Below are 111,618 nucleotides of genomic sequence, written 5' to 3' on the forward strand. Positions count from 1 at the left end.
CCATGTGCTTTGGGAGCTTTGATGACATGCATGTTTTAGCATGTTTCAGGATTTTGCCCTTTAATTGAATTGTTTGTCATTATCCATCATTAATATGCTAATGTTTTTCTTCAGTACAAATATTTCTTTTTGTGTAATGTAAGTGACAAAAACATTTTTTTTAGTGACATTTTATATTTATTAATTATAAATATTCCATAGTGAGATTAGTACTGGTATAACGTGATTACTACTTTTTACTGCACTGTAAACCCGAATAAGTTGGGCTAACTTGAGGTACTTGAGTGATCAGTTACATCACTGTTTTTTTTTTAAATTATGATGTTCCCAATTTTAAGCAGAAATATCAGGTTTTGAGTTTGTAGTACTCATGCATGTTAATTTCTCCTAACTTGAAGTACTTAGTTAGCTAACTCATACATTTTGATAGCAATTAACATAAAAGATTTAGTTAATTAACCTTTTTTATTTTGAGTTCTTGCAAATCCGATGAGTTACTTCAATGTAAACCCTCATAAGTTGTCAGAACTCAAAAAGAATGAGAATGAGATTTTTTTTTAAGTTAAGAAACTCAAAATTCAAGTAAAATTTTTATTTTGTACTCATACATCTTTATTGATCTTAACTTGAAATATGTGAGTACACTAATTTATACATTTAACTTAAAATTATCAGGTTATCTCAACGTAAATATTTTGTTAGCTATAACAAACTAATTCAGAAAATGGCAACTTGCTAATTTGCTAACATGTTAAGGATAATATGGTATAGCACTTACTCAAAACAATGAAACAGTTTAGTTTACTTGAAATATGTCAGTGCTGTGAACTCAAAAGAAAAAGAAAGTGCTAAATAACTGAATAACTGAACTAATTTGTTTAATTCAAGTTTGTACTACTCAAACCAATTAAGTATTTTGAGCATTAGGGTTTACAGTGTGATATTACTTATTTCACCATCACCATAGTCTTACTTTTTATTTTCTAAGCAGGTTTTTTTAAGTTAAGAGTGATAAATGTTCTGTGTGTGTTTGTAAAAGCATGTCCCCTAGCGCAGGCCTCGTCTGACTCAGTCCCCGGACCCAGAGGGCCCAAGAGTCCTGGCAGATGCTTTGTGTGTGCAAGCTTTTCCAGTGGTCTCCTCTTGCTTTATTACACATACGTCTATCCTTGTTTGAACTCTCCTTTCAAAAGAAACTCTGCTCTAATGTCTTTACCTGGAGCCAACTTTACTTTCAACCACATGACAACATCAGATTCAGATTCATCCTCTCTGGAAATGTTAGTATCCTTCATAAAGCCTTTGATCCAGACAAATTGAACAAGTGTATAAACAGCTCTAATGGGGCTCTAGAATCATCAAATGAACACTACAGAAGACCTGTGTGTTGAAATCAAACTCAGTAAATTCATGCTCATGTCTCATTTAACTGGATGCCAGTTGCTGCCCACATGTTTGAGGAAAAAGAGCCTCTTTTTAGGACAGCTGAATTTCATCAGATGGCATTTAGCTGATGTAGATGATGTAATGTCTGAGTTGAGTAAAACACCTGTCATCAGAACACAGTCATTGGTGACACACCATCAGTGATCTTTATACAATCTTTGTTTGTTTGACATACTATATAAGGAATAAGATCTTACTTTGTGATAAAAGTGTATACATGAACACGACCGCCCATTTACAAGTCAGTGACACATTGAGTGATCTGAAACTGTGGCCATACAGTCACAATGAGGTATTAAGGAGAACACAGGATAGATAAAATAGTTCCTATTAAACACAAGAGCAACTAATGAAAATAGTAAAATGTGTGAAAGTTTTGTTTGTTATATAAAGCGATTATATATTCTGTCTCTTCATGAAAATTTAACTAAACCTCTCAATTCATATGGATTCGTTTTATGATCACTTTTTGAAGTGTCAAAGTAGTGGTTGCATGGACTGTCAATGGAGGGACAGAAGTCTCTCAGATTTCATTAAAAGTATGTTCATTTCTGTTCTGAAGATAAACAAAAGTCTTACAGGTTTGGAACGACATGAGGGCAAGTAAATGATGACAGAATTTTCATTTTTGGGTGAACTATCACTTTAAAATGAAATAATATTAAATTATAACTATATATTATAATTATAACTAATTATAATTAAATTAAAATACTGAGTAATATAAGGTAACTACTTGGGTTAAGCTTAGGTTTTGGGTAGGTTTAGGGTTAGTACCTAGTTATTATCCAGTTATTGCAATTACTGTGGCAAGTTCATCGTATGTACATAGGGAACAGTGCAATGTTGACACGCATTACGCAGTGTGGAAGTTCATGTTCACGTCTTTAGTTGAAAAGATGGCATCGGGTGGAAAGACCTGGTCGATGGAGGAAAGACAGTAAAAGTTATAATTAAAGTCAAAAAAACTTTGCCAATTTATGAATGTGTATGCCAACAGGGCAAAAATAACAGTGAGCTCTGTTGGTGTCACGTCCATGTTTGTCTCCGCAAGTGTGATTGATGTGACATCACACACAGAGAGTGTGCGCAAAAGTTTTAATCAGAATGTATATAAAACATATAAATGGATATTTGAATCAGATTACAATGTTTAAAGTACATTTAAACAGATCTGCAGTCGGATTCAATTCATTCGGATTGACGAAAATCTGTGCATGTAAACATAGCCAGTGTGTTTATTGGTTCTGTCTTCCTCCAGCTCCCCTGCTTTTTAGTCACCATAGCTACAGATTGATTTGAGTTTCAGTTCAGGTGTGTCTCGTTAATAAGTCTCTGTAAACTTATTTAGTAGTTGCCAGCTGTAGTTTCCTCAGCTGTTGTCCACTTCCTCTGTTTGCTGTGTATTTATACCCTGTGTTTCTTTCAGTTCATTGTCAGTTTTGTCGTGTTAAGTTGGTTGTTCTGTTGCTGTTCCAGTTCTTGCAGGTTATGTTAAGATTTTAGTTTGATTCTGAATAAAGACTTCTGCACTTAGATCTTGTTTCATCTCTGCAGCAACCAACTCGTGACAGAAGAACCGACCCTAAAAAAATTGGAACTAGCAGCAGTAAATTCTGGATTCTGGTGATGGTATCCACCCGTCTGGATTTGACTGGTTGTGACCTGACTGACTACCTCATGAAATCCTGACTGAGAGAGGCTCCAGCCCCTGACCAGTGTCCAGTGAAGGCTCCAAACCCTGTCCAGAGTCCAATGATGGCTCCAGCCAATGACCAGAGTCCAATGATGGCTCCAGCCCCTTACCAGAGTCCAATGATGGCTCCAGCCAATGACCAGAGTCCAATGATGGCTCCAGCCCCTGAGCACGGCACAGAGTCCGCTCCAGTATGTTCTCCAGAGTCCACTCCAGTATGTTCTCCACAGTCCACTCCAGTGTCAGCTCCAGCCCCTGAGTCCTCTCCAGCCCATGAGCTGCCAATCTTTCCTTTCATCCCTTCAGCACTATCAAAATTCCACAGTGGCAATAGCAGTTAATATAATAGCAATTAAGAGAGATATCTCAAAGAGAAAAAAAACCCCAAAAAAACAGACAAACTCTTCCTCTCTCACTCAGATGATATTAGTGGGTGAACAGATATTAAATGAAATGATAGACAATGGATCACCTAATTAATGAAATTAATTTACTCATGTTTTAAACTGTAAATGTTTTCAGACATGTCCCCAATTTTGGTAACAGCATTGAAAAATAGCAAACCTCATGAAAAAGTAATATACTGTATACATATAATATACACTTCCTCTACAACATATTTTAAGAGTTTCAATATCTATTTTATATACTTTTGTGGAATGTAAAGCATCATTAAATCCCTCCGCTGCCTTTGGCACTTTTCTTGAAATGCTTCATTATTTATCTCTGGCAGTATTTTTACAGCTTATACTACATCTATGGATAATGATCCTCCTGTTGTACTCTGCTGCTTTCTGGGAGTATTGCTTGCCCGACAACAATGAACTGGAGATTATGTTCCTCTGTATCCTCTGGAAGAGCACACCCTGGGCCTCTCTGGCTTGCACATCAAAGTTTGAGAGTGAGCTGGCCAGGGGTTGAGATTCCCTGCACCTGCTGCTCACTCCTGGCCAACTCAAATACATTATTCCGCCTGCAGAGCAACTTAATGGCTTCTGTGGGGAGCTGGAAACAAAACAGCTATGGTAAGATCGCCCCCTGTCCTGTGACAGGAAGTGTTCCACGCTTACACGCTCTTGTACATCATGCAAAACTAAGGTTGATTGATGGCAAAAGAATAAATGAATTTTTAAACTTCGGAATGTTTAATACACTCTGCATAGGTTTATGCACAACTCTCCAGACCATGACATTCTCAAATTTAAAATAAGTCACTACAACATAATATGTCAAGACACACGGTACAGCATCCCCTATCTTCATCGTTGAACTGTTAGGTATCCTATGCTCTCCACTGAGCAGTGAGAGCCGTTTTGGTTGGACAGGTATCAGTACTAAGCAGTGAACAAATCATCGCTAAGGAAAACAGAATACATCTGTTTGGAGACTTGGCGTCCTCTCTCTGGCACAGTCACACTTGACTTCAGCAAGGCAGGGCCATTTTCCATGAGAGTAGTAAGTGACAACATCTGCAATTTCTTTTTAAGGGGAAAATAAAAACAAACCTTGATGCATGTAGGCTCACTTAAGTGTCTTGCAATATGTATAAACAGAACTAAAGGGACGACCTCAGAGTTTCCTCAGCTGTAGAGTTAATGTCAATAAGCATGGTGACCTTTCTGAACAGTGTCATCTCTTCTCTGGTTTGAAGACGAGACGTGAAAGCGTTTAGCCAAGACCTAAAATTGACCTTCGTTTTGTGCTACTGTAAAAGAGGTGTGCCACCCACCGTCAGCAAAAGAAATGCATGAAGGGGCTGAATTAATCATTGAATGCAGAAAGAAAAATCTAAGTCAACATGCTATTTCATTTAGAGCAAAAGAACAGAGGCTGTTTTTATTAGAACTGTGTTCAGCCAAGTCACATCAGGGAATGAGATACGATAGCTTCTCGCCATTAATTACATCAGCATCCTGTACACTCTCTGTGTGATACACCATAGATTGTTCTGTACATAATCTATATATCACACACATTGTCAGTTCATTACAGCTGTTTATCTGTTTTAGGAAAAGCCTTAGGCACACTTACCTCGAACCTCAAAGTTTTTTTGTTCCTTGCCCCAGTCAATTCTCTGGCGTGCTTACTGGGGGGTTAAAGCATTTTAAAATGACTTTCAGCCAGGAGGCCTTTCTATGTGGAGTTTGCATGTTCCCCCACAGTACAAAGACATTCATGACATGAATTGGACACTGTAAATGTCACAGTCTGCGTTTAGTCTTGTATTCATAGACGTTTACATTCATCACTTACCTGTTTCCTGTGTTTCCTTTGTTCCTTATTTCCCGCCAGTCATCATTTGTCATGGACAGTCATCTAATCATCCCACTTGTCCGTTATGTTGTCATTATCACTGTGTATTTAAGACTTGCTGCACATTACCTGCTTTTCATATTGGATTATTTGAGTTTGTTTTGTAAATAAATACTTTGTTTTGGAACCTTTTTCATCCTTCTCTTCATCATCTGCACCTACACATGACAGAATACTGGACCCAAAGAGGTGAAAATATGGAAATAACATCCATTAACATTACCCCTATAGGGAGGGATTTATATATTTTAAGGAGGTAGGACTTTAGAGGAGTACGTGGAGGAGTTAATTGACGCCAGCCACCTCGCCACCTGTAATGACATCACGCTCATGGAGGGGTTTTGGATCGGACTCGATGACGAGATCCAGCTAGTTATGCTGGGAAGCTCCTGCTGGATGCTGGCTGAATACATTAGCTTTGCCCTGTGGGTCGATGGATCTTCTTTTGCTGAAGGAGAAGTAGAAGAGGATCCAGCAGCCAGCGTCCTGTCCCACTCACCATCCGTCACAACCCCAGAGCCAGACCCAGCGCCTATGCCCACCATGGATACGGAGCCAGAGCCCACCGCAGATCAAGAGACCCAGCCATTGCCCACCACAGACATCGAGCCTGAGCCAAAGCCCACAACGCAGCCAGATCCAGCTGACAAGTCCATCCCAGAAGCTAACCTGAGGTCCCGGCTGACCAAGTGTGATCAAAATCCGTGCCTGTGGAAATATTCGTGGTGATAGATGAGGAGGAAAGCCTGATCGACTGGGAGTCAGATGTAGTTCTCCCTACCCTGCCCATCTATGAACCATCTCTGCTGCTGGTCCCTTCCTGGACAAATGTATGTTCATCACCTCTGTCTTCATCATCGCCACTGGTTCCGCCCAGCTCTGAATCTTCGATGTCTTCATCATCGCTTGTCCTGTCCAGTCCTAGTTCATCTTAAACACCAATCCTGTCCGTCACAGAGAGTTCGTTGTCACCACCATCCCTATCCATCACAGAGACTTCATCCACACTCAGTCTTCCTCTTCTGCATACTCCACTGAAGCCAGCCATTCTCTCAGCTCTGCCTCCACTGGCTCCGTTCAGCCCCTCACCATCAGCCCTGCCATGCAGCCCTGACCCACATTGGAGCTTCCGGTCCCCAGCTCTACCCTGGCGTGAGGAGTCTTGGGCTCTGCCTCATCCTTCAAAGCCCTCAGTTCCACCTCGGATCGTCAACCAATCTGCTCCGCCATTGCTCCTCGCCCCCTCGGCTCCACCTGGGACCGTCATCGTTTTGGCTCCACCAAGCTCCCTCGTCCCACTGGCTTCACCCTGGTTACGGACTTCCATTGCCATGGACTTCCGGACTGTCTGCTCCGGTGTCCTCACTCACACCGACGTCACCGTGGTCCTTCGGTCCCTTGGTTCCACCCTAGCTTCTCGTCGCCTGGACTCCACTTGGTCTCCCTATCCGTCAGTGTCACATGGTCTCTCAGACCATCGGACGTCGTGTGGGCCTCACTGTCTCCCTGTTTCACCTCATTCAGTCGGGCTCAAAGGACTACCATGGCTCCTCCCTCCATCACTGCCGCCATTGATCTCCTCCATCATTGCCATCTCCTGGGTCGCTCTGGGATCTCCTCAGCCGTCCATTCCCTGGATCCACCATCCACTCCTCCATGGGCCCTTCCACCATCATCTTCTCCATGGCTCCTCCCACTTTTATCTCCTCCATGTTCTCTCCCATCAGCTTCTCCTTGGATTTTGCCACCATCTGCTCCACCCTGGTTCCCCCTAGCTACCACCCTATGGGTTTCCAGTGCCTCGCAATTCCCTCGTCCACCTCCTGAACCTCCACCTGTCTTTCCTCAAACTTTCCCAGGAGGGGCGTTCTGATACAGTCTATGTTTCTTTCCTTTTCATGGACTGTTAGTTTGCATTCGTCAGCTACCTGTTTCCTGTGTTTACCTTGTTTCCTTTGGCAGTCATCAGTTGTCATGGACACTCATCTAAACATCTCATCTGTTCGTTATGTTGTCATTATCACTATGTATTTAAGTTCCTCTTTGTGCTCCTTCCAAATTACATGATGAAAATTGTGGTTAGTAACGTAATCTGTTACAATACACATTTTAGGTAATGCATTCTAACTACTTTTTGATACTTTTAGACTTTTGATTTAGACTAATTTATCATTTTAATTTGATTAGGACAATCTTATTGATTCTATATTGATATAAAAATACAACGAGAAAGAAAATTGTCATTGGATGGATGTGTATAGAGCGAAACAGAAAATAGTAATTAATCCAAAAATCCAAGAGAAAACAGATATTACAACCATTAAACATTGACAACACTGAACAATCAACAAACACAGGGCTTAAATAACATAGAGAAATTATGAGATAATTAACAGAACATGTGAACGGAATCAGACGAGGGAGCCCCTCTGACAGAACAGTATCGAATTGTATCAAAACACACTGAACAAAACCATGAACATGACAAAAATATATCCCACAATATGAAGGGCATTAAACATTACATTACATCAGTGTTTCCCAAACTGTGGTTCATGAAGGAACTGCAGGGTGTTAGTGAGTTCATGAAAAGCTAATAATTAATTAATCATAAAAAATGCCAAATTAAAATAAATAAAAAAATAAATGAATGAATCAACACATAGTAAAAAAGACTAAATATTTGATTTGGTTACCCGCATGTTATGTGACCAATAATCAGCATCAGAGAACCGTGAATATGTAGTTGTGTTGTATAAGAGAGAATGTGTATGAATGTATGAAGAAGAGTAGTGTGTGTATCTGTGTCTATGATGGACTGGTCAGCCATTTAGGGTATTTTTTGTGTCTGATGGCATAGACTCCAGCATCTCTGCAACCCTACAAAGGACAAACAGTTTGGAGCAGTGCTTCCCACTCCTGGTCCTGGAGCATCCCCAACACTACGCATATAAACATAATTTTCCATAACAGTATAGTACACTCGACTTGATCTGACTTGACTTGATGACAACTGGTCAAATTCACAGGTTAAATAGTACTCTTGCTTAGAACAAAACTGACTAATGGTTAGTTCATTCAACCACTTAGACTTGTGTCTGAGACATTGCAAATATTTATCACATAGCATAGCTTATTGTAGTAACACTCAACATCAGCCAAGTCCTGTGTTGCACTGGTACACCATCAACATTTCTGTCACTCTCCAACATCAGTAATTTCATGCATTCTTGCTCACTAAATGTGGCACTAATATATCTGCTATACAGAAAATAATTTATACAGTATAGCTAGATCTCAATCTGGTAAATCATTCATGTCAGTGGTTCATAACCCTGCTCCTGGAGCCTCCCCAACACTGCACATTTTAAGTGTCTGCTTTGTCTGTCAGATCTTGGAGCCTTCATTAATAAGCTGACAACCTGAATCAGGTGTTTGATTAAGGAGACATGTAAAAAAAAAAAAAAAAAAAAAAAAAAGTGCAGGAACTGAGTTAAGAACGATTGACCATAGCAATAACAATCTGACTCTTTGTAAAGTTGCTTTGAAACATTCTTCTTATTGTGAAAAGTGTTATAAATTTGACTGGACTTAAGCCCTGTTCACACCGACAGCAAACTGTATCTCTGGACATCACCTACATGTACTTAGTGTTAGTGTAAGCATTTCTACTGCTGAACATAATGTGGGCCACACAATTGTTCATATAGTTTCAAATAAAATAAAATCTGATCACATACAATGCGCAAAACCTTTCTAGGACCCTCCCTCTGGTCAGCCATCTCATTTCAAAGTAATAAGCAGGTGCAAATTTTTTGCTTCCATGTAAGTTTCCAAGGAAAGCCTTGTTTTCAGAGGTGTCTTTCTAATTAGGTTCACAGCTTGCACAGCTGAATCAAACACAGGTCCTGCAAAGTAAGGCTGCAAAGTGGTGGAAAATTTTCAAATTTTGTAAAGTTTAGACTTGAATCTGTAAAAGGTTTCGTTTCTAATGGTCATGCTGCGTAATATTGTTGTGTAACATTGATCACTACAGTAGTAATGCTTGTGTAGTTAGCCAAAATAATATTCCTCTCAGAAGAGAACCTTACTGAGGTGTCCAGAGCCAGTTTCCTAAAGAGCCCCAGAACAGCAGAGTTCCGCTCACCGGAATGTGTTGTCATTGGAGCTGTGTTTCTGTGTTCCAACATCGAGCGAGCGGCCTTGCTGACCACTGTCTGCATTAGCAGCTATTTCCTAAGGGGCCACTCACTACATGTTCTTGTATTCTGTTTGCACTATTTTAGAGCAGGGGTGTCCAGTCCTGCTCCTGGTGGGCCACCTTTCAACGGAGTATAGCCCTAGCCCTAGCCCTAATTAAACACACCTGAACCAGCTAATTAAGGTCTTCTGGGTTGCTAGAAACTTCCAGGCAGGTGTTTTGAAGCAGGAAAGTGGCCCTCCAGGAAACGTGCAATGCTGCCTTAAAACCCAAAGGAAGAAATTTAGAAGGCAGCAATGCAGTCTAGCTATATCTTGGTTTTGGAGCAGAGCTTGAGGGGCCGTTTACACAACACTGTTTTCAACTAAAAACGGAAAACTTTTTATACGTTTTAGCCATTCATTTACATGACAACAGCGTTTTGGGGCCCTAAAGGCAGGAACACACCAAGCCGACGGTCGGGCAGTTTTTCTTCGTCGGCCGACTAAGTTTTCTCAGTGTGTTCTGCACCGTCGGCTGAAGTTGGTCCTCGTCAGCCTTTTTTCGGCCGATTCAACATGTTAAATCTGCGTTGGAGCTCGTCGGTCCGTCGGGCCATTGGATCATTCTGAATGGCTGTTCAGCTACTGCCGCCTGCTGTTTTGGAAAGGCATTTCATCTCACGCAGGTGCAGAACTGACGTGCTGCTTGGCCGTCGGCTGTTTAGCGTCGGTTTGGTGTGTCAGGGCAACTTTGGACACAGACACTGCCGACGTGAGCAAACCCCGCAGTCTGCTTTCGTTGCCACTAGTTCGTCGACGTCAGCTTGGTGTGTTCTGGCCTTAAAAATGTAAACTTTTGAAAACAGGTTTCAAAGTGCACGTTTTTGAAAACGAAACGTGAATTTGTGAATGCATATTACATGTTCAGTCTATAGCCACATAGTTTTTCTTTACAAAGTGACATCGCCAACTACTGGCCTGGCATGCATAATTCAACGTTTTTAGTCGTTTTCGTGGATCCATGTAAACAGGGATAGTTTTGGTGAATAAAACTTTTTGCAAGTGAGCGTGCAGTCATATCTTTCATGTACGTTTGGATTTGACTTTCTTGGTTTGCACCTCGGATGGAGTGCGTTCGTTTATGTTTTGATAACAGGGATAGTTTTGACAATGTTGTCGTCTGTGTGCGAAAAAAACAAAACTGTACTTAGTCTGGTGCAGTGTTACCAAGAGACACAGTTCACCAAGAATCAACAGCAAGTGGAGAGCACAAGACAAGTTGTACCAAACTCCACACATGCCCTCCCTGAACTGTGTGTGTGGTTGTCTAGACACAGGTGTTGATCTTTCAAGAATTCCTGCAGCATGTATCCCAGACGGGAGAGGAAAACTGATAATTCCAGCAGATTTCCTGCAGAATTCTGGCTAGAGATTACATTCTCAGCAGAAGAGATCCCATAAAACCCCAATACAATACTGATAGCCATGGTAACCTCTCAGTGCCGTGACCATCCATTCCAGATGAAAGCCTGTCTGAGATTGTTTCCATAACGACTGCTTGGCATGAGCCGCTGTACTGGATTTTCCCATGATGGTTTTTATAGCTGTTTGTCAGCATCCGCTAGCAAACGGTCGCTTCCTTTAGCCCTGAACTTATAACTACAACGAGAAGGTGCTATGACTTCCTTTTTTCTAAAAAATATTTATGGCATGCTTATTTTTTGTATAGGTTTTGATATTGTTTTTCCATAAGGGAAACAATGATGAACTACCATCTTTTACAGATGTTGATAAATGTTTTAAGGATATCCTGCAGTACAAGGCAGTGGAGCTTAATTTAGGTTATGAACCAAGTGGAGGTCTACAAAAGCAGATTTTTCTACATAAAATGCTATTTGGCACACTTGATCTACTCTCAGATGAATTGTCAGGAAATACTTATTACTGAATATTAAAAACATTAAAATAATGTGCTGTATCTATGGTTACAGTAACTGACTGCTGACATTCTGCTGACATTTGTGGTATTATTTCATTCTTTTAGCATTACGGTCTGCTACATGTGTTTGTGCTCGCACTTTCTCTCGCACTTGTTTCGTAACTAATAACTCCATCCATCATTGCTGTTCATTTTAGCTAATTAAGTAAATAAACAGCTTGTCCTTTATTCTAATCAATGGTGTTTGGCAAGTACTACTACTTTTTCTACAGCTGTCCTCTCACCAAAATTATTAATCTTAATTTATTACCCACAAGCTTAGATGTTGCGTAACTTTAAAAGTCTTTTATGAACTAAATTTATTTTTATAGGGTGTTTGGCTTTCCATTGGAAGATAATAGTATATAACAGATGCCATTACTAAGACTACAGACTAAATGTGCAATTTGACAATATATGTATGTGAATATACTTACGTTGGGAAGTGTATGTTCCTCTGCATCATTCTCTAGTATACACAATGTTCTGTTTAATAAGTGATTAATGTCATTCCAAAAAAGAATCAAGCTAAATGACTTGCTTTTCTGGAGGCTAGACATCCAGAACTTACTGTGAATTAACCTGCCAGTTCATAAAGACTGTTATTGACTGTTATATTTGTAAGATCGTTACGGATGTTTTCCCTTCAAGACTGACTCATTCTGATCCTGTTGTACACATGCAGTGAGAGTGTAGAGGTAATTTATTTTATGCAGTGCCTCTGAGTTGCAGAGCAGCTGAGCTGTTGTTAGGCCTTTACCATGTCCTATCATTCGCTGGAAGCTTTTAAAATTCTGTAGGTCCGTGAACAGGGACCATCATATTAAATTGACTTAGTTCAATTGGATTAGTTCACCCCAAAAAATTTCCAATTTCTGTCATTTAGTACTCACCTTCATGTCACTCCAAACCTGCAAGACCTTTGTTCATCTTCATAACACAAATTAAGATACTTTTGATGAAATCCGAAAGGTTTATTTATTTTTTATTTTTTTATTTCCAATAGAAAGCAACACAATTACAACATTCAAGGTTCAGAGAAGTAGTAAAGACATTGTTAAAGTAGTCAAAATGTGACTACAGTGGTTCAACCTTAATGTTATGAAGCGACAAGAATACTTTTTGTGCTCAAAAACAAAACAAAAATTACTTTATTCAACAATTCTTCCTTTTCCCTGTAAGTCTTCTACGCAGTTGATGCAGTGAATGCAGTGCAGAGTTTCCAAGTTAACGTCCAACCGCCAGCTCAGTATTGGCCAAAGCTGTTCATGTGAGCAGCACAACACATATGTGTGATGCTGAAGCAGGAGCCAGCCAATACAGAGTCGGCATTCTGAAATAGAACACGGAAGCTCTGCACTGCATTCACTGCATCATCTGCATAGAAGACTGACAGGAAAAAGGAAAAATCATTATTTTTGTTTTATTTTTGTGCACAAAAAGTATTCTTGTCGCTTCATAACATTAGGTTGAACCACTGTAGTCACGTTGACTATTTTAATGATGTCTTTACTATTTCTCTGGACCTTGAATGTGGTAATTTTATTTATTCTATAGAGATAAAAACCTCTCAGAATTCATCAAAAAATCTTAGTTTGCATTTTGAAGATGAAAGAAGGTCTTGTGGGATTGGGACGACATGAGGGTGAGTAATTAATGACAGAAATTTCATTTTTGGGTGAACTAACCCTTAAATATTCTTGACGCCTCAAGAAGTTTCTGCAGACCTACTACAATATGGAGTTTGTTCAAAGAAAATCACCAGTACAAAATAAAATTATGACATTTTGTCATAAATTTGTCATAATTGTGTGAGGGAAAACTCAAACAAGTGAAAATAAGTCACATGAGAGGAAGCAGTGGGCTTAGATCCTGGAATACCGCAGGATAATCAGGACTCAGGAGAATCTCAGAATCAGTTAATAAAGGTTACTGGTTAATAAAGTGAGATTAAATACATAAAGTATATTTGTTTAATTTAATATATTTAATTATTGCAGGTTTGTGAAATTTTCTGAGATTGCACTGTTTTTATCCATTTTGAGGGATAATGAATTTGCTTTTGTGCAAGTGAACGAGTAAATACTTTTAGACACATTTACTTAAATACATTTAGTCTAGAGCTACAATAACCGTCATGTTTAGACACAATGCCTCTGGACTCACTGTCGATTTCTTTCAACATGACGACAGGAGAGCTATCAGTCAATACATGGGAAAACAAAGTAACTTGCATTACTTATTTGTAAAAGTAACTTTACATTTACATTTACATTTTGTTGTAAATTTAAAAGTAATGTGTTACTTTACTAGTTACTTGAAAAAGTAATCTTATTACGTAACTCAAGTCACTTGATGTGTTACCCCCAACACTGGTTAAACAGTTATTCAAATTAGTTAAAACTGATTCACTTCATATTACATGTGTTTTGCACACTTATTTATTTAGACAGGTTAAAGGTGAAGAGGATATTTTATTTACAAAGGGTAAGGTGAAGGGGACGATGATCCACATTAGGAGAAGCAGTAGTTGCGGTTGTGCTTGTTGATCCACAAGTGCTTCAGTTTCGGATCATTCATGTAGCGTTCAAGCAGCAACTCTTTTTCTCGTCGCTCCTTCTCCTTGATAATTTTTTTCTCCTCCTTTTTCTTGGTCTTCTCCTCTGCCCAGGTAAACAGAAAAAGTGGCACTTTTCTTTTGCTCTTTTCCTGGATGTTCACAGTGTGCTGGGTCTCATTCTTGGGACCGTCAGGAGAGGTTACACAGAAGAGCTTTATCATGAGCTCATCGATCTCTGTTTTCTGAGAGGCATGGCCTTGTATGGTGCTGGAGTCTCCCATTTCACTGGTATCTTCTTCCTCAAATCCCTGGACCTCCACCACTTCGCTCTCCCACGCTTCCTCCTGCACCTCGCTGTCCTTCTCCAACCAAGCAACCATTTTTCTCGGTTTCATTTCAGCCTCTGGCGTTTGGGGGCGTTCAGATTTGAGTAAGTCGCTGGCCCGAAAGGTCTTCCCCGTGTACTCCACGTACTCGTTCTCCTCATCCTCTATATCAACTAGCATGAGTTCTGGAGGCAGCTCAAACAAGGAAGAAGTGAACGGCTGAGGCTTCCGGCTGGGAGGACGTCGCAGAGCAATGACTTCATCAGGTGCAGGAGTCGGGCTCGGAGGAAATCGTTTGGGATGACGCCCTTGGGATGAAGAAAACAGTTCATCAGACACAGGAGTGGGGCGTGGAGGAACCGCCAATGGAAGCATCTGTGGTTTGGAAGGACAAACTTGGGATGAAGAGCGTTGGAGCGAAACAACTTCATCGGGACATGGAGGAACCGCCAAGAGTTTGGGAGGATCCACTTGAGGTGCTGGAGCCGGTTTCTGAGGACTCACGGGTGGTTTTGTCACCGGAGGCAGGGGGTTGGAAGTGAGCAGCTGGTAGAGAGAGGTGTTCTGAGACACTTGGAAGCATTGGTAGTTCTCCCTCTATTGGCTTCAAGAAGGAAGATCTGTCAGGAGTATGCAGAGGTTTGACCTCCACAAGAAGTGGTGTTGGCTCTGTGATCTTCCGTTGCTTCCGTTTTCTCTTCTTCCTTTTCTTTTCTCCAGCTTCCCTAAGCTCACTTCCTCCCTCCATCAACTTTTCCAGACTGTGCATCTCTCTTTTTTTCTGATGCACACGTCCACTCTTCTTTATCTTTATCTTTTCAAGTCTGAGTGCCTCTCTCTCCTCTTCAGCCTCATCTTTATGACTGATCTTTCCCTCAATCTTCAACTCTCTTTCCTCCTCTCTCTCTCCAAGCTGGCACTTCTCAGGTACCTTGCGCCTTCTCTTCCTGCTTTTCCTGTCATTGGCAGCGAATTCGAAGGCCTCACACTCCTGTGGAAGTTTCTCTACTGCCGCTAATTCTTGCGCAGCACATGGCTGTGTCTCCCTTCTGCGCAAGAAGTGAGCGAAACGCTCAAACAGTTGTCTAAAAACACTGCTAAACAGCGCCATTAATGGACACTGAATGCTGCAAGCGAATTCAATATTTATCGTCAATATCTGCAGAAAGTCTTGAAAGTCTTTCGATCTGTTCACTCCTAACACACCAACAGCAGACCAGAGTCAGAGCTGCAGTTAGAGCTGCCAGAACGGAATCTCCACTATGATGTCACAACGGTGAGCTCAAACCTACTGAGGGAGAACTCTGAACAATGTGAGCAGCTCCAGAAGCAGCAAAGACACACATTCAAACTAGTGGCACAAAATAAAATACTGACTGTTTCCAAACAAGTTTCCAAATACACCTTCTGCCCCTGAATATAGTAAAAAAAAAAAAAAAAAAATGTAGTTGGCTTTTAAGAAACAATAGTTAAAATGCAAAACAATAGGCTACAGTAAAACAGTATTTTTTTACAGTCAAAAAATAGCTATTTTTGTATTTTATTATATAAGATATTATAAATATATTTTAATGTTAATATATTAAAAATATATAAAATAATATTAAATTTATTATTCTAATGACAAAGCTGAATTTTCAGCATCAGTCATTCAGTGTCAAGTGATCATTCAGAAATTCTAATATGCTGATTTGCTGCTCAAGAAATATATATATATATATATATATATATATATATATATATATATATATATATATATATATATATATATATATATATATATCAATGTAAAAAAAAAAATATTTCGTATTATAATCACCATTGTTCTGCTTAATATTTTTGTGTCTGTTCCCTCTGTATGCCCTGCAAAAACTACATCGAAGATGATTAGTTCAATTCTAAACTTCAATTTACTCTGAACGTTAGAAAAGACGTTTCTTATTGTGAATTTACTGTTTTCTGTACTGTTTTCAGTATAAGATAATATTTTCAAGTACCAAAATAGAACACTATAGTGAATAAGGACACTGATGTAACACTGATTTTTCTTAAGTCATAAAAAGTTTCTTGATCTCGAAATAACAGTAAAAAAACCGCATGGCTCTTATGAGCCTCCGTACACCAGTGTCCCGGATGCGCAGCGTCGATAAGAGCGCCTGCGCAGTCCTCAAATCTACACATCATACGGCTCGTCAACACACACCTGCTGACGTTTGTTAGGATGTTATACAGATCAGCTTTGTCTGCTAGTGGCACACTCACTCACACACTGATTTAAACTCACAGCTCCGGTTCATTTTCACAGGCCTGCTCAGTTATGAACATGACGCCGTTTTTAACGAGTTTTATTTATTTGGCGTTGTTATGCAGTTGGATAAGCTGTGATAATGACACAGAAGAGGATGAGCACGCCAAACACACATACACGGTGGAGATGTTTAATGATGCCGTCTCTACTGCTCCACACTTCGTCATGTTCTACGCGCCCTGGTAAAACTGAACACCTTCAACAAACATTTTCATTATATTAAGATATACATAAAGTGATAAATGTATTGAGGTCAGCGTCGTTGTGTTAGTTCTGGGTTGAATTGCTGGGTTGTTTGAAGTGACTAAGTCCATTAGCCACTTTAATCTTCACTCATGTAAATTGAAAAAAAAAAAAGAAAAATGAATGAATGAAGTGGATGTAAAGGTTTTAATTCTAGTTGATATAAAAACACAATGCACAGCTTTTTGATATAGAGTGATGATAATGATGATGATAATGGACTTTGGTGAAAAGTTTAAATTCCTGCAAAGTTTTAGTGTACGTGGCAGAGCATGAACAGCCATGACATCAGACATCACTTCCTCATCCTCTTACAAAAAATGTACTATAGTGTTTTAAAAATGTGCATTGGTAATACTAGGGTTCATTTTTGGATGGTATTATGGTAATAGCATGTTGTTGTTTTTAGTTCTTTTTTTGTTTTTTCAATTTCACTAACACAAATACAAGGCCATGCCTCTCAGAAAACATCAAAAAATACATTTTTGTTTTGATCATGTATGGTAGTGCTGTTGAATTCTTTGAAGTACTTTGGAGTATATAAATTCTATGATGCTTGCATTTTAGTACCATTGTATATTTATAGTACCATAGTTATACCCTCACTTTACCATGGTACCACCACAGTACACCGTACTGTATGAGCAATAATCATGTCAATATCATACCATGCCGTTGTTGGCTTCTTCTGAACAAAAGATTACCATGCTTTTGAGGTATGTACAATGGTATTACAATGTACAGCACCTTTGATGGTATTCAATCCGAACAGCCACATTACAGACACACAATCAGTGATTCCAAACTATAAACGACAATAAACCGCTTGTCCTTCATTTTAATTAATGGTGTTTAGCAAGTACTATTACTATTGCTTTCCTCTTCCCAAAATTAATTTTTACCACAAGCTTGTTGCATAAGGCTTTTAATATTAGGGCTATAGGCATCTAATTGGAAGGTACTACTAAACATTTCCTTGATTTTAATAATGTTCTATTCTCTTGGTGTTCTTCTGTCTGTGTTCTGTATTTTATTGTACTTTATTGTATGTACATTTAAATTATAAATATATTTGTTTTAACTTGAGATTGATTCACACACAAGGCAAGTTCCTTTTACTTGACCAATGAACTTTAACTTCAGCAGATTTTAAAAAGTTACTTTAGTTAGTTATGGCCCGTTGCTCTCTTACGTTGTGAAACCTTTGTAATATGTGATGGAATAATATGTAATTCAGTAAATGGTATGCTAAGTGTTTGGATTTGTTTGTGGTTATGCAGGTGTGGTCACTGTCAGAGGCTGCAAGGGACATGGAATGAGCTGGCAGAGAAATATAACAGTATGGAGGATCCCCCAGTGTATGTTGTGAAAGTCGACTGCACTAAAGACACTAAGTTTTGCTCCAGTGAACATGGGATCCGTGGATACCCAACGTAAGCATTATTGCACCTTTAGTACTGTATGTTATTACACATCATGGTCCTCGAGAAAAAAAAAAGACACGTTTTGAGATGTTATACCCACAGAATGAGAGTAAAAATTACTCAGATGTTGTCTACTGTACTTTGAACTTTGCACTGAATTAACACTGAGCTGACTTCAGCTGAATTATGATTCTCATTTCTCAATTCTGTCATCATTTACTCACCCTCATGTTCTTCCAATCCCGTAAGGCTTTTGTTCATCTTCGGAAAACAAATAAAGATATTTTAATGAAATCTGAGAGATTTCTGTTTCTCCATTGACCGTCTACGTAACTACCAATTTGACGCTTCAAAAAGTTAATAAAGAGATCGTACAACTAATCCATGTGAATTGAGCGTTTAGTCCAAATTTTCTGAAGAGACATTATCTCTTTATATGATGAACAGATTTAATTTAGGCTTTTATTCACATATAAACATTTATCAACACACACATCAGATTTGGTAAACGGAAGCTCAAACATGCTTACTTGACGTGTGAGAACCAGTGAGGTTCGTTCTCGTGTGTTACGCAGCACGTTTGAGCTTCCATAAGAACCAATGAAGTTTGTTCTTGCGTGTCAAGCAAGTACAGTTGAGCTTCTGTTTATGATCGCTGATCAATGTTCATTGTTTATAGCTTTAAGCTGCTTTGAAATAATCTGCATTGTATAAAACTCTATATAAATAAAGGTGACATGACTATTGTGTGTGTTTGAGAGAGAGAGATGTCACATGACAGTCATGTGCTTCAGGTAAAAGGTAAATATGGTTTGATTAATCATTGACTGACTAATTTTGTTGTGTTACAGTCTGAAGCTGTTTAAACCTGAGCAGGATGCTGTGAAGTATCAGGGCCCAAGAGACTTGCAGGCCCTAGAGAGCTGGATGCTGAAAACCCTGCAGGAGGAACCTGAAGTAAGATCACAAAACTGATGAAATTTGTAACACATTTTGATTCTGGCTTTTAAAGTCACCTGGCACAAGTATGGAACAATAACCTCTCCCTTCCACCAATCTGTCGCTCACATGAGATTGCAGCTATAGCAAGTGACAACGATTCATTTAATTCTCAATGGATAAAATCAAGTTTTGCCCTACTTTTTTTTTTTTTTTTTTTTTTTTTTTTTTTCCCTTTCTTTTGAGAAGCTATTTCACTTGGATATTTGTCACAATAGGAAAGAACTATCACAAGTTCAATTTCATGCCAACTTTAAAAGTACTTTGTGTAGTTCTTGGTCAAGGAGAAAAGGCTTGTTCACACCAAGGACAATGACAATAATGATAAAGATATAATTCTAAAAATCGTTCTAAATATAAAAGAATAGCTAAGTCCACACCACAACTATAAGGATAATGGCACAGAGAAACAATTTTGTTGGAATCACTTGCAGAATGATTTTTTTGTAGCTGATGAACGATAAGAACATTGACAGCCTATCAGAATCCATCTTGCTTTAAAGAGTTTGACTATTTAAAGCTGCTGGCGACTTAACTGCAGTGCACGTTTAATGGAGGCCAGCTTATAAAAGCTCTGTGAGTAGACCTCACTTCCCCGGCTTCAAGTGGTGCACTAGTGACTGACGCTTAAGGCTGTGGTCTGTAGCGTCCTTGTTAGCCAGAGACGCTGGTTTGAGTCCTGCTTGGAGCAGTGCGAGTAGAACCGGAGAGGTTTCATTGGTGCCATGACCCAGATGGGGGTGAGTGTAACGGAAGCCAGCTAGTAAGAGCTGTGTGAGTAAACCTCACTCCTCTGGCCTCAATAGGTACACTAGTGACTGACACTAGAGGCTGCAGTCTTTAGTGTCCTTGTTAGCGCGGTCACCTCTCATGCCAGAAACATTGAATCCCACTCGGGGTTAGAATAAACAGAATGATACCGTCCGCTGGTGTGAACGCCAATATTTATTGTTATAGTTACCTTCTTGTTGTGAACGGGCCTTAATTCTAAAATGTGTACCTATTACAACACTAATTTTGTCTTATTTGTACCCATTTCACTCCAGGAGCCCCAGAGTGAACCCGAGCCACCCAAAGTTCCTGAACCCAAACAGGGCCTGTATGAACTCACAGCCACAAATTTCAAATCACACATCTCTAAAGGTAGTAGCCCACAACCAGTCTGTATATACACCTTTCAAGAAGATTATATATTAAGAATATATCCTTACAGTTGCATTACAAAGTAATTGTAATGGTATATCTTACAGTATTATATTAGTCAACAGGATAAGTCACTCAAAAAATGAAAATTCTTTCTATTCATTGACAGACATAAAAATGATCCATATTATTCAGGCTGTTTCGGAAGATCAAATGTGCGTTCTTGATGTGCAAGAACCAATTTGGTTTGTTCTTGAGCGTGACCCACATGTTTGAGCTTCTTTTGACTATGTTTGATGTGGCTATGCATGTAATTTGATCAGTGTTTATATGTGAATAAAAGTTAAATTGAAAATAAATTAAATCTATTCATCATATAAAGCAATTGAAAAAAAAAGTCTTTCATCATAAAAGACTTGGATTAAACCGCTTGATTCATATGGATTAATTTTATGATGTTTTTAATATCCTTTTTGAATTGTTTTAGTTAACTTGGCGTTCCACTGAGGGACAGAAACTTCTTAGGTTTCATTAAATAATACCTTAATTTGTATTTCAAAGATTAACTAAAGTTTTATGGAATGACATGAGGATGAGAAATTGATGACATAATTTTGTGTCATGATAACACTACATTGTATCAACTTTTTCAAATTATGAAAAATGTGTGTATTACATTATGTAGAAGGATTTTTTTATTTGTCCCTTTTATATTTTATTATATTCTCTACACTGTACAACTATATGACTGTGAAGGTACAAATTCATCACCTGGAAAGTGAAGAATTCAAACAAAGATCTCTACTTCCCTGCCAATATTATCTCGAGACAACCAGCACAGATGGAGTGTGAAATTATGAAAAAGTTATGACACTATATATCTTATCTCAAGTTATCCAGTAATCACAAACAACTGGTTAGTCACTCTCTTCTTTTCTTAGCATTTAAAATATAAGTTTTGATGATACATGTCATGATCAGTATTTCTTATACAGTTTTAATTCTTATAAATTTTTAAACATGGCTTTAGAAGGTAATATCACCTGGTTTTCCAGAGTTTCGTTGAAAAATCATCAGGATTTTAATTTGGCTTCTGTTGTTCCCATAATTTTCTTTTTATGACAATTACTTTGGTAGTCAAGGTAAATTATGGTCTGGCCTTGGTCAGTTTCAGCCCTTTTCTCAGCCCTTTTATGCTACTTGTTCCGTCTGTTAAACAAATAACTGATTCCTGTTTTGAGGAGAGGCAGGAAATGATGCCTAGCTTTGACAGAGCTCTTTATGTTCCCCACTTTCAGATATTGGAAGCACAAGTCAAGTCACCTTTATTTATATAGCGCTTTTTACAATACAGATTGTTTCAAAGCAGCTTTACAGTGATAAGAAAATAATGCATCAAAGTTTGTTTTGGCTGTACAGCAGCTCTTGAAGAAAATAGTGTCATTGTCCAGCTTGTAAAAAATCATTATTAATTTAGTTTATCTATACAGCAGCTTTGGAGAAAACAGTGATGTCATCATCCAGCTCAGTTCAGTTCGCTTACAAACAGTGTCAGTACAGTCAGATCAATAATTTTGTTGAATATTAAGTGTTCCCAACTAAGCAAGCCAAAGGCGACAGTGGCAAGGAACCTAAACTCCATCAGGTGACAGAGTGGAGAAAAAAAAAAAACCTTGGGAGAAACCAGGCTCAGTTGGGGGGCCAGTTCTCCTCTGCCCAACAAATGAACACTGCATGATTGATTCATAAATGTTGTTGCATAAACCTAAAGTGGTGCTCACAAAGTTTTTCTTTTACATCTTCATTTAATGTGCAGTCATTTGTGTAATGCTTAAGTCGATATACTTCCACATTCAGGACTGTACTGTGTATACATTATGCATTTCAGTTGAAAAATAGCTCTGTAACATCATATGGTTGTGGGTGGCAAGAGTGTTGAGTAGGGGGAGGGAGGTATCAGTTGAATTTTTGTGATTCTGATATCAAGCTGAGTTTCAATTCCAATAAGGTAAAAAAAAAAAAAAAAAATGTAAGTCTAACATATTTATTCTTTGTCTTTTTGCAAAACATTTGTTGATATCCTACTTGAGACACAGATCTCAACATTTTGAGTTTGTAACCCTGCTGTTGTCCTCTGCAGGTTCTCACTTTGTGAAGTTCTATGCACCGTGGTGTGGGCATTGCAAAGCCATGGCTCCAACATGGGAACAGCTCGCCACCAGCTTTGAGCATTCAGACAGCGTCAAGATCGGCAAGGTGAAGAGAGGCCATCATGGTTTCTCTTTTTATTTTCTACTTTGTAAATTGCTGTTTTATAATTTATTTATTCATTCATTCATTTATTTTTTGCATGCTAAAGGTGGATTGCACACAGCATTATGAAGTGTGTTCAGAAAATCAGGTTCGTGGTTATCCCACGCTGCTGTTCTTCAGTGATGGAGAGAAGGTAAGGACCTCTATTGTGGCTTCATTTTTTAAGATGTGTATGGACATATTACTGTTCAAAAGGTTGTTTTTTTATGTTTTTGAAAAGTCTCATGATGCTCACCAAGGCTGCATTTATTTACTCAAAAATACTGTGTAAACTGTAATATAGTGAAATTATTTCTTTTTAAAATAACTGATTTCTTTTTTTTATATATATTTTAAAGTGTAATTTATTTCTGTGATGGCAAAGCTGAATTTTCAACAGCCATTACTCCAGTCTTCTGTCACATCATTCTAATATGCTGATTGGGTGCTAAAGAAACCTTTCTAATTAAAAATGCTGAAAACAGTTGTGCTGCTTAAAGGATTAGTTCACTTTCAAATTAAAATTTCCTGATAATTTACTCACCCCCATGTCATCCAACATGTCCATGTCCTTCTCTCTTCAGTCGAAAAGAAATTAAGGTTTTTGATGACATTCCAGGATTTTTCTCCATATAGTGGACTTCAATGGCCTCCAAACAGTTGAAGGTCAAAATTAGTTTCATTGCATTCAGTTGCATTCATGTTTTAACCATAAATGCTCATCTTGAACTAGCTCTCTCTTCTTCTTCTCTATTAGAATTCCAGCAGTGTAGACACTGCTAAGTGTATTACTGCCCTCCACAGGTCAAAGTTTGAACTAATTGTTATACACTTGCACTAGCATATTGTATATGACAATTTAGTTCAAACTTTGACCTGAGGAGGGCAGTAATTTACACTTAGAAGTGTCTACACTGCCGGATTTATAGAGAAGAAGAAGAGAGCTAGTTCAAGATGAAATGTATAAAATTTTAATTTTTTTTTTTTAGAAAATGAGTTATGGTTTCTCTAGATAAGACCATTATTTTTCACCTGGGATTGTGTAGAACGCTTTGAAGCTACAATGAAACTGTAATTTTGAATTTCAACCGTTTGGAGGCCATTGAAGTCCACAATATGGAGAAAAATCCTGGAATGTTTTCATCAAAAACCTTAATTCTTTTCGACTCGAGAAAGAAAGACATGAACATCTTGGATGACATGGGGGTGAGTAATTATCAGAATTTTTATTTGAAAGTGAACTCATCCTTAAATATTTTTGTGGAATTTTTCTTCAGGATTCTTTGAATAGACAGTTTAAAAGAACAGCATTTATTTAAAGGTGAAGTATGTAGTTTCTGCAACACTAGTGGCACCTAACAGAATTACAAAAATAAATCATATTTTGCAAATGCCCCTTTTCGCGCATCGTACCTCCCCCAACTCAAGCATCACAATCACAGCTCTTACAGGTGCTTGTAAAGACATGTCTCCACACAGGTTACTTGGCTACTTTCAATAAAAGGACCAACATATTAGGAATACTTTTAGTTGTGTTGCTATGTCATGAGTAAGCAATTGATTAGGCGAACACTCTGTCTAGAGCAACCGTGAGTGTCTTTTATTTATTTGTTTTTAATACTTTTTTTTTTTTTGAAAGTTTGGAAAAAAAAAAAAAAAAAATACAATAAATTCAATAATGGTGCAAAAGTTGACAAGTTTTAAACTCTTAACATCCTATTCCCATTCCTACCCATACAGCACAACAAAAGAGAAGACTAAGTTAACGTATGGTCCTTAAGTGATCGGTACAATACAAAAACATCAAAAAACGTCAAATAACCCACTTACATTTTAAACCTCTAATTGTAAATTTTATTTTCTCAAGTTGAATGTAATTCATCACCTCATTGGTCCATTTACTGTATTTTGAGGGGTCAGCCCTTTTCCACTGTAACAAGATTAAACACCTAGCCAAAAGTGAAGTAAAGGCAATAACTGTTCCTATGTCTTTCCTAAGTTCTATGCCCTTAGGCCTAGTGCCAAAAATAGCAATTAAGGGGTCCTTAATAAGAATACCATAGATGTTATTATACGTCTCAATTTTTTCAGAATTCCTCCAACCGAGGACAAAACCAAAACATGTGAGCTGTTGTAGCGGGTGAATGTGAACACCTATTTCATGCGGAGCTAATTTTGGGATAAGTCTTAGCTAACTTTGAGTTAGTAAAATGAAGTCTATGAAGTATCTTGAATTGGATAAGATCATGCCTGGCACAAGGAGATGAGGAGTCTACTTGGCCTAGAATATCATTTTTTCATAACTTTCAATAGCCTGATCCTGTTCTCTTCCCAAACAAAGAATGCAGAATCCACATACTGTAGGATGGAGGAAATAAACGTTGGAAACTATAGAACTCAGAATAGAGGCTGCCTGCACACCAAAATGCTTCCTAAATTGTGACCAAATTTTTAGAGTATGTGCAACAACTGGATTTTTAGAGGAAATATACATGTTTCCAGTCAGAGGGAGTAAAGTACAGACTACATATCGAAGACGAAATCTACTACATAATTGTTCCCCTTGCACCCACAGTGGAATATTGTGTGGGTCTAAGTCAGACACACAGTGTATGATTTTCTGAATCTTACTCTTTCTTATAAAAATAGGAATATTTGAAAATGAATACAGGAAGCGAGGTAGGACTGACATTTTAACTAGGCTAATACGACCTGCTAATGACAAGGGTAATCTGGACCATTTGGTAAAATCATCTTTGCAACGACCTAAAAGCAGGGAAACATTAGCTTTAAACAAATCAGTAAATGATCGTGCGACTTGTACACCTAGGTATTTAAAACCCTCATGAACTATTCTAAACGGGATAAGGGAAGTATCTATGCAGAGATGATTTGACTGGGAATAATTCACTTTTATGCATGTTAAGCTTATAGCCTGAGAATTTACCAAACTCTTCTAAGACTGAACTAATATGGGGTACTGGTAAATCAGGGTTAGAAACATATAACAAAACATGATCCGCATATAATGAAATCTTATGCTCAATCCCATTCCGAATGATACCTTTAAAGCTACCAGACTGATGAAGTGCTGCAGCCAAAGGTTCAATCGAAATTGCAAATAGCAAAGGGGAGAGCGGACATCCATGTCTGGTACCTCGATGCAAAGGAAAATACTCAGAGTAAATATTATTTTATATTGAGGTATTTCCACTCTACCTTATCGAACGCCTTTTCAGCGTCAAGGGAAATTATAACGTCCTGATCATCTTGTGTGTTAGTGTACATTACATTTATAAAGGCGTCGCAAATTACTAAATGGATTGCGTCCACGAATAAATCCTGTTTGATCGTTAGAAATTATAGTTGGAAGAACAGGTTCTATACGCATTGCAAGGACTTTGGCTAATATTTTAAAATCAACATTTAAGAGTGAAATTGGCCTGTAAGACTCACAAAAAGTAGGGTCCTTTTTATCTTTTAGAAGAAGAGAGATTGAAGCTTGTGTGAGTTTCGGAGGTAGGGTTCCATTAGTAAAAGATTCATTATAGACTGCTACAAGAGGGCCTAATAATGTTGAGAATTTCTTATAAAATTCTATAGGAAAGCCATCTGGCCCTGGAGCTTTACTACTCTGCATTGCTGAAATGGCATTTGTTACTTCTACTTGCATTATGAGTTGGCCAAGATCAGAGTTAAAATTGACATTTATAGTTGGTAGATTCACTTTTGTAAAAAAGGAATCTATAATTACTGAATCATTAGGATATTCTGAGGTATATAAAGCAGTAAAAAAAAAAAAAAAAAATTAACAAAAGCTATTGTTAATATCTTGTAAAGAATACAACAGTGAGCCTAACGGGGACCTAATGTGAGTGATCGTTTTCAAGTTATTTGATTGACAACAATTTACTGGCTTTGTCCCTAAATTCATAGAATGTATAACGAGTTTTTAACAAACTTTTCTCTACATATGAGGTAGATAGTAGATTATATTCAGTTTGAAGTCGCAGTCTCTCTTTATATAGATCAGGTTTAGGAGATGTAGCATACTGCTCATCCAACCTGCTAATTGCAAATTAAAGATCCTTGAGCTTAAAGGGATAGTTCACCCAAAAATGAAAATTTGACATTTATCTGCTTACCCCCAGCGCATCCAAGATGTAGGTGACTTTGTTTCTTCAGTAGAACACAAATGATGATTTTTAACTCCAACCGTTGCCGTCTGTCAGTCAAATAATGCGAGTGAATACGAACTTCTACTATAAGAGTAAATAAAACTTGCATAGACAAGTCCAAATTAAACCCTGCGGCTCGTGATGACACATTGATGTCCTAAGACACGAAACGATCGGTTTGTGTGATAAACCGAACAGTATTTATATCATTTTTACCTCTAAAACACCACTATGTCCAACTGCGTTCAGCACTCATTAGTAAGGTCTGATCGCGCTCTGACAGCGGCAGTGATGTCTCGCACTCGATCAGACCTTACTAACGAGTGCTGAATGCAGTTTGACATAGTGGTGTATTAGAGTTAAACCGAACAGTATTTATATAATTTTTTTATCACACAATTATATATTCGGAGCATATATGTTAACAAGAAATCACTTGCCTTCCATAAAGGCAACCTGTAACAATCACGTAACTCCTGGAGGCATCATTGATGACCTCCTCATTAATGAACGGAATATCCCTGCCCTTCACATTGAAACCCGAGTGAAACACCTGTCTGAGTTTAATTACATCCGAATTGAGAATGTGAGTTTCTTGCAAGAAAAGCAATGAGAAAATACTATTTCTCTTTATAACATTGTTAATGCCTTTTACATTCCAAATGGAAAATTTAAATCAAAAATAAGTTTTGGGCATTTAATAAGAAAACTATATATTTTTACATACATACAGAACTAAGTTTACTGAACCGATCATAATGAACAACACAAGTACATTGACTCAGCACCTCGTTTAGAATCATCGACATCCTCGGCGATATCAACCGGTTTTTTTAGCATTAGCCATCGGCATATTGTGCTAGTGAAGTTCTTTCTTTATATTCTCAGGGCGTGTTGAAAAATGTCACTGAGTAGTTAAATTAAAGAAATACCCAGAGCAGAGAACTTCACGACTTCACACCGCCATCTTACCGGAAGTCGTGTCTCAGTTATGCATGGCGCTTTTTTTTTTTTTTTTTTTTTTTTTTTTTTTGACTTGACACACCAACTGTGTGAGGCTCTCTACACTGGGCACAAAGTAAACATTATAAACTGAATGGTTGCATGATATTGTATTGAAGCATCCATTGTACAAGCAATGCATTCATCGCAATGCCCCAGTCGCTTTGACATGTTCATGACCTGTTTAATCTTTGAAGGATTTTGGTCTGCACTCCTGTACCTGAAACTGAATGTGTTTCCCCATGTAACATGTCAGTCATGGTCCCACACTGGTAAACACTCTCTGGCTCCGCCTGCTACAGTAGCCACACCCCAAACTCAAGAGAATGACGATCTGAGAGGACCTCTCTCAATGTTTACTGTCCCTGGAGGGCTCAGTGTTTAAAATTTTAGGGGAGATAAACCCATAAATGTAACCCTGGACCACAAAACCAGTCATAAGGGTAAATTTTTTGAAATTGAGATTTATACATCATTTGAAAACTGAATAAATAAGCTTTCCATAGGACAATATTTGGTTGAGAATCTGGAATCTGAGGGTGCAAAAATAAATGTGATATATTTATGGTTGGAAATGTACAAAATATTTTAATGGAACATGATCTTTACTTAGTATCCTAATGATTTTTGGCATAAAAGAAAAATAATTTTGACCCATACAATGTATTGTTGGCTATTGCTACAAATATACCTGTGCGACTTATGACTGGTTTTGTGGTCCAGTGTCATAAATGGCATTCTAATAGTTGTCAATGAACAATAAACTGGGTTAAGAGAATGTGTTTTAACATAAAAATTGTACATACTTTACCTTTTTAAGGTGTTTTTTTTTTTTTTTTTTTTTTTTTTTTTTTTTTTGTAGTTTTTACTGTCGCTTTTGATTAATTTAATGCATATTAAAAAGTAAAAAATCTTACTGATCGTAAACAGTTCCTTTTTTTTCCCCCTCTCTTTTATTTTCAGTTACTTCTATAATTTCTATGATTTTCACCTGGTGACAAATAAACTATCATTAAAAATAATCCCATGGGCTTGTGTTAGTCACCTACTCCATATTTAGAGACCAGAATATCACATATCACTTAGCAATGCCCTGCAAAATCATGATGAAATGTGCAATTACAGTTAACACCAAACAATATCAGTAAGCTGTATGCATGATGTATGTTTTCAGATCGATCAGTACAGAGGGAAACGCGATCTGGACTCGTTTAAAGAGTTTGTGGATAATCAAGTGAAAGCTGCTGAATCTAAAGATGAACCTGTGATTGAGAAGGAGCATGCTCACGAAGTCCCACCCAGCGCTGAACCTGATAAACAAGAGGTGTGTGTCTGTTTTTGTTTTCACACAATACTGGTTTTGTTTGCAGATTTCCTGCTTGGCACCATAGAGATTCGATCCGTTTGTATGTGCGGGCAGATGTTTGAACAGCGAGCTGCAGACTTTGGCCCGTAGACACAAATCTGCATCTTGAAACCGAGGTAGTAATTATGGGCAGAGCAGCTATTTCCTCCTGCTGATGCAAATGTGCATGTGTGCGTGCGCTTGGGTTGGTGGGACGGGGTGGGCGGGGAACTTAAAGAGCTGTTATTTTGTTTTGTTAATTGGCTTTCCTGTCTAAGCTTGTCTATTATAAAGGGATTCTGGCCGGCTGGAATTGTTGGATGGCTAAAGAGCTTCCCTTAAGAGCTCTGTTTCATAGTTTTAATTATTTTCAGATTGAGGATAATTTTAAAAGCTTGTAAAATTTGCTTGAATGTCAAAACTTGCTGATGCCTTTGAGATGAGACCTTACTCTTGTGTTCAGAACTGGTGTTGTAATTAAGGAAACTAGCCAGTGAGAGGTGTTTAAACTTCAGCAGGATATAACCTGTAGAAATTCTCTAGGGTTTATACTATGCCTCGTAACATGAATTTTGTGCTATTAGTGTAATTAACTCATTGGTTAACAAGGAACACAATGCAGTGTTAAATGCGTACAAAATGTGCTGCCACTAAAACATGTTTCATTTTGTGTCTCTCAGTCTAATGTTCTGGTCTTGACTGAGAGCAACTTTGATGAGACAGTTGCCAAAGGACTCTCCTTCATCAAGTTCTATGCCCCATGGTAAGTGTTAGTAGGGTCTCATTTGACATTTCGACTGGTAATTTATCAGTGGTTTAGTGGCAGGTGGGGGGCTGGCTGATTATAAAAAAAAAAAATAAATAATAATAATAATAATAATAATAATAATAAAAAGTTCATTTATAGCAGTCATTGTTTGTGATTTAAAACCTAAGCAGCATCAGTATTTCTAGACTATTATAGTTTTTATTAATATTTATAAATATTAGTCTTTTTAAAATATTTCTATTTGGGTATAATTTATTTTATTTCAGTTTTAGTTTATTTCAAGTTAGTAATTTTACTAAAACTAAACAGTTTTAAATAACTAAAATAAGTTTTTCGTCTAATTTTATTTCAGCTTCATTTCAATTAACAAAAAAGATTTTTTTATAGTTAAAGACAATAACCCTGATCAGTATTGACACTAGTAATCTTCATATGCTGTAGGGGTGTAACGATACGCTCAGGTCACGATACGGTACGTATCTCGATACGGAGTTCACGATACAATACGTATCACGATATTTTGAACAAAATGAAACTGAAATTCAAACAAGATTTATTAAAAAAACATGAACAAATTTCAATAATTTTCCTTGTTGTACATACAAGATCACATTTCAATAAAATAAATAAATATAAAATTTTAATAAAAACCTTCTGTATTCAAATTAACAGTTGAATAGGGCTGTCTGTCACTGAAAAAAAATGTTAAAGTTAACATGAACTTAGAATTATGAATAGGGCCGTTCACATATCGCGTCTAAAAACGCGTGGAAGGCGCGGCCGCACCGCTTCTCCTTCTTTCCAAAGCGCTTGCGCTCCCGTGGCGTCGGTCGTTGCTATGCAACCATGAACTGAGCTCTCCAAGAGGATCAGGATGTTTCTGCAAAGGATAAATGATTTCTAGCCCTTGCATTAGTTTTACTACGAGATATATTGATGGAGATAAGATATAAAAACCACCATGTACAGCTATGATCAGCTGTTCGGCTGAGCTTTTGATGTTTTGTTACGGAAAGGCCATAGCTGATTGGTTGATTCTTGTCACACGACCTGCGGTGCGCTTGCGGCATTCTGAGAAGTTGAGAATTGCATGCGCGTCGCGACCGCGTTGATCCCATTATGAGCGCGCCTGCCGCGCGGCTACATTTGAAAATAATAACTGACTTGCACGCGGAAAATACGCAATGTGAACGGTCCCACAGAACTTCTTAAAGCAAAGCATCGCAAGCGTCTTTTGCTTTTCTGTGAGCACAGCTGTTGCTGTGCACTGCGGTGAAAGAAAGCCACGACGTTTCTCACGCGACCATGCAAGAGACTGACATGAGAAACGTTTAAACCTGCTTGCAAGATTCAATGTGTGCCCAAAACACTTAACTAGAGAGCTGATTGAGACACACCATCTACGATAAATCGTTACACCCCTAATAATTATAGTAATTTAAAAATGTGGTAGCATTGGATCTGGACAGGAAGGATAACTCTGGGAGTTGGAAGGGGTGTGTCGCGATTCTGCCTTCTCACATCGCGATACAGGTTCGTGGACCTGCGTATCGCGATTTCGGTTTCATATCGCATATCGTTACAGCCCTAATATGCTGTATTTGTGAAGTACGTCTTGTAAAGACACTCAGTATGTTCCATATGTAGCCTTTGGTTTTAATTCATTTAGCAAATATGGCAAAAGAGTTTAGAAGTGATTAGAGCTGCACGATTAATCACTAAAAGATTGCGATCTCGATTCAAACACCCATGCAATCTTATTCCTAAATAACAATGATTCGGCCATGTCTAATAAACCTTTGACAAGTTCGATCACAGCATTCAGATCTGTATAGGTATGAAACAGCTTCACAATCAGTCTTTTCAACCACACAGTATAATTTCTGTTACAAACATTCAATGTATCACAGACGTACTTTGATAAGTTTATAGTTTGGATTTAAGCACAGATGTCTAGAGTAGCGAGTAAATAATCTTTTGAATGTAACTTGACTCTTCAAATTGTTTCATTACATCATTACACCAGTAGGTGGAGACAAGTGACTGTTAAAAATGGTTTTGTCATTGAATCATTCAAGAGATTTGTTCGACAACACTGATTCATCCAGTATTGAAACAAGTGAAGTCTTTATGAGTGAGTCGTTGAGTTATTCATTCAACCCGATATAATTATTTTTTTTTTTTAAATGGACAGCAGCAATTACCATTTTGTCAGAACCACTAGTAAATTACATGTTATCTTATTTAGTTGTCTCCTTAGAATCGTGAGAGAATCGTGATTCCTATTTTAAACAAGAAGCAGCTTTCAGTTTTTGCCAATGGAAATGCTTCTAAAAAAAAGCCAAAGCTGGATCAAGTGGATTGACACTAACAGTGAAACATTTGGCACTGTTATAGAAATACCAGCTTTCTTGGAATGTCAAATTAAATTGGAGGACCAGAACTCAGTGGGATGAATGGGTACATTCCTAAAAATGAGTTCTTTAGAAAGTGCGTTTCTTACAGTTAAAATATCTAAGTAATATTACAAATGAAAGTCATCCTCTTAAGCAAAACCTCCCAAGATATTGATAGACAAGAGTTGCTTTTAGAGAATGTATTTTTTTTTATATACCATGTTCTCTCTGAATTAGCTGAAAGTTGTGTATTAAAACTGCTGAACACAGTTACATTCACACAAACATTCTTAGAGTTTTGGATGAAAGGTATTTCAATTTTTATTTATTTTTACTTTTAATTATTAAATTGTATGCAACTAGATAACATTTTAAAACCGCACAATTGCAGTTTTTCAATGAGTGGTTCCTCTAATTGAAATTAACCTTTTTCTTTTTTTTTCTTTTGATGGATCAAATGTTGTCAAAAGACTTAGCAAGATTGATATATTTTTGTTAAGCTCTATTGCCAAGCCCGCGCAATGACAAGACACGTGTATATTTCCATGCACGCACACATGTACACACAGTGTGCTTCCCTCCCCTATCTGTTCCTCTGATCATCTTAACACTTCCTTAGTGGGTGATTAAAAGACCCGCCTGTCCCTGATTGGCTGAGATCTTCCTCTTGTCGTTCAGCGACTCACGCGATGTGTCCGTGTGTTTAAGGTGTGGTCACTGCAAGAACCTGGCCCCTACCTGGGAGGATCTATCTAAAAAGGAGTTTCCTGGTCTGACTGATGTGAAGATTGCTAAAGTGGACTGCACAGTGGAGAGAACACTCTGCAACAGATTCTCTGTAAGTCCCGCTCATATAGTCTGGAACACAGTTATAGGCCTGCTGGGGGAGGGATTGTGGATGTTTGAGGGATGGGGTCGACATAACTTCATATTAGTGGCTCATCTTTTGAATGAGGACATTCTTTAGCCAGTTTCAAAATCTTGTGTGCAGTCTATCAGGAATTTCCTATACAGGTTTCGATTCCATTACCACTGTAAAAGAAAATCCCTGTAAAATTTACGGTAAAAACTGGCAAGCTGTGGTTGGCAGAATTTTACAGTAAAAAATACAGTAGCAACGTTTTGGGTTTTAACGCACAGCTCTTAGTTTACTGTCTATTTTACAGTTCAAAACTGTATAATTTAATGGTTTATATTGTAATAATTATGGTTCATTACTGTTTATTGTACACATTATAAAAAAATTCTGTTAAAATTATAGTAAAAAACATATTTCATGAACTGATATGTTAATTTACCAACCTATTGAAGTACTGATATCTGTTTTGTACCTTTGTAATACACTGACAACCACCAAACACGGTGGTGATGAGAGTTCATCACAAGCAGCTCTTCCACAAGCTGAGAAGGACAATACTAATATATAGAAGGTGCACACAGTGTCATTCACACAAACACTAAACACCATCATGGAAACACACATGAAATTTTAAAAATGCAATAAACATTAATTTAATAACATTAGATGTAACATAAAACCCTAATGCACATAACTAATTAGAAAAAAACTATGAAAAACTAAGAAGCAGTTGTTTCAATGAAAATAGTGTCATGTAGGGAATTGTGGCAATGTCAATTTACTTTTTTTTTTTCCACTGTAAATTATACAAGGACTTGTTTTTCACTTCCAAAAACTGTAGATTTAATGGTATTTTAAAATCCATAAAATTCATTAAAAAATGTACCATTAGATCTTTTACAGTTATTCACTGTATATAGTACGGAAACTTTAACTGTTTTTCACTGTAGCATTTGTACAGTCTTTTACCATTAAAATCATTTTTTTTTTTTTTTTTTTTTTTACAGTGAGTGTTAATTTTGTCTTTATTTTTTTTTATTTAGTCTTAGTCCTATGTCAAATGTCCTTTTTAGTTTTTATTATATTTGGTCAACCTATCCTGTTTTTTGTTTAGTCAAGTTTTAGTTGACTAAAAAGCTGGCATTTTTAGTGTAGTTTTAGGTCTAATATTTGAATCATGGTGTATAATGGTTAATCTGATAATCACAATTTCTTTCAGCATTTTATCAGAATTATTGCACTTTCCCCTATAAGCACAAATCAGAATGTCAAATTATGCGCCAACCATGTTTATTTTACTCATCTAGTTTCCTCATTTATTATAACATATACATTAACACTCTCTACATTTTGTTGAGAGTAACTCAGTCATCTCTCAAAAGCAAAAACAGTAAAATTCCTTATAGTAATTCTAATAATTCTAAATTATGTTAATGTGTTTATACAAAAACAACAAAAAAGACTGTCAGTCAGTCATACAGAAGTTGCACGGAGTGAATTCATTCAGCAACCATAATCACAAACTATATGGTCAAGATCCATGTTTGGATTTATTACAGTTCATCACTGAGATGGTTTGCAGCATTTTGATTTAGTTGCAGCAAACGGCACAAGCGGCCACATGAAGGAACACAGACTCGCTGTATTCTAGTTCCTAATCATTATATTATCGAATTTTGTTTCAGTGCTTTTGAAGAAGCAACCAGCTAATTAGAGGCTTTTTTTGTTGTTCGTATGCTTATGGCCTGTAACTAACCTTTAACGTAATGTAACATTATGAGGGACAAAAAACAAAATTGTAAATTTAGATCTCGGAAATTTTTAGCTGGTTTTTGCCATGGATGCATGCATTGCATTAAAGCAAACAAACAAAAACTGAACCTCATTACTTACTCGCTCTACAATATGCAAGCGGATCAGTTTGCCAGACAAAAGTTGCTCTCTGTCATATTATTTCAAGGTTTATTAAAGACATTGTTAAAATAGTTCAACGTGACTACAGTGGTTCAACCTTAATGTTATGAAGTGACGAGAATACTTTTTGTGCACAAAAACAAAACATAAATAACGACTTTTATTCAACACTTTCTTCTCTACCGTCAGACTCGTACGCATTTGACGCAGTGAACGCAGTTCAGCCCTTATGTGTTTACGTCCGAACGCCGGCTCAGTATTGCCATCACACGTGTGCTGCTCATGTGATCAGGTGTCGGCCAATACTGAGTCAGCGTTCTGACGTAAAACCTGGAAGCGCTTCAACGAAAATGGCATAGGAGAATGACGGGAGAAACAAATTTGTTGAATGAAGTCGTCTTTTTTTTTTTTTTTGCTTTTGCGCACAAAAAGTATTCTCGTCACTTCATAATATTAAGGTTGAACCACTGTAGTCACATTGACTATTTTAACAATGTTTTTACTACTTTTCTGGACCTTGAATGTGGTAATTTCATTGCGTTCTATTGAAGATAAGAAAACCCCTTGGATTTCATCAAAAATATCTTAGTTGTGTTCCAAAGATTGCAGACTACATTTTTGAGCAGAGCAGTTGTCTTGGCTCCATTTTGAAATGGACATCTAAATGAATGTAAATGTATTGAATTATTGAATTGATCATTGTTCTCTGTAGGTGCGCGGATACCCGACACTCCTGATGTTCCGGGCGGGGGAACAGGGGGAGGAGCATAATGGAGGGCGGGACTTAGAGAGCTTACACAGTTTTGTCATGAAGCAAGCAAGAGATGAGCTGTAACTCCTCCCTCATTTTCCATCACACACTTCCTCTACAAGACAACACTATCTACATTTACTATACTGTCAGAAGGACTGCTTTTTCTTCATTTCTGTCCCACACCTACTGAAGTGAGGACAATCTTCACATGATAAAATATGAATGTACATTATTTCATCTATTCCAGTTGATAAGATTATTAGCAAATACAACCATACACCTTTTGATTTTGCCCTTCCTCTTTGAAAGAAACAGTTGTGCATATGAAAAAAATGACACCTCATTTCAGATCATTACATTGTTTTAGGAGCATATTTTGTCAATTATATGAGGAAATTCAGCTTAGTTTATGAATATCAACTAAGACTAAAAAATGACCTCAGGGAGACCATCTAAAGAAAAGAATGACATGTACCTATTGTCTTTTCCCTTTTTCTCAATTCAGTGTAAAATACTATGATACAAACAGCACTTTGAACCCTGTTTTTGTTGTGATCTTGTGAATTGGTTGTACTGTTCAAAGGTTAAAGTAAAATAAACCAGACTAAGGTAGTTTATTAGACCAGTTGGGAGACCAGCTTAAATCAGCCAAGATCAAGCTGGTTTGGATGGTTGGCCATCCAACCTGGCCAGGCTTACCAGCTTGATGACTAGCAAACCAGCCTTGTTTAAGCTGTTTTCCTCAGAAAGTTGGCCATTTGCTTAACTATTTGTTAATTTTGTCTTCTAAATCTTCTTAGTGCTCTCAGAGGCATGTGGGTTAGACACATTTCTAGACAAGTTGCATTTATATAAAGCATTTTTGGCAATTTTCTAAATAAGAAAAGTGAAGCAATGCAGAATAGATAATATTTGTTGTATAGTGACAGTTTATGGAAAAATGGTTTAATTTGAATTACAGTACAGGTTGTGAACAGTAAACGCAGTTGCGGTACAGTAATATTTTTTTTTTTTCTTAAACTTTCTGCAGATGTGTATGGAAGCTTGTTTCCACCACTAAATAAAAAATGTAAAAGATAATTGTGACTTTTTTTTTCTCACAATTGCGAGTTAACATCTTGCAATTCTGATGTGTTTTTTTTTTTTTTTTTTTTTTTTTTTTTCAGAATTATGTGATATAAAGTCACAATTGCAAGTTTTCTTTTTTTTTTTTTCAGAATTGCGAGTTTATATCTCACAATTCTGACTTTATAACTTGCATTTGCTTGTTATAAAGTCAGAATTGTGAGATTATAAACTCGCAATTGCAAGAAAAAAGTCAGAATTGTGAGAAGTCGCAATTAACTTTTTTTTTTTTTTTTTTTTTTTTTTTTTTTTTTTTATTCCAGGATGGAAACAAGCTTCCAATAGATGTGACTATTTTGCTCATGTCATTTTTCTTTTGGTTAGATTTGTCTTTTTAGATGATTTGAGTCTTTCATTTCTCATTTTTGTCTCTGTAATGCAGCCTTGATGGCTTTTACATGCAGTCAACCACTTTGTGATGGTGAAATTCAGATACTTCGTCACCTGGTGTCATTGCTTGAAGAACGCTGACAGTACTTGTATGTGTGCTCTGATGCTCTCCAGTGGTTTCATTGAATTAAACAAATGTAATTTACATTTTTCCTTTTAAATGTTCCCACACTGAGATGTTTATTTTTCTCTTTTACTGGATCTGAAAGAGAAGGAAGGGAAAAGCAATCAGAGAAACCGCATATATTCAGTGAAGTCTTTATGGGAGGCACATGGTCAAGGCCGACCTCGGTGAAAAACGCTGTATTTTTGTCCTGTGTGAGAGGGTACACACACTGCCTGGGGCTTTTTGTACAAAAAAAGGCACGTTGACAAATTTCATAATAAAATGTCTTTTTCCAAAAATAGCCGTTTTAATTTTTTCCTTTACTCTTGTTATATGATCTCTGTGGTATATGATTCATAAAAGGAGCAATAAATAAACAGTAAAATGTACAAGTATTTACACACAAGCATCCAAATATGGTTGAGACATGTAAACAGCAGTTTATAGGAGGTATGTGATATAATTAGGGATCATAAAAAAATGACAATATTTGGAAAATTATTGCTTTTACTACTCTCAGCTGCCTGTTAACAGATTGTTTCAACAGAACAATTCTTGGGGGAAACGTGTTATGATTTGGGGCCAGATTTGGATGCAGCTGAGTAGGAGTGCCTACTGGCAACCAACAGTAAAAACCAATGCCATCCAGTGATGTGATCACTGTCACTGTGATCTAAGCAGTCCAGGTTTGGCTGGTTGGCATAGGGTTCTATTGGCCTCTATAGCAGTGAGATTAATGGGAATGCAAACAGCATTAAAATGACCATATTTACGAAGTGTTCCTTTCATGTCAGAGGAAGAATAATGACATTCCGGAACCATAAACACAACCAAATATTGTGAAGCTATTTGGTTCCAGTATTGGTATAAAAATGGAAATGGTTATAGGTTCACAACCTACAAAATAGGGCAAAACAAAAGATATTGCTACAATTATGAAAATAAACATATGTAGCCTGTCCAGAGAGAGCTTTTGTACCATTCAACGGCTCACAGTAAAAAAAAAAAAAAAAAAAAAAAAAATGGATAGCTGCATAGTAAAAGTTTGACAATAAATATTGACATGAAGTGGTGGAAAATCTACAGCCCATGTGAGGATGTTGGCATAGAATATGGTTTTGTTGCTGAAAAACCTTAAATTATCCGTAGGTTCTTGTGGGAGGTTTTGGATGTAAGCCATCCGAGGTGCAGGTGTTCCAGGGAAATTATAGATCTGTGGTGTCGGACGGCATCAAAAACAGTTCCATCCTTGGAACGGCAACATAATGGTTCCGTTCTTTGAGTTCTGTTGAAGTATATAACCGCTCGCTCTGACTCACCAATGCAAACCACAGGTACTGCAGAGCAAATATTGAGAAACTTAAAATAATTTGATTTTTTTTTTTTGAGACCTAAAATAGAGTCCTGTGGGTTCAAGTGACTTCATCAAAAATACACAAAACAGTCGAAAGTTTCCTGTTCTGATTTCTGTGCTTCAGATGTTAGAAGTCATATCATGAGGAACCAAAGTTTCTTTTGAATTAAAAGAGCTACTGTAACTTTCAGAACTCAAACCGTCTATTTATATTAGGGAGGAAGTTCCTGAAAGTTGCAAAAACAACTTGTTCTGGAACTATCAAATATCAGACAGATAAAGACTGTAGAACAAGATGTCTAAAGGCACAGCAGCAAACAAAACATCCCGTTTAATTCCAAGGGGCAACGAGACCATGGAAAATAGTATTAGAACAGCTAATTTGGCTCTTTTGGTGAAGCTTTTGTAGCATTTTAAGTGGACCTCAAAAAATGTATATTATGTATGATGTGACCCTTTAAAGATTATTGACATTTCCTTTGTGTGTCTTTGTTTTAGTATATAGACATCAGGTTCATTTTCTATTCATACTGTAGATTCAGATGTACATCCTCTTGGCAGTTTGTAGGATCTGAAATGTCTTATGAGAAATGGCCGTGTGTGAAGATGAGGAGAAGCAGCAAACCTGGATCCACTGTCGAGACATTGTCTCACATTTGTTCATAGTTCTTGTCTTATTTTGTTTTGTCAGTCCTTACACACATTTGTCTGTGTGTCTGCGGTGCAGCGGTTGGGCAGGAGGGTACGTGTCCCCTGTGTCAGTGGCAGCCACATGAGCGCACCACCATGTTCTTGTATTTTTTCAGAATGACATTGGAGTTGTCGTCATAGTAGAGCACGGAGATCGCTTGCAGTTTGGTAGGAGCACAACATGGCTTTGGAACGTTCTCTGGATTCATCAGATGGACCTGAAAAGGGGAGCAAGATTTTTTTTTTTTTAGTAAACTTACTGCTGTGAAGTAAACTTTTAAAAATACTTGTTCTGTTAGGGCTGGTATTTATTTTATGAAGAAGGACTCACCAGTGTCTGTACTATAGCATGATTAGTAGCATTCATATGGGCATTTAGGGGAAAAGAGCATTCTCCATCACAGTAGTTTGCTGCGTAGCCCTCGGGTGCAATAATCCAGTCCTGACAAAAGACATATTTAAAATCGCTGCCTACACTAATCTTAAACTAGAATCAACACACATTTATAATCATCATTTGTTTTAAATGCAAATATATGTCCTTCATCTTTACCTGCCAGCCCAGTTCTCTGAAGCTTACATACAGTTCATGCTTTCTGCAGGCGGTCTTCTGATCACTGCTGTTGTAATCTGCCATTCACAGAGAAGTGAGACATATTAACACATGCTAGGTTACAGTATAACATACTACACATTTAGCTTTATACTTTAATGGTGAATTTGTCTTAAATGGATACCTTGAAAAAAAGTGTTTAATTGTATTGTCTATGCAGTTGTAGTTTACCTCAAATCTTAAAAGTATATTTTTAAAATATATTTTCGGTATACTTAAAAGATTAGTTCACTTCAGAATTAAAATTTCCTGATAATTTACTCACCCCCATGTCATCCAAGATGTTTGTCTTTCTTTCTTCAGTCGAAAAGAAATTAAAGTTTTTGAGGAAAACATTTCAGGATTTTTCTCTATATACAGGTGCTGGTCATATAATTAGAATATCATCAAAAAGTTGATTTATTTCACTAATTCCATTCAAAAAGTGAAACTTGTATATTATATTCACTCATTACACACAGACATATTTCAAATGTTTATTTCTTTTCATTTTGATTATTATAACTGACAACTAAGGATTCAGTATCTCAGAAAATTAGAATATTGTGAAATATTGAAGACACCTGGTGCCACACTCTAATCAGCTAATTAACTCAAAACACCTTCAAAAGCCTTTAAATGGTCTCTCAGTCTAGTTCTGTAGGCTACACAATCATGGCGAAGACTGCTGACTTGACAGTTGTCCAAAAGACGACCATTGGACACCTTTTCACAAGGAGGGCAAGACACAAAAGGTCATTGCAAAAGAGGCTGGCTGTTCACAGAGCTCTGTGTCCAAGCACATTAATAGAGAGGCGAAGGAAAGGAAAAGATGTGGTAGAAAAAAGTGTACAAGCAATAGGGATGACCGCACCCTGGAGAGGATTGTGAAACAAAACCCATTCCAAAATGTGGGGGAGATTCACAAAGAGTGGACTGCAGCTGGAGTCAGTGCTTCAAGAACCACTACGCACAGATGTATGCAAGACATGGGTTTCAGCTGTCGCATTCCTTGTATCGAGACACTCTTGAACAACAGACAGCGTCAGAAGCGTCTAAAGACAAAAAGGGCTGGACTGCTGCTGAGTGGTTTTGTGGTTATGTTCTCTGATGAAAGTAAATTTTGCATTTCCTTTGGAAATCAGGGTCTCAGAGTCTGGAGGAAGAGAGGAGAGGCACACAATCCATGTTGCTTGAAATCCAGTGTAAAGTTTCCACAGTCAGTGATGATTTGGGGTGCCATGTCATCTGCTGGTGTTGGTCCACTGTGTTTTCTGAGGTCCAAGGTCAATGCAACCGTATACCAGGAAGTTTTAGAGCACTTCATGCTTCCTGCTGCTGACCAACTTTATGGAGATGCAGATTTAATTTTCCAACAGGACTTGGCACCTGCACACTGTGCCAAAGCTACCAGTACCTGGTTTAAGGACCATCGTATCCCTGTTCTTAATTGGCCAGCAAACTCGCCTGACCTTAACCCCATAGAAAATCTATGGGGTATTGTGAAGAGGAAAATGCGATATGCCAGACCCAACAATGCAGAAGAGCTGAAGGCCACTATCAGAGCAACCTGGGCTCTCATAACACCTGAGCAGTGCCACAGACTGATCGACTCCATGCCATGCTGCATTGCTGCAGGCAAAAGGAGCCCCAGCTAAGTATTGAGTGCTGTACATGCTCATACTTTTCATGTTCATACTTTTCAGTTGGCCAAGATTTCTAAAAAATCCTTTCTTTGTATTGGTCTTAAGTAATATTCTAATTTTCTGAGATACTGAATTTGGGATTTTCCTTAGTTGTCAGTTATAATTATCAAAATTAAAATAAATAAACATTTGAAATATATCAGTCTGTGTGTAATGAATGAATATAATATACAAGTTTCACTTTTTGAATGGAATGAATTAAATAAATCAACTTTTTGATGATTATATAATTATATGACCAGCACCTGTAGTGGTCTTCACTGGGGTACAACAGGTTGAAGGTCCAAATTGCAGTTTCAATGCAGCTTCAAAGGGCTTTACATGATCCCAGCCGAGGAATAAGGGTCTTGTGTAGCGAAACAATCAGTCATTAAAAAAAAAAAAAACTTTTTAACCACAAATACTCATCTTGCACTAGCTCTGTGATGCGCCACGCATTGTGTAACGACGTTGGAAAGGTCATGTGTGACGGAGATAGAAGTACCGATCCAGTGTCTACAAAGTGAACGTGCAAAGACTGAGGGGCCGTTTACACGACACCGTTTTCAACTAAAAACGGAAAACTTTTAATGCGTTTTGGTTGTTCATTTACACAACAACAGCGTTTTGGTGACCTGAAAACGCAAACTTTTGAAAACGGGTTTCAAAGTGCAAGTTTTTGAAAACGGTCTCCATGTAAACAACAAAAATGCGAATCTGTGAAAACGATGGCGTCATGCACATACACATTACATGTTCAGTCTATTCGGTTGTTAAGTCTGACGTCACACTGCAGCGTTTCCGGGTCCAAACGTTATATCTCATACCACAAGAAAACAACAAATGGTGCTAATATACATACACAATGTGGAGTAATACTTCCAAAAATTTACAATCATAACCTTTACCTCCATACCAAAATCCCAGATGGCCAGACAGTGATTCATCTAAAATAAATCATTAAAATATTAATGTCTGTGGACGCAGTGAGCATGGAGATGGTTGTGTAGACTAAGTATTTTAAATGTTTAACTTTAAAATGTTAAATTTTTAATATTAATAAATAGCGCTCATAAACGGCCGTGGATATGTGAAACGAGTCGAGGCTTGGACCCAGAAATGACATTCCTTACATCACGACTTAACAAGCGGATAGTGTTTCATCGCCATTTTATGGCCTGCCAGCAGCAAACAGCGTTTTTAGTATATATATATATATATATATATATATATATATATATATATATATAAGTATATATATATATATTTGATCGTTTCGCTAGATAAGACCCTTATTCCTCGGTTGGGATCGTGTAGAGCTCTTTGAAGCTGCACTGAAGCTGCAATTCGAACCTTCAACAAGTTGTACCCCACTGAAGTCCACTATATGGAGAAAAATCCTGGAACGTTAATTTCTTTTCTGAAGAAAGAAAGACAAAAATCATCTTAGATGACATGGGGGTGAGTAAATTATTGCCAAATTTTAATTCTGAAGTGAACTAATCCTTTAAAGAGAGCGCACTTTCATGTTTCTTAAAATTATTTAGTTTTAAAAAACATACTTTGTAATAATGTCAAATTAAAAGTACATTATAAATCATGATGTTTTTATAATTTTTTTGTTGTGCTTTAAACAAAGACACTAATTTTGATGTGCTAACTAACACAAAAGTACACCTGAAACGAATCATTCTGAGTTGAGTATGACTGAATTTGGAATCCAAATTGCAGAATGAGAGTCACTTTTGACTTTCATTGCATCTTTATTCCATACAGTGAAAATAAATGGTGACTGAGGCTTTATTTTTAGCCTTACATTTCCTTTCATGCCCCATGTGTGGAAGAAAGTCATACAGATTTGGAACATGAGGGTGAGTAAGGCCAATCTTGCCAATTGCATGAAAGGTCTTTGGTGCACTTTTAACCAATTTTAACCAAAATAATTCCTTAAAGGGTTAGTTCACCCAAAAATAAAAATTCTGTCATTTATTACTCACCCTCATGCCGTTCCACACCCGTAAGACCTTCGTTCATCCTCGGAACACAAATTAAGATTTGTTGAAATCCGATGACTCAGTGAGGCCTCCATAGCCAGCAATAAATTTTCCTTTCTCAAGATCCATTAATGTACTAATGTTCAGTTCATGTGGGTACACTGGTCAATATTAATATTATAAAGGGACGAGAATATTTTTGGTGCGCCAAAAAAACTAAATAACGACTTATTTAGTGATGGCCGATTACAAAACACTGCTTCAGGAAGCTTCGGAGCATAATGAATCAGCGTATCGAATCATGATTCGGATCGCGTGTCAAACCGCCAAACTGCTGAAATCATGTGACTTTGGCGCTCCGAACAGCAGATTCGACACGCTGATTCATAATGCTCCGATGCTTCCTGCAGCAGTGTTTTGAAATCGGCCATCACTATATAAATCGTTATTTTGCTTTGTTTTTTGGCGTACCAAAAATATTCTCGTCGCTTTATAATATTAATATTGAACCACTTATAGTCACATGAACTGATTTAAATATGTTTTTAATACCTTTATGGATCTTGAGAGAGGAAATGTCATTGCTCCCTATGCAGGCCTCACGGAGCCATCGGATTTCAACAAAAATATCTTAATTTGTGTTCCAAAGATTAACGAAGTCTTACTGGTGTGGAACGGCATGAGGGTGAGTAATAAATGACAGGATTTTCATTTTTGGGTGAACTTACCCTTTAATTTAAAGTTTGTATTTGAAGAATAAAGACAGTATTTGAAGTAAGCCTGTTAATCCAGTCAATGTCACAGCATATTTGCTTTGCAACATAATGTGTCCTTTAATGTGTCCTACAGTTTATTTCAATTATCTGTGCGGCTCCGTGACCTAGCCACATGTCAGCAGCAGGTAGGTTTGGGTGTTCTGAAGGGGGGAAGGTCATCTCTGGCACTGACTCCTGCTCTGAATTCAAACTCTGAAACATTCTTTCCACTGGTGTTCTCATACACAAATTATTATATTTTTTTTTTTGGTAATTTTTGCTAAGTGCAGTGGAGTGGGAGAGGAGAGAGAAAACTGTGATATCAGTTGAGGCCAGCTGCAATCCCTTCCTGTTTTTTTGAGTTCCCGCCCCAAAGAGGAGAACTTTGGCCATCCAGAGATCTTACTAACCAAAACAGTGACAAGACATGCCATGCAAGACGGGTGTTTAGAAGAGGTGCTACCTCATCGATTTGATCAAACTTACCCCCCAATCCCATATACACCACACTTTTGCCCTGTCTGAAAGCATACTGGCTGTTAAACTGTTTGTTTTCTTTTCAAACAGGCTGTTGAAGCCTCCCTAATGAAGCCATACTGTAATTCATTACTGTAATGACATTATGATGTAAGTAAATTTAATTTACTGCTCTTGCAAGACAAAATATTATGTTCATTCAACATGACATTGAAAACCTGTCACATAATACAGCTGAGAAAAACAATACATACACCTGTCGAAATCAATGTTTAAAGCTTTTGATAATAATAATGATAATGTACATATGATGAACACAACAAAATTTCACTGCACACAAAATCTGTTCCCATAAGTTTGTACATGGGTTTCTCATTTGCAGGAAACACCTTGTAGGACATTAGATGGAAACCACCCTGCATGGGGAAGTGTCTAAATCGCACTAGCTAATGACTGGGGTACCCCAAGGTTTGATGTTGGGCCCTTTTTCTTCTGAATATACACAATATTTACAACTCAGCCAGCCTGGCAATTCCGCACAACATCACAGTCCAGCTGGGCTCAACAACACTAACAACATCCAAGTCAGTCAGAAACCTGGTGGTAATGTTTAATCCAACTCAGGCTCATTGGAAAAGCGTGCCTGTGGCAACATTTCTGCAAGATGATGTTACGATGCCTCTTGCATGTTTTGTTCTACTTTAAAGTGAACTGTACAGTGAGTGGCACTAAAAGCATGTTTAGTTTTATCTGAAACAGATGAACATGAATCTGGTGATGTTTTATTACATTCGCTGTTGCAGGTATCACGACAGTTCGGAAATGAAAAGTCCAGTGAGTGGCATTTAATGCTCTATCGCATGTGAAAATAACATACCACCTACACTAAACCCTAAACATTCCTGCTTGTGTTAACAAAAACAAAGGTGAGATAAAAAAACACACTTGCTGAAGCAATCATGCAATTTACTCATGTGCTTTGCATCACAAGTGCAGTGCTGTACCAGGTGAGCTACTGAGCAAGTCAGAAAAGCCACACATATGGAGCTGATCATGTGATGCAAACTTCAACATTACAAATGATGGACTATGGTAAAAGTGGTTTGAGGTCATAACATAGTATTGTGCAAGGAACTACACAAAAAAACAAGTCTTTATTTATCGATAATCTGCCCCGTAATCATACACTGCACTCCAAAAGAAAAGTGGGGTTTTGGACAATATTGGCATGAATCCTTTTCAATTTGTGATAATTTTGCACTGATAAGGGACAACAAAAACTACGAAAACATATTTTATTACATAAACAGTTTATACATAGAAAAAAACTTATATTTTCGATTCATCAAAATATCCACCATTAGCAGCTATCTGACCTAAACTGGGTTCTAATTGGTTCATTGTATTCTAAACTTAATTGGCAATCAATTGTTGAAGCTATTAAGGTGTGCTGACCCAAAACTCTTTTACCAACCTGGGCCAAGTTTAAACCAGTAACCAGGCATCACAGCTGGCAAAGGGGCATGTCTGACTTTGACATGTATATATTGCCATTATTATGTAATCAAAATGAAAATTATCATTGCTGGTCTTCAATGATAATGTTAAGTTACTTTAATGTATCAAAAAATGATAAGGATTTATGCTGATATTGTCCAAAACCACACTTTGCCAGGGGTGTTTCCAAACTTTTGGAGGGCAGTGTAATTTAGCGTGAAAAGGAGTAAAATTTGTTGGTGTTTTACTGCCTTGAGTGTTCTTTTCACCTGGAAACTGCCGTGATTTGTATGTTTTGGTACGTGTTTGGAGTTTTGCAAAAAATGTAGGTAGAGACATGTTTTTCCAATGAGCATATGCTGGATAAATGATGAGCTTAAAGAGGACCCTAGGTCTTTAAAGTTAAAAAGCACAAAGTCCTCTACAAACTCCCTGAAATGCCTCGATTGTAGTCTTGAGTTTTCTCTTTCGGGACTTACATATCACAATATTCCGTATTTAAATAATTCCTGCCCAAGGCATATTTGAGTTGCTTCAATAATTTGTTGAAACTCGCAGTTATGGTAAGGGGCGTGACTTCCAAAACTCACACAAAGTGGTTGACCAATCACAACACAGTTGACTAATCAGAGCACATTGTGCTTTTTGGAAGGATGGGGCTTCATAGACAGAAACTAAACAGAGCTTTTCTTAAGATAATAGCAAAAATCTTTCAAATTAAAAATGTTTTTGGGCAGTTCATTTTACAAACACATTTACAAAAGGGACAAATGATTCTAATAAAATGGAAGAAACCTATATTCTAAAAAAAAAAAAAAAAAACTACCTTCATTAAAAGCTTGATTGTCTATGAGTAATGTAGAGTAGAAATCAAGGCTGTAACTGAAACCACATGGTGAGTGTGTAGACAAATCTCTGAGGTCATCCTAAATCAATCACTCAACAAATTGTCCAGGGCTAAGGTGTTTCCCACTTTCTCCTTTAAGAGAAAGTTTGTTGAAAATCCACTGCTGATGCAACTAGTTGGCAAAAGCTTCTTGGTCTTAAAGCTGTCATTGTATTTAATAAATATGCTGTCATTAAATATGTCCAAGCAACTGAATAATTATAATATTAACCATCTGAATATAAAAATGTCATGTCAATAAATGTAAAAATGTCAGCCAGCTATTTATTATGATGTCAATTATTGTGCCTTTAGCCCCAATAGCAGGGGTGCTTTTTACCCCAAATACCATACTTTTACATATTCTTCAGTTATTGAAAAACTGTTGATTTAATTATCTTAAGCCTGGTTTCTCCCAAGTTTTTTTCTCCTTTTATTTAACACCTATTTGCCACTTGTTTGCCACCTGATGTCACCTGTTGGAGTTTGGGTTCCTTGCCGCTGTCGCCTTTGGCTTGCTTAGTTGGGGACACTTGATATTTGACTTGACATTTGATATTCAACAGTGCTTTGATCTGCCTGCATTGACACTATTCTTTAAGAGCTGCTGTGCAGCCAAAATAATGTACCAGTTATCACTGTAAAGCTGCTTTGACACAATCTACATTGTAAAAAGCGCTATATAAATAAAGGTGGACTTGACTTGACTTGACTTGATCAAAACTGAATGTCATTATCAAGACTTTTGTCTCAAAATATATTTGGTAATTTTCATTTGCTACATAAATCTATAACATTTAAAAAAAACCCATCAAATTAGTGCAGAATAAACTTTGCTGCCACCAATTGTGTCAAGAATCAGCCAAATTTCAATGTGAGTAGAGAAACACGGACATTTAGGAAAGTGCTGCGGTAAGTCTAGTGGTTTAGAGGAGAACAAAAAATCAGATGCACTTTTTACCCCGGCGCCTTTATCCCCAATAACAATAACAAATTATTGTTGTAGTTTGAGTTAATTTTCACAGTTGAAAGAGAACATAAATATATTCAGTATTGATTAAATATTATTAATTCAAATAAGTTCTGTTTAAACTATATGTACTGGGTTTGGAGCCTGAGATACAGTGTGAAATTTCTGGCCTTCTTTAGCCCCCAAAATAAGACCCCTTCTTGTATTTCTCTCACTCTGTCTGGCAGGACTAGGGTAAATATTTACTGAGATAAATCCGCCAGCAGGAGTGGCCCCGAGCTCTCCCAAGTGGCCTTTTAGTCGATCCCCCAGGGGTCCCCTTCCTCTCTGATCCCGAGCAGTGAACCTGTCTTACACAGACCCCCAACTGTGACATTTATAGTCAAGAATGTTCTACACCTAACCACAGGGCTGAGAATGAGGCCAACCTACAACCCAAGAATGGTAGATTTTGACACATTTCCACACAACTCATACATATGGGAAGTTGACATGTCCGGTGGTGTGACATGCTATACTCCATCTACTAAAGTTTTTTTTAAATGGGTTAATCTGGGTCTGGGTCATATTTCTCCCTAAAAATCTAAAGGTATTTTAATTTGCATAAAAAACAAAGCCATTTTTAGGACCAGTACTTACAACCAATAATATTAATATGTTATTGTTTCTATCTTGTCTGGGTTGTAGTCATCATTGAGAATTATACACAAACACAAAAGTAAAACCCTGGCTGTATAATACTAACGAGAAAGTTTTTCATATTACATTCATGAGAATTTATTATGAAATGTCAAGAAAACATAAATTGTAATGTTTGTGAAACAGGCTTCATCTTCATGCAGAATATAATTTCTTAACCTGGAACATTTATTATGCTATTCACCCAAATATGATGCATCTATGTATTTAACATGAGCCAAAACATGCACCACTAACACACTGATTCAGACTATATTCACACACTCCAGTTTTGTTTAGCTCCGCCTTTCTTTTTTTGCTAATTTACTGCCAATATTACAGTCAAGGGCTCTTTAGGAGTAAAGGAGATATTTAGTGTGGAGTTTCATTGAGTGTAAAGGCCAGATTTGTGGTACCCCATAAAGCGCTTCTCTTCCTGCCTGTAAAATTTAATGCCACACTGTTACTGCTGTGAGTGGGTCCTGTGGGCCTCCGCTGGCTCTCGAATGAAGACTGCTGCCTGCTTATCATATATAGGGATGACAATCATAAGAAATTTAAAGATTCTGCTTCTGATTTGATTCTGCTAACCAATTCTGATTCTTTAAAGTGCCCCCACTATGCTTTTTCGGATATTACCTTTCATGTAGTGTGTAATATAGCTGTTTGTGAATGTAAAAGTTCCAAAGAACTTTTAGTACCGGACAAACTGAACTGCTACTGTGCGGGATAAATGGAGTTATTATCTCCCAAAAGAAAGAACTGGTTCTGAAATGAAACTAGATATTAGTAATTCCAGTCTTACTTCCTGCATAAACCTATGTAAGTTTTGTAACAAATTTGCCTAATGTCAGCCTATGGTCTTCATTGGCTGCCCACAAACAACATCTACTTTGACCCTGCCCTCAAACACTGTAGTTGTAGCGGAGGCCTGGAAGAGTTTAGTTCTTGTTGTCGATATGTCACAACGAAAGCAAATCCTGCAAAGGATGAGGACTCGGCTTGAATTGATATGGTAAAAACGACACCATTGTTACTGTTTGTATCACTGTGTATCCAAGTGCTAATGAAACTTCTGGAGCTTAAATTCAGATATGGTAATGGGTGTTTTGTTACCGATGTGCACTGTAAGTGGTAGACTAATCACAACAGACTGTGCCATCTGACCAATCAGAGCAGAGTAAAGTCTCGTAAAGGAGGGAGTTTAGAGAGACTGAGTCCTTTATTGAACTGTTTCAGACACTTTGAGTAAAGCGGTGATGCTGCAATGTATATTATGAGAAAATTAAAGAGCTTTTTGACCTCGGATGTATGTAAACCTATTGTCGGAGACCTCCCAACAGAATTAGGAGCCTTTAAAATAAGCATAATAGGTGCACTTTAACAGATCATTATTATTCCTTTATCATTTTTACTAAATAATTCTAAATTAATAATTAGACTGAACAAGATTTAGTTTAGGGTCCAGTTCTCACTATTAATAGGATATTTGCTGTTTATTCAGTACTTATATATAGCGCATATTAATGCCTTATTTTGCATGACCATATTCTCTTAAAGGATTAGTCTTTTAAATAAAATTTTCCTGATAATTTACTCACCCCATGTCATCCAAGATGTTCATGTCATTCTTTCTTCAGTCGAAAAGAAATTAAGGTTTTTGATGAAAACATTCCATGATTATTCTCCTTATAGTGGACTTCAATGGCCTCCAAACGGTTGAAGGTCAAAATTACAGTTTCAGTGCAGCTACAAAGGGCTTTAAACGATACCAAACGAGGAATAAGGGTCTTATCTAGCGAAACGATCAGTCATTTTCAAGAAAAATACAATTGTATATGCTTTATAAACATAAATTATTGCCTTGCACGTGCTTCTGCTTTCCGCATTCTTCAAAAAGCTTACGCCGTATGTCCTACACCTTCCCTATTCTACTTACGGAAAAAAACGACACTGGCGCCACGTTCGTTCCATAAGTTGAACAGGGAAGGCGTAGGACATACAGCGTAAGCGTTTTGAAGAATGCGGAAAGCGGGAGCACATGCAATGTGATAATTAGTGTTTATAAAGCATATACAGTTGTATTTTTTTCAAAAATGACCGATCATTTCGTTCCTCGTCTGGTATCGTTTAAAGCCCTTTGAAGCTGCAATGAAACTGTAATTTTGACCTTCAACCGTCTGGAGGCTATTGAAGTCCACTATTAGGAGAATAATCCTGGAATGTTTTCATCAAAAACCTTAACTTCTTTTCGACTGACGAAAGAAAGACATGAACATCTTGGATGACATGGAGGTGAGTAAATTATCAGGAAAATTTTATTTGAAAGTGGACTAATCCTTTAATCCTACCCAATTCCTACCCAGTACCTATAACGACTACCTTACTAACTATTAATAAGCAGTAATTAGGAGTTTTTGGAGGCAAAAGTTGTAGTTAATAGTTAGTTAATTAATAGAGAGAATTGGACCCTAACCTAAAGTGTGACCGATTTACTCATTAATAAATGAAGAAGAGGATTAATTAATTTCTCATTACTGTAATAAAGTCATGAGTGCAGCTCTGTCACAGCACATGAGTATTGGTAGAAGAACGCAGATGTTCAAGAGCTTTTAATAGAAATAGTTATATTAGCTTTATAACCTTTTTGGTTTGACAGTTACAGCCAAAAACTGTCAAAATCACATGCCAAAATACACACACAGTTTCTTGACCAAAAGACAAAAACATGGTAACTGCAATGAAATCTCACAGATGCCTCTCACAAAAAGCTTCTCTTTGGAGCAATTACACAATGACATTCCTGGTGGTGACGGCATGCTGGAGTAATGGACACGGTGTTCTGCATGGAATAACATCCATCCTGGAAAGAGCTGAGGCAGGGAGGCTGTCTCACCCCACTCCCTTGATGACTTGAAAGAGAATGTGAGTGCCGTCTGCGTCCATGTGAAGTTTATCTCTCTTCCTGTCTTTCATCACTGTGGTTATTAAACCTCCATCCTCAGAGCTCGCCGATGTCTAATTACACCAACGGTAAACAAAAGGAGGGCTGAGGGAGGGGGAGATGAAAACCCGCAGCTGGACAGTGCCGTGTTATTATAATTCTTTAAGCGATACTGTTAACGTGGTCAGGCATTTTAGTGCAGCACCTAATAACAGCACGGAGGTAATTACAGGTCTAGCGCTAGGGCGGCACATACTGAGCTGAGCTAGATGCTTGTTAACTTCCCTCAGGCCAAAGGCCGGCAAGCTCCCCCACACCTCGAGCTGAGCATTAGCGCTTAATGTGCTGTTTTGTTTTCACAGATAGCCAAAGCTTTAGAAACAGTGTCAAACCTCTAATCGCACGTAATGTGCTTCGTCTTGAATTGGAAGCTCATAGAGACGGAAAGAATTTTTCAAAGGGTGAAACCTGTCAAGAACATGTCAAGGGTCATTTTTCTGCCCAGAATCAAAACGAAAGAAAAGATAAATGAAGCCTGGTTTTAGGATCATTAAGTTTTTTTTGCATTGTGATATTATTTTCATGACAATTAAGCACATTTTCCCTCACTTTTCATTATTATAAAGCAAAAATATCAGTGTCATTACTGTAATGCGAAAAAATATATATTTTTTATTATAAAAAATTTAGCAGTACTGCTGTAAAAAAAGATAAGGGTATCTTTTTAATTAATACATTTTTATCAATCATGTCAGTTTATATTTTAGTATTATTTATTTACTATTATAGAATTTATTAAGGTTATGAATTAGCTTTTATTTTTATTTTTCCATTTTCATTTTAAAAATTTGGCATTTTATTATGTTGCTTTTGTACTTTTTTGATATTTCTATTAGCTTTAATTTATTTTTTTTATTACAGTTTTAGTCATTTTAGTACTGACTATAAACCCAAATAAGTTGGCAAAACTCCAAAAAACAAAAAAGACAATCGTTTACATCAAAAGAAATTCAAAGTTTAAGCAAGCAGAACTGGCAGATTTCTATTTAGTTCTCATACATTTTAGTTATTATTAAATTGAAATATTTGAGTAAAATAATTCATACATTCAACTTAAAATTAACACGTAATCTGAACATCAAATTTTTTATTAGTGGAAACTTTGCTAGCTATAACGAGCTAATTCAGAAAATGTTAACTTGCTAATTTGCTAGCATGTTAACAGTAGCACGGTATAGCACTTGCTGAATGAGTACAGCATATGAAACATTTAATATACCCGTTCTCAAACCAAGCAGTATGCACCACTTGTCACCATGATGGTACCTCTCCAAAAAAAAAAAACCCCACAGAAACCCTTCTAAATTAGCATAATAAAACATTAATCACTACTAAATCTCCCACTTAAAATTAATTTTGCACAAAAACATCATACAGGTATAACACTTAATTTTAACATTTACTCTGCCTTTTGAGTGCCATGGGCAAAGCATTCTGAAGAAATAAAAATCCCAGCCCAGTTTCAGTTAAACTTAAGTTCTACTCTGTCTAAAGTAACAAGAAATGAGTTCATGAAACTCAAAACAATGAAACAGTTCAGTTTACTTAAAATATATCAGTTCTGTGAACTCGAAAGAAAAAGAAAGTGCTAATATACTCATAAAAGTTAATTTGACTGTACTAATTTGTTTAACTAGTTTGTCCTACTCAAACCAATTAATTATTTTGAGTGTTAGGGTTTACAGTGCATCAACTTATTATTATTTTTTTATTTATTTTTTTCCATCTAATATTTATATTTCTTAATTCATTCTACAAAGTAATTTTGCAACTACATGTCAATTAACTCTCATTAGAATATTAGTAGACTGTTAGGTTAAGGTTTGGGTTAGAAGAATAAGTTGACATGTAGTTACAACAAGTTTTATTTAACAAAAACAACCCTGCGTTATATTCTGGATATGTTTTTATTCTGATTCACAAGCTTTTACTGGAACTTCAAACAGATTTCCATTCAGTACTGATTCATTCAGAAATGTTTCAGCTCTAATATCAACAGGGATGTTTCATTTATTACATAATCAAATGACTGCATCAGTGCACAACATGCATTACACCAGTGTTTCTCAACTCCAGTCCTCGGGACCCACTGCTCTGCACATTTTGTATGTATCCCTTATTTAACACACCTGATTTAGATCATCAGCTCATTAGGAGAGTCTGCATGAACTGAATTGAGTGTGTCATATAAGAGAGACATACAAAATGTGCAGAGCAGTGGGTCCCGAGGACTGGAGTTGAGAACCACTGCATTACACAACATGCATTTGGGCAGTCATCATAAATTGCCATGATAATTCTGTCAAAATGCAAACAAATGTTAATATCTTAAATATTATTTTTTATTTTATTTTCTCTCGACTCTGAAATTGGACACATTGGAATTAGCAATTAGAGAGCCTATAAACTATAGTGCACTTGTATCTCTCAATATGGGTCAAGATGCAACGCTCACAGGCAGTCTATGAATGCTTTGATAAGAGTGATTTCATATTGGAACCATATGCTTTCTCAACACTGCCACGAGGGGACGGCTGTCACAACGGCCTCGCAACTTCCTGCTCCAAATATAAATATTTACACTCCAGACATCCCGAGCCGAGGAGAGGGGCTGATGTTTTGGGTTACATAAAGTCCAATCCTTCAGAACAAATTAAGCAGATTTTCCTCATTAGACGAGACGCGAAGTTTGCGAGGTTTAGGAGCTTTGAGTTTAAGCACTACTGTATAAATGGGTGAAACATTGTGGTGTCTGACTCACATATGGCACTGATGAAAATTATTCTCAGCAGGATGTATTGCAGGCGTAATATGCGTTTACGTCAATTAGCTGTATTGCAGTCGAAACGTACACTGAATGCTTTGCCTTTCACAAACGCAAATAATTCTTAAATTAAAGCAAGAGAGAAATGACTGTTCCTGACAAAAGAAATAAAACATATATGCATCTTAAAGCACATCAAGAAAACATACAGTAGTTCCAATTCAGATTCATCCAATTATGAATGTGAAAGAAACTTATGAACTCATACATTTTGATAAATGGTCATTTTCAGGTCATTTATGTTTCAAGGCCTCACATTCACAATTAGCTCTGGATTATATGAGGTATTAGCACTAAGCTTTCAGACCACCCCAAACCAGGGCAATAATGAGAAGCAGAAACTGGATTAAGATCCTGCTGTCCTCTACTGTTTTTTTTTTTTTTTTTTAAACTAGAAAGGTACCCATTTAAAGTGACGCTATTTTGCTTTTGTGTGTAATAGCTGTTTGTGAATGTAAAATGTCTGCAAAGTTTTAAAGATCAAAGTGCACAATAAATAAAGAGTTATTGTCTCCTAAAAAAATCGCATTTGGCACTTGGCATGTGTCAATTTAGTGCCCTGATTTGTGGGCACAAATACCCGTCTCACTGCTGTTTCTTCATTTTCTCCATCTGGTACTGCTTTGATCTCATTGCGAAGTGCATGAACAAATTTGATTGGTGCAGAATCTTGCCACTTTATATCAGTTCAAGCGATTCGAGAAAAAATGTTTTGGACAAATCAAGTCATGTGCTGGTGGAAAACTCCTACGAGCAGATTTATCTTGCGTTGTCTTGTCATTTGGCATGAGATTTCGTTTTGGGTGCTGTGAGATCGTGAGACAGAGCCCAAAAGCATGTCTCACGGCAAATGCGTGAGAGTTGGCAACCCTGGCTTAACCCAGGGTAATCGCCGATCTAAACAATACTTTTAACCCCGGGTAGAGGAACAGTTTTGCACCACTTTTGCAGGGTTCATTACGCACTGTGGTGTAAAGTGTGAAACGATGCAGTGTTAGAATGTTACAGCTAGATCAGGGGTAGGCATCCTATGGCATGTGGAAAGGGTAATCACTGGCATGTAAGCAATAGCGAGAAAGGTGTATACATTTTTATTTACAGTGCTCAGCGTGAATGAGTACACCCCCTTTAAAAAGTAACATTTTAAACAATATCTCAATGAACACAAAAACAATTTCCAAAATGTTGACAAGACCAAGTTTTATATAACATCTGTTTAACTTATAACATGAAAGTAAGTTTAATAATATAACTTAGAGAACAAAATTTTCAGTTTTACTCAAATTAGGGTGATGCAATAATGAGTATACCCCACTGAAAGTCTCTGGAGCAAAGCTAAATTTTGAGACTACAAAATGTCTAATTTAACAAGAATTCGACCACAGGTGAGTCTAATTATTCTTTACACAGGTGTCCAGCAGACAGTTGACTATAAAAGGGTGTTAAAACCCCTTCCCATTTCACGCTGTCAGCAATGGCACCACATGGAAGAAGAAATGTCACAAGACCTGAGAAAGAAAATAATTTCTTTACACCAGAAAGGTGAAGGCTACAAGAAGATCAGCAAAGCTTTACTTATCAGTCAGAATTACTGTAGCAAAAGTGGTCCAAAATTAAAAAAAAAGGTTGGAACTGCAACCATCTCATAGAGACGTCCAGGTCGTCCACGGAAATTAACACCTCGACAGGAGCTTCTGATGAGAAGGGTTGAAGAAAATCGGCATGCAAGTTCACTTCAGTTATCTAAAGAAGTAGAAAGCCAAACTGGGGTGACTATTTCCCGTGACACAATATGGCGTACACTGCAGAGGAATGGCATGCATGGGAGCCGTCCACGAAAGAAGACTTTCCTAAAGCCCAGGCACAAAAAAAGCCTGCTTAGAGTTTGCCAGGGCCCATGCTGACAAAGATGAAGACTACTGGGACTCTATACTCTGGAGTGATGAGACCAAGATTAATGTTTTTGGAACTGATGGCTTCAAAACTGTATGGTGTCGCAAAGGTGAGGAATATAATGAAAAAATGCATGGTTCCTACAGTGAAACATGGTGGTGGCAGTGTCCTTATGTGGGGCTGCATGAGTGCTGCTGGTGTCGGGGAGCTGCATTTCATTGATGGCATCATGAATTCACAGATGTACTGATCTATACTGAAAGAGAAGATGCTACCATCACTCCGTGCCCTTGGTCGTCGTGCACTTTTCCAACATGACAATGATCCTAAACACACATCTAAGGCCACTGTTGGATTTCTGAAGAAGAACAGGGTGAAAGTGATTCAGTGGCTCCTGATCTGAACCCAATCGAACACCTATGGGGAATTCTGAAGAGACAAGTTGAGCATCACTCTCAATCCAGCATAGTCTCTAAAAGAGGTCATTCTTGAAAAATGGAAAAAGATAGATGTTGCAAAATGTCACCAACTTGTTCATTCCATGCCTAGAAGACTTGGTGCTGTCATTAAAAATCATTGAGGCCATACACAGTACTAGATGTAGTAGTTTTTGTTGTGGGGTGTACTCATTTTTGCATCACCCTAATTTAAGTAAAACTGAAAAATGTGTAATCTAAGTTATATTATTAACCTTACTTTCATGTTATAAGTTAAACAGATGTTATATTAAACTTAGTCTTGTCAACATTTTGGAAACTGTTTTTGTGTTCATTGTGATATTGTTTAAAATGTTACTTTTCAAAGGGGGTGTACTCATTTACGCTGAGAACTGTATATAAAGTCCCAAGTACTTGTTGTTGAATATAGTGTCGTAAATGACTGTCGCGTCATTAATTTAAAAATTCTCCTCCCACTCATTGTCTGTGAAGTGGTACAGGACAACATTATCCCACCAGTGCCTGTTTCAGTCTCTCTTCTGCAGACACCTTGTTTTTGGCGAGGGAAGTGTCATCTTCATAACACAAAGAAAAATTCTGCATGATCCGGTTGGGTATAATTCCGTCCCAGAACTGTTTTACATGATTATGTTCCCAAATATCAGCAATCTACCTCCAAACGCAAGATAACATGACAGTGTTTATTGCTTTTTGTCTGCACTTTCTGAGGTATAAGTAATTTATAAAATATGAAAAAAAGAGCCACAGTGGTATCCCCGATTGCAGCAACTTCCATTTTTATTACAGATAATTCCTAGAAAGTTGTTCTCTTGAATATATGGGGTGGAAATTGCATTTTAATCACAAATATTTTGTAATATTCCAATTTTGCGCATAAGTTAAATTTGCAACTTTGGATGGAAACATAGCTAATGGCTGTGATGCACACAGCGTTCACACATTCAGTAAAGGTCTACATGCTAAGCAACATACACCCTGAATCAGAAACTGAATAGCACATGCTTTGTACAGTCACAGGGTTTGAGGGAAAAACAATGTCAAATTAAAGCTGCAAGCAGCGATGAAAGGGCCCTCGCACCCGGGCTCACCGCCACACGTTGGCCTCAGGAAAACAGCGAACAGTGGGCAACATGCATGTAAGCGAGTAATTACAGGAGAATTATGGCAAAATCATGTAAAAGTGCCACACTTCCTGCTGCCAACAGGTGGCGCTATAGCTAACTGAATATTGTCATATAGAAGTCTTTAGGCCAGGACTTTTAAGTTTGGGGCAGATCAGACACAGTATGCCTGAGTTACAACAGCTTCCTCTTTCATGGCAAAACATCAGACTTTGTCAGTCCGCCACGGACACGCCCTTCAACGAAAACTCAAGATCTTTGACATTTATCATCGCTAAGGTCTTAAGATTAGACTGACAACATATGATATGGTTCTGGTTAAATCTCTAAGAGGAGTTAATTACAGTGTAAAACATGACATTTCCTGTTGCCTGCAGGTGGCGCTATGACTGTAACTGAATATTGCTATGAAGATGTCTTCAGGTCAGGACTCTAATAAAATATGTGAAGTTTGGGGCAGATCGGACATTGTTTGTCTGAGTTACAACAGCTTCCTCTTTCATGGCGAAACATCAGACTTTGTCATGCCACCACGGACACGCCCTTCAGTGAAAACTCTAGATCTTCGCAATTTAACGTCATAAAGGCCTTTAGATTAGACTGACCAAATATGACATTGATCTGATTAAAGTTCTAGGAGGAGTTTGTTAAAGTACAACATGTGGAAATGGCAAAAACTGCCAAAATTTTGTAGAGAAAATTCAAAATATCTCACTTCCTGTTGGGTTTACAAACTTTGCACCCAGGGGCTTTTTTGTAGGTATTGGGCTGTTACATCTGTCTACTGAATTTCATAACTGTACGTGAAATGTAGCACGAAGGGCGCTTAATTGAAATTTTGTAGGTGGTGCTATCGAGCCATTTTGCCACACCTAATTCTGAAACCCATATCAGATGTAAATTTTCACCACTTCTGACGTGTGTGCAAATGCAATTCATTTTGGAGAAGAAGAATAATTGGCTGAGCAATTACAATAGGGTCCTCACACCATCGGTGCTCGGGCCCTAATAATGATGGAAAACACGTCAAAGGAAAGACCATTTAATTCTTACAGTCATGGTCCAAAAAGTCAATTCTGGACAAACTTTCAGAATTTTTTCTTTTTCAATTTGACATTATTACAAAATGCACTATTTAAAGTGCCCCTATTATGTTTTTTTGAATATTACCTTTCATGCAGTGTGTAATATCCTTCAATCTGTGAATGTAAATGGTCTGCAAAGTTGTATAGTTGAGAGTGCACCATTAATTAAGTTATTGTCTCAATTCGTGATTCGTGTTGTGTATGTCGAGAAGATGCCGTTTTCAGCACTGCAAAAGCAAATTCTCTTTGTAAACACTTCCAAAGGATGAGGATGAGAAGAGTCAGTGGTTAAAATTACCACAGCAATACAACAGCAGTATAACATTTTGACGACTGATTCTCAAATCTACGAGAGGAATTTACAAAACGCTTATCCATTAAAGATGGGACAGTACCCACTTTATCTGGACCAACTTGCTCCTCAGAATCACAACCTGTAAGTATGATTAATTGTTGATGTATATTTTTTCTACCAGGTGTTCAAAATATGTAGTTATTGTGTAGTTATCTAACCCACGTTATTACTCTCTTGCTGTAATACTTCTGCAAATCAGCTGGGGCCCACTATTACCTAAAACCGTGTCCATTAATGCAGATTGTCTGTCGTTCTCACTACTTTGAGTAATGGAAAAGGATGGAGCAAGATTTGCTTTACAAACTTTAATGTTACATCAGTCATTCACGTTAGTGCTTGGCTAACGTATGCGCTGTTATTGATACAGTTAATGATGCATTTCCCAGATGTGCACCGCAATAAATAAGAAATATACACATCGGTTTGTTGATGGACATAAACTTGTTAATGCTGATGGTGAGGTTGCAACATCTCATATTTTATGTTAAACCGAGTAGCGTATAACTGAGAAACAACCTGCTCAAGTAGTTCTTGCGATGGAGGCTCATGTTGAATAACTAGTTCTTCCAATGTTTCGTCATTGGGCTTGAGCCCGTATTGATAAGGTAAAATTGAAGTCATTGTTACTGTCTTTACAGTGTGTACAATCGCTGAGCTTTAGGAAGCCTACGGTGCTGAATCTGATATGCTAATGGGTGATTCATTTCAGACAGGCGCTGTAAGCGGTAGACCAATCACAACAGACTGGGCCTGTCTGGCCAATCAGAGCAGAGTAGGCTTCGCGGAAAGGAGGGATTTAGAGAGACTGAATCATCGGACGAGTCGTTTGAGCGTTATTAAAAAATGTGGTGATGTGTAATGTATATTATGAGAAAATGCAAGCCTTTTTTTGACCTTTGATGCCTGTAAACCTGTTATAGGTGACCTCCAAAACAAAATTAAGAACCTTTAAAATAGCACAATAGGGGCGCTTTAAAAGAAACATATTCATGATAGTGTAACTTCTGTTGAGTACACTTAAAGGTGCAATATGTAAGATTTTTGCAGTAAAATATCCAAAAACCTACTAGGCCAGTGTTATTATATTTTGTTCACTTGAGTACTTACAATATCCCAAATGTTTCCAACTATTTGTAAATTGTGAGAAAATTGCAATTTTAACCAAGGCTCCTGGGACGATGTGAGGAGTCACCTGTCAATTGCGTCATACCCGCGTTACCCTTGGTTTCCCTTGGAAACACCAAAGACACTTTAAAATATCACGTTTTAATAGACAAGGGAACAACTGTTTGGTTACGTTTATTGTTATATAGTTCAACACGTTTAGTCTTATTGTTTAAATCTAATTTTCAATATTTTTTTTTTTGCGAGTACCATGCTTTACCATGCCTCTTTTTTAGTAACAGTAATACAGAATTTTCTCCATCATACAATACGTTTTAAAATTAATTGCATGGCATTTATCAACACAAGCCATCCAACATTTAATATGATATTCTAAAATCGATCTAGCAGTGTGTCTCAAACAAGTGTCTCGCAGCAGCCTCCGAGCGAACACACAGAGTAACGTTATAACATCATTTTCAACACTCTCAAATGTATCTAATATGATAAACAGAGCTGCGTTACCTCATACTCATGACCGGAAAAGCGGTAATCGGCGCCGGCGACTGTGAGAAAAAAAATTTTCCGCTGGCTCGTGAGGCGTGTGTTGCGCAATCGCTCCAGTGGTTTCGTTCAGCTCCCACAACACTGCTTCATACTACAGTAATGTTAATAATCGCATCCATGAACATGATTTCTTCCTGAGTCCTATCCCGATTGTTTCCACCGTCCATTGAGGTGAAGACCACATGTCCCAAGATTCTGTGCTCAAACTCGCCGTCATCAAGCTACGTCTTTGTTTAGGCCTCTAGCGACCTCTAGCACCTTTAATTGGTCTTTTATTTCATTAATATTATATTATCTGCAAATAGATTTTTCTTTAAACTCCATCTCTTTTTTCTTTAAAAATAAATATACTTTAAAGATTTGAAGTACACAGAGAAGATTTCCATCTCAAAGAAGGCGGAGTCTCAGAGCCACTCCTACCTATTGAGTGATCACCAAGGACCAATGATAGTTTACCAGCCAGAGCAAACTTTTGAGCTGTTTTGAACTCCCAAAATGAACTTTGTTTTGGTCTGATTTTGTTCGAAATGACATCACACCAGTTCGTTCTTTGCATTCTGGTAGTTACCAAACCTTGGCACTCAAGGGACCGACTGGGTTTCTTTTAAATGTTTGTGTCATTCAACCAAATGTGTTATTAATCAGCTATAAACATGTCAGCAACAGTTTAGCAAACTTAGGCTAGTTGACCTGAAAAAGGAAACTGACCATAAAGAAAGACAGTTTACACTAATTTTTATAGAGCCCCTTGTGGCAACACTGATAATGCATTGTGTACTTGTATTGTGTTTTTTAATGCATTTTGTAATGCAACAATGCATGAAATCAAGCTAGTTTAGCTAAAAGTGTTTTTGCGTTCATGTATGGTGTAATTTGTTCCTAAAAGCTTAGGGTCCCATGTTCACGCCAATATTAAAAAGGCCTTTTTTTCTATTTATCTCTTAAAGGTTCAGATTGAGGCCTGGCAAAAGACTTCAAATCAGGACACGTGATGTCAGGCCTACATATGTGCTGCTTCCTAAATGAATTCTCGAAAGGATCTTAAAGATATTTATTAAGTCCAGATTTCAATTATGAAGGGGTATATCTGGACTCAATAAAACTCATCAGACTCGAAAACATCCCCAAACTATCCAGGTCAACATCTCCTGAAAAATTAAAAGAGACTGGATGGCTGATTTCTGCCATGCTTTGCATATTAAACTTGTATTGTTTAGAAAAAGAAAAAAAAATAGGAAGGGGCTTAGTTCACAATATAGGAAATACAAATGGCTAACCTGTATGAGCTGATCCTTTTGTCGCCTCCTGTGGACTGTTGGAGCGATTGCGGTTCTGTTGACGACGTCTGCCTGTCGACCGGGCAGTGCGAATACGGACTTCGCTTACTTTGAAAAAGGCCACCATGAAAGGCTGCCTCTCCAGAGCGCCATCACGACCCACTAAGCCTGCTTCCTTGGGACTGATGCTCCATCCTTCAAAGAGAAGAAAGTACTATAGATGGGGTATCCATGTCCAGTTTTAGATGCAAAGATGCCAATAAGTAGGGAATCTCTTTGATAAGTGCTGTTTGTTCACGGTCACATCAGGCCTCATAATAACAAAGTTTGTGGTAACATGCAAATGTTTTTTGCAAATTGCAAATCAAACAGAACTGAACTCTGAGTTAAAAAAGGAAATTAAAGGTCCCGTTTTTCGTGGTTTTTTGAAGCTTTGATTGTGTTTATAGTGTGCAATATAACATGTGTTCATGTTTCGCGTGTAAAAAAACACAGTATTTTTCACATAATTTACTTATCTGTATACCGCTGTTTCCACTGTCATAAAAACGGGCTGATGACTTCCTTGTTCTATGAAGTCCCTCCTTCAGAAATACGTAACGAGTTCTGATTGTGCCAGCGGTTCCTGTGTTGTGATTCGACAGCTCTGAAGCGCACCGTACCCGGAAAAGTCACGCCTCTTACCATAACGTGGAGATGCACGCGCTCAGTGTTACTGTAAACATGTCTTTAATTTTACCCTATCAATTTGAACCGGAATCAGACCCGGTGATTGGACTGCGGGATGAAAATAACAGCGTTTCGACGACATGGCGACAAACACACTCTACAAACGCAACTCTTGTGTATTCCTGTGGGCGGAGGTTAGTCAAAAAACTGTTTTAGTGACGTCATTAAAGAAGGAAGTAGAGGGATGTAGTCCAAACTGCCCGTTCGATGTAGGCGACTTCTGTTAAATAAAATATCTTGCTTGGCATTGAACTTTGAGCTTTAAAATTTTACAGATTTTATTTATACTCTAACAACAACATTACACACTAACTGAAGTTTGAAACATGGGATCACGAAGAACGGGACCTTTAAAATGAATAAGTTTAACTAGGCAATGAGGACTATATTATACACAGCCAAAAAAAAAAAAAAACTGGCACTTGTTTGGTTGATGCTGACATCTTTGCTCATGGTGACTCATAGGCACCCAGTATTAAGTTAAACTTATCTTACCACTGCTGGTTTCCACACTGATCTGTAGACCCAGGTTGTGATGTGGACTCATCACCCAGAGATTACTAGTTGCTGTGATGTCAAACTCCAGCCAACCTTCTTCAGCCGCCCACAACCTGCGAGATTCCAGCAGAAACAGGTCGGCATCCCTGCAAATGAACAAGTCTGGAGATCAATAAATGTTATAAACACTATTTACATGAATCAATGACCCTGTTTAATAGTGTTTTATATTCTTTATTATTACAAATAATAAAGTAAAAATATATGGAATAAATGGTAATAATAATAATAATATGCATGCAAATGGTAGAAAGAATAAGTAGCTGTCAAAGCAAATGCAGATGCAGTTTAGAAGAAATTATAACTGTATTTTGCAAACACATTGGTTTTAAAGAGAAATGTTCGAATTAATCGTATTAATTAATACATTTATGAATAATTTAATTTAAAAATAACATTAAAATAAAAATTATATTTCCAATTTAAATAAAATTAGACCAGCCTAATTTGATTTAAACTGGAAATATTCTTTTTAAAATAAATTATTCATAAATGTATTAATTAATACTATTAATTAAAACATTTCTCTTTTTATACAGTATAATTAGGCTGGTCTAATTTTATTTAAATTGGAAATATTATTTTTAATTTAATATTCTTTTTAAATTAAAGTATTCATAAATGTATTAATTAATACAATTAAGTAGAACATTTCTCTTCAAAACCAATTTGTTTGCAAAATACAGTTGTAATTTCTTCTAAACTGCATCTGCATTTGCTTTGACAGCTATCATTTATGCTTATTCTTTCTACCATGTGCTTGCATATTATTATTATTATTACCATTTATTCCATATATTTATACTTTATTATTTGTAATAATAAAAAATAAATATATGGAATAAATATATAAAGGAATAATGGTCTTATCTAGCGAAACAATCTGTCATTTTTAAACGATCGATCAAAATGTACACTTTTTTGACCACAAATACTCGCCTTGCACTAGCTCTGCAATGCGGCACGCATTACGTAATCTTGTTGAAAAAGGTCACACGTGACGTAGGTGGAAGTACCGCGGTACAGCAAAATACTCCATCTCATTTTCTCCTCCAACTTCAAAATCGTTCGACATCGTTGTTTTACTTTTTTTTCTTTTTTTTTTTTTGTAAAGGCCGTTTGGCTTAGTTTTTGTAGACACTGGATCGGTACTTCCGTCTACATCACACGTGACCTTTCCAACTTGATTACGCAATATGTTGCGCAATATGTTGCGTTTTGCTAGACAAGACCCATATTCCTCATCTGGGATAGTGTAGACTCATTTGAAGCTGCACTGAAACTGCACTTCGGACCTTCAACCCGTTGCACCACACTGAAGTCCACTATATGGAGTAAAATCCTGGAATGTTTTCCTCAAAAACCTTAATTTCTTTTCGACTGAAGAAAGAAAGACATAAACATCTTGGAGGACATGGGGGTGAGTAAATTATCAAAATAATAATAATAATAATTCTGAAGTGAACTAGTCCTTTAAGGCATGTCTTCAACAGTGAACGATATTAAACCAAATAACAGTTTGTCAAACTCAGAGAAGCTTCAAGTCATTGAGTTGAAAACAGAGGTAGTAGCCTTACAGGGAGGCCAGTCCCATTATAGTAATTACACACTATGCATGGTAATAAGCATTGGCCGGGTCGCTTCAAAGCTGTCGGTCACACAGGTGTTCTGGGAATGTCCCTGTAGCCCCTCGTTATTGCTCATTAATTAGAGCTGCACTCTAAGGAGCTCCATATGAGGTTCTTCCCTCCGGTGGTTCACACGTCACATTCGACATGAATGCATCATACTTATGCTGACTCATACTGTTTAGTGCCACCAGTCACACAGCTTCACCTGGGACGGGGTCCGAATAAGACCACAGGGGAGCTGCCGACTCTAAAAGCCCCACTGTAAAGCCTCTTATAGACACATTAAATTAACTGGAATAATAAAGTCAGAAGTGTCAGGGGCTTTTTTTGGTTTCATAAATCGCATTTATTGCCTCTGTCATTGGCTGTTGTTAAAATAGGCCTATAGTTTAATAGCTTCACGCTGCCATTGCATGCATACAGGACCGTCTTCACATATGGCTTGGGAGGGTTTTCCAAGGAGGCCAGATGTACATGAAAACAACCAGGGATTAGAATATATACAAACAGAAAAGTAATAACTCCACAGTCATGGCAAGCTGGATTTTTCATGAGGTATTGATGGATCGTCATGAAAACAGAACCTGATTTTAAAATAAATACAATTGGCAGTGTTTAAAAATGCATCTCAGATTTCTCCAAAACAGTTTTGTTCCCAATATAATGACATATGAATGCATTCACTGATAAAATGTATATTCACTATGAGTGGCTTTGGATATAAGTGCCTTCCAAATGCGTAAATGTAAATGTATAAGCTCAAATAAAACTTTTCTTTTAATTCCAAGTTTTTTGCAATACAAAAAAAATGTACAGTATGTTGATTCATTATATGTCAAATTATCTAGTTTCCCAATATTAAAGGTTTTATCTGATACTTCTCTCTACAGAAATTGTTAAATTATGCAGTAATGCGATTGCTGTGAATCAAACTGAAGGCAAACGTTTATCAAGGTCAACTTAAAAGAGAGAGAGAAAAAAAAAACATTTTAATGTAATTACAAGGGAAAAGAGTAGTTTAAGTGAACTAAACTTTTCTAAAATATATTCACCATGGTACTGTCAACTCTTTAGTTACAGTCAACATGACCTGAATCAATGTTTTAAATTAAACAGCATTTAGTTACATTCAATTGTAAATTTGTAAATGAGAGGCAACAAATAGTTGAGGGTGCACGTCAATGCAGTACTAAAAACAGATAAGTTTTTCCTTTGCATTTTTCATGTACATATACGGAGCAAGTTAATTGTGCGCACAATTTAGCAAATCGAGGGAACAAATTAGTAAATCGTGTGCACGATTTATAAATCGAGGGGACAAATTAGTAAATCGTATGCACGATTTAGCCTCCTATTTTTTTCCTGCATGTCCAACGCTATCTCATGACCAATTTGTACGTATTTTATGAGGTGGCTAATTCATATGAATTTGTACGACCTCACTCATATGAATTGGTATGATCTGTCTAAATCCCAGTGACGGGTAGGTTTAGGGACGGGTTTTGGTGTTGTCAACTCGTAAAATACGTACGATTTAGCAAAAAACTTATGAATTCGTATGAATAAGGTTGCATGAATTTGTACGAATTAGCCACCTCGTAAAATCCGTATGAAGGTTACAATGTTGTCAAAAAGATCCCAGTTCACACGGATCCACAAAAATGACTAAAAATGCTGTATTATTCATGCCAGGTCAGTAGTTGGCGCTGTCACTTTGAAAAGAAACACAATGCACCTCTAGACTGAACACATAATACACATGCGCATGACGTCACCGTTTTCACGAATTCGTGTTTTTGTAGTTTACACAAAGACAATAACGGTATTGTTTTCAAAAACTTTGAAATCTGTTTCAAAAGTTTGCATTTTCAGGCCCCCAAAACTCCTTTGTCGTGTAAATGAACGGCCAAAACGCATAAAACGTTTTGAGTTTTTAGTTGAAAATGGTGTTGTGTAAATGGCCTCTTAATCCACATTGTGTTTACAACTATACTCCATAAACTTTATTAGAAAAATAGGATTGGTCAGTAACTGACATTTTTAAACCAGGCTCAGTGAAGGATCAAATTGCAATAGCTTAAAATAGCATATCATGCTGATTTATGTAGCCTATGCAAAGAATACTTGATGACCTACTATATTTGCCAAAGTGTGCATTATACAACAGAGAACATTATGAAGAATACAGTTTTCAACCTTGCAGTAAGTAAAGCCTGAGAGTGACTCTTTATTTATTACCAGACTGTTAGAAGACACTTTTTGACATAAACAATGAAATAGTTTTTGTTTCCAATCTAGACCAATTACTACCTTAAACATGCATGTAATGAAGTCAAGTGACAACAATTTGGCATAATGATTTTCAGTGTTGGGGAAAGTTACTTTTAAAAGTAATGCATTACAATATTGCGTTACTCCCTAAAAAAGTAACTAATTGCGTTACTTCGTTACTTTTTATGAAAAGTAATGCGTTACTTTACTTTTGCGTTACTTTTTCTCACCGGGGCTGGGCTTGCTTGTTTGTTTGTTTTTTTTAATAACAACAAAAAAGTTCTATTTTTGGCAAAAAAGGCCCTTTCACACCAAAAGTGAAATCAATAAGCCTCAGGCTGAAGGAAAAGCATATTTACATCTGTACAGTAGAGGGCGCAGCCCAAACAAACCTTTCAGATGTGCTGCCGTTCTGGATTTAAGAAGAATAGGATACAGGAGAAGGAAGTTCTAGTTCTTATTTCTAAATCTTATCTAAAGTATTTCTGCTTATTAGTATGGTTGAATTAGATATATTGAAGGTCAGCAGCAAAGACATTGGTTAATAATTGAGATTAAATACATAAAGTATATTTGTGTAATTTAATATAGTGAATTATTACAGGTTTGCAAAAATTCTGAGATTGCATTTCACTGTTTTTATTCATTTTGAGGAATACTGAATAATTTCGTGCAAGTGAGATGAGTAAATGCATGTTCACATTCACATAGAACTACAATAACCATCATACTTACACAGCGCACACAATATCTCTGCACTTTATTTCTCTCAACATGGGGACAACATGTCAGTCAATAAACTTGCGTTACTTATTTGAAAAAAGTAACTTAGATATTTTGTTGTAAATTGAAAAAGTAATGCGTTACTTTACTAGTTACTTGAAAAAGTAATCTGATTACGTAACTTAAGTTACTTGTAATGCGTTACCCCCAACACTGATGATTTTTTATTTTACTTTTATTTTTCATACTGATTCCTACCATTAAAATAACAGACAGGCTACAGCAGTATGCAAGCAATTAATGGAAGATGGGGGAGTGTCTGAAAATAGTTTTTATTTCTAGTGGTGCAAAAATGGAACACCTTTAACATATTAAATATGGTCCAGATAAACAACTAATGTGTGCATTGTTGGGAATCACTTGAAAAATGCTCTTACAAGCCATTGTTTCTTTACATTTAAGAAGCTTGTTGACTTGAGGTTCACTATACTTCTGTTGTAGGTCAAATCGTCTTGCCACATGGGCTAAATTCAGCCAGATATACAGCCCCTCTGCACCACCTCCATAACCGAGTTATTTTTTTGCTTCATGGATTAAAGGCTTACACACTTCAGAAGTTTCTCTTAGCCATCTTGTGCATCTGCTTAGCTTAGCTATACCGCATTTCCCCCACCAATGTGTTTTTTAAAGATCACAAACCATAAACACAGTAATTATGCTGTTAGAACTTGACAAGTTTGCAAATTAATCTGTTTGTAAGCAAATACATTTTGCAAGCCACACAGTATTTGGGATTTACAGGCAGAAAGTGGCATGTAGGGAAATACCACAAAGCACGCTATAATTTGCATCAAGGTAAACCTAGTTGTACAGTTATACAATGACTGGTGATACATAATCTCAAGATATGGCTAAAAATAAAAGGTTTGTGGAAAAACAGTGTGTCCATTGTTCAACTCAGGATGTACACCAAATGAACACTTTGTGATAAACATTAGAAAACTATTTGGGAGAGAAACATGTAGTTCATTTAGCCAGAGATTTTGGCTCTGGCCTTTGTTTCTTGTTTGGTGCCTTTCTTGGTTGAAAAAAAAAAAAGGGTAGTCTCATAATCACACCTTATTGGTGTGTTTTGAACACTTTAACGGTCACGCCATCTGCCTTTCTCAAGGAGATATCCCTCCCACCACCCACAAAGTCAATGTTTGACGTGTGTTGGTGGGTTCTTTTTTAGACGCCAAACTAAAGCTATTTCAGTTGTGCGTTGTGGTCGTGGCCGTAGTCTACATAAAGTACATGGTAGACAACCTCTGCTGTGTTCAGTGAGGGACGCCTGGGCTTGATTTAAAATACAGTCAATTACTCAGCTTGAAAGCCATGGACAAGTGCAAAAACATAAATATTTTTACAACTGCATTAAATTTTATCATATTTAAAATACAGTATGTATTACAACTATATACTGGTGCACTATTTATTTAAAAGTGAAGTTATTGCACCGATACCAATTTAATAAGATGTAAGTTTTAATGAAGTTAGAAGACCCAACTAAGTAAACTTAATTTTCTAGTTGTGCTTTACACACCTTTGAATGAGATCATTATATCAACAGGTCAGACTTTACAGTATAGAAAATGAAGAATATGGAATTTTATAGAATATCATTTTGAAATTTAGCTTCTTCTTTACCTGTCTGGGTGTTCCCCAACGACCTGGAACACACTAAGTAGGAACGTCTCATTGCGGAAGGCCCTGGTGACACACTCCTTGTAGACCCTGAATTCTGCAGCTGTGATGGCCTCTCCCTCTGGGATCTGGGACAGGTTGAATTTGAACTCTTTATGGTGTCGTCTCTGTGGAGACAGCTCCCTGTCATTTTCCACTGTTAAGACACAAAGAAATACAATTAGATGCTTTAGTGTGCTTGACAAACTGCTATTAACATATAATATGCATGTTTGCATACTCTAGGTCACAAATGTATTATACAGTGGAAAGAATAAGTTTGTGATATCTGAATTTCTGCTCTGATGACCCATAAAATGTGGTCTGATCTTCAAATTAAGATTCAAGACATTGAATGATCATTGCCAAGGCAGGCTGAACCTCTGTGTTACCTCCAAAAGCTAATTGGTGTCAATTAAGGAAATGAGATTGGAAGTGTGGAAGTGTCCACAGATGACCTGCACTTTTAAATAAAGGCACACACGGACAAATCTGTTCTTCTCAAGAAAAATCGGTGAGTGTGTACCAAATCCTCGATCGTAAATGCTTTCACAAGACTTTAAAAACACATTACAGAGATGCACAAAGCTGGAAAAGGCTACAAAAGCATTACTAAAGACATGGGTATTTATCAGTCCATGGTAACTTTTCTACAAATGTTGCAAATTCAGGACTGTTGCTACTCTCCCTAGGGGCGGACATCCTGTTAAGATCACTTTTAGAACACAACAGGCAATCCTGAAAGATGTGAGAAAGAACCTAAAGATAACAGCAAAAAACTCCAGAAAACTCATCAAACTACAGAAGTCTGTTCATGTGTTGAACAACATGAAGCAAACCACTGCTGTCTAAAAAAAAAATAAAAAATTGAGTCTCATGTTCACCCAAAACCACCTGGATTTTCCACAACATTTCTGGGAAAATATTATTTGGACAGTTAAGACAAAAGTTTAACTTTTTGGCAAAAATGCACAACAGAGGAAAAACCGCATTGCATACAACACCAAGACTCCAAGAAGGAGCATCATGGTTTGGTTTGGCTCTGCTTTGCTGCCTCAGGGTATAGACCATCCATTGAAGGAACAATGCATTCTAATATATATTATATATATATATACAGGGCTTGAGCTCACTCAGCATTTTCACTGGCCACAATTTTGCTGTTGGAAAATAACATTTTATATGATTAAAGTCTTTGGCATGCTTAAATTACTTGATTTTGAGTCATTTTACTTGGTTTACAAGATTTAAAACCCTTTCAAACTTTCAAATGCAGATTGACCATCCAAATCAAGACTAAATTGTTTATCAGCTGGTATGTACAGGTGGATAATATAAGCATAATATGAGAAATTTTATAAGCTATTTTTGTTAGGCTATATAAAAAGAACAAAGAAGCAAATTACAAATAGTAAATTTAAAAAAAAAAAAAAAAAAAAAAAAAAAAAACTTTTTTCAGATGCATAGGTTTATTTAACGTGTATACATTTATTTAACATCTTTTGTCAGTTGATTAACATCAATGACATATATAATTGGGGTGCTGAATGTATGGACGTAATATACTGACACATATTCAGTTTTTAACCAACTGTTTTACGTACACTTAAGCGATAACCACGATGGGCATTTTGACATCTGTGTGTGCGTGTATTTGACTGTTCAGGTGCAAGGAGAACTGATCGCGTGCGCTCTCTCTCTTGCAAGAGAGAGAGTTCTCCTTGCACTGAATAGTCAAATACTAAAAAAAAAAAAAAAGAGAGCGCTTCTGTTGTGTGTCATTCAGGACGATTCTGCCTATCCAGCCTTCACTAACAGCAAGTTAATCGATAAAGAATAGTGATTGAATTGTAACTTTGTGATACAACGAGCTTGGCTACCTTTATTTGGCTGTAGGCTGAAATTATATTCAACCCGCCAAAGTGGCTAGTGGGAGTGGCTGTCTTACCCGCCACAGCTGAAATCTACCCGCATTTGGCGGGAGTAGTCAAGCCCTGTATATATATATATATATATATATATATATATATATATATATATATATATATATATATATATATATATATATATATATAAATTATATATATCAAGACCTATATATCAAGCTTTAGAGAGGTTGGGTGATGCAACAAGACAAGGGACCCAATACCAACTAAAGAATGGCTGGAAAAGTGAAATTTAAAATCAGTTGAGATGCTGTGGCATAATCAAAAACAAGGCAACCCAGAAACATTGATACACTGAAACAAATTTGTGTGGAGGGATGGTCTAAAATTTACCTGAAGTCTTATGAACAGCTACAGAAAATGTTTGGTGGAGGGTTAACACTAACTTTCTCCACCTTGCAATGTGAATGACTACTTACAGTGTAATGTAGTCAATAAAAATGTGAAAAGTGAAAAATTGTTTGTGTTATTAGTCATGTCAGATTTTATTTACTTATAATTGTAAGATCAGACCACATTTTATGAGTAATTAATGCAGAAATTCAAAAACATTTATTATAGCTCATTGTCTCAAAATTAATTGCCTTTGGAAAGCAACTTTCATTATTCGCATCTCTTGCAGTGAATCCATGGCAGACAAACTCAAGTCTTGTTCTCTGTGCGTAAAGATCGGTGGTAAATCCAGAAGAACAAATATTTCAATAAAACTGTCTTCTCCTCTCGAGTTGTTGCCTAGCTACAGTGGAAAACAGCTACCGCTATAAGCTAGTATTCTTGTTGATGGTACAAACATATTGCGGTTCAGATGCAAAGGTACAATGTGAATAGAGACCTCCAGGGGCATGGGTGTGTAAACAAACTTGGATTTGGAACAAACAATCAAGCCAAATGTTACTGTTTCAGAGACAACAAATACATTGTTTCTTTACAATACTATGACATGATATAATAATATACTATTCAATATAATATCCATGCACTGTTATAATCAAACATTTAGTTCTATTGCTTTAGCTATCACACAATATTAGTGAAAGAACAACATGTAACCAGTAACATTAACTTTTTCTTTTCACATACCTAAACATTATAAAGATGTGGTAAGCTATGTACGCTCAATAATAGCCTATAATTGACTGACCTAATTCACCCATATGGTCTATACATACGCATTTATATTACAGCACCACTTCACAGAGCTTCCAGATGTGCAGGGCATGTGCTGTAATAATGATTCACTATTTCTGGTAGAATACTAATTCTTTATTTATTCAAGCTGTTCCCACAGCAAAGGACATCACAGAAATTCATTTATCCACAGTTTTAAGTGCTAGCAGCCACTCATGCAGAAAAAGGAAAAAGGGGAAACTGTGTCAAGAGTGTGTTTTCTCGTCAGATGACAGCTTTGTCATTCTGCTGTGCTACCATTCCCTTCATGTCACAGACAACCCTTTCTCTTGTCCCTCCTATAGACGACCCATGGGCTGTATTTCTTGCCATAAGTACAAGTCCAGCCGGATGCCCCACTTGTGGGCCCAGGGTGAGGTGTCCTGCTCTGATTGTATTTCCATGCTTCCCTAGGTGAGGAACACACACTTCCATCTAAGCCCTCCCTCTTTGTGAAGAGGAAGAGAAAGTCATGGACTTAACTAAATCGTAGAGCAGAGGAATGAATTAGGGATCACCAAGGGTTTTGGGGTAATGTGAAGACTACCCCTTTTTCTCTGTTTGGTGAATTACAGAAGCTGTTTAAAGTTCTCCAACATCACATGGGAGCAACTTCTCTGATCTGTGGTCTTCCAACAGGGAGTTACACTCTACTGCTGTCCTTACACATGCATTACGAATTAAAACTCAGCCTCTTGAGAAAACCTCAAAGGGCCTAAGACAGATCCCTGAGGTACACCCTGTCCTTGTGCTACATACTCTTCTCTAATTGACTGACTAACCTTGGAAAACCCACCTGCAAAGTATGAAATAGAGTACTGGTAGCATGACTTTTGACCTCTAGTGAGGGCTTACTACCAAAAAAAAAAAAAAAAAGAAAAAAGAAAGAAAGAAAGAAAGAAAGAAAGAAAGAAGAGAGAAAAGAGTAGAGAGAGAATTTGCTTTAGTGCAGTTCCAGCTTCAGGGTTCACATGGTGATGGCTTAACACCAGGCGTTTTCTCACTCACAATATGCCTGAGTAATTCATACTGAAAGCAATTTCCAGAGGTCCCATTTGTGATGTTTTTAACATCAGCACATCAGATTTGAATGTGGCCATTTCACATGCTGCTGAGACTTCTTCATTAACAACTTTCACAGGTGGATCCAACAACAGAAGCCAGTCTCTCAGCAGCAAAACAAGATGACAGATATATTAAAGGTCATCATATCGAAGGCCACTGGTCTGTAAATTACCTTGTTACTTTTTCTAAAAAACATCAAGGTGGCTGAAATCAGACTGCCCATGAGAGTGTGGCTCAATATATACTTTCATTGCCTGTATTACAATTATGAAAGCGGAAATTTGCAAAGGTCCCAACTGTTCAGGAGTTCTAAATGTGTCCTCTGCAAATGCTGTTGCCTTTGAACGGATAATGGAAAAAATGAGGCTCACAAAATGATAGATTATACTTATATCAAGAACTTGGCATCGACAGTAAGAAACACAACCAAAACCACAGAGCCCATATAGTCTGATATAACTGATGTGGTTTTTCAGAGGACAGACCCAGTAAGGACCCACAACAATAACTGTGTGGCAACATACTAAACAAAAATGTGAAAGTGCAAAAGGTTGTTTGAGCAAGAGACATTTAAGAGAGACAAAGTGGAAAGTCTTGAGTGACTTTCATTGTGTTGGCGTTTTTCATCATCTTCACAGATACTCTTCTCCCACACATTAACAGGAAAAGAGGACAGGGATGTGATGACAGATCCAGGGAAAGGGACATACATTGAAAAATGGTTTATACAAAATGCTAAGCAAAACTATATGAATGCTGTGTGAATTCTGTTAAGTTTAAAGTAAACAATGAAATTTCACTAAAATTATATAGGCATGGAATTTTGCCACCACATAATGCCTGAAATGTCATGCCTATATATTTTATAGTAATATTTAATTATATAATGTTTATATGGCAAATTACAAAGTACTACTTTTCTGGTACTACTACGATTTCAAATTTAGCTTCCGTATCACTGTCTGAAATTTGACTAGGCCATTCCAAATCTTGTCAACAATTCTGAGGTACATTTGGTTAAATTTTTATTCAATGACGCCAAAATGTCCAGGTCAAGCTTCCCCAAACCATCACACTAAACACCACACCACCATTACTGACTATTGACCATGACTATTGCTTTGAGATTCTTCTCATGAAATGCAATGTTTGGTTTCCACCAAACATAATGATGGAACATGCCCATGCACAACAATAAGTTTTACTTGATTAATTTGTCCATGGGGCATTGTGCCACATTTCTTGAGAGTCATTATGGTGCTTCTTAGTAAATGTGAGACACGCTTCTATGTTTTTCTTGGTCAACATTGGTTTCTGCCTTGGTACTCTGCCATAGATCCTTTTTTGAAGTTAGCCAAGGTGAGAGAGGCCAAAAGATCTCTGAATGTTGCTCTGCAGTTCTTTGTCATTTCCTGGATAATTTCATTCCATTATCTTGGTTGCTTGTAACCTTGTCCACCTTGATAAGCTTCAACAACTATTTTTTTTTTTTTTTTTTGCAAAAGGTCTTCAGAAATCTCATTCCTTTGTGATATTATGCACCTGACTTTATCACTGTCCAGTTAAATTCACACTGATAATACAGGCAAAAGTCAGACAATATTAAATAACTTAAACCTTGAAAGACCAAAGGAATGAATGTATACTACTTCAATCCACAATGAAATCTGACCAGATACAATGCTAAAAATGTGCACAAACTTGCTAACAGCATTGCATCTTAATAACAGACCACAAAACACATGGCAAAATAGAAGGGACTGAAGTTGGAAACCCACACAAACACATCAGTGTACCATAACATGCTAAAATAATACAATAACCTTTAACTAAACAGGGGTACGTTTTCCAAAAGCATTGTTAGCCAAATATGGTTGCAAGTCTGACGTTACAAACATAGAAAAAAATAACAGTGAAGTAGTCCTCAGATGCCATATTCGTTACTGTAGCATCTCTGAGAAATTACATTGTGGAGAAAGCGCATGCATACAGGTGTAAAGTTACTCCAATTTACATACTGTCATGACTAGCTAGTTCATTTTTCAAATGATGCATTGTACTATGGTGGTCAAGCAGTGAGTTAGGTTGTTTCATGGGAAACGCACCATAAAACAAACGTAACATAAAACGTAAATATATAGTAAATAGTTAAAGTTGAATAGATTTCATTAAAAATTTGAATAGTTAAAAATATTTATACTAACATTTGTTATGGTGTAAAATGGATAAGCTGATAAAGGAGTCTGGGATAAAGATTTGTGTTGTTCTAATTAAGGCGGATTCTCCATTTCCACCTGCATAACATCTGTTTCTTTTCTTCTGTGCTATTGTCATTAGCCCACACAAGACAAAAAAGAGTGGGCTGTGACCTACAGAGAAGATATGGAAAAACTTCAAAACACGCAGAAGCGAGACAGAGAAACAGACACCTGAAGAGAGAGAGACAGACAGATATTTTCTTTTTTGCTAATCACAGTGGCATACGGCTGCATGGACTGGGCAGTCAGGCTTCAGTGTGGTCCGTGGTCACATGCGAGTCGCACTTTAAATGTTTTTCATCACATCCCCTGAAGTAGTCCGGTGGTCATTTGCATTTGATTCACTCACCACATCTTGACTTTTTCCTCCCTGCCCACAACCACTAAGAAAAACAACAATTCACTTCCTCCAAGACCAAAGGGGGCGCTACACTGATGTCAATCCTACAAATCATTTTTGACCTATATTCCAGACTCTTTGCTCTATGAAGTATCCAGGAGATGCTATAGAAAATTTTTGTGTAAGTGTAAGTTTAAAGCTGGTTGAACGATTTGAATAAATTTCTCAAACCGCTAGCTCTATACCTATTTAAGTGATTGTGGAGATGGAAAATTGAAATGACCCATTAAAGTCTGTTTACTATACTATTACTATAAACTGTATTCTGATAATAATAGCGGTGTTAATGTGATCGCTTAAAATAATAATACTGATCTTAAAAAATGTGATTTTCAGTGCATACAATAAACTGTTTATTGTACACTTTCAATGTATATAATCATCCACTTTATACATGCAGTACTTAGGTGCAAAACAAGTCACTACCAACAAGTTTCTGTTAAGGATTAAGGCATAATTTATATCTTAAGCTTTTTAATTATTCTGTCCAATCCAAAATCAGTCACCACAAATTTGTGAGAAAAAAATTGTTGAGTGTACACAAAGCCTGCAATTATTTCCTGCATCTTTGCAGCACATGAAACATTCAGACGCAGATGATTTGAAAGCTGTCTCCTTCAGTTTAACCAATAAAAATGTGCTGTGAAGCCAGGCATGTGAAGAATCCATCTGTGTTTATGTAATTATCTTCAGAATCCCCGTTCACATTCTCTTCCCCCACAATCTAATTGTTTCAACTTCTGTAATGAAAAGCTGCTGCGACTTGCTTGTCATCTGTACGACTGCACTTGTTTTTGACACTCTTAAAAACGTGAATGACACTTTACAGCACTCAACCAAACCCAGCAAAAAAATTTTTACCAAACTGCTCAGTTATAAAGCCTATTCCAGAACAGAGTTAACACTGTATTTTGGTGTCGCAGTAATACAGTATGATGTGCTACAATTTAATGACAAGTTGTTTATTAACAGAAAACCATCACAAATTGGCTCATTCTTGTCTCATGAATTAAATTCTCATAACATCTTCTGAGGGGAATTGAAATTAAGTTAAAAATCTCAGTGACGTTCTTTGCTTTCCTTTCATTTTTCTGGCTGTGTCTTTTGTTTTGGGAAGACTTAAGCCCACCAAAGTGGATTTATGTGGTGTCATTTCCATGGATAGACAGGCAGACAGACTTTTACACATATAGCCTTTTGAAGAAAAATTCTGGCTTTTTACCATTTAGAGATTATAATTGAACAGGAGCTGTTGAGAACAATCAGTAAATCAGTTCTGGCAACTTGTTGGGATGGGAAGTTGTAACAATTCCAACATAGGCTCTTCGGAAAAACATGCCACCACCTACATTTTTGCAAATCTCTAAAAACGTACATATGCAAAACACCAACAACTTTTATTCATTTTCACACAAATTATGATTACAGGAGCATACTAGATTAATAAAGACTTTTAGCATTAACCTTTTAGTGCCACTCACCGGATATTTCATTTTCGAAATGCCAATGTAATTGGTAATTACATTCAATGACGGTCAATGATATGACGGGTCATTTTTTTGTCCAAATGCCTTAAAGGTGCCATCAAATGTTTTTTTACAAGATGTAATATAAGTCTAAGATGTCCCCTGGATGTGTCTGTGAAGTTTCAGCTCAAAATACCCCATAGATTTTTTTTTAATTAATTTTTTTAACTGCCTATTTTGGGGCATAATTAGAAATGCGCCGATTCAGGTTGCGGCCCCTTTAAATCGCGCGCTTGCCTTAAACAGTGCATAAACAAAGTTTACACAGCTAATATAACCCTCAAAATGGATCTTTACAAAGTGTTCGTCATGCATACTGCATGCATGCGTCGGATTATGAGAGTATTGTATTTATTTGGATGTTTACATTTGATTCTGAATGAATTTGAGGCTGTGATCCGTGGCTAACGGCTAATGCTACACTGTTGGAGAGATTTATAAAGAATGAAGTTGTGCTTATGAATTATACAGACTGCAAGTGTTTAATAATGAAAATAACGACGGCTCTTGTCTCCGTGAATACAGTAAGAAATGATGGTAACTTTAACCACATTTAACAGTACATTAGCAACATGCTAACGAAACATTTAGAAAGACAGTTTACAAATATCACTAAAAATATCATGTTATCATGGATCATGTCAGTTATTATTGCTCCATCTGCCATTTTTTGCTGTTTTCCTTGCTTGCTTACCTAGTCTGATGATTCAGCTGTGCACATCCAGACATTAATACTGGCTGCCCTTGTGTAATGCCTTGAACATGGGCTGGCATTATGCAAATATTCGGGGCGTACATATTAATGATTGTTACGTAACAGTCGGTGTTATGTTGAGATTTGCCTGTTTTTCGGAGGTCTTTTAAACAAATGAGATTTATATAAGGAGGAAACAATGGTGTTTGAGACTCACTATATGTCATTTCCATGTACTGAACTCTTGTTATTTAACTATGCCAAGATAAATTCAATTTTTAATTCTAGGGCACCTTTAATAATAATAAAAAACAAAGATATGACATCCAAAGTATGTAAGGTAGTACAACCAGATCACTTTTATTGAATCCAAAAGGTTTAAATTATATTTTGCTACATATAAAGGTATTTTAAAGATTTTGAACTGTCAAAAGGTCATTCGGTTTAACCGTCCAAAGGCCAATACAGTCATTTCATTAGTGATTAAAATATGTAATAATTGTATGTATTTTTATTCTGCCATTATTTTATAACATCATATAAACCATAGTTTGCAAATAATGCTTTTGAGAAACACACCCCTGGATTATTTAACACAGGGACTAATGATTTGTTATAGGGATAGTTCCCCCTAAAATGAAAATTCTGTCATGGTTTACTCACGCTCAAGTTGTTCCAAACCTCTATGAATTTCTTTCTTCTGCTGTACACAAACGAAGATATTTTTAAGAATGGGCCCCACTGACTTCCACAGTATTTTTTCCATACTATATGTAACGGTGGTATGGAGCCCCGGACATGACATGCAGGAAAAAAATTGTAGGCTAAATCATTTTATAAATCATGCACATGATTTATATATCGAGGGAACGAAATAGTGTGCACCATTTTTTTTTTCTTGCATGTCATGTGTGGGGCTCCGTACAGAGGCCAGCTAATAAGAGCTGTGCAGATAAACCTCAATTCCCTTGTCTCAAGAGGTGCACTAGCGACTGATGCTAAAGGCTGCAGTTTTTAGCCTCCTTGTTAGCACGCCTGCTTCCCACACCAGAGACCTGTGTTTGAGATCCGCACAGAGCGTGGCAAGTAGGACCTGAGGGGTAACATCGGTGCTGATAACGCCAAGGTTGCGGGTTCGATCCCTGTATGGGCCACCACTGTAGCCCCTCCGGTTCGACTGTCCGTTCTAAGGGGGACTCAAACCCCGGCCCGTCCGCATGGGAGGCGGGCGCTCTAACAAGGAGGCTAAAGACCGCAGTCAGTCGCTAGAGAACCTCTAGAGATTAGGGGAGTGAGCTTTACATGCACAGCTCTTACTAGCCTACGTCTGTTACATATGGAAGTCAATGGGGCCCATCAACTGTTTGGTTACCAACATTCTTCAAAATATCTTCTTTTGTGTTCAGCAGAAGAAAGAAATTCATACAGGTTTGATCAACTTTAGGATGAGTAAACAAAGACAGAATTTTCAGTTTTGGGAGAAGTATTCCTTTAATAAAATTCCAAAAGTATGTAGTTTTGAAATATAGTAACTTCATGTAGATAAATTAGGCCGCCCAGAAGTCCTGCTTGTAATGGGGTTTTGTATTCGGGCTGCTGGGAGATGGCAGGGGTTTGACGCAGCATTCCCTGGGCATTTCATACAACTCTGATCTAGGTCTTTGACCCACGCAAAGCATCAAAGGCGCCACTACAGGAGCCAGAGTTCTGAGCAGAGGTCAGCCAGAGGTGCAGTAGTTTATGGCAAACCATAGATGGTTAGAAGGTCATAAAGATCCATTGGTTGATGTGAGCACTAGGAAAAAGCTCAGACTCACTCAGAAATTGTAGTTATACAGTACAGAGTAAAAAATTATCATGATTTATATGGTAAAAGACTATAAAAATGCTACGATGAAAAACAGTTAATTGGTTTACAGAAAGTTTCCATACTATATATGGTGAATAACTGTAATAGATCTATCGGTGCATTTACTGTTTTTTCTACAGTAAAATACAGTTAAATTTACAGTTTTTGGAAGTGAAAAATAACAAGTCATTGTATAATTTATAGTGAAAAAACATAAATTGACATTCCCAAAATTCCCTGCGTGACACTTTACATTTGAGGTATTTTTGTTGAAATAACTCTGTTTCTTCTTAGACTTTATTGTTTTTTTCTAATCAGTTATATGTATTGGGGTTTTATGTTACATCTAAAGTTAATTAATGTTACATTAATTAATTAAAAAAAATAATTTTTATTGCATTTTTTAAATTTCATGTGTGTTACCATGATGGTGTTTAGTTTTTGTGTGAATGACACTGTGTCCACCTTCTATATATTAGTATTAACCTTCTCAGCTTGTGGAAGAGCTGCTTGTGATGAGTTTTGATTCATTATGTGACTTTCTTGACCCCACTTGTCAGTGTATTACAAAGGTTCAAAACAGATATTAGTACTTCAATAGGTTGATAAATGAACATTATATCAGTTTTTTTTTTTTTTTTTACCATAAATTTAACAGATTTTTTTTTTTTTATAATAAACAGTTATAAACCGTAATTATTACAATATAAACCTTTAAATTATAAGGATTTGAACTGTAAAATAGACAGTAAATTAAGTGCTGTCCTGTAAAACGTTGCTACCTTAGTTTTTTACGGTAAAGTTCTAGCAACCACAGCTGCCGATTTTTACCGTAAATTTTATGGGGATTTTTTTTTACAGTGTACAATGTTTTAAACTTACTATATTTTATGTTAAAAGTAATAATGTTCTTCCATTAAGAAAAACTTTATGATGAAATACATCAAGTTGCTGTAAGTGGTTTATGAAGGAACATAAAGGAATGTAAAAATATATTGCATATATTGCAAATCGGCCTTGAATAACTGATAATAGTTAATTAAGATCATAAAAAGGCTCTCAGGAATACTTGATTGGTCAACGACTGTTGTTCCAAGCAAGTCATTTCCTGTATAGCTGCACTAGTTTCATGTCTCTCATATCACTTCACACTCTCTTTATTCTCACATAATAAAATAATTTACACTCAAATCAGTATTTCAGGTTTATTTTTTTATTTGGCAAGTTGCCTTGTAACATATTCTCTGCTTCACGTCAGGGACTGTCAGGTTTATTTTGCATTAAATCACCCTGTCAGTTTTATTTTGCGGTAGTGACCTTTAGGAAAATGTATTTTTACAGTATGTTGGATCAAATCTTCATTGGACTGATCTGAAGTTTCATGCAGGAAGAAATGAAATCTGTCTGCATTGCTCTGTAGTTGCAGGGTATTTAGAGAACAGCAGTAATTTGTGATAATTATGACTGTTAAAAGATCTCTCAAGACACTGAGACATCAGAAAAGTGGATCGTCTCCATAGTGAATGGCTGCAGTCAGATGGCCATACCTGCATGTCAGTAGGAGAATTATAAAGAACAGAGAGGAATTTTGTGTGTGTGTGTGTGTGTGTGTGTGTGTGTGTGTGTGTGTGTGTGTGTGTGTGTGTGTGTGTGTTCAACAGTTCAGGCACAAAGTCAGGTTACTTGCTTTGTGTAGGAGAACTGTTTACTTTATGTTCTGCATATGTGTAGGGCAACAGTCTAACAGACATTACAAGAGTCAGCTGTCCTGTCTTTAACAGGCGTAAAACAAATCCATTTTCACTTAAGTGCCGACACAAGCCAACGACCTGTCAACAAATATTATAATGTCTTTTTGTATAAGGAGGAAATTCCATAAAATGGAGGAAATGGTCTGGAAAATAAACAGTCCCATTCTTTCCTTCTTTTCGGCATATAGAAACATTAATAAAGGCATAATCCATGAGAACAGCTGACAAAACATTTTGGGATAGACTAATGGTAGTCTGTGCTTTGGCAACCTCACAAAAGGAGATATCCAAATAGCATTACTAGAGTGCAGGCCTCAACACTCAAAGTCTAAAAATGACACAACAAAGATGCTTGGACTTATTTTCTTGGAGATAAATAATGTTATAAAAACAAACAAAATCTGTCCAATTTTTAGTTTTAGATAGCCAGTTTCCAGTTGGGGAAGTAAATGCAACACAAGTAATCATATATATATATATATATATATATATATATATATATATATATATATATATATATATATATATATATATATATACTAATATGCAGCTGTAATATTTGACAGATTTATTGAATATCAATATATATATATATATATATATATATATATATATATATATATATATATATTTAATTGCAGTACTGGTTTTATCATCTGGCAGGTAAAAAACGTGAGTAATAAGAGATGCCAACCTCTGTAGCTCTACCACTGGACAAAGCGCAACGGTCAACTTGCATCACGCATGCCTTGTAAACCAATAACATTATAGCCTTACTGTCAATGAATCACTTTTGGCATTGTACGATCATTGTAATCAGTCTCCTCAACATAGCAAGATCACTTACCCAACTCTTCTTTGTGGGCGGGCTAATGCAAATGTGTGACGTTGCTAAGTCACAGAAATAATGGCAGGACTACAAACAAGGCATTTCAGGCAAGTGTTTTCTGTTGGAGAAATTAAGTCCTTTTTAAGTCCCTTTGGCATGGACTTTGTGCTTTGTAACTTTTAAGATTGTTATTATTGCCAATGTGTAAACAGCTTGTAACAAAACTTAAAAAATTAAACCATCCCCGACTTCCAACCCAGACAGCAACATTATGTGGTCCAGATCCAGCCCACATCTGGTACATGTGGATTACACGCGGACCAGTTTTGGGCCGGATCTGGGCCGACACTACGTTGCTGTCAGGGAAGGTTGCCTAAACCTATAGGCTGATTGTTATGTGAAGGACTCGGGCTGGTTTTGCTGGTAAAATCCAAAGAATGTGAGGATTACGAGCACTCCCGAGATCTCTTCTATTACACATGAAATGAATGCTTATACAATGTTCCTGATAATTCTGTACTGTAATGTCAATGTGTCATTAAAAAAAAAAAGGGATTAATTCAAACTATAGTCTCCCATACAGTGGTATAGAGGACGGGCATGCAGGGCACACACTGCAGGGGTGTTGGAGGGGCCCCGCGATAACCCCCCTTGTGCATCAATAGATGATGATCAATAGCCTGAGATATTGTCAAAAGCATCAAATAATGGCAATATTAAGAAGATTTGGCATTTCCAATTAATGTAGGCCTGTTACTTTCTTCTAGTCTATTATTATTACTATTAGGTTACTTTTATTATTAAAATAATATTATAATGAATTTGCCCTGCAATAATTTCATAGCGCATCACTGCATAACTGATGTGCTGTGAGGATAATAAAAGATTAGACTATTAGCTCCTCTTTGAAAATGTTTAAAAAAAAAAAAAAAAATGTTATATTATTATACAATGTATTATAAGCCTATAAAATTATTAACAGTCTATAATATTTCCTAACATTGCAGTCATCACTGAAAATTAAGAGCAGCTTTACTTCAAGCACCAACTTTAATAAACAACCTGTTTAACACAAGATATTATTTTTGCCATTTGTTTCACTATATTTACGGCTCAAAAGAGAAATAATGGAATAAATAAAGACAGATGTATACTGTTATCAGCATATTATGTTGAAATTAGTCTCTTGTCGTCTCTGAGAGAATACGCTACGCCACTGCTCATATAGCCAGATTTATATAGTCTATAGTCTCAAATACAATATACTTTATAATCAAACTATCATAACATTCGTCATGATGCCGGTGAATTGCAGAGCTTGTGCAAACATATCTACATCGCAATGATCAGATGCTTTCTTGACTGCTGTTTTCTCACCTCACCTCGTTAACAGTATCTCCTCAAAGGTACAGTGGGTATGGAAAGTATTCAGACTCCCTTAAATTTTTAACTCTTTGTTATATTGCAGCCATTTGCTAAAATCATTTAAGTTCTTTTTTTTTTCTCACTAATGTACACACAGCACCCCATATTGACAGAAAAACACAGAATTGTTGACATTTTTACAGATTTATTAAAAAAGAAAAACTGAAATATCACATGGTCCTAAGTATTCAGACCCTTTGCTGTGACACTCATATATTTAATTCAGGTGCTGTCCATTTCTTCTGATCATCCTTGAGATGGTTCTACACCTTCATTTGAGTCCAGCTGTGTTTGATTATACTGATTGGACTTGATTAGGAAAGCCACACACCTGTCTATATAAGACCTTACAGCTCACAGTGCATGTCAGAGCAAATGAGAATCATGAGGTCAAAGGAACTGCCTGAAGAGCTCAGAGACAGAATTGTGGCAAGGCACAGATCTGGACCAAGGTTACAAAAAAATTCTGCTGCACTTAAGGTTCCTAAGAGCACAGTGGCCTCCATAATCCTTAAATGGAAGATGTTTGGGACGACCAAAACCCTTCCTAGGGCTGGCCGTCCGGCCAAACTGAGCTATCGGGGGAGAAGAGCCTTGGTGAGAGAGGTAAAGAAGAACCCAAAGATCATCTGATGAGACCAAGATAGAACTTTTTGGCCTTAATTCTAAGCTGTATGTGTGGAGAAAACCAGGCACTGCTCATCACCTGTCCAATACAGTCCCAACAGTGAAGCATGGTGGCGGCAGCATCATGCTGTGGGGGTGTTTTTCAGCTGCAGGGACAGGACGACTGGTTGCAATCGAGGGAAAGATGAATGCGGCCAAGTACAGGGATATCCTGGATGAAAACCTTCACCAGAGTGCTCAGGACCTCAGACTGGGCCGAAGGTTTACCTTCCAACAAGACAATGACCCTAAGCACACAGCTAAAATAACGAAGGAGTGGCTTCACAACAACTCCGTGACTGTTCTTGAATGGCCCAGCCAGAGCCCTGACTTAAATCCAATTGAGCATCTCTGGAGAGACCTAAAAATGGCTGTCCACCAACGTTTACCATCCAACCTGACAGAACTGGAGAGGATCTGCAAGGAGGAATGGCAGAGGATCCACAAATCCAGGTGTGAAAAACTTGTTGCATCTTTCCCAAAAAGACTCATGGCTCTATTAGATCAAAAGGGTGCTTCTACTAAATACTGAGCAAAGGGTTTGAATACTTAGGACCATGTGATATTTCAGTTTTTCTTTTTTAATAAATCTGCAAAAATGTCAACAATTCTGTGTTTTTCTGTCAATATGGGGTGCTGTGTGTACATTAATGAGGAAAAAAATGAACTTAAATGATTTTAGCAAATGGCTGCAATATAACAAAGAGTGAAAAATTTAAGGGGGTCTGAATACTTTCCGTACCCACTGTATTTCCAACTTCTTTTTCTACACGACAAATGAAAAAGAACTTTGGCGTGAGTATATCATGGCATTTAATCACATTCAGTCTCTTGTGCATTACATGTGCACAAGTGCGAGCATGAGCAATAAGTTGCTGGCTGCAGTTTATTTAATGGCCACTGGTGTCGCTTATAACAGGGGTTTCTGAATTTTACATATAGCACCTTTAAGATCAAGCACATCCTGCAGTGTAGCAAGATTAGACTGGCATTTTATGACAGTCACTTTACCTTAAAAAAGAATTGTATATATATATATATATATATATATATATATATATATATATATATATATATATATATAAATCAACAAATTTTGTTTTTATTTTCAAATTATCAGTTTTTAATTTAATCTGCTATACTGCTCAATGCAAATTGAGAGGTTAGTGTAAAGGCAGGAACACATCAAGCCGACGCCGACAAACTAGTGGCGATGAAAGCAGACTGTGGGGTTGGCTCACGTCGGCAGCGTCTGGGTCCAAAGTTGCTCTGACACACCAAACCGATGCTCGACAGCCGACGGCCAAGCAGCACGAACGTTCTGCGCCTGCGCAAGATGAAATGCCTTTCCGTACCAGCAGGCGGCAGTAGCTGAAAAGCCAATCAGAATGATTAGATGGAACATGTTGAATCGGCAGAAAAAAAGCCAACGAGGATCAACTTCAGCCGACGGTGTGGAACACACTGAGAAAACTGACGAACAAAAACTGCCCGACGGCCAACCGTCGGCTTGGTGTGTTCCTGCCTTTAGGGAAACCACATTAACCCAAGACCCTAGGTAGTGATTTTCTTTGTCAGTAAGGGGGTCGGAATGCCTAATTTGAAACATATACTTGGTACAGATGAGATATACCGGTGGTGTGTATTGAGGTATTGTGTGCGGTGTCTCCTAGTGGCTACCTGTGTGTCTGTGTCTGTGTGAGCATGCCAAGCAGAGAGACCTGTTAGAGCCATCTGTGTGTGCTGCAGCAGGTGTGTGTGAGCTCAGGGCTGGCCAGAGACACAGATTTAGAGGAGGAAGTCTGTGTCAGACAGCAGAGATGGATCTCCCCTAAGGGATCTGATAAATAAGGAAAAAATATCTTTGAAAAAGGAAACGCAGCTGTTTCCAAAGGAGAAGTCAAAATATTGGTGGCTTGCATTCCAGAGCAGCAAGTACAACAGCCAATGTCTCTCTCTCTCTCTCTCTCTCTCTCTCTCTCTCTCTCTCTTTGTCGCTGTGTGTATCCTCTGACATCCACCTCCATAGATTTCTTCCTCCTGGAAACTCTAGGTAGGACATATTCTAAGTGTAACCAATAACCGATCTCATGCTCAATTAACCATTTCACACATCACAACTAAGTTTAAAATATGCTAAGCCCCCCAACATGAGTTTTTTAAGGCAACCATTATTTTAGAATATATCACTGTGAGTATTTCCATGGAGATGCATCAAGCTTGTCATGTGACATACAGCAGCCAAAATAGTGCTGTATAACCGATGTATCAGTTTTAATTTATTTTTATTTATTCAAAATATGCACAAACTTGTTAACTATATTGTGAAATATAACTTTGATCTGTAATGGGTGATGGGTACCACCATGTTAGTTTAAAAGTGACATGACGTGTAGCCAAGCATGGTGTCCCATTCTCGGAATTTGTGCTCTGCATTTCACCCATCCAAGTGCACACACACACATTGTGAACACACCCAGAGCAGTGGGCAGCCATTTTTGCTGCGGCACCTGGGGAGTGATTGGGGGTTAGGTGGCTTGCTCAATGAGAGAGCGCTGTTCATTCACTCCCCCCCACCTACATTTCCTGCCAGTACTGGGACCCGATCCCCTGACCTTCGGGTTACAAATCCGACTCTCTAACCATTAGGCCCCTAAAGCTACTTCCACACATCATACTCCCTACGGCCAAAGACTTTAGAATAACACAAGACGTGTCACTCGTATTGTTTTGAATGGGAGAAAGTGTAATGCGCAATATGGCGGAATAAGTCCCGCCTTCTAAATAAGAGCCAATCGCCGACTGGTAAAGTCATCGCGTCACTTCAGCGGCCGTTAGAATCACCGGTTTCTATAGAAACAGTCAGACGCACGCCTCCGAAGAGACGCGCATTTAGGTCTGCGCATGCGCATTAGCTTGATCCAGCCTGAAAAATACAGTTTTTTTTGTCATGATTCGAGCATTTAGAAACTAAATTTATGAGCCGGTTGTTGTTAGATTTCATTGGTGATTTTAAATATGAAATTTAATCGTAAGGTTGGCGAACAGTTTTGGAGAATTTGATGTTTCCCCATTCAAAGAGATTGCATGATGCCCAGGATGCCCGAGAGGCATTTCAAAGATGGCCGCCGAGTGAAATGACTTGTCTTAAAGGGACTTTGCTACGGCCTATGCCACTGCAGTCATTTGCACTGAAATGCTAAAAATGTAGAGCTGTCGAAATTACAGCACATAAATTCATCCATTTCTCCTGAAATATATAAAATTTTCAGTGCTCAGTGCAACATCGATGTGTATTTTATAAACTATAAATATTGTTTTTCTGGTACTTATGTGTATTTAAATGTCTGAAATCTAAAATAATCATTAAAGCTGCAAGCAGCGATGAAAGGGCCCTTGCACCCGGGTCCACCACCATCCGTTGGCCTTAAGAAAACAGTGAATAGTGGGTGACATGCATTTAAGCGAGTAAATACAGGAGAAATATGGCAAAGTCATTTCGACATGCTGCACTTCCTATTGCCATGTAGATGTCTTTAGGCCAGGACTATTATCAAACGTGAAGTTTGGAGCAGATTGGACACTGCATGCCTGAGTTACAACTTCCTGTTTCATGGCGTTAATCGCATACTTTAGCACTTAGCCAAGAATTGCATGATTTAACATGTTTCTAGCATGTTTGGTACTACATGGCATATTGAAATGTGTTTCTGGGAGTGAATTACAGTGCAAAACATGTAATTTCCTGTTGCCAGCAGGTGGCGCTATAACTAACAGAATATTGGCATGTAGATGTCTTCAGGCCAGGACTCTTATCACAGACATTGTATGCCTGAGTTACAACAACTTCCTGTTTCATGGTAAAATACCAGACTTTGTCAGGCCACCACGAACACGCCCTTCAACGAAAACTCAAGATCTCCGCAATTTAATGTCACAAAGGCCTTTAGATTAGACTGGCCAAATATGATGTTGATCTGATTAAAACTCTAGGAGGAGTTCTTTAAAGTACAACGTCTGGAAATGGCAAAAACTGCAAATATTTTGCAGAGAAAATTCAAAATATCTCACTTCCTTTTGGGTTTTCAGATTTTGCACCCGGGACTTTTTTGTAGGTATTGGGCTGTTACATGTGTGTACCAAATTTCATACTTGTACATGAAATGTAGCACAAAGGGCGCTTAATTGAAATTTTGTAGGTGTCGTTATCGAGCCATTTTGCCACACCTAATTCTGAAACCCACATCAGATGTAAATTTTCACCACTTATGACGTGTGTGCCAAGTTTCGTGAGTTTTCGAGCATGTTTAGGCCCTCAAAAATGCGATTTATTTCGGAGAAGAAGAAGAATTGACTGAGCAATTACAATAGGGTCCTCACACCATCGGTGCTCGGGCCCTAATTACATGGTTGAAAACACTGAACTGAACACTGATTTTAATTTAGCAGTTCATCATGTGACACACTGAAAATTCGAATCACACCAGTTTTTTTTTTTTTTTTACACATAGCCTATACACATACACAAGTGGTCTAAGTATGCACATTAAGTCAACTCACATTAACCCTCCTGGTCTACAGGAGAGGGCAATCTCTTGCTGTTAGTTATAACCAATATACACATCTTTATAATCTTTAAGGCTAGAGTTGTACAAATGTGGATACTTCCCAACCACCTCATGGCAATCTCTCATTTTTGTCTACTTAATTTTTTTCTTTGACTACCTTGTGAATCAACAGCCCAGCTGTTACCACCTTGTGGACAAACTAGTGCCAAAAAAATTGCATGTGCGGCATGTGCACGTACAGAGCATGCACAGTTAGAAAAATCATGCTGCATGCGTTCAGTACAAATGACAAAACTCATGTCACGCACACTGTATGTGGACCCTAGCGGTAAACTTGTTAATGGTATAAGCAGCTCGCATAGGTTCTTTGAATTTTTTGACACTAATTATGTTGTCAAGGTGGCAACACTGGCCCAGGCCACTGTTTCACAGTCAAAAAAGAAACGGATGAGACAGAACAAGAACAACAACAAACTACTGGAGAGGGCAGAAACAATAGACGTCTGTTTAAGAGTGCTTGTGTAAGGGGACTAAAAAATACCTCTGAGTTTAAATGAGTACAAAGACATTTTTATCACTCAAAACTTTTGGACAAAAATAGCGCAGACACTGGACAAGGATGAATCTTTATAGTGTGTATGTATCGAGTGCCTTTGTTCTCGCTAGCTATCAAATGAAGTATACTTTGAAAGCCTGTGCATTGAAATGTGCGTATGCTAACTGTACACATAAATACTTTGGGCTTTATATGCTTTTCGTGTTTTTTTTTTTTTCTTTTTTTCTTTTTGCACTCTGACTGTTATTAAAAGTTCTGACAATGCAACCTCTTTAGATGACTAATTCAGCACACCACGAGACACTTCATTGTGCTACTGACCATTAAATGAACACAAATCCATTGCTGCCTGAAGAAAGCAGTGGAGCCATAAATCTAGAACGCTCACGCATTTCCTATTCACTTGTGGAGGGCATTGGGTGACATTCCGCCATGGGTGGAGAGTGTGTTTATAATGTCAGTGAGGGATCAGTTTCTTCCAGAATTGTGTTGATTTGTTTAAAAATACAGGAACTAAATTATTTTAAAATGCCCCTATTATGCTACTTTAAAGGTTCCTAATTTTTATTTTGGAGGTTTACTAGCATCCAAGGTCAAAAAACAAATTTTATCATAATATACATTGCACATCTCCTCATTTCTCAAAGAGTCTAAAAACGTTTTGTCCGAAAATTCAGTCTCTCTAAACCCCTCATTACTGCGAGCCTACACTGCTCTGATTGGTCAGATGACCCAGTCCGTTGTTATTGGTCTTCCGCTTGCATCGCGTGTTTCAGCTTACGTGTACAGCTTTGGCCAATACTGAGCCAGCATTCGGACGTAAACACGGGAGCTTTCACTGTGCTTACTGCATCACCTGCCTAAGGATAATGACAGGATTGTTGAATAAAGTCGTTATTTTCATTTTGTTTTTGCACACAAAAAGTATTCTAGTCGCTTCATAAAATTAAGGTTGAACCACTGCAGTCACGTCGACTGTTTTAACAATGTCTTTAGTACCTTTCTGGACCTTAAAAGCGTTGATTATATTGCTGTCTATGGAGTCATATACCTCTCGGATTTCATCAAAAATATCTTAATTTTGTTTCGAAGTTGAACAAAGGTCTTACAGGTGTGGAACGATTAAGATTAACATCATATGGTAACAAATGTTGCATACCTGTAGGTCTTAACCCAGTGGTGAAGGCTCAGCTGTGACCTCATCTGGGGGTCAAAGGTTAACCCAAAAGGATTGGCAGGGAGGTCACATTCTACTGTCCACACATCTCTGACTTTACATAAGCATTTCACTTTCAAGCACAGACTTGGTTCAAGCATTGGCTTTAACGTGTTTGACGTCAGGCCATCAGCACACTATAGTGAAAAATACCACACATTTGGTTTGGAGGGAGGGCGTGACCCCTTATTTCTTCTGTGGTTAACTCCTCGGATGTTGGCGTGACACTTTTGAATGGCTACATGGATGTGATTCATCCGACAAGTGATTTATCATGTAATCAGATGTTGGTTCTGTGGTATCTTTTCACGTCCCTATCCATCGGTTTAACAAACCCCCTCTTATCTGACAGATTCACAGCCAGAGGCAACAGCAAGACAAGTTTTATTGTTCTGAGATTCTTATTCATTCCTCATTCAATATGATCCCTGATAACACGAGATGCTTCATTCAAAGACAGCAGCTACCTGCAGAGAACGGCACATTCCTCAGGACTGATCGCAGGAACCGGTGGCCGTGGGGGCATGTCTGACGGCTATGGCGTGAGACGCAGAGATAGCATCGGGACTTCACAGCTAAGACTGAAGCAAAGAGGACATTCCCTGAAAGAAGCTTATCTCCTGACCTCACGATCATCAACTTCAGCGTGTCTGTTTAACTGAGATTAAAACTCACATTCTTTGTCAGATAATCACAGTCCAAAAATGTTTAGTTCAGAGAACCAGGGGATCTGGCCCCAAGCTAAGAGAGAAGAACAGCAAAAGCCATTTTGTTCATTAAAGCAAACAAAACCAAGAAACTAATGTTTTGAATGTAGGAAAGGTCCATATGGACAAAGTCTCTGCAAAATGCTTACTTTTTTGTATGTTTTAAAGACAAGTATTGTAACTATAGTATTCTTGGCCTGCATAAATAAACTGCTACTTTATTACAACACATTCCCACGTTTATCAAGCCATGTTTTTTCAAAGGAAAAAAAAATTGTTTGTCTTCGTAATCTTTCATCAAAATGCAATAACTTATTTCGCCCCTAAAAAGATTTTTCTTTTCAGCTGACATCACACCTCTCAAAGTGACCACTTTTCAATTTACGATTGATAAAACAAATCTATTTTTTTTGGTTAAATATTCTTTTACTGAATCACATTACAGCGATAACTGATGTATCAAATTAAATAAGCAGTCTATATGGTGTGCAATATTTTATATTCACTGAAAAAAAAAAGATTTTCTCTTGTTTTCCAGTACAGACATCTAAACATTCTTAAATGAAGAGACATTTATATCATTAAGATAATTTGCTGTTTTAAAGGTCCAGTGTGTAATATTTAGGATGATCTACTGACAGAAATGCAATATAATATACATAACTATGTTTTCAGTGGTGTATGAAGACCTTACATAACTGTTATGTTTTTATTACCTTAGAATGAGCCATTTCTACATATATACACCGCGGGTCCCCTTACATCGAAGGTGCCATTTTGCGCCGCCATGTTTCTACAGTAGCCCTAAACGGACAAACTGCTCTACAGAGGGAGTTTGCTTGACTGGCTACTCTCTACTGTCTCAGATGACAACATCTTTGTCCTGTGTCGGCCATCGTAGCTTCTCTAAGTGCTTCGAAAGGGAGGGGTGAGCAGGTGAGTTTATATTTAAAACAAGAAAAACATATCTGCTAATGGGGTAAAAAAAAAAAAAAAAGCTTAATTCAAAGGCAAAACAAGTTTTTATATTCTATTACACCGTATATTTGTTACTGATTTAATGGATTAGTTCACTTTCAAATGAAAATTAACCCAAGCTTTACTCACCCTCAAGCCATCCTAGGTGTATATGACTTTCTTCTTTCAGATGAAAACTTGCGAAGAAAGTGCAATGCCTCTCGCAGTTCAAAATGCTTATGGTACATCCTACGCCTTCCATATTCAACGCAACGTCAGTTACGCTTTCTTCTAAAGTTAAATACGGAAGGCGGTCTGACGGAAGCTAAATATTTTACTTTATAACTTGTTAAATATGGATATTTTTCTTACACAAACACATATAACTATGATTGTGTTCATCTGAAAGATGAAAGTCATATACACCTAGGATGGCTTGAGGGTGAGTAAATCTTGGGGTAATTTTCATTTGAAAGTGAACTAATCCTTTAAGCATAAAATAACCTAATTTTGATAAATTTTTCAGAAAACAAGATTATATCTTATGTAATTTTGCTTCTCAAGTAAATGTATATTGATTTAAAAATGTTTAGATATTTTACTGGAAACACAAGACAAAAATACAGAACAAGAAAATAATTTTTGGAATTTTTATATTATTAATTGGATTATTAGTTTTTAGTAGGCTCACACCGAATCTGTGCACAAAACATTCTCTGCAGATATATGAAGAATTGGAGTGCTCATAGAGTAAGTTATGCACAAAATCCTGTCACTTATATGTTTGTTTTAAGATTTGGCCCTCCTATGCCTCTGTTGAGGCATAAAACCGCAAGTTACTCGAGGAGGAACATTGTTTTGGTAATTACTTGAGTTGGATATATTCTATAGGGAATGAGACGCTGCGTCTGAAACGCTGTGGGAACGGCCTCTGCGTGATTGCATCGTGAAGCACTAATGAAATCAGTCCAATGGCATGACGGAACATCATAGGTGGGTGAAAACTATAAAGCACTCCTGAACCAAACAGTTTTAGCTTCTGATAGGTTGAAGCAAGTCGGTCATAGGTATGCTGGGAGTATGGCAAAGTGACGCAGCGTCTCATTCCCTCTCAGGGAACCATGGTTACATACGTAACCTGAGACGTTCCCTTTCAAGGGAACTCACGCTGCGTCCAAAGCCTGCGTCCAAAATGTCCAAAACGTCCATACCTGGTATAAGACGAGTGGCCAACTCGGTGCCCTGAAGTGGCAAACTGGCAGGGAACAACCGAACTGGCCCCTCTGAAACCCTCCTCAGAGGGAGTGAATGTCCTAGAGCTGCTACATTTCTGGGCGGACAATGAGACATATGTTCACTGAGAACCGCTGCGCCCTGAAGCACATGAGGTGGCAGGGTTGGCAGAACAGCTCCCTGAGAGCACCAAGGGGAAACGGGCACCGTATAAGGAGGTGTAATCCTACTCAACCCAGAGAGGACTGCTCTCAGAAGCCCAGCACATCTGGCGTCAGGGCTTCTTTGCCAAAGCCTTCTTAGCGATAAGGCCCGCCCTCAGATCCGGCCTATCAAGAGAAGACTTCGGCTGTGAGCGCCCACCCGATCCCCAGTCTCTCTGCGGGGGAGCTCAGGTGGCAACGTTCACTTTTTTTTTTAGACAGAGACAATTTCGCACAGAGCACTTGCTGAAGGCACAGAAGCTAACACTGTTTGGTTCAGGAGTGCTTTATAGTTTCCTAGTCATGACGTCACCCGCCTATGACATTCCATCACGCCATTGGACTGATTTCACATGTGCTTCATGACGCAATCACGCAGAGGCGTTCCCACAGCACTTCAGACACAGTGCGAGTTCCCTTGAAAGGGAATCATATAGAGGGGTTTCATCTCTGGGGAATTGATTGGATGGTGGTGGACTCCATATGACAGAGAACAATTAGAAGGCTTAGAATGTTTTTCAATGTCAAAGCAAGTTATCTTGATGGGTAGGATAACATTCACCAATTCACAAGTTCACACTTGCAAATAAGTCAGATAAATAAATAGTATGCATATTTGGCATGCTGTCCGAGGTGAGGGCTCCGAGCTCGGTATTTGGCCCGAACCCAGAGTACTCCCCCCGTATTCTGGTTAAGGAAGATAACCAGGCGAGTGTGAGATTTGGTTAGGAAGATAACAAGGCGAGTGTGAGATTTGTTTAGGAAGATAACCATGCGAGTGTGGGGAGACGGGGTGGTGGAGGGATGCTTAAAAACTGTCGAGGAACATGAGGGTGAGTCAAATGCGTATTTATGATGTTCTCCACTTATGCTGATTGGGTAGACATGTTGATTACTGATTGCTGACAGCTGGTTGGAATGACATGATGATTGAAAGGATCATTTGAAAGTGCTCCTCCCGAATTTTGTTAATAAAACATCATTAAATTGTGCACATGAAGACCAGGTACATGCACTGACAAAAGTAAAAAAGGTCAGTGTCAATTTCATGATGACTTGATCACTTGATAATGTTCTCAGCTACCATTTTTGAGCCACTTTGGATGAAAGCTTTAGCTAAATGACTAAATGTAAATTTGTTAATGAGTCTCAGTTACATAACACATTTTACTACATTAAAATCACCCCAAAGACTTGCTGATTTTCCCTCAAAATCAGTGCAAAAAAAAAAGTCTGCAGATTTCATCTGTGCCTGGCCATTAGTCTCATTTGCTGTGTGTTTTCAACAGTTCTTATCAGTCTGCTGAGTCACCCATGAGAAATCCCTTTCCTTCTTTACTGAGCTAAAGCATAACTCAAATTCCTTCCTTAATTTCCATGTTAACGCCCGCATGCAGACTAGAAGTGATACAGCCCTCCTGTGTCTGTGAGCCATGGGCAGTCTTTCAAAAGGGGTCATCCATTTTGTGCATAACCTGCCAACATCAAACAATTCATTGATTGATTGTGGCAAACTAATTATGTGATAAAATGTGGGTTTAGAAACACATTGTGGTGCAAAACAAACAGCTCAGCCCAGATTTGGAGCTCAGGACACTGAAATACGTTATTAAGAGCGGAAGAGCTAAATGAAAGCGCATTGTGAAATACAAGATTCATACAGTTATAAGAAGCCAGGATTGTCTAGACCTTGTTAAGCTCCCAAGAAACCCCCTAAAACTCTACGTGTGGGTCACTTTTACTACTTTACAGGCCTAAAGCGAAGCTTACCTGTGCTCTCCTGGGTGGCTGTTGACTTTGCTAAGTGGGGAAATGACAGCTGGGCTCTAGTTAAGACATGTGCCGTGGAAAATAATGAGTTTGAAATGTGTATGTGTTTGTAACGAGGGAGTTATAGGAGGAAATGTGAGTGAACACAAAAGATCTAGGTGGAATAAAGCAATGATGGACCAAAGAAGAGAAAACAGAAATGCTTTTCCCCCCATGGATTTTCCCTGGATTACTGGCAGATCCCCCCTTATCCAGAAAAAAAGACAAACACACAATATTACTAGTGCAAACAAAAGATGGGAGTTTCCTCAACATTCTCTGTGCCAAGAAAAGCTTAGGGTATCCTCTACCCTTCTGTAAACAGAGCAAGACTGGTCTGGAAAAAGTGGGATTGACATCAAGAACATTGGATGTTCCTAAATCTGTCACAAAGATCACTCAAACGCAATTCTGTCAAACTCAAAGTTTGACTTCAGTGGACATCTGCATGTAGCATGCTTTCATGTCATGTCATGTCATGTCATGTCAAGTCACCTTTATTTACAGATTGTTTCAAGGAAAATAAAGATTCAATGATACAAACACAATTAAATTCTGTTCTAAAGCAGCTCTAAAAAGACAATAGTAAACAGTCATTTTTCAGTTGAAATCAGTTCAGTGTTGATTCAGTTTGGTTCAATAATTGTGTAGAGTTCATCAATTGTGGAATGAGTTCAAATCATCTATAAAGCAGCTCTGGAGAAAACAGTGATGTCATCATCTTTTTTAATGATTAATGTGTTGACTAACATTCTAAAGCACATGTAAAGTACTTGATAATATTTGTAACTGTAGTGTGTTATTCAACATTACATTTCAATTTAATTTATTTTACATTTAAAGTTAGTTTATTCATTACAAATGTGAACCTGACCCACAAAACTAGTCATAAGTCACATGGGTATATTTGTAGCAATAGCCAACAATACATAGTATGGGTCAAAATTATCTTCATTCTTTTATGCCAAAAATTATTAGGATATCAAGTAAAGATCATGTTCCATGAAGATATTTTGTAAATTTCCTACTGTAAATATATCAAAAAAATATTTATGTGAGTAGATAGACATTGCTAATGACTTCATTTGGACAACTTTAAAGGTGATTTTCTCAATATTTTGATTTTTTTGCACCCTCATATTCCAGATTTTCAGATAGTTATATCTCAGGCAAATATTGTCCTATCCTAACAAACCACACATCAATGGAAAGCTTATTTATTCAATTTTTTAAAAAATAATATAAAATGGACCCTTATGACTGGTTTTGTGGTCCAGGGTCACAAATGTGAAAATATATTTTTTCTGCAGTAAGTACTCTTTTTAAAAGTATGCTAAAGTGTACTTCTTTTTCACAAGGGAGGGTACAAACTTGATTATCAAAATGTATTTCCAAAGATTCTAAAAGCGTAAAAAGCATCATCAAACTATCATAAAAGTACTTGCATACAGGGCCTAAAACAAATCTACAAATAAAAAAAAAACAAATCTAAATAAATAAAACAAAATCTTTCTGTCACACCTGCCAATGGCTGGTGACATAAGAACATTTACCAGCTATAAATATTTTTTACTGGTCATGAAAGGCAGTAATGACGCCAACATTTTAGATACCAGTGAAAATTCACAATTCTCTATCCCAATTTTGATACCACAGCTAAAACTACTAGCCTAACTAATATAATGTAAAACATTATTAAAGACAAGTAAACAGTCAGTAATAAAATGAGAACAAATAATCAAATTACAAGCAAAAGCACAAATAAATACAATATAACAATAATACAAATGAAATAAACAGTGTTTTTCAGGGTTTCAGGTAGGTCTGATCCTTATTAATTAATCCTTATTAAAGATATTCAGTCAAGAGCAGTGAGTGTTTTTTTTTCTTTGTCCTTTGTTGTTTGATTAACATTAAAAACATAGACAGCAGCAATAATATTAGGCTGCTGTCACTTTAAGAGCGAATGCACGGATATAATATACTGATATTGTACACATGCGTCTCTTTCAACTGTTTACGTTCATTTAAGACATAACGACTAAGATTACTAAGATACTCACTTTTTTTTTTTTTTACATAATTTTGTGTGAATTTGTCCGCTTAAGTGTAAGAAGCCATGAAAGACAGCTTAGTTTAGTATTCGCTTATTCTTTCGTGACAATGCAGCACTGGCTCGTCAACTGTCCTGAGCGTTGTTCAAGATCCATAAAGTTACTAAAAACATATTTAAATAGGTTCATGTGAGTACAGTGGTTCAATATTAATATTATAAAGCGACGAGAATATTTTTGGATCGCCAAAAAAACAAAATAATGACTTATTTAGTGATGGCCGATTTCAAAACACTGCTTCATGAAGCATCGGAGCATAAATGAATCAGTGTGTCGAATCATGATTCAGATCGCATGTCAAACTGCCAACGGTTGAAATCACGTGACTTTGGCGCTCCGAACAGCAGATTCGACACACTGATTCATCTGTGCTCCGAAGCTTCCTGAAGCAGTGTTTTGAAATCGGCCATCACTAAATAAGTCGTTATTTTGTTTTTTTGGCGCTCCAAAAATATTCTCGTCACTTTATAATATTAATATTGAACCACTGTACTCACATGAACCGATTTAAATATGTTTTTAGTACCTTTATGGATCTTGAGAGAGGAAGTGTCCATTTCTCCCTATGGAGGCCTCAGGGAGCCATCGGATTTCAACTAAAATATCTTAATTTGTGTTCTGAAGATTAACGTAGGTCTTACGGGTGTGGAACGGCATGAGGGTAAGTAATAAATCACAGAATTTTCATTTTTGGGTGAACTAACCCTGTAAATAAAAAACAGATATAGAGATAATGCAAAAGGCTGTAGCGCACAAGTTATATGGACAACATTTATGATGCTTTTTTTTTTTTCTCAAATTTTCTGAGTTTGACAGCCATTGTATGCTTTCAGTGTATAAAAAAAGAGTGTAAACACTGAGCCTACAATTGAACTCCATGGAAAACAGTCATTTTTTCAAACAACTACTCATAAAGCCACAAAAAGGAAACATGCACTACTGTTTCTACAGTCATAAGATGATTCACATAGGATACATTGACGATCCAAATGTCTGTGACAAGCCTAGCTATTTCTGGATGAGTTGCAACACTGGTCAGTTTCTGTATGCCAGTATATGCCAGTGCTTCCTTTTTCTCCTATATTCGGAGACTAGTAGGTGTTCTAGACAGATGACTGCAGTAATTAGCCAGAGAAGAAATAACACTTGAATCATAGGCAAGTCATCCAAAACAAATGATATGACTTACCTTACAAGAGTCTAGAACAAAACCATATTAAAATTACTAATGCAAAATATCCAATAACTGACAAAATTGAGTCACTGACACACTGCAAATGTGAAAAGCCACTTTTAAGCCTGTCTCGAGTAACATGCTGTGGTCAGTTGATGTGATATCCTGCTTATTTCCAAGCAGCACTGAAAATGTGACATGTCAGTCAATGACATGTTTCCATCAAGTGTTCAACTGACTGCAGAAAACCGCTACCAGATCACATTTATCGTCTTATAAAACAGACAGAAGTGAGCTTTGAAATGAACCCAAACAACAACTAGAATGGTGCAACTCACACAAAAGCATCTCTGGCAACTGACCCAACAATTGGCCCATAGCTGCAGTGAGTAGAGCCAGAAGAGTTTTTTATTGTTATAATTAACTTAATTGGGCAACTCCTGGCCCCTGTAGAGGGAAGTTCACATAAACAAGTGAATCTTGGACACAAATACTCCCTCCATTAATGAGGTCTGTGTTTACTGAAGCAAACCACACAGAATCCCTGAGTATAAACAGACTTGTGGTCTGACACTGTGCTCTGGGTCACTATGAACTTGATAGATGTCAGTAAAAAAAAGTGTTGAACTGTGATATCCATCAGAATCTTACAAAACACTACTGAGGCGACACTATGATTCAGATGAACATGATGGTACTCCAAGGTACTTCACTTACCATGGTAAATGAGCAAAATATCAAAATGCTTGACAATATAATGTGCATTTTAATTAAAAATTACTTAAAATTAAACTGCCTTAATTTTGCAAGCTACAGTAAACAATGACACAGAAAAATCTGAACAAAATCAAACATTTTCACTCCAGGAGGCATAGTAAAAATAAACATTTTGCAGTGATGGCCTGGGGAAATTGTATCATTTTTAGATTCTGTATTTGCATGCAAAGGTTTTACAAACACAGCGGCCACAGAAAGTACTTATTTCACACTTAAAAATGTGTAAATATCATTGCATTAGGTAACAAAGTACCAAATACAAAAACAGCAGAGAACATGTTCAAGCAAAATATTTCACAAAAATAAGTTTGACTGGCTTTAAATGTTCAAAATATAGAGAAAAAATAATTTGTTCACTAACGTCATTACACTAGAAATACACTTAGTTAAAATACACTTTTTGAACAACGTTTAGTGGTTTTATAAAGTCAGTTCACACAGGTGTCCAAGCAGAATAACCACAGGTGTAGCTCATTTAATAATCAATATATTTATTGTTTTATTATCAATTGAAACCTTACAACCCTCTCTGTTTGCCTGAAAAATGCTTGTGCTATTTTAAAATATTAGATGACATTAAGACATCTCAACAGAACTGAAGCACCTTTAAGTCATAAATCGAGAAGTTAGATGATTAAAACATTATTTATTAATAATTTTTTTAGGTAATTTGTGGCCAATTTTTTTATAAATGTATAAAATAATGATTTAAAATGTATTAATAAAATAACACTGTTATGAATTCAGGTTGATTGGGACACTTTTTCCAAGTCATCTCAATGGCAAAAAGTGTCACAATCACCCTGAATTCACCCTCTCTCTCTCTCTCTCTCTCTCTCTCTCTCTCTCTCTCTCTCTATATATATATATATATATATATATATATATATATACCCTACATATATTTCTATAATCTGTAAACATTTAATTCACTTAACAGACGCTGAGTGGGTTTGTAGTGCGACCAGTATACCCTTATCGTCTCTATAACAAAGTGGATATAAGCGTGAAGTTGTAAATATAAAAGTTAATCTTACCCAAATTGACAAAACTCATGACCATGTCCGCGTCGTGCAGGAACTCGGTGTCATGAAGTGAAGCTAAAGCGGGTCGTGTGGTGGTAAACAGTGATCTGTACTGATCCACGTCGCTCTTCTCTTCAGTGGACATGCTGTTGTACAGATCCAGCATGAAGAGGGGTGCTGAATTATATTTGCCGCTGTTCAGATGCGGTCTCGGTCTGTGGTTCAGTCCCAGTATGGACAGAATCTCTTTCTGCATCTCTCTCTTCTCCTGATTCCGTAACCTCCGATGTATGAAGTTGGGCTGAAGCTCAGAACCGTCCAGTACAGAACCACTACCTGCCAAAGAAGAGCTCCACAAGAAGCCCAGCAGAGCAAACCAGACGCTTGTCATCTTTACATCCAGTCTGTGGTGATGATGAGGGTGTAATCACTTCTATATATAATCACTTGGAAAACTGTCCTCTTCTCTTCTGCTTCACGCCATAGATCTTATCAGGTTCTTCAATGGTTATTGGGTTCAGCAAAGAACCTTCTTCTCATTAAGAACCATTTTGCCTGTATGATCTCCTGGAGATTAAAAGATTCTTGATGTTACATTATAGGATCTTCAGATCAGTGTGCTGGTTTCTGGGTTCTTTAAAGCACCAGTACATAGATGTTTTCTGAAGAACTACAGAATAATAAAGTTATTGACAAGGTTCTCCTGTGGCATGAGGTTATGAACCCCCTTTGGGTCGTAACTATAACCTGTCTCTGTAAAACTGTATTATCCCGTGCAAAGCAAATGCAGTTGTCCAGGGAATTTTTCAATTCTCAAAATCTCCATCAATTCTTCGGCGTGATACTTCGCTCCGGACAGAAGACAGCTGGAAACTTCTGTATGTCCCTTCAAATGTGAAGTTGCTGTATATGATTCAAAACGAGGAATAAAGGAAAAAGTTGTCCGTCACTTCCAATAGGCCTACAGTATTTTTTTTTTCTTACTATATATATTTTCAGTTCTTTGGTTTAACCCTAGGCTGTTCCCCACAGAGTATGTTTGTAGAGTGGACAGCGCGTCTGTCTCAGAGGCTTTTAAATAACGGGGCTGAAGCAGGTAGACGCGTCTCGAGCCCGCCCCAGTGCTCGCGTCCAGAGGTGGAGCTTTACAAGACAGTTTTAACATCCTCAAACTCGTCTTTACGTACACGTCTACGTGTCTTCTTTTACATATAAATGACAATATCAGCTCTCATGTCAGGTGTCAATATAGTCTGCACGCGAGCGACTCGACGCGGCCGTAACGCTACAGTTCTACTCAAATTTCAATAGTGCAAGATTATAACGTCATGAAGAAAACTCCATTCATTTTAAGAGCAGCAGTTGCGTTTCGTGTTCGTTTATTAAAATGGGAGCGTTTTAGTTTTATCGCGCAGAATGGAACCGAACGCACGACTTTCGAAAAAAGTTAAACTATTTTAGTTTGTCACCGTCTTAAAATAGCGCAGTCTTAAACGACGCAACTACCAGTGCGCATGACGCATGTCCTACAACAGAACGCCTCCTGTGTGTATAACTGCCCGTTTTGTCCTGCATTGTAGACAGTTTGACTAATTATTAGATGACGTTCTAGTTGTGTTGCGTCGCGTTTTGAGCGCGTGAAGTGTCGACGCGTGCAGGGCATGCTGACCAATAAACTAATTTGACCGATATTCGCTTGATATATTGTGAGAGGATCAAATAAGGCTTGTATGTAATTATCCAAGTAATTATTTTTGTAGTTATTTCTTTCAATAAATGTTACTAAAATCTTACCTTGCGCCATGTAAAGCGAGCCATTTTATGGCCGAAGCGTGACCCCTAACGACACAGAAAATTACCGCAAGATGCTGACGAAAACAAGCAAATAGCACCAAACAATACAGTACAATGGGGTTACCATGATTTTTGGACATGGCACCATGGTAAATCATGTTCTTTGTACATTGTTTTGGGACTTATATAATATATATCACATATATTAGGCTAAAAAGTGCCTTAAGAACTATGTCATCCTACATATGGTAGCTAATCAGTCAATAATATTGTATTGCTATTTTGATACCACATGTATACATTTTTGTAAACGTAAATATAGATAATTGACAAGGCACTGAATTTACTGTATTGTTTTATCTTGTGTAAAATCTTGATCTCTTGTCTTTCTCTGGTATTTTTAAAGGAGGTCTCTGATGTTTGAGATTACAGACATCAGACAGATAGACAGCAAACTGGAGATTGTGGTCAGGGTCAGGTGCAACGCTTTAAAGATGAGACACTCACTGAACTTACTATAATAAGAGAGAGAGCTTACATGTTTATGTTATAGAGACTGATTTCAGAAAACACACACACTATGTTGTGTCTGGTGAGATTCATATAGATAAGGTGGCTGAGTGTTGTTATCTCTAAGTGGCTAATCTTATCTAACGGGGCTGAAAAGCATGCATCAAAGACCAGCGATGCAAACCAATTCCAGCCACCCCCTTCCCTTCCCTTCATCAGTCCAATCACTGATAGCCCATCACTCAAACACTCACACACACACACACACACACACACACACACACACACGTTTGTTTTTGTGAATTGTGGGGACATTCCATAGGCGTAATGGTTTTTATACTGTACAAACCGTATTTTCTATCACCCTACACCTAAACCTACCCATCACAGAAAACTGCAATTTTACTTTCTCAAAAAAACTCATTCTGTATGATTTATAAGCCTTTTGAAAAATGGGGACATGGGGTAATGTCCTCATAAGTCAACCACTCCTTGTAATACCTATGTCATACCCATGTCATTATACAAATTTGTCTTGACACACACACACACACACACACGGTTTGTTTTGCTATCAAAGTGAGGACATTCTATAGGCATAATGGTTTTTATACTGTACTGTACATCCCCCTACACTACCCCTAAAACTATCACAGAAAACATTCTGCATTTTTACATTTTTAATAAAACATTGCTTAATGTGTTTTTAAAGCTATTTTAAATATGAGGACTCATGAAATGAAATGTCCATTTTTTTATTTAATAATAACCATGATAACACAATAATGAGATTTAAATTAAATGCACAGCAAAATCTCCAGAGTTAAATCAACTCTGCTCAGAGTACATATGGTCCCTCTTTAAATAGTGTTAAAATAACACTGAAGCAGAGTTAAAGTTAATGAGATAATTAAGCAATCAATTAAGTAATGATTGCACATTAGTGATGAACACCTGCTGTTAACAAGCAGAATCACTGACAGAGAAACACAAGAACTACAACTGACTTCAGTCAAAGCCATATTAATCACTTAATTATCTCATTAACTTTAACTCTGGTTCAGTGTAACTTTAACACTATTTAGAGAGGGACCATATGTACTCTGAGCTGAGTTGATTTAACTCTGGGGATTTTACTGTGTAACTTTGAAGCTTAAGGAAGTTTTAAAAGAAGAGTTAATGCTGGTGCTTTTATAAAATAACATGCTTTGCATTTCTTTTAAATCCTCCAGAAATTGGCCCCCTTCACTTCCATTCTAAGTGCCTCACCATAACCATTATTTATTTATTTATTTATTTATTTATTGTTTTTTATATAAGTTTGGAGCAATATGAGGGTTAATAAGATACATAATACAATTTTCATTCATTGGTGAAATATTCCTTTAAGAGAAAGAATTTTAAGCAGTGAGAGGAAACAGAGACTGTGACAAGATAAGTGGGTTAAGAGAGATAAAAGCTGAGCATTCCTTTGCAAATGTATTTCAATCAGTAGCTGAAAGTGTTAAACACACACACTTGCACACAGCCATTAGACAAAGTATGCATGTCATTCTATTATTTACTTAAACATAAATGGCTTTAACAGGATGACTTGACATGATCAAAAAGTGGTACATTTATTTCAGGGTGTCCGATCACAGAAAGGATGAGAGCTAAAGACATTAAGGAATGCAAAAGTGCAGCATTCATGTTAAAACTCATCCGTTCTTCAAGGGTCAGTTGGTAATCGGCTGTCAGTAGCATGATGAATGACCTGTGCGTGATTCTGTGTGGGGTCAGTTAACAGACTAATTCTCTTGTCATCATACTGTCTAGACAAAGGCTCACTTTAAAGACACATGCATATACATTTATATTCTTTTCTAGGCTTTTTATTTTTTATTTTTGCTTGAACCCTCGCTGTAATGCTCGCTGTAAATATAAAAGTTTTAACAAAGAACAAATTTTTGAGGGCTGGTAGTCAAGTTTGCTGGTTTGAGCCCTGTAAAGATAATTATCATTGTGCCTTTACATACAAACAGTCATTAAAACCACAGCTTTAGATAGTCTGAAAAAATGTATAAGTGAAAACATTTTACAATAAGGTTCAACTAACAGCAACACAGCAGTCAGTGTTGGGGTAACATATTACAAGTAACTTGAGTTACATAATCAGATTACTTTTTCAAGTAACTAGTAAAGTAACACATTACTTTTAAATTTACAACAAAATATCTGAGTTACTTTTTCAAATAAGTAACGCAAGTTACTTTGTTTTCCTATGTATTGACTGACAGATCTCCTGTCGTCATGTTGAGAGAAATCGACAGAGGCGTTGTGTCTAAACATGATGGTTATTGTAGCTCTAGACTAAATGTGAGCATTACTCATCTCACTTGCACAAAAGCCCAGTCAGTATTCCTTAAAATGTATAAAAACGGTGACATTTAATCTCAGAAAATTGCACAAACCTGCAATAATTAAATATATTAAATTAAACAAATATAATTTATGTATTTGATCTCACTTTATTAAGCAATGTCTTTGCTGCTGTCCTTCATGATCCAATTCAACCATACTAAAAACCAAAAATGACTTTAGATGAACATCACATTTGTGATCAACCTGAAGCTTTTTTATTTCACTTTAGGTGTGAAAGGGCCTTTTACATTTGACAAAAATGTAACCTTTTTGTTATTAAAAAACAAACAAGCAAGCACCGCCCATGTGAGAAAAAGTAACACAATTAGTTACTTTTTTAGGGAGTAACTCAATATTGTAATGATTACTTTTAAAAGTAACTTTCCCAAACACTGTTTAAGACAGATGGTAAAACACTGTACCTCAAAACAAATAAATAAAAAAATAATATACATTCATACACTGATTTGACAAGGATGGTGACTTTAATCGCAAACATTCCTTCTTTCATTCCCATTTACAGTAGCTCTATGTGTCCTGTAAGTCACATTGGCTAAAAACAAGTACACTACCATTCAAAATTTCTATGGCTTTAATGATGCATGTTCTCTAAAGCAGCATGTTATTGATCAAGCAAACCATCCAAAACATACTATTTAACCCTCTGGTGCTCTTTGTGTGATGGTCAAAAATTACATAAAGTTTTTTTAATTTAATATTTTGTATTTTAGGTGATGTCATGGTATTAAATCTTGAATGTTTAAGAGCACAGACTTAAGTTTAAAAACTTTTTTAAAAAGTTATAGAATTTTACATGTATTGTTATGAAAAATGCACAAAAATACTATTTTAAATTTTTATATGAAATATATATTTTTCAGGTTCAAGTTCAAGTTCAATCTACACAAGTTGTGTTCCAAATTTGAAGTTGATATATCAAAAAATTAGCTTTCAGTAAGATTTTGTTTGCGCGCAGTATACCAAATGTTTCCACTAGATGAAATTCACATTCATTTCCAGTGCTCACATTTCTGACTAGCAAGGGGTACAAGTGTGACTATTTTTTTTTCAGGATCATTTAACCTTTTCGAATTACATCCATGATTTTTTTTTTTGTGTATTTACATAGCAAATGCTAAAACCTTTACCATTTCATACCAGCCCTTTCTCCAGTTCTCTAAGAAATCAGAGTTACCTCATCCTTATTCACTTTAGTGTTCTATTTTGGTACTTGAAAATCCTGTTTTATTATCTTATTGAAAACAGTTGTAACCCTATAAAGTGTGGAATTCACAATACAGCATCTTTTCTAATGTTCAGAGTAAATTGAACTTTAGAATTGAACTAATCATCTTTGATGGGAAATGTAGTTTTTGTGGGGCATACAGAGGGAACAGACACCAGGACAGCATCAGTTCACAAACAGAATCACAAAAATATTAAGCAGAACAACAGTGATAATAATACAAAATATTTTTCAACATTGATAAAAATATTTTTTTCTTGAGCAGCAAATCAGCATATTAGAATGATTTCTGAATGATCAAGTGACACTGAATAACTGATGCTGAAAATTCAGCTTTGCCATTAGAAGAACCAATTACATTTTAATATAATATTAATATATATTTATCATTATTTTATATAGTTTCAATATATTAACATTAAAAGATATTTAATATTATTTTATATAATAAAGACAACTCAATTCACATTGTTCAGAGTTCTCCCTCAGTAGGTTTGAGCTCACTGTTGTGACATCATAGTGGAGATTCCGTTCTGGCAGCTCTAAACTGCAGCTCTGACTCTGGTCTGCTGTTGGTGTGTTAGGAGTGAACAGATCGAAAGACTTTCGAGACTTTCTGCAGATATCGACGACAAACATTGAATTATTGAATTTGCTTGCAGCATTCAGTGTCCATTGATGGCGCTGTTTAGCAGTGTTTTTAGACGGCTGTTTGAGCGTTTCGCTCACTTCTTGCGCAGAAGGGAGACACAGGGATGTGCAGCGCAAGAATTAGCGGCAGTAGAGAAACTTCCAGAGGAGTGTGAGGCCTTTGACTTCACTGCCAATGACAGGAAGTGCAGGAAGAGACGCCGCAAGGTACATGAGAAGTGCCAGCTTGGAGAAAGAGATGAGGAAAGAGAGGTGAAGAATGAGGGAAAGATCATTCATAAAGATGAGGCTGAAGAGGAGAGAGAGGCACTCAGACTTGAAAAGATAAAGATAAAGAAGAGTGGACGTGTGCATCAGAAAAAAAGAGAGATGCACAGTCTGGAAAAGTTGATGGAGGGAGGAAGTGAGCTTAGGGAAGCTGGAGAAAAGAAAAGGAAGAAGAGAAAACGGAAGCAGCGGAAGACCACAGAGCCAACACCACTTCTTGTGGAGGTCAAACCTCTGCATACTCCGGACAGATCTTCCTTCTTGAAGCCAATCGAGGGAGAACTACCAATGCTTCCAAGTGTCTCAGAACAACTCTCTCTACCAGCTGCTCGCTTCCAACCCCTGCCTCCGGTGACAAAACCACCCATGAGTCCTCAGAAACCGGCTCCAGCACCTCAAGTGGATCCTCCCAAACTCTTGGCAGTTCCTGCATGTCCCGATAAAGTTGTTTCGCTCCAACGCTCTTCATCCCAAGTGCGTCCTTCCAAACCACAAACGCTTCCATTGGCGGTTCTTCCACGCCCCACTCCAGTGTCTGATGAACTGTTTTCTTCATCCCAAGGGCGTCATCCCAAACGACTTCCTCCAAGCCCGACTCCTGCACCTGATGAAGTCATTGCTCTGCGACGTCCTCCCAGCCGGAAGCCTCAACCATTCACTTCTTCCCTGTTTGAGCTGCCTCCAGAACTCACGCTGGTTGATATAGAGGATGAGGAGAACGAGTACGTGGAGTACACGGGGAAGGACCTTCTGGGCCAGCGACTTACTCAAATCTGAACGCCCCCAAACGCCGGAGGCTGAAATGAAACCAAGAAAGATGGTGGCTTGGTTGGAGAAGGACAGCGAGGTGCAGGAGGAAGTGTGGGAGAGCGAAGTGGTGGAGGTCCAGGGATTTGAGGAAGAGGACCCCAGTGAAATGGGTGACTCCAGCGCCATACAAGGCCATGCCTCTCAAAAAACAGAGATCGATGAGCTCACAATGAAGCTCTTCTGTTTAACCTCTCCTGACGGTACCAAGAATGAGACCCAGCACACTGTGAACATCCAGGACAAGAGCAAAAGAAAAGTGCCACATTTTCTGCTAACCTGGGCAAAGAAGACCAAGAAAAAGGAGGAGAAGAAAATAATCAAGGAGAAGGAGCGACAAGAAAAAGAGTTGCTGCTTGAACGCTACATGAATGATCCGAAACTGAAGCACTTGTGGATCAACAAGCACAACCGCAACTACTGCTTCTAATGCGGATCATCATCCCCTTCACCTTACCCTTTGTAAATAAAATATCCTCTTCACCTTTAACCTGTCTAAATAAAAAGTGTGCAAACTAAAACACATGTTATATGAAGTGAATCAGTTTTAACTAATTTGAATAACTGTTTAACCAGTGTTGGGGGTAACGCAGTACGAGTAACTTGAGTTACGTAATCAGATTACTTTTTCAAATAACTAGTAAAATAACCCATTACTTTTAAATGTACAACAAAATATCTAAGTTACTTTTTCAAATAAGTAACGCAATATATATTAAAATAATCTAAAATAAAATGCTAAAAAAACACAAGGTATCAATAACTAAAATCATTAACTAATAACTAAAAATCAATAACTATTTTTTGGAAACTTCTAGAATAGTGATTTATTCATTTAATACAACAATAGGGGACCTTTGAGTCAAAAAGTCGGTAACACTTTACAATAAGGTTCATTAGTTAACATTAGTTAACTACTTTAGTTAACATGAACTAATAATGAACTGCTCTTACAGCATTTATTAATCATTGTTAATGTATTAGTAAATATTGAAATTAACATTATTAAAATCTTGATAACATTATAATGCACTGTGAACTAACATGAACAAACAATGAACAACTGCATTTTCATTATCTAACGTTAAATAATATTAGTAAATACAGTAACAAATGTATTGTTCATGGTTAGTTAATACATTAACTAATGTTTAACTAATGAACCTTATTGGAAAGTGTTACCAAAAGTCTGAGAGCCACTGATCTAGGTTAATGTTGCTCCATAAATATATGATTGTTCATTATTAATAGTAATAATGTTCTAATCACTAATGTAACTAATGTTAAACCGATGTTATATAATAACTAATATTAATTTATACAACTTGAAATGTCAAATATTTGAACAAACTCCTAATCCTAAGTATTTAACTT

At 37.2% G+C, this 111,618-nt stretch overlaps 2 protein-coding genes across 2 annotated transcripts; one reads left to right on the top strand and one right to left on the bottom strand.

Moving 5' to 3' along the window:
- The first annotated feature begins 16,688 nt into the window (after nucleotides 1-16,688).
- On the top strand, nucleotides 16,689-36,752 carry txndc5 (thioredoxin domain containing 5). The gene is made up of 10 exons (XM_048174627.1): nucleotides 16,689-16,991; nucleotides 18,333-18,485; nucleotides 19,328-19,433; nucleotides 20,522-20,618; nucleotides 22,759-22,874; nucleotides 22,978-23,064; nucleotides 29,265-29,414; nucleotides 30,116-30,198; nucleotides 33,309-33,438; nucleotides 36,086-36,752. Exons 1-10 carry the CDS (start codon nucleotides 16,819-16,821, stop codon nucleotides 36,206-36,208), a joined length of 1,218 nt encoding a protein of 405 aa, XP_048030584.1. The 5' UTR covers nucleotides 16,689-16,818; the 3' UTR covers nucleotides 36,209-36,752.
- A 1,104-nt stretch (nucleotides 36,753-37,856) lies between these two features.
- On the bottom strand, nucleotides 37,857-104,038 carry bmp6 (bone morphogenetic protein 6). Its single transcript, XM_048174256.1, has 7 exons — nucleotides 102,579-104,038; nucleotides 70,616-70,808; nucleotides 64,239-64,387; nucleotides 63,015-63,209; nucleotides 40,346-40,422; nucleotides 40,124-40,234; nucleotides 37,857-40,010 (listed from the first exon to the last, which is right to left on the bottom strand). The coding sequence occupies exons 1-7, from the start codon at nucleotides 102,955-102,957 to the stop codon at nucleotides 39,861-39,863; spliced, it is 1,254 nt and encodes a 417-aa protein (XP_048030213.1). The 5' UTR covers nucleotides 102,958-104,038; the 3' UTR covers nucleotides 37,857-39,860.
- Nucleotides 104,039-111,618: the final 7,580 nt, after the last annotated feature.

Source organism: Megalobrama amblycephala, linkage group LG22 (assembly GCF_018812025.1).
Source record: "Megalobrama amblycephala isolate DHTTF-2021 linkage group LG22, ASM1881202v1, whole genome shotgun sequence".
NCBI lineage: Eukaryota > Metazoa > Chordata > Actinopteri > Cypriniformes > Xenocyprididae > Megalobrama > Megalobrama amblycephala.

Bases quoted from the DNA above. Each gene is read 5' to 3' on its own strand.
- bmp6 (XM_048174256.1), bottom strand. From the start codon at position 102,957: ATGACAAGCGTCTGGTTTGCTCTGCTGGGCTTCTTGTGGAGCTCTTCT. The intron at 64,388-70,615 runs GTAAAGAAGAAG...GTTCATTTGCAG, and splicing joins GTTGGGGAACACCCAGACAG to GGATGCCGACCTGTTTCTGC. The intron at 40,011-40,123 runs GTGAGTCCTTCT...TCCCCTTTTCAG, and splicing joins ATGCTATAGTACAGACACTG to GTCCATCTGATGAATCCAGA.
- txndc5 (XM_048174627.1), top strand. From the start codon at position 16,819: ATGAACATGACGCCGTTTTTAACGAGTTTTATTTATTTGGCGTTGTTA. The intron at 20,619-22,758 runs GTAGTAGCCCAC...TGTCCTCTGCAG, and splicing joins CAAATCACACATCTCTAAAG to GTTCTCACTTTGTGAAGTTC. The intron at 22,875-22,977 runs GTGAAGAGAGGC...TGCATGCTAAAG, and splicing joins ACAGCGTCAAGATCGGCAAG to GTGGATTGCACACAGCATTA.